The sequence below is a fragment of the Podarcis raffonei genome, chromosome 8 (genome assembly GCF_027172205.1).
Source record: "Podarcis raffonei isolate rPodRaf1 chromosome 8, rPodRaf1.pri, whole genome shotgun sequence".
Classification (NCBI taxonomy): Eukaryota; Metazoa; Chordata; class Lepidosauria; order Squamata; family Lacertidae; genus Podarcis; species Podarcis raffonei.
Genome location: NC_070609.1, coordinates 15,199,102 through 15,319,413, shown reverse-complemented (window position 1 = coordinate 15,319,413; position 120,312 = coordinate 15,199,102). Strand labels below are relative to the sequence as shown.

The 120,312-nt window shown below is 45.2% G+C and overlaps 6 protein-coding genes across 6 annotated transcripts; all 6 read right to left on the bottom strand.

The window, feature by feature from the left end:
* Window positions 1–15,645: 15,645 nt before the first annotated feature.
* LOC128418396 (phospholipase A2 inhibitor NAI-like) lies at window positions 15,646–34,439 on the bottom strand. Its single transcript, XM_053398030.1, has 5 exons — window positions 34,230–34,439; window positions 28,915–29,040; window positions 21,097–21,240; window positions 19,868–20,005; window positions 15,646–18,336 (listed from the first exon to the last, which is right to left on the bottom strand). Exons 1-5 carry the CDS (start codon window positions 34,279–34,281, stop codon window positions 18,128–18,130), a joined length of 669 nt encoding a protein of 222 aa, XP_053254005.1. The 5' UTR covers window positions 34,282–34,439; the 3' UTR covers window positions 15,646–18,127.
* A 10,711-nt stretch (window positions 34,440–45,150) lies between these two features.
* Window positions 45,151–55,687, bottom strand: LOC128419210 (phospholipase A2 inhibitor and Ly6/PLAUR domain-containing protein-like). The gene is made up of 5 exons (XM_053399636.1): window positions 55,633–55,687; window positions 54,452–54,568; window positions 54,042–54,194; window positions 52,292–52,429; window positions 45,151–45,371 (listed from the first exon to the last, which is right to left on the bottom strand). The coding sequence occupies exons 1-5, from the start codon at window positions 55,685–55,687 to the stop codon at window positions 45,151–45,153; spliced, it is 684 nt and encodes a 227-aa protein (XP_053255611.1).
* A 3,988-nt stretch (window positions 55,688–59,675) lies between these two features.
* On the bottom strand, window positions 59,676–66,556 carry LOC128419209 (phospholipase A2 inhibitor and Ly6/PLAUR domain-containing protein-like). Its single transcript, XM_053399635.1, has 5 exons — window positions 66,508–66,556; window positions 64,869–64,985; window positions 63,857–64,006; window positions 62,325–62,465; window positions 59,676–60,022 (listed from the first exon to the last, which is right to left on the bottom strand). The coding sequence occupies exons 1-5, from the start codon at window positions 66,554–66,556 to the stop codon at window positions 59,865–59,867; spliced, it is 615 nt and encodes a 204-aa protein (XP_053255610.1). The 3' UTR covers window positions 59,676–59,864.
* Window positions 66,557–67,747: 1,191 nt separating this feature from the next.
* Window positions 67,748–73,540, bottom strand: LOC128420382 (phospholipase A2 inhibitor and Ly6/PLAUR domain-containing protein-like). The gene is made up of 6 exons (XM_053401981.1): window positions 73,451–73,540; window positions 72,330–72,381; window positions 71,059–71,178; window positions 70,706–70,855; window positions 68,279–68,419; window positions 67,748–68,086 (listed from the first exon to the last, which is right to left on the bottom strand). Exons 2-6 carry the CDS (start codon window positions 72,376–72,378, stop codon window positions 67,941–67,943), a joined length of 606 nt encoding a protein of 201 aa, XP_053257956.1. The 5' UTR covers window positions 72,379–72,381; window positions 73,451–73,540; the 3' UTR covers window positions 67,748–67,940.
* A 3,744-nt stretch (window positions 73,541–77,284) lies between these two features.
* On the bottom strand, window positions 77,285–82,578 carry LOC128419208 (phospholipase A2 inhibitor and Ly6/PLAUR domain-containing protein-like). The gene is made up of 5 exons (XM_053399634.1): window positions 82,500–82,578; window positions 81,544–81,648; window positions 80,459–80,608; window positions 78,882–79,031; window positions 77,285–77,816 (listed from the first exon to the last, which is right to left on the bottom strand). The coding sequence occupies exons 1-5, from the start codon at window positions 82,576–82,578 to the stop codon at window positions 77,602–77,604; spliced, it is 699 nt and encodes a 232-aa protein (XP_053255609.1). The 3' UTR covers window positions 77,285–77,601.
* Window positions 82,579–100,609: 18,031 nt separating this feature from the next.
* LOC128420380 (phospholipase A2 inhibitor and Ly6/PLAUR domain-containing protein-like) lies at window positions 100,610–108,239 on the bottom strand. The gene is made up of 5 exons (XM_053401980.1): window positions 108,084–108,239; window positions 105,928–106,029; window positions 104,784–104,933; window positions 102,991–103,140; window positions 100,610–100,945 (listed from the first exon to the last, which is right to left on the bottom strand). Exons 1-5 carry the CDS (start codon window positions 108,217–108,219, stop codon window positions 100,734–100,736), a joined length of 750 nt encoding a protein of 249 aa, XP_053257955.1. The 5' UTR covers window positions 108,220–108,239; the 3' UTR covers window positions 100,610–100,733.
* Window positions 108,240–120,312: the final 12,073 nt, after the last annotated feature.

Genomic DNA, 120,312 nt, shown 5'->3' with positions numbered 1-120,312 from the left:
ATTTCCTCCAGCTGTGTGTTAGTGGCCAGAGACAAAAAGGATTTAGGACAGTGGTTTTCAACCAGTGTACCGTGGCACCCTGGGGTGCCTTGAATGATGGTCAAGGGTGCCGTGGGCAACACTGGCCTCTGTCCCTCTTTCTTCCCTCCATCCTCTGATGCCTTCTTGCGTCTCTGCCTCCCAAAGGCTTGCACAGCTGTTTGTTGCAGCAGCCCTGGCTACAAGCTCCCCAGGTGGATGGTGTCTGTGGGGCTGGCGAGGGGGTACTGGTTGCCAGGAGCTGAGGCGACCATGGAGTAAGCAAGCAAGTAGGCGAGGGAGCCCAGCCAGCCAGTCCATCAGCCCTTGCTGCTCAGAATGGATAATAAAACAATGAACAGGATGGTGCTACAATGGCTACTGCAATCAACACAAGATGAGATTGCACAGACAAGTCCCAGGTCCTTGTGGGGCAGTGTGAGGAGGCACCTCTCTTTGGGATGGGGGGGTGCTCAGAGACCAGAGACGAGAGCAGCAGCTGCCCGGAGGACTCCCAAGGAGAGGGGAGGCTGAGGGAAGACTCCACAAGGGAGGGTGTTCGAAAAGGGGCAAGAGGCTGCCAGCTCTGCAGGCAAGGGGTGACATAACTGGGCTTCTGAGTGCCGGGGAAAGGATGTAGTTGGTCAAGGGAGCCGTGGACTCGAAAAGGTTGAAAACCTCTAGTGTAGGATTTCCGTTTTTGAATAATGTACAGGCAACGACCATTTTAGGTGCATCCAATTGATGTGTGATCACCGACGCGTGGGTCCTTTGGGTGAGGCATAATGGGGTGGGCTGGGGCAGAGTGCTTATGCATGCTCTGCCGACAGGTATGGGGGCTAGGAATTGACCCCCTCCCCCTGTGAAATGGTCACTGCCTGTAGTCTGGGGAGAAATCCTTTTCAGGCTCTTAGCTGTGACAAGGATGAAGGAAGTTGTCAAAGAGCCCCATGTGGGCTGCAACAAGGAGACAAAGAGCATGGCTGACATGTTGTTAGATCCAAGCCTGCCATACCTATGGGAGGAGCAAGAGACCCTCTTGAAATGTGAATGTTCTGAGCTCTTTCCATCCAGACTCAGTTTGTGTATGTGTGTAAATAAACCATATATCATAAAGACACCACAGTCTCTGCTGTGCCAACACAGAGCTTGGACCCCTGATATCTTGCACTGCTCAGAAATTAGGGTGGGGTGCAACATTATGTAAGTGAATTGCAGGTTCATGTTTTAACTTAGCATTATATTCAAACCTAGCCTTTTACTCATACCGTCCTGTGTCTGGACGCTTGTGGTTACTTGGAGAAAAGGTGCTTTTCACACACCTATTGCAATTATCTTTACCTTTTATTTACCTTTATTACTGAAAGGATTCCTAGCCCACCTTTTCTTACCACCAACACCCAAGCAGGTTGCAATATATCAACGATGCACCATGCCAAAAATGACAAAGCAGCAGAGCAGTAAAGCAACGTCAATTTTCAAACAAATGCAAAGCACAAAGAGAAAATTGAAATAAGGCTCGAAGAGAACCAGACATCCAAACATGGAATAAACTCTGCTTGAGACTCAGGAGAGCTGTACAGACACAGCCCAATAATGGCATCTGCCAGTAAAGACACCAACCCAGACCTTCCTCAGTCAACACTGCACTTGTTGGAGGGCAGTAGGTGTAAAAATGTGCTTCTAGACCAGAGCTTTCCAAACTTTTCATGTTGGTGACACACATTTTAGACATGCATCATTTATCAAAGCAGTAATTCAATTTTACTTGCAAACTGGGGGTTAAACTAATTCCTTTCTAGCCCCAGGAGGAGTGTGGGGAGCGTTTGGGCAACACACTGCAGCCGACACACTAGCGTGTGTTGCAACACACTGTTTGAAAAGCTCTGTTTTAGACTATGGGCTATGGGAGCTCTATAGCAGGGATGGGAATCCCTTCGGCGCAGCCCACTGGGGGCCACATGCCTTTGGTAGGCAGAGCCAGAGGCAACTGAACTAGCAAATGTAAAGTTCTCCTTTGCATAGGAGACTAGTTTGTGCACACACACTCAGCCATCCATCTCTGTCTTCCAAACAGGCAAGTTGGAAGAATCATTGGAGCACAAAGACACATTCCAGGCAGCCAAAAGCGCTCAAGGTGGGTGAAAGGGGCAGGAAGGTGTCCCAGGAAGACTCTCAAGGACCAGACAGACAAGACCGGAGAGTGGCCTTTGGCCCTTGTTCTACAGCATCTGCAGGTGGCCCCAATAATAGCTGCAAGCAAGCAGCAAAGAGGAATAGCTCAAAGTGGACTCTCCAATCTCAGCATCAACTGGGGAATCAGGCAAGGAGCTTCACCAGTAGCAGCGCGTTAAGGACTGGGAGGAGGAGTCCAAGCGATCCAGGGTTGGCACTGGCCGCCCCATCTGTGCATTTAGTTGAGCTGTCTGGTTGGATCATGCCCAAAGGCAATGGGTCGCCCATTTCCATTGCTTTGCAGGCAAGCTCATTTGCACAGCCCTTGAGGATGGTGGTGGTGATGGTTTGTCCTTCTGCAGAGAGAATTGAAGGAGATGACAGTCAATGTCAGGAGAGTGGCAATGCCCAGTGAGTTCCTTCTCTTCCTCTTCCATTTGTGTAGTGGGCACTCAGTGGCTGGCTAACCTGGGCAGGAGCTAAATTCAACAAGTGGGATGCTGGGGAAGGGGAAGGGAAGTTAGGGCACTTGGGGAACTTCAGTTGGCCTGCCCTTGCATGAAGGAGAGAAGGGTAGTGCTCTCTTTCTTTCTTTCTTTCTTTCTTTCTTTCTTTCTTTCTTTCTTTCTACACAGTTAAATGAGGGAGTGGAGGAGAGAACACAAAGGAGAGGGAGGAATCACTAAAAATTGCAAAATGCATTTCAAAAAACTATATCAGCTTAATGTATCAAACATGGCTGGATCACTGCTTTAGGCAGAGCCTGAAGGAAGCAATGACTTTTAAGCCACCTGTCATGGATGCTTTAGTTGAGATTTCTGCATTGCAAGGGGTTAGACTAGATGAGCTTTGGGGTCCCTTCCAACTCTACAGTTCTATATTTCTGTGATTCTACGGGACCGCCTCTCCTGGTATGCCCCACAGAGGAACCTACGGTCTGCAAATAAAAACATCCTGAAGGTCCCAGGCCACAGAGAGGTTAGGCTGGCCTCAACTAGAGCCAGGGCTTTCTCGGCTGCGGCTCCAATCTGGTGGAACCCTAGTCACAAGAGACTAGGGCCCTGCGGGACCTGACATCTTTCCGCAGGGCCTGCAAGACAGAGTTGTTCCACCAGGCCTTTGGTTAGGGCGCAGCCTGACTCCCTCCTCTGGCAACCTGCACAGAATTTTGCTTAACGGTTGCCATCAATTTGATTTTAATTAATTTTTATAATTGAAATGTTTTTAGAATGTTGGATTATTTGATTGTTTGATTATTTGATTGTTGTTAGCCGCCCTGAGCCCGGCTTCGGCTGGGGAGGGCGGGATATAAATTAAATTTATTATTATTATTCTAAGCAGACGCCAGAATGTGCCTGCCTGATGTACACTGGGAGCACATTTCAAAGGGTGGGTGCCACCACACCAAAGGCTCTCGTCTGAAACCAGACTGTGATTGGTCTAGGGCTGTGGTTCCCAACCTTTTTTTTTTTTTTTGGCCATGCCCCACCTAAGCATCTCTAAAATCCTGATGCTCGCCCCCTGTGACATATAATTCTTATTATTCAAAAAGTGAAGGAAGCCTAAAAGGCTATTCACTGTTAATAAATCCTTTTCAAATTGCCCCCCTTAAAAATCAAATTGCCCCCCTGTGCCCCACGTTGGGAACCACAGGTCTAGATGATTTACTGTCTTCAAAGAATGTCTATGATTGTCATCCCACTACCTCCTTGATTACCTTCTCTAGAGAACACCCTAGGTGTGGGTCAGGCCATTCTGCCACAAGATTCACACAAACCACATCCCTCCAACACCCCCTCGTACGAATATGGGATTTATAGTTACTTTCATTTGTAGTTCCAGATATCTCTAAGCATTTGGTCTCATCTCCAGCACATTTGATGGGTTTGCACTCAGTTCCATCAGGTAGGCAAACTGAGCATTCCTTTCCATTCAATGTGGTGTTTCTCCTTGGCTCTGAAAGAAAGGTGAGACGATCAGGCTTGGGATGCAAGAAGAACAGCACGGCCAAAGGGATTGGGAAGAAGACTGCAAATATCAGCCCCTTCCTTCAACAGGCCACTTTTTAAGTGCCCCCCATTCTGCCAAGTGACTCATATGGCATGTTTGGTAGGACAGCAGAGTATTTGTTGCCATCTTTGGCTTCATACATGGGGAACCATCTTACCAGAAATGTCAACCCCTTTCTAGGTGGCTCCTATTCTCACAGATGTTGGCGAAATATATAGAGGGTTCACCAAATAAATCCTAACTGATACAGCCTTTAAGTGAAAAATTAGGACTGTAGTAATACAAACGTATATAGAGCTAGCCTCCTAAAAATCAGAAAGAGGTTGCGCTTTGATGCTGCCAGACATCGTCTTTTCCACACACCAGAGGCAAATTTAGGCAAGCGTAACCACTTCAGTTGCAGTGGATGCATAACATTAATTATGATGTACTTTAGAATGGAAGGAAAGAATTGGGAGGGCACCAATTTTGGTAGCACACAGGGCACCACTGAAATTTGGGACCGCAAGGTCTGCCATTGTACACACCCAACTTATCGTTCTTGGCATCTGTCTGTCTCGAGAGGCAATGGAGTACCCTTCCAGGATGAAGTCACATCACTGTATTAGCACCCCCAAAGTGACCTCTCCAGGGCATCAACCTAGGCAGTGTGCATAGAGGTCCTGGGCTTCCCAGATGACTGGATCCACCCCCCTTTTGAGCTCGCTGATGTGGTCCAAAGCAGAGCAGAGCAATACATTTGGCACCAGCTTGACTGCAGGATACTTTGACTCCAATACTTTGGCCACCTCATGAGAAGAGAAGATTCCCTGGAAAAGACCCTGATGTTGGGAAAGATTGAGGGCAAAAGGAGAAGGGGGCGACAGAGAATGAGATGGTTGGACAGTGTTCTCAAAGGTACCAGCATGAGTTTGACCAAACTGCGGGAGGCAGTGGAAGACAGGAGGGCCTGGCGTGCTCTGGTCCATGGGGTCACGAAGAGTTGGACACGACTAAACAACTAAACAACAACAACAATGACTGCAGGAGTTGCTGGAAGGAGGTGTGCAAGGTACCATCCAACCATCTTAGGGACTCCACTCTGGATTTGTGTAGGATTTACCCCTTAGCCTCTTCTTCCCTGAAGATATCCCACAAGGCAGCGGAGGTTTAGGTTCAGAGTTTTCCTTCTCCTAGAGGGGCTGCCTTCTCAGGTTGAGCAGCCGCATCTGCCCCCACTTCCTCTACGAACATGCAGAATCCACCTTCTTGACCATTGGACCCACAATTGCTCTCATCTACTCAATCCACTGGACCCTGTCTTGCAAGTTCCTAATTCAGCAATGGTTTGAGACCCATCAGCTACCCTCATCTGATTTAGCCAACCAGTCGAAGCTGATTCCTGGGGTGTGGCCAGTGTAAGAGCTGAGTGCAGGGTGGGAACCAAAGGTGGAGAAACTACTGCAGAAGGAGCATTTCACACTTCCCAGTGCATTTCCCAATCACTCTGCAAGAGTGCCAAATTACCGTATTTACTCAAGTCTAATGTACCATCAAATCTAATATGTACCTCAATCTTCAGAACCTTGAAGCCAAAAAAAGTCTTTGCTGGCAAATGTAAATGTGCCATCAAATCTAATGCGCACCTTAATTTTCGCAACATAATTTGGCCAAAAAAGGTGAGCATTATATTTGAGTAAATACAGTATATTTAAGAAACGGCTCCCAACTAAAGCAGGAAGTTGGCAACAAGTATATGGGAAATTCCAGACTACTGCTATTTTGGGGTGGGATTCAATCTGAGGTTGCACAGCTAAAGCTGATTTAAATGAAAAATGCACTGGGAAGTGCATTACCGGACAAATTTGCCCATCAGGCAAATCAGAATGAAAGCGCAATAAATAGCCAATGTATTCTAATTCTCCTGCAAATGGACAAGATCAGGATGACTGCTCAGTAAGTAGGTTGCAACAAGCGAGCGATGAAAAGGATGAGGAAAGGACGAGACAAGCAGTGACCTACTAAGGGGTCTTGTTGTATTGCATGCATCTCCCCCACAGCAACGAGACTCAGTTACTGATGTTCCCGATGAGCCCATGTTGATGATGAGGGGGCCTTTGTTGCACAGTTCAGATGAGAAGCAACTCTTTGTAAAAGCAGTTTGTCCTGGAGGGATTGAAAGAAAGTTATTTTAAACAGAAGATATAGCTTTAGCTTCAATGTGGGTAGCAGGGGTGTCATCTAGGCTGAGGCCCCTCCAAAATTTAGAAGGAGGAGGCCAGGCCCATCAATATTCTCTACCCTGGTGGGCTCCACCAGACCTTACCGAGGCCACAACAGGCCCCATTGGGCCTCCCTGCACTCATGGCAGGCCCTGGTGGGCTTTCCCATGGCTACAAAGGGCCTCTTCAGGCCTCCCCATGGCTGTGGTGGGCCCCATGGGGCCTCCTTCCAGTGTTTGACGTCACACATGCATGCACGGCCCAGCATGAGTGATGGACAGCTGCTGACCAGACACCTCAGCATCTTTTGTCATCATAGCATAGGATTTCAAGGCTGACCGCTGGCGTATCTTGCACCATTTTCATGATTCCATATTTATTAAATCCCTAGCCCACCTTTCTCCTGAAAGGAATCCAGGTTGGGAAACAAAGAAACAAAAACCCAAAACAAAACAAAACAGCAAAGCGGTACACTTAACAAATAAAATGACTGAAACCCATTCAAGAATCGTCTTTAATGATTTCTCAGCTAATGATTTCAATAGAATAACATATTTCAGCCATTAAACAAACGCCTATGTCAGGGGTCGGCAAGGTTTACCTTGCCTGGGCCGGTTCACTCCAGCAGAGATCACTCCATGGGCCAGATTGCACGTGCGCGTGTCAGTGCACATGGCCACAATTTCTGGTGCCTGCATCTGCACAGACACAATTTCCGGCACCATGGAAGTAAGTCCCTGCACCGTGCTCTGCCAGTTTAGTCCAGCTCGTGGGGACTCGCTGAGCAGGCAGCTCGGTTCGGGGGCGGCTCATGAGCTGGTTAAATGGCTCCCGTGGGCCGTTTGTGGCCCATGGGCCTTAGGTTGCCTCCCCCTGGCCTAGGTGGACATTAACTTCCTCCGGGATGTTAATAATGTGAGAATCAGATGCCACCTCCGCAGGGAGGGCAATCCACCACCACTAAGAGGGGCTGGTTGTGGGTCAGTGTCAACTGGGCTGTAGCTCCCAAAGCCACTAACAGGGTTGCTGTAGATGATAGTGAGATCTCAAGCCATTTAGAGCTGGGTACTGAATGTGTACTAGATACATAGCGGGCACTTTGCCCCACTCTCATCCTCATCCTTTTACCATTTTTCTCAATCCACTTCAAGTCAGTTTCCTTTCTTACTGGTCCACGCAAACTCATTTGAGGACAGAATGTAGGGTAACTTTTTAGATTTGGAAACTCCAGGGAATTTAACCCCAGCAGGCAGTGGCATAGTGTGGGGGCAGGGCTGTAGCCCCAGATGTAGTGCTTTTTTCTGGGAGTACGCAGGGGTACGCATACGCCTAAGCATTTTGTGATATTGTATTGATCTTTATTACGGCCATTGGCCCATCACACGACAGTTTCCCATACCAACATAATGTACTTAAACCTCCAAATTTAAAACCGCCAAGACTTACAAAAAACAGACAAGAACCAAAGCAAAACAAAAACAAAAGACCAACATCATACATTACAATAAATTTGTAACATAAACATCGCCCTCTACTCATAAATTAGTAGAAGACATCAATGGTGAAATCACCTAATTACATCCTAAAACATAAATCATAGTTTAAAGAGATTAGGGATTTTGTGAATCTTTGTACTTTTTTTCCATTTACTGTATTTATTTTCCCCGATTTTGGTAATTTCCTTGAGTCAAAATGAGAGTATCCCTAAAGAAAAAAAGCACTGCCCAGGTGCAAATTTCTGAGGGGGCACAACCAGATGTGCCCACAACAGGCTCCGTCATTGAGGCCAGAGCTGCAGGGAGGCAAGTTGCGCCCGGGCAAAGCCTTTGAGGCCGAGGCCAAGGTGATGCCTCCTTTTCCTCATGGCCAGCAAAGGGACACCTGCACGTGAACCACCCCTGGGCCAGCCTTCTACTGGCAAGAGGAAGGCAGGAATGCACTGAAGAACCACTTGCATTGCCGAAACATAGGAGGTCAAGGCAACACAGTAGAGCTCCTGGTTCCATGTTTCTCTGCCTTATCTCTGCTCCCAGGTTGGGGCTAGTTTGCAAGCAAAGATTCCCTTGATTAGATGCTGCCCAGCGAAGGGGCTGACCACCAGGGGAGGGTGCAACACTTGACCTGCCCCGAGCGCTAGCAACCCATGGTACACCCTTGATAGCAGGGGCCTCAGCTGAGCCAGACTCCTCCTCTGCACACCATCAATGAACCAACCACACTCAGACAAGAGGAAATTAGGCATTTCTTGAACTCTTCTGGTAGCCTTCGGTCATTTCCATTTACCCTCGAGAGTCAGGTTAACGCTTGTCACGGAAACACTGCATGTGTCTTGATTCTGGGAGCATGGCTTTTTACGTCCAGTGCAATTATTTCCAAAGATGGAACATTCCTCACATTCCAGAGCTACTCCTAAAAGCACATAAAACAAGAAATGTCAACATCGTTAATTCTCTTTTTCCCCCTCCTTTTTCCTTTCCCAAGGTTACAAACTCAGCTTGCCACTGAATTTCACTAAATGAGGTGTAAAACTCTGGGCAAGTCCCTTTGGGAAAAGCCATTAGTCACATTGGGCCTGTGGGAATGAGGTTTGTGAGCATCAAGCAGGGGGTGGGGAATCTGGTACCATCTCATACCCTTCAACATTTTTCTGATTAAATTAGGGGTATCTTATTTGATGGTGGTGGTGACGATGATGATGTCATTTATACCCCACTCATCTTACTGAGTTGCCCCAGACACTCTGGGCGGCTTCCAACAGATATGAAAACACAATAAAAAATTAAACATTAAAAACCTTCCCTATACAGGACAGACTTCAGAAGTCTTCTAAGAGTTGTATAGTCACTTATCTCCTTGCCTCGGGGGTCCTAGGGATGCGGGTGGTGCATCCCACAGAGCCTAGGACTTGCCGATCAGAAGGTCGGCGGTTCGAATCCCCGCGACGGGGTGAGCTCCTGTTGCTCGGTGCCTGCTCCTGCCAACCTAGCAGTTTGAAAGCAAGTCAAAGTGCAAGTAGATAAATAGGTACCACTCTGGCGGGAAGGTAAACGGCGTTTCCGTGCGCTGCTCTGGTTCGCCAGAAGCGGCTTTGTCATGCTGGCCATATGACCTGGAAGCTGTACGCCGGCTCCCTCGGCCAATAAAGCGAGATGAGCGCCTCAACCCCAGAGTCGGCCACGACTGGACCTAATGGTCAGGGGTCCCTTTACCTTTAAGGAAAAGTGGGACACTCCAGGATCAAATCAAAAACTGGGATGGATTCTGTAAACCTGGGACTGTCCCTGGAAAATAGGGACACTTGGGGGGTCTGGGTGCAGTGTCAGGGTTTTAGAGGAAAGAGAAGAGTTTTCTCAAAATGAGAAATGTCTGAGAATGGGAAGGGACAGATTCTTCCCTCCCTATTTGAAATCCAACACAAATCACCTGCCCCTGCCACCTCCTGGACGACTGTAGCGTCATCAGCCCTCGGGGAAACCAGCTTGCCTCAGGGCTTGCATGAGAGCCATTCCAGAGGCACCTCTTCACTATTGATTTGCGTTTCTACTGAAATGAGGCTGCATTTTAACGTTGTACTTAATCTTGTTTTTAAGTTGTATTTTAATCAATTGTTTTTACCTGGTGTTAGCCGCCCTGAACCCGATCTCGGCTGGGGACGGCGGGGTATAAATAAAATTATTTATTTAGTTAGTTAGTTTTTATTATTATTATTATTATTATTATTATTATTATTATTATTATTAGTGACTACCAGGAAGGTTGGAGTCATCCTGGATGAAACATGAAGGAGAAAGGAGAAAATGCAGGCTACCAAGTGGTCAAATGCTCAGATCTGACAACACATGGCAGGTAGCTGCTCTCACAATACCACTGTTGTCTTTGAAACATCTTATCTGGGAAGCAGGGCTCATGGAATCTGCAAAGTGGTGGGCAAGGTATGTTTCTCTGGTAGCCGCCTAGCGGTCATAAGGCATAAGAGGTTCCTGAGAAAAGTTGGACCTGAGCCTGTTCAAGGCCTACATTCTTAGGAGTGGTTCCAAGATGGCTGAGAGACTGAAAGCTGTAGAACGGAAGCTAAGAAATGGGACCAGTTACTGTTTCATCAAGGTTGCATAAATTATACTGAGACCAGTTCCAATTTTGTGGGGGATTTTTTTGCTTGTTTATTTTTGGGCTTACGTGCTTAGGATCTGGCTTGGCTCTTTTTACTCAAGGAAATGAACAGGCATGTGACTTCCCTGGAAACATGCATTTTTGTAACATTTGTTCATTTTCAGATATACTTGTTGAACAGGGAGCAGCAAACAGGCCCCCAGACCAGGACCAGCCCAATACATTTTGACACCCAAGGCAAGCCACAACGCTGTGTCCCCCCTCACCAGGGAGGAAATGGGGAATAAAGACCCATATTGGGAACAAGGGGGGAGGAGACCAGCAGTTCCTCCTATTCACCAAGAGGCCGCTGTAGAGGCAGAGGCAAGGAGGGGAAGGCAAATCCAGCCATCAAAGAGCATGTCACAATTGTTGCGGCCACTGCGGAAGCGCCAGCAACAGGAGCAATACATTCCTTGGAGGCTGAACCTGCTGCCCCTATAGATTTTGCCGCCCGAGGGAGTTGCCTCACCTTGCCTCATGAGTGGACTGGCCCTGCCCCAGACCCCACAAAGGCTGTAGCATCTGTCATACCCACACACCCCAAAATGGCGTATCCTTGGAGTTGGCCACCATTTCTTGTTTCAGCCAGATGAAAGACAACTCCCATCCCGCCCCCCCTTGGAGCTTCACTGAAAATGCCACACTGGTCCTCTCCAACCCCGCAAACATGCACAAAGGAATAAGCCCACAATCATCTGGAAAACGTCTAGTAGGTGGCAGCTACCAATTTTAAAAGTCAGCAGCCTACCTCCGACCTTCATCTCTTTACAGCAACACCACCAATAGGTTCCCTGTTTCAATATACAGTCATAACTTGGAAGTCGAACAAAATCCATTCCGGAAATCCGTCCAACTTCCAAAACATTCGGAAACCAAAGCACGGCTTCTGATTGGCTGCAGGAACCTCCTGCAGCCAATTGGAAACCATGGGGAGCCCTGCTGGACATTCGGCTTCCAAAAATAGTTTGTAAACCAGGACACTCAATTCTGGGTTTTGCGGCGTTCGGGAGCCAAAACGTTTGAGAACTAAGCTGTTCGAAAACCAAGGTACGACTGTACTCTTGCATGTACAGTGGTACCTCGGGTTAAGTACTTAATTCATTCCGGAGCTCCATTCTTAACCTGAAACTGTTCTTAACCTGAAGCACCACTTTAGCTAAAGGGGCCTCCTGCTGCTGCCGTGCCGCCGGAGCATGATTTCTGTTCTCATCCTGAAGCAAAGTTCTTAACCCGAGGTACTATTTCAGGGTTAGCGGAGTCTGTAACCTGAATTGTAAGTAACCCGAGGTACGGCTGTATTAATGAGTGGACTCAAGCAGAAGTCCTGTAGCCTCTTTGTTCCAATCCATGGACAGGTTGAAGTGAACTCAAGGATGCAGGAAAATTCCCAGGCTACAAAGGCCTTGAGTCAAAGATTCGCCCATGGCTTTGTAGACTCACCCATGACTACGAAGGTGGCCAGGAGGCTGGCGGAAAGAGGGGTCGGCATCCTTCTGGTTTTCATCTAGGACTCAGAATCAGAGCTGGATCACAAGTCTTGAATGCAGCAAAGTCTCTGCCTCTCTGATGCAATCTTATCTTACGTGGAGGTGGCCAGCTGTTTTCTAGAAGATAACTGTCAAACATACCGGAAAATGGGTGGAGACATGATTGAACTTTCTCTGTGGGCAAATGATGCCATCAAGGTGCTTGACTTGAGGGGTTTAGTTTCTTGATTTGTGGATTTAGTTTGTATACATCTTTCCCACAGAAAACTGCTCAAAGCAGCTCCCACCAAATGGCCACTCATCAAAAAAAAAAAAAAAAAAGGAGGTATGATAATTTACCCAAAAAAGGTGTTTGATTTTAAGCCAGTGGTTTTTTTAAAGTGCCTTGTGGTTTTTGGTGCGTGCTAAAGAAGGTCCTCTTTTACCAAACCCTCTTATTCATTGTGGTTGCAAGTTCCATAGATAACTATGTACTGCACGAACTAGTCTTTTTTTATTATCTGTGGCAGATAGCAGGGAAAGTTCTTCCTTCCTTTTTGCTACGTTGGCTCTAGGCTTGCCTAGCTCAAGGATCTGGCTGTTGGGCTTATCTCTGGGATTGATCAAGCTTTGCAGCCAGCAGATCGGAAGCCACCGGAGTCCTGCCCACCACAATTTGAGGGCTTTCCGTTTTCTACTGTGATGAAGCAAAGGTGAACTGTTCCAGAAGCTCTGCAAACGCCATCTTGGCAGTCAAAACAACCCCACAATTAATTGGTAGTTGCTGTAACCTTGAACTCATATATGTTTATGTTCACTTGCTATGATACGGGCTAATTGACTTGCTTTGAGGCTATCGTTATCTGGGGGCTTGGGAAAGGGAAAGAAAGGGAACCATGTGCAAGATCTGGGTAAAGTGGTACCTCGGGTTAAGTACTTAATTCGTTCCGGAGGTCCGTTCTTAACCTGAAACTGTTCTTAACCTGAAGCACCACTTTAGTTAATGGGGCCTCCTGCTGCTGCCGCGCCGCGGTCACGCGATTTCTGTTCTCATCCTGAAGCAAAGTTCTTAACCTGAGGTACTATTTCTGGGTTAGCAGAGTCTGTAACCTGAAGCGTATGTAACCTGAAGCATATGTAACCCGAGGTACCACTGTATTTGCCACCTATGTCCTCATTTGGTCAAGTGAAGTAATGGGGAAACCCGGTCAAATTGGCTTATGCCGCTTTGTGTATAAATTGTTGTTGTTGTTGTTGTTACCCCACCCATTTGGCTGGGTTTCCCCAGCCATTCTGGGTGGCTCCCAGCAGAATATTAAAAACACGGTAAAACATCAAACATGGAAAACTTCCCTAAACAGGACTGCCTTCAGGTGTCTTCTAAAAGTTGAATAGTTGTTTATTCCTTTGACATCTGATGGGAGGGCGTTCCACAGGGTGTGCGCCACTACTGAGAAGGCTCTCTGCCTGGTTCCCTGTAACCTCACTTCTTACGGTGAGGGAACCGCCAAAAGGCCCTGGGAGGTGGACCTCAGTGTCCGGTCTGAACGATGGGGGTGGTGATGCTCCTTCAGGTATATGAATATATGAAAGTTTGTTTGGGCATGGACAAGTCATGAAGACCTGTCACTGTTGTAGTGTCCGTCCCACAGCTCTGCACAATGTTCTTAGTCTGCACCTTTCTTTAATAAAGCACTAGAACCGATCACCCCAGCATTTTTTGACGTCCTTCTTTGGTATCCCTCTACCCAACCACTCAAACAGGCCCTACTTTGGGCTGGTGGACCTCAACTACCACCTCAACAGGACATCCCTATTTTCATCGGAGAAATGTTGGAGGGTATGCAGTAGGAGAACTGAGGAGGTAGCTTTTCTTCCCCTTAGCGGCAGCTGAGGCCTCCACTGTGGAAGACTCCCTGCTCTTCTTGACGGGGGTCTGGGTGAGTTTGGCTGGAAGTCAGAACACCTGAATAGACCCCTCACATCCTTCACATTTATGAGTCCTCAACACTGAAACTGGGCTGAAGTATCACAGCTGTGTGCATGGACCTTCTACAAACCCACCAACCTACCCTATATTTGTGTTTAGGAGAGGAGCTGGTAGAATAATCATTGAGACAGGAGGAGCAGAGTTAAGCCTTTGACTGCTGGAATATGTTTTGAAGCTGTGGGAAGATGGAGGAGGGGGTTCCTCAAAGTGCTCTCATGCAGTTGATGCTCTCTTCAGGAGATGATGCAATGGACTCCCCAGCCTGGGCTGATGGTTTGATTCTACTTTGTGGTTGAGGACAACGATGTGTCATAGGTTTGGCCTGGGTGATATCAGTGGGTCCCTTCCAGGCCTGTGATTCAGTATCTGCAAGGTTAGAATCTTCAAGTGGAAACTTGCATAGTCAGGCTAATCTCGTTGCAAGATAATGGCCTTAGCTGATCAGCAAACTCCCATTGCTAGCACCTTAAAGTGTGGACCAAGTTCCCATAGCGAAAACTAAATGATGGTGCTCGCTAGAAGGATGAGAGTGGGCCGTTCCCCCCCCCCCATTACTAGATGCCAAATAATCCCAGAAAGGCTGGCAGAGTCTGTCTGTGAATGAGTTGCTTTGCCTGTAAATGAATGATCAATTCTCTGTCTTCTGATAAAGCTAAAACCTATATTACAAAACCAAATAAAATAAGTGAAAAGTTCAGCGATCATTTCTATTTCATTAACTGCAGCCATCCAAAACATTCTGATTTCGGGACTTGCCCAACATGAAATTTATCTTCAAGATTCTGTTGGAATCTTCAATAGCCACCAACAGTTTTGCAAGTGGATTGTCAGGATCGAATGTGCGCAAAGCTACATGACTGGCATATAAATTAATGTTGAATTCTTCTTGTGTGACTTTCACAACTGTAAATAGCAGCTCATTCCTTAACAGCAGTTGTTGGGAACCTTTGCTCCTCCAGATGTTTCTAAACCTCAACTATCCCTGCTGATTGGCTTTCAGGAGTGCATGCAGGAGCCAGGCCCTGTGACTGGTAGGGCCTTGCAGGACTGGGGCCTTCCTGAGTTTGGCCTGGAAGGGCAAGGCACGGCCGCACAGGTGAGGCTTGACAGAAGACTCATAGCACCTGGTGGCAAGAGCTGGGAGGGGTATATAAGACCAGCTCTTTGCCACAGCAACATGCTACCCACCTAGCTGTGCTTCGGCTTCCTGACTCCTGGTATCCTGACTCTTGGACCCTTGGCTTCCTGACCCCTGGACTGCTGACCCTGGACTGCTGATTCCTGCTTCCTGACCTCTACCCCGGTCCCAACGTACCAAGCCGGGACTCCGACTGCCTGTAACCCAGACAGTGACATTGGCTATGTTTGCTGGCGGTGATGGCGAGTTTGAATTCAGCAACATTTGCAGAGCTGAATGCTCCCCACACTTGACAGGGACTCAATCAAGAGAACAAGCAAACAATAAAGGAGTGAAATCTTTGTCAGCTGCCTCTCACAAACTAAGGAAACCAGAATTTACCCCATTCACCTTTGGATTTTTATATATGTTTAGAAATCCTTTCGATGAGTTCACCTGAGGGCAAACCTATGGAAAATACATGTAGATAAAAACTGATAACAGCACAGCAATAGCTTGGTTTATTTGTGTCGTTTTATTTAATACCCCAACTTCCAAGTATATTATTTCTTTCAATTACACACACACACACACACACACACACATATTTAAAAGATCTCTGCATGTGCATTTGATGGAATCCGCAGGTTCAATACATATGTGGTGGTGGTGGGAATATGGATGAATGCCTCATATAGCACAGTAAAGATACATGGTAAAAAGCCACACAGTATTAGATTTGTTCCTTCATCAACTAAGATACTTCTTGATATTAAAAAAGACAACAACTCAAGGAGCGGTTTTACTACAGTACCAGCAAAAGCTGGAAGGTGGGATCAGAGGCAGAAACTGTTGGCATTGTCAGCACAGCAGTTCAATTATAGTTTATCACAGGGGAGAGAACTCTGCTTGTAGTAGTTCTCCAAGGCAATTTCCTGTGACGTATAAGCTAGTTCTGCCTCCCTTGCGCTCTCTCTCTCTCTCTTGTACACACTGACACACTGGCGACAACTCTTGGGGGCCTGGGTACTCACATTTTTTTTGTGGGGACTCGGCACCCACAATGTGGGGCTCCCAGTTTCTACCAGAAGTTATGTCACAAGCCTGATGTGACCTCCAAGGCAATGTCCAAGGCCTTGCAAAGCATTCGATGCCCCACAAGGCCTCGGTAGTGATGTCCAAGGCCCTGCCAGGCCTCTGAGGTGACTTCACGTCAGATGTCTCTCAAGGCATCGGACATGACCTCCGAGGCCCCATGAGCCCTTGGAAGCGCCGCTGCAGCGTGCCAATGTAACGTGACATCCTGACGTCACATTACGTCACGGGTGCCATTGGGCAAGCATGATCTGGGGCCCAAGTCGCCACCCCTGCATGGACACACACACGGACACACGTTGCAGCACAATTTGAAAACCCAGAGCTTCATCCCTGGGTTTGATGCATACGAAGGCGATGTTTCCCATACTACCGGGAGATTATTTGCTTATTTACCTGCTGTCATCTATATACCTCCCAATAACAATTTTCTCCTGGCGGTTTTACAGAAGCTTTAAAAAAAATACCCCCAAAAAAAGTTGGGTGAGATGTATGTGTGTGTGTATAAAATGCTGCACAAGAGTCCAACATCTACTACAAAAGTGGAACCAGGACTGAATTATGAGAGGAGACAACTTCATCACTAGAGGAAGAAAATAAAGCAAAGCGCTCTTATCAGTGTCAGCTGCGTAGGGTGCTGCAAGCTGTCTATCAAAGGATACCAATTTACTACTTGCTCTCCTTTTTTGCCTCTTTCCCATAACTTTTGTACAATTTTGGTGGTGGAGTTGAGCTTACCCTACTGTTGCAAAGCGGCCCAGGGCACTGAGGGCAGTTTTCTTCAGATTAAACATTTCTAAATGATGTTTTTTGGCGCTAGTGTATTTCTTTCCAGGATTGGGTTGGGCATGAACCAAAAAGCAGGTATCCTTCAGAATCTCTACTTCTGTAGCACTGTTCTGCAAGCAACCAATGTGCACATAATCACATATGTTAATGTGCATTAAAACTCATTAAATATAGTGTGCAAAAATGCATATTACAGGAAATCGCTTGCAAACGTTGCGAATGCTTAACATACAAAAAATGTATGCTAGGAGAAGTGGACACTAAAATGGTGATGATTTTTGTGACCTTTATTCCATATTTTTTTAAAAAAATATAATGCAGAAATGTGGAGAACTGAACTATTATGAACTATTATGCGGTGGGGGAATGGGAGACATTGGGAGAAATGGGCAGATTCACCAATTCCTGGAGAAAAGCCCTAGCTCAGTGAAAAGGTGCATGCTGACTATGTGACCCAGTGCTGAATCAGGATGGAAATACCACTGGCCAGGAGGGCATCGCTGGTGACTGCTGGCCACTATCCAGACCCAGTTGTGCATTGTACAGACACAGCCAGCCTCCTTTGCCTGCCACCCAACATTGGCATCTGCTGGTAAAGACACCAGCCAAGAACTCCCTTGGTCAACATCAGCCTTTGCTCCTGTTGGAGGCCAATAGATGTAAACATGAGCTTCTAGACTATGGGCAGGGATGAGAAAGCCTTTTAAGTCCAAGGGCCACATTCCATTCTGCGCAGACTACTGGGGGCCACATGCCTTTGGTAGGCGGAGCCAGAGGCAACCGTTGGGGACTAGCGAATGTAAAGCTCTCCTTTACATAGGAGACTATTTTGTGCACACACACTCAGCCATCCATCTCTGTCTTCCAACCAGGCAAGCTAGAAGCATCATCGGAGCACAAAGACACATTCCAAGCAGCCAAAAGCGCTCAAGGTGGGTGAAAGGGGCAGGAAGGTGTCAAAGGAAGACTCTCAAGGACCAGACAGACAAGACTGGAGAGTGGCCTTTGGCCCTTGCTCTTCAGCATCTGTAGGTGGCCTCAATAATAGCCACAAGCAAGCAGCAAAGAGGAGTAGCTCAAAGCGGATTCTCCAATCTTAGCATCAACTGGGGAATCAAGCAAGGAACTTGACCAGCAGCAGCCCGCTAAGGGCTGGGAAGAGGAGTCCGAGGGATCCTGGGATGGTACTGGCCGCCCCATCTGTGCATTTAGCTGACTTGACTTCTTGTATCACATTCCCAAATGTTTTGGTGCCTGTTTCCATTGCTTGACAGGCCAGTTCATTTGCACAGCCCTTGAGGACGGTGCTTGCGGTTTGTCCTGCTGCAAAGAGAATTGAAGGAAACGACAGTCATTTATCAGGAGAGATACTTCATCCACTGATTTCACTTTTCTATTTCGTGGGGGAGTCAGTGGCTGAGCAAGCTGGGCAGGAAACAAATTCCAAGAGTGGAACAGGGGGACATTTAGCGGCTTTCATTTGTTCTCTTCCTTGCATGAAGGAGGATATGTGCTTTTTCTCCCTCCCTCCCATCCTCCCACCCTCCCTCCCTCCCTCTCCCTCCCTCCCTCCTCTCTCTGTGTAAGCAGCTGCATGAGAGGGGGAGAGGAGAGGGGAAGGAGAAGGAAGAGAAGGGAATTATTGGGAGAGCTGGAGATTTAAACAATCACTAAAAATGGCAAAATGCATTTCAGATCAGTAGAGCAGCTTAATACATCAAACATGGCTGGCTCACGCCCTCAGGTCTGAGTGAAGTTATTATTTTAAGCAGGTCTCTAAATGCCAATACTGTAGTGCCTGCCAGATGTTTGGTGGGAGTGCATTCCAAAAGGCAGGGGCCACCACACTGAAGGCCCCTGTCTTAGTGGACAGAAGTGAAGCCTCCAGAGCATTGGGCACTATCACAAATTTCTTTGCCAAAGGCTGAAGTGACTGGGCAGGAGTATACAACGTGAGCCATTCATGAAGGCAAGACTTTCTTTCTCAACATTTCTATTTTGTGCAGCTCTTTTAAGACAGGTGCTTCATACTGTTGATATGGAACCCCCTTCAGTAAGTCTTGCTGGTTGATTCTGCCTTACTGGAAGCTTTTAGACCAACCTTAAGGGAGCCCTATGTAGTACGCACCACCCTAATCCAATCTGGGGATCACTAGGGCCAAGAAGGGCTATAGTTACCATAGAATCATAGGGTTGGAAGGAACCATGCAATCTCATACAGGCAACTGACAAATTCCCCAGACCAGCGAAGCACTCACCCACAAAACCCACATTATCCCAGGATTTAAGCTCAGTTTTTTGGCCCCAATCCAGCCCATCACTGTGCCAGGCACCAGCCCATTTCATGCCCACTTGCACCTGATTCAGATACTGTTTAGAAACAGAGTTGGGGGGGCATGCATCAATAACAGCATGCTCCACATCTCCTAATGACTTCTCCAAATGACTGCAGAACTCCACAGCATAACTGCATGAATGCTACTCTCTGATGCTGGAAATGGGAATGTAAAGCAGTACCTCCGATACCCATCCCACAGTGTGGTCCAGGACGATACTAAGGTATCAAAACCACAAAGAGGATGAGGAGTAGAAGTCAGGCTGCCCTCCCCTTGCCTCTCTCTCGATCATGGTCACCCCTTCAAGGCAACCCAGACTAATTCAGCTCCAAAATCAGACTGGAATTGGTCTAGAAGATTGGTGCCTTCAAAAAACGTTTACAGTTGCCATCCCACAGCCCTCTCAATTACCTTCCTCAGAAAACACCATGGGTGTGGATCAGGCCAATCTGCAACAAGAGTCGCAGAAATCAAGTTCCTCCAACAAACCCTTATATGAATAGGTGATTTATAGTTACCTATGGTTGTAGCTCCAGATATCTCAAAGCATTTGGTCTCCTCTCCAGCACATTTGATGGGTGGAAACTTACACTCGGTTCCATCAGGTGGGCAAGTGGAGCATTGCCTTCCATTCAATGTGGTGTTTCTCCTTGGAGCTGGAAGAAAGGTGAGAAAATCAGATTTGGGATGTAAGAAGAACAGCGCTGACAAGGGGATTAGGAAGAAGATCACAAAAATTAAGAGCCTCCCATTCTGCTAAGTGCCTCATATGTCTAGGACACACGTTTGACAAGCCAGTACCATGTTTCTTGCCATCTTTGGCTTCATACATGGGGGCACCATCTCACCTGAAATGACAGCCCCTTCCAAATTTTGGTCTCCTCCCCATCTTTGGGAGAGGTTCCTCCTGCCCTCTGTCCTTAAACCGTCAGGTATTTGAATTGGCCCTACCACTGAAGATCTGCACTCTCCCATTTCCTCACATGCTTCCAATTCTAGGCCAGATTTCCATGGAGCCAGGGACAGAGAACCTATAGCCTTTCCACTATTGTTGGACTTCAAATCCCATCAGTCTCAGCTAGCCAGTTGCCAGGGATGTTGGGAGTTGCAGTTTGCCATCATCGAGAGCAGGGTTTCCCAAACTTGGGTCTCTAGTTGTTTTTTGATTACAATTCCCATCATCCCTGACCACTGGTTCTGCTAGCTAGGGATGATGGGAGTTGTAGTTCAAAAACAGCTAGAGACCCAAGTTTGGGAAACCCTAATCTAGAGAGCTGCAGGTTCTCCTTCTTTGCAGTGAGAATCTTCTTTGCCCAAAATTTTCAGTCTTGTATTGAGAATCTGTTCCTGATGTTTTAGCATCATCCACATGACCTGTTCATTGAGCATTCCTCCTGATATGCTTGCACAAAACTTACATGGGGGGTTGATTCTATCCCATCTTAGTTGAACATTTGTTCTGATGCACCTAGGGCATTGTTTTTGGCGAAGCAGTCTGGAAGAAGCAGAGGCCACAGTAAAACATCAAATCAATGCCGAGGTTTCCCTAGGGGTGTGGGAAGCAACAGCATTTCTTTTTTAAGGAAAAAGAAAGGCCACTTCTAAGCTGTCACTATTCCGCAGGTGGATGTCTTCTCATTTTCCTGCAACCTTTAGTCTAAATCAGGATGAATCTCAGTGACCAGGTTGTCAGCAAGCGACTGATGAAAGGAGTGAGGAAAGGATAAAGAGACAAGCGGGGACTTACTAGGGGGCCATGTTGTTTTGCAGGCAGCTCCCACACAGCAATGAGTCTCGATTACTGTTGTTCCAAATGGGCCACTGTTGATGATTTGGGGCCCTTTGCCGCACAATTTTGATGAGCCGCAACCCTTCTCAAAAACATTTTGGTCTGGAGGGATCAAAAGAAGGCAAATCTCGTGAAACACAAGCGATAGCTTTAGTCTCAGTGTGGGCAGCCACCGGCCACACACCACAGCATCTTTAGCAATCATAGCATATGGTCTCAAGGCAGGCCACGGGCCCATCGTGCGCCAGTTTCTCGATTTCATGTTTCATTAAATCCCTAGCCCACCTCTACCCTGAAAAGAATCCAGGTTCGGAAGCAAGAAAACCACAAAGAAATACAATCAGCAAATAAAACAAATGGAAACCATTCAAGAACAGTCACATGCCCTGAGCTGATAATATCAACGGGGCATCTTTCAGCCATTAAATAAATGCCTAGTTTTAACTTCCTCCTGGGTGTTAATAATGTGGGAAACAGATGCCACCTCACCTGGGAGAACGCTCCAGAACCACTAAGAAGGCCTGGTTGTGGGTCAGTGCCAACTGGGCAGCAACTCCCACCAGCAAAGCCACCAGCAGTGGCATTGCAGTTGATAGCAGGAAGCCACTCCTTTAAGTATGGTACTTGGATCCCAAGCCATTTAGAGCTGGGTACTAGATATGTGACAGGACATGGGTGGGGCTGTGGTCTAAACCACTGAGCCTAGGGCTTGCCAATCGGAAGGTTGGCGGTTCGAATCCCCGTGACGGGGTGAGCTCCCATTGCCCGGTCCCAGCTCCTGCCAACCTAGCAGTTCGAAAGCATGTCAAAGTAGATAAATAGGTACCACTCCGGCGGGAAGATAAATGGTGTTTCCGTGCGCTGCTCTGGTTCGCTTAGTCATGCTGGCCACATGACCCGGAAAAACTGTCTGCGGACAAACGTCAGCTCCCTCGGCCAGTAAAGCGAGATGAGTGCCACAACCCCAGAGTCGTTCGCGAATGGACTTAACTGTCAGGGATCCTTTACCTTTACCTTTTACTAGATATGTGCTAGATACGTAGCAGGCATCATTCTCATCATTTTAGCACTTTTCTCAATCCAAGTCAAGGAAATGCCCTTTGTTTCCTTGCATAGTGCTCAACAAAAGCTTCTCTGCAGACAGAAGGTAGGGTAACTGGTTACATTTGGAATCTCCAGGGAATTAAACCACAGCAAGGAACCCAGCTGAACCAGCCTCCCCACCAAGAGGCAAGGGGAGGAGACTGCCTCACGCAACAGGGTCCCCCGGGGAAGCAGGTGTCAATCTTGCTTCAACCCCTTGTTCCTGACGTAGATCTTCCCTCTTCTCTTCTTTCTTTCTTTTTAATTATTTTTATTAAGTTTTGTTTTGCATAAATCCATAAACATTTTCCATCTATAATTCATTTTTTTTATAAAATATTTATTAAAGTTTTACAAAATGAAAAAAGAAAAGGAAAAATACAAATAAAAAAAACAGTTCCATCTTTCCATTACATTCTTTCATTTACTTAATTTTCTGGACCTCCTCTAACCTCCCTTTTTGTATTCCAGTTTAATTTATCAGTTCAGCAAATCCTTCCCCTCTTTACTTATCCTAATCTTTAATCTTAAAATAATGTAACATTAGATTTTTACTTATTAATAGTCCATTTTTTCATACTCCTTATAGTATTATAACTAAAAACCACATAACTTTCAATCCAACATCATTCTAACATTCATTAATTTTGCAATATTTCTGTAAATAGTCTTTAAATTTCTTCCAATCTTCTTCCACCGACTCTTCTCCCTGGTCTCGGATTCTGCTGGTCATCTCTGCCAATTCCATATAGTCCATCACCTTCATCTGCCATTCTTCCAGGGTGGGTAGGTCTTGTGTCTTCCAATACTTTGCGATAAGTATTCTTGCTGCTGTTGTGGCATACATAAAAAAAGTTCTGCCCTTCTTTAGCACCTGTTGGCCGACAATGCCCAGAAGAAAGGCCTCTGGTTTCTTCGAGAAGGTATATTTAAATACCTTTTTCGATTCATTATATATCATCTCCCAGAAAACCTTAATCCTTGGGCACGTCCACCAAAGGTGAAAGAATGTACCTTCTGTTTCTTTACATTTCCAACATTTGTTATCGGGCAAGTGATAAATTTTTGCCAGCTTGACTGGGGTCATGTACCACCTGTATATCATTTTCATAATATTCTCTCTTAAGGCATTGCATGCCGTAAACTTCATACCTGTGGTCCATAACTGTTCCCAGTCAGCGAACACAATATTATGTCCAACATCTTGTGCCCACTTAATCATAGCAGATTTCACCATTTCATCCTGAGTATTCCATTTCAACAGCAAGTTATACATCCTTGACAAAATCTTAGTTTTGGGCTCTAACAGTTCTGTTTCCAATTTTGATTTTTCCACCTGGAATCCAATTTTTTTGTCCTGATTATATGCCTCCATTATTTGATAATAATGAAGCCAATCTCACACTTTATTCTTTAGTTTTTCATAACTCTGCAATTTCAATTTGTCTCCTACTTGTTCCAAAATTTCCCAATATTTCGGCCATTTGGCCTCCATATTGAGTTTTTTCAAAGCCTTTGCTTCCATTGGTGATAACCACCTTGGGGTTTTGTTTTCAAATAAATCTTTATATCTTATCCAGACATTAAATAATGCTTTCCTGACAATATGATTTTTAAATGCTTTATGTGCTTTGACCTTATCATACCACAAATATGCATGCCAACCAAATACATTGTTAAAACCTTCCAAATCCAAAATGTCTGTATTCTCAAGGAGTAGCCATTCTTTCAACCAGCAGAAAGCTGCTGATTCATAATACAGTTTAAGGTCTGGCAGGGCAAATCCGCCTCTTTCCTTTGCGTCAGTTAGTATTTTAAATTTTATTCTGGGCTTCTTGCCCTGCCAGACAAATCTAGAAATATCTTTCTGCCACTTCTTGAAACAGTCCATCTTGTCCAAAATCTGTAATGATTGAAACAAAAATAACATTCTTGGCAATACATTCATCTTTATCGCAGCTATACGGCCTAGCAGTGAAAGCTTCAAGTTTGACCAAATTTCTAAATCTTTTTTCACTTCCGACCAACATTTTTCATAATTATCTTTAAATAAATTCACATTTTTGGCTGTCATATTAATCCCCAAGTATTTCACTTTTTTAACCACTGTTAAACCTGTCTCGTTCTGAAACCTCTCTCTTTCATTCTCTGTTAAATTTTCCCCCAAAACCTTTGTCTTTAGTTTGTTCAGTTTGAATCCAGCAACCTGACCAAAATCTTGAATCAGTTCCAAAACTCTTTTGGTACTAGATTCTGGCACCTGTAATGTCAATACTAAATCGTCTGCAAATGCTCTCAATTTATACTGTTTAGCTCCGACTTGTATACCTTTCACCTGGTCTCTTCTAATCATATTCAGCAAAACCTCCAGGACTGATATAAAAAGCAATGGGGAAATTGGGCAACCTTGTCGTGTCCCTTTCTCTATCTTAAATTCCTCCGTCACCTCATTATTAACAATTAACTTGGCCTTTTGTTCAGAGTAAATTGTACTTATACCGTTTCCAAAGCCTTCTCCCACCCCCATCCCTTGTAGATTTTTCTTCATAAAACTCCAAGAAATATTGTCAAAGGCTTTCTCCGCGTCCACAAATATTAGAACTGCTTTAGTATTAATATTCACTTCTAACTTTTCCAGAATGTTAATTATATTCCTCAAATTATCAGACAAATGTCTGCTCGGAAGAAAGCCTGCTTGGTCTTTATGAATCTCTTCCATCAACACTTTTTTAAATCTCTTAGCCAAAATATCTGCAAAAATTTTGTAATCCACATTAAGTAGTGATATGGGGCGGTAGTTCTTAAGCTGAGTTTTTTCAGTTTCTGTTTTCGGTATAAGTGTAATATATGTTTCTTTCCACGATTCTGGTACCTTTTTCCCTTCCAATATTTCATTACAGACTTCTTTTAAAGGTTGTACTAACCATTGTTTTAAAGTTCTGTAATATCTTGAAGTCAGTCCATCTGGTCCTGGAGATTTGCCCAATTGCATGTTCTGAATGGCATCTTCTATTTCCTGTTCAGATATTTTACAGTTCAACATTATTTTACTTTCTTGAGGAATTTTTTTGTAATCCATTTATCTTCAAAAATTGATCTATGTCAATTTCTTTCTGCGGCCCTGCGGTGTATAGTTGTTTAAAATACCTCTGGAAACATATTTTAATCTCGGCTGGGTTCTGTATGTTCCTTCCTTCCACTTCTAGATTTGTAATAGTATTTAATTTTTTGTCTTTTTTTTCATTTGCCACGCTAGCAATTTCCCACATTTGTTAGCTGATTCAAATGTCTTTTGTCTCATTTGTTTAATTTTCCATTCTATTTCCTGGTTCATCATTTTCATATATTGTACTTGGTATAGCTTTATTTCTTTCAAAATCTCTTGCGACTTTGGTTTTGCTCTCAATTTCTTCTCACTATCTTTTATTTTTTCCAATATTTTATCTTTCTTTTCATTTGGGCTTCTTTTCTTTATTGCATTCTGTTGTATCAAGAACCCTCTCATAACAGCTTTACTTGCGTCCCAGATAACACTTTTTTCAACATCAGTGTTCATATTTATTTCAAAATAGTCTCTCAAGGTTTTTTGGGCCTTCTTAATCACGTTTTCATCTCTGAATAAGGTGTCATTCATCCTCCATCTAAAAGAACCAGTGGAAATCAGTTTCATCTCCATCTTGACAGGATTATGGTCAGAGCAAGTTCTTGGACAGATTCCCGCCTTCTTTATCTTTGGAGCCATTCCACTAGTTACCCATATTTGATCGATTCTAGTCCATGTCATTTTGGCTTCAGAAAAGAAAGTTCCCTCTCTAGCCAGGGGATTCTTTATTCTCCAAATATCAACTAAGTCCAAATTGTCTGTCATCTCGAAAAAGGTTTTCGGTAGTCTACCATCCTTGGTGATCACCTGTCTTTGTGCCTTATCTATGTTTGTTGATACTACTCCATTCATGTCTCCCATCAAGATCAAATTATAGTCCATATAGTTCATTAAAGTCTCATGTAACTTTTTAAAGAATTCAGATTTCCCCTCGTTTGGTGCATAAATTCCTACTATCAGGAATTTTTCTCCTTGAATTTGAATTTCAATTGCCACATATCTTCCTTGGTCATCTTTAAAGATAAATTTTTTACCTCCAACAGCACCAAGTATCTGTTCTTGATCTGTCGGTGGCGTCACTTTCTCTGAACCAGGTAATCCAAAAGATAAGTTTGCTATGTCTAGTATTCCACTTTCCCGTGCTCTTGGCTCTTTCCCTATTTCCGCTTCTTTCTGTAAATCTTCTCCACGGTCTCTCAAAAATCTATCTTTGTCGTCCAATGATCTTATTTTTATCTTCCTTCCTTTGTATTTAAAGGACAAGCCTTGAGGGAACTCCCACCTAAAAAGAATTCTGATACTTCTCAACAAAGCGACCAGCTCTCCGTAGTTAGACCTGAGGTCCAAAAGATGTTTTGGAATGTCCTTGAAAATCTCCACACTTGACTGATAAATTTCCAATGTCTTTTGGTAGTGCAAATTCAAGATTTTATCTCTCTCCTCTTCAGTTCGAAAAGTGATAAGACAGTCTCTCACTTTATTTTTCTTTCCTCCTTTTCCAAGCCTGAATGCGCTTACTATCTTGAATTCTTCCTTTCCCGAATCTAGTTGCCAAAAGTCTATAAATTCCTTAGTAAGAAATTCAGCCAAATTGTCCTTCTCAAGTTCAGGTATGGCTCTGATCCTCAAATTAGTTTGTTTCTCATTCAGTTCCACCATAGAAAGCATCAAACCATGGTCGTCCAGTCGTCTGTGTATCGGTGGTATCCTCTCTTCAGTGGCAGTTGCTATCTCCTTTGCTTCCTCCGCAGTCTTTCGAATCTGAGTAGATTCTTGAAGCAATTTCTCAATAGCCTGTGTATTGGTGTTCACCTGCTGTCCCAAGTTATTTATGCTCGTGGTATTCTGGTCAATTTTTGCCGATGCTTCAGCTACTTGTTTATTTGTTTCAGCCACCTGTATATTTGTTTCAGCTACTTGCCTAGTTAAATTTTCCAATGATTCATTAATTTTCCCTAATGCCAAAGCTAAAACCTCCTCAGACGACATTCCCTTTGACTTCACTTGTACTGGTACGGCCCCTGGTGGTCCAGATACCCCAGAGGCCCCAGATGCTGATGCTCTTCTTTGTGACCCAATTTCCGTACGAATTCTGCCAGACCTCAATATTTTCTCTTGAGTCGAATTTAACTTTTCTTTCCCGTCTGCCATACCACTCCAGATAAGTCCAAGGTCGTTCCCACAGCTGGGCTTTGTTATGGAATGGAAAATTCCCTGACTCAGTTATTTTTGTAACAATGTCCAACTTCCTCTAGGGGGACACAGTTGCAGTCAAACTTGTAACTTTAAAAAATAACCTTTTTAAGTCCCCCAGTTTATCAAAAAAGACGACTGTATCAGTTCCAACTATTTTAAAGTTACTCTAAAACCAGGAGAAGTCAGCCAAAAACACTGTATCTTTTTTTTTGCAGAGTTAGCTGTCAAAAGCAATTTATTAGGTGCCTTCACAATACGGCATTCATTTTCAAGGCAGTCCGTTCCCAGGATCTAAGCAGTGGATTTTACCTTCCTTCCCCCACTTTCTTTACAGGAAAGTAAAGTTCAAATCTTTTCCCCTCCTTTCCTGCAATCCGGAGGGGAAATCTTCTGTCTGACGTTCGGATTTTGGCCCTTTTAAAAGTTACTTTCAAAGTTCTAGCTCACAGTCTTTTTGCTTTGTTATATATATAAAGAACGGGAAGCAGACTTCCTGTTTATGCTTCCCCGTTTTGGTGCCAAATTTGCTAATTTTCTTTCCTTTATAGTCCAATTTAATCCTACTCACGGGTAGTTGTTTCTTGCCAAATTGTCCAGGAGAAAGTCAGCGTTCTCCGATAACGGCTGTGCGGCTTCGCTCCGCGTAAGAAGCAGTCACTCACAGCACCACGCCGCTCTCCCCGCTTTGCTTCGGAACCCAAAAAAAGGGTTCCTTTGCAATTTGGGGGGGGCGCTAAAGGTGCCCGCTGAGTCCCATGCTCACAGGCTTCCCTGCCTGTGATTTTTCATTTTCCATCTATAATTCAAACTATACCCAAGTAACATAGTAAAAGAAAATAAAGAGAGAGGGAAAAAATACATAGCCACTAATTATCTTCCGCACCACCCATTCCCCATACTTGTATTTAATGATCAAACCTTAACAATTATAATCTTTTAAATTGACTTCAGTCCACCACCTCAATTCGGGTCATTTCCCCCCCATTCTTTAACTGCCTTCTTTAGATGTTTTCCATTCCTTGGTACTGTATTAGCTTGTTGGTTATTATAATTGTTTTGTCTTTTGCAAAAATTAATAAAGGTTTTATTTGAGAACAGTGTTTTTCTAGGGAATTTTTATAGCACTCCCATTCCTTAGTGAACTTTTGGCTTGTTCTATTCCTAATTGTTTCTGTCATTTTAGTGAACTCAATGTATTCAAATAGCTTTAGTTGCCATCCCTCCTTTGTTGGGACCTCTCCTCTTCTTCCCTAGTGGGAATGGGGGGCGGGTTGACATTTGGGGGTCTTCCTCAGATGCCCAAATGTCTTGGCCCTGCCCTGCTCCCCACCCAGGCAAGAGGATGTTACGCATTTGTTCAAATCTGCTGGTGGCTGTAGGTCATCTCCACTTACCTAACCCAGAAATGCTGAGACTCAACACCCGAGAAACACATGTGTCTTGCTCCTGGGTGCATTGCATCATAGGTCCTGAGCAGTGGCTTGTTGGCCCAGTACATTGCTCACATTCTAGAGCCATTCCTGAAAGCACAGAAAATAAGAAAAGTCAATGTTGTTAATTCTCCTTCCTCTCCTTCTCTGGCTTTTTTCTTCACCCAGAGTTAAGAACTCAAGATGCACCAAAACAAGGTGTACTCAAACCCTGGGCAGGTTCCCTCTGGCTAAAGTCATTACAGACCCTCCAAGTGTCCCAATCATCAGAGACGGTCCTGGATTTACAGAAGCCACCCCGGTTTCTTATTTGATGTCCCTCTTTTCCTTAGGGCATCCCTATTTTTATCAAATAAATGCTGGAGGGTGTGGAGTTATGCAATCACTAAGCAAAGGAGATAAATACCGTAACCATACAACCTTTAGAAGACATCGGAAGACAGCCCTTTATAAGGATGTTTGTTTTTTTTAAAAAAAGTTTAATGTTCTATTTATTTATTTTTAAAATTGTGAATGAATTAATTTTATTATTTCAGTCACAGACCAGTTCCAGCCCACATACAATATCAAGGAAGTCATAAAACACAATAAAGTCATGAAACATGATAAAGTCATAAAACATCTCCCATTCCAACAAAATTCCATACATTTTAGAAATTACCTTTCTTTTATTTAATAATTCTTTATCTAATGTTGAAATTTCACTTGCAAAACCTTTTTTTTTAAATCTGCTTTGAACACCTCATTTAGTTAGTGGTACTGAATCCACCCTGTTAGGTGGCGCTTTATTTCCTCATAATCTTTCAGTTTCAATTTGTTAACTTTTTCTTCTAATAAATCCTTATATATGTCCCAGTTTGATTCCATATTTTTTCCTTTTTACTGCTATCGCCTCTAAGGGTGAGAACCACTAAGGCATTTAGGTTCTAATAACTCTTTATACTTTCCCCATACTCTATTTTGGCGTGCTCTGGTCCATGGGGTCACGAAGAGTCGGACATGACTAAACGACTAAACAACAACAACAAAAAAATTAAAAAATGGGGGAAGATTGCCCAGAGCTGTTGTTGAGCTTTTTTTACAGGAGGGGGGGTTTGCCTGAAATCACTTGACCTAATGGCTGACTCGCCCATGTTGTAACAGCCTCCTAATGTCTGACCCCTCACCGGGAGAAGCAGCCTATTGCCCACCCAATTGCCACACCAACACCCAATCAACACCACCCCTTGCCCCAGACATCAATAACACACTGCAGACCATTTACGGCTCGCGGCATTGACCAATCCCACGTCCCCCTTAGGCAGGACTGGTCATGTTGTGCGGATGCCTGATTATCGTCTTCCAAAGCAACTATTCTATTCCGAACTTAAAAATGGAAAGTGTAATGCTGGTGGTCAACAAAAGAGGTTTATAGACTGTTTCAAGGCAAATCTAAAAAAAATGTAGTATAAACACCGACAACTGGGAAACACTGGCCTGCGAGCACTCCAGTTGGAGAACAGCCTTCACCAAAGGTGTCATGGGCTTTGAAGACACTCAAACTCAGGACGCAAGGGAGAAACATGCTAGGAGGAAGGAATGCCTGGCAAATCCACACCGTGATCAACTCCCGCCCAGAAACCAATGTCCCCACTGTGGAAGGACGTGTGGATCCAGAATTGGCCTCCACAGTCACTTATGGACTCATTGTTAAAACTGTGTTTATGGAAGACAAACTTACTTGGCTACGAGTGACCGCCAAAGAAAGAAGACCCATGTATAAGACAACCCCCTATTTTAAACACAATTTTTTCAGTAAAAAAACACCTAGTCTTATACATGGAAAAGTACGGTACTTTTCTGCCAGAGTATCAATGAAATCTCAACCCGCCATCCCCCTCTCTCTCCTCATCCCAATTATCCTCTTCAGCCAGTGGGGTCCCCAGGGTAGGAAGGCTATTAAGCTGGGAGACAGTGAAGTGCCGGGGTCAGTTAGCAAACAGAAACCCATCAATTTCCATTGGTTTGGGAGCTCTGGAGACACTGATTGCCTGCACAGTCTCTTTTTCATATTACTTGCATGCAGAGTCCTGATATAACGTAATTACAGCAGCTTCCACTCCAGCTCTCCAGCTCCTGTGCCACAGTCAAAATGAGAAATCATTTCCTTGGTGATGAGAGACATTCAGGGTGGCTTAGGGTGTGGTTAGTTGTCTTTGGTTGGCTGTAGTGAGAATAGTTTCTTCTCCTTCTCCTTCTCCCTAATTGTTTTAACCAATTCATAAACTAAGAACTTATACATTGACCACTAATAATGAAACATATGGTTGTAGCTATTTCTTTCCACATTTATTATGCTGTTTTTTGTGATATACAGTACATGAGAAAACTTGGTATACTTATTTGTATAACATTCTTGTATATAAAAACACAATAAATAAATAAATAAATAAATAAAATTCCAGATGTTTAGTTTAATCATATCACTTTGTTTCCCTCCTCTCCCAGTGACGGATTGAGGTTGAACCCTGACAAGACATAAGTACTGTTCTTGGGGGACAGGGGGCAGGCGGGTGTGGAGGACTCTCTGGTCTTAAATGGGGTAACTGTGCCCCTGAAGGACCACGCACGCAGCCTGGGAGTCATTTTGGACTCACAGCTGTCCATGGAGGCGCAGGTGAATTCTGTGTCCAGGGCAGCTGTCTCCCAGCTCCATCTGGTACGCAGGCTGAGACCCACCTGCCCGCGGACTGTCTCACCAGAGTGGTGCATGCTCTGGTTATCTCCCACTTGGACAATGCGCTCTACGTGGGGCTACCTTTGAAGGTGACCCAGAAACTGCAATTAACCCACAATGCGGGAGCTAGACTGGTAACTGTGAGTGGCCGCCGAGACCATATCACACCAGTCCTGAAAGACCTACATTGGCTCCCATTACATTTCCAAGTACAATACAAAGTGTTGGTCCTGACCTTTAAAGCCCTAAATGGCCTTGGCCCAGTATACCTGAAGGAGCGTCTCCACCTCCATCGTTCAGCCAGGAAACTGAGGTCCAGGTCTGAGGGCCTTCTGGTGGTTCCTTCACAGCGAGAAGTGAAGCTACAGGGAACCAGGCAGAGGGCCTTCTCAGTAGTTGCGCCCACCCTGTGGAACGCCCTCCTATCAGATGTCAAGGAAATAAACAACTATCTGACTTTTAAAAGACATCTGAAGGCAGCCCTGTTTAGTGAAGTTTTTAATGTTTAATGCTGTATTGTGTTTTTAATATTTGGTTGGGAGCTGCCCAGAGTGGCTGGGGAAACCCAGCCAGATGGGTGGTGTATAATTAATAAATTATTATTGTTGTTATTATTACTCCTTGCTGGTTGCAGCTAAGAGTAGGTATTTGAGAATAGTCAGCCAGGGCTCCAGCCAAAGAGCAGCAATACGGAACAGAAAAATTCAGTCAAGGTCCAGGACTTAAAGGCCCGGCAATGATTTTATTTATTCCATTTTTCTGCAAACTACTTAGAGGCTTTATTGGAAAACCAATTGTGTTTTTTAAAAATAAAACCAGCACCATGTCTGATGCCTATTCCTTATGCAACTGTCCCACTAAATTGGGGGGTGGCTACCTCACAAGCTGTGAATTGCATCCAGCCCCTCAAGTGCTTTTGGGGGGGGGGTCCCCCAACCCCAAATGTCATTTTTTAAAAAAAGAAATTTCATTTTCTTATTAAAAAAATGACAGCTGCTATCCCTCTCTTTCTATGAGTCCATGATCATGATTCCAAAGCTGTTTATTTGGGGGGGGGGCTTGAGGGTCTCAAAAAATTTCCATTCTTAATTTTTATATCAGACTGCTTCCATAAGTCTCACGTGCTGCCAAAAGATTATGTGGCCCTCCAAGAACCCCCCCCCCAAATTATGAGAAACAAATATGATTCTAATAGGTACCCCCGCTGAGATGCCAAATGTTTTGTGCCCCTGCAAGGCCCCCTCAAATTTGTTCATTTTTTTTTTAAAAAAAAAAAAAATCTCTCACAGATTCATTGTGATTCAAAGAGGTTTTTTCCTGACCCCACCCGAACCTCACGTTGTCATTTTAAAAATAAACCAAATAGGCCACACCCATTCCTTAACTTTGGACACACCCACTTTGACATGTAACTCTCAGAGCTATATGCTACTGCACATTGTCTTTTTTAAAAAAAATTAATGCTTTTGATTGGTTTTTCACTTCACACAAAGTACAGTATTATTCAACAATCTTCTGTACACATTCATTCCCAACACTCTGCCGTGCATTGACTTCCCTCCCTCCCTTCAACAGGCTTTCTTACTTCAGTCTCCTTTCCGCAGTTTCTTATTATATCCAGTCCCCGTCGTAAGATTTATTTCATTCCTGCTAGAGTTTTCAAATCTCTACAGTTATTATTTATATAATCCATAAATTTACTCCAATCTCTTTGGAATTTTGTTTCCTCCTGGTTGACTGTAGTGTCAACAGCCCTTGGAAAAACTACATTACCACAGGGTATGTTTGAGAGGCATTAAACTCTCACCTCTTCCATCTCTCTGACTGCCAGACGGGTGATAAAAAAGCACAGACTCCCAACCCTTGGAATGCTCAGATGTTACAACACATGGAAAGTATGTGCTCTCCTAATGCCTCCCTCTCTCTCTTTTTTATTTTTATGCCTTATCAGGAAATTGTATCTCACCGAATCAGCAAAGCTGTGGCAGGTTGTCACAACAGGATGCTTGTCTTCGCTTGTCTCTTTAGTTCCAGGCTTGGCTCTTTTCTCCCCCAGCCAAGCCTTTACTCTAGGAAATGAGCATGCATATTATATCACCGAAGACGGAGGCACTTGGGGAGCGCCCTCCCATCCAATGCCAAGGAAATAAACAACAATCTGACTTTTAGAAGACATCTGAAGGCAGCTCTGTTTAGGGAAGTTTTTAATGTTTGATTCTTTACTATATTTTTAATCTTTTGTTGGAAGCTGCCCAGAGGCAGCTGGGGAAACCCAGCCAGATGGGCAGGGTATAAATAAATTATTATTATTATTATTATTATTATTATTATTATTATTATTATTCCCTTAGCACCCATTGTTTCCCATTTCAATGTATTGTTGCAGATGCTAATGACTGGACTCCTGCAAAAGTTCTGCACCCTCTTTGTTCCAACCTAGGGAGTAATGATGATTGTTTTGCACAGAGGACTGACTATCTGTGAGATGAAACATGCAGCATTTTTTTCTGGTGCTGCAAAGCCTCCCCCCCTACCCCACCCCCAAAAAAGTTTCCATACTCACCCAGGGCTATGAAGGCAGCAAGGAGGCTGATGAAAAGAGGAGTCTGCTTCATTCTAGATTTCAACTGAGAGCTGTTCACAAGCCTTGAACACACACACACACAAAACCAATCCAACCCACACTTCTGCCTCCTTGATGCAACTGCGTAATCTGTGGATGTGTAGTTGGGAGGTGGGGAACTGTTCTGTAGAAGAGATCAGTCAAGCTTCCCGGAAAACAAGGAGGAGACACCAAAGCACCTCCCCAATGGGATACAGGCCAAGTGGGTAGTAGATCAACTTTGCAGATGGGAGGTCTCATGTATAACCATGCATCCCTCTCAGTTTGGTTTGATAGTCATCAACTATAGAAAACAATGTTAAAAGCATGAAGGGCTGAAAACAGCCAAGAAAGCTCTGCTCACCACTAGGAAATATGCAACAGCAACAGTTACTATTCTAGGCACAGCCAACTTTTATGGGACTGTGACTTGTGACTTCATTTTTGTCACTTGTTTTTGTGACTGTGTGGAACCCTGTTCAGCTACAGATTGATTGATTGATTGATTGATTGTGTGACTGCAGAAATGGATAAAAGTCCCTCATCCAAATAATGACTATCATCAGTGCAGGTAAGAAAAAATATTAATTTTAATTTTTATCATCTACAATACTGTCTTATTTATTTTATAGTACAGTACATTGATTATTGCTTTCATTTTATGGATCAATAGTCTTCTTAGATAGGAAAATTCATGTTAAATTGCTGTGTTAGGGGTTGTTTTTAAAAGTCTGGAACTGATTAATCCATTTTGCATTACTTTCTATGGGAAAGCATGCCTTGGTTTTAGAATGCTTTGGTTTTGGAACAGATTTCCGGAACAGATTAAGTTTGGGAAACAAGGTACCATTGTATTTGAGCTGAATCTTCCACCATTCCGTTTATTGCATGTCCTCAAATTCAAGTTATACTCAAATTACAAGAGAGGGAGAAAGTAAGTAAGTAAGTAAATAAATAAATAACCAACCAACCAACCAACCAACCAACCAACCAACCAGAAGGCCCTCAGAGCTGGACCTCAGTGTCTGGGCTGAATGATGGGGGTGGAGACATTCCTTCAGGTATACTGGGCCGAGGCCATTTAGGGCTTTAAAGGCCAGCACCAACACTTTGAATTGTACTTGGAAACGAACTGGGAGCCAATGTAGGTCTTTCAGGACTGGTGTTATATGGTCTCAGTGGCCACTCCCAGTCACCAGTCTAGCTCCCGCATTGTGGATTAATTGCAGTTTCCGGGTCACCTTCAAAGGTAGCCCCACATAGAGCGCATTGCAGTAGTCCAAGCGGGAGAGAACTACAGCATGCACCACTCTGGTGAGACAATGCGTGGGCAGGTAGGGTCTCAGCCTGTGTACCAGATGGAGCTGGGAGACAGCTGCCCTGGACACAGAATTCACCTGCACCTCCATGGACAACTGTGAGTCCAAAATGAGTCCCAGGCTGTAATGTTGGGTTCAAGGTGCCTGCTCACGTTGCTCTGACACCCCTTTCTCCAACTTGCAAACTACTTGCAGAACTCAACTTTTTTTTCTTTCTTCATCTTACATTTCTCCCACTGCAATCCAGAAACAAAACTCTCTTTTATTGGGCTCCTCTGCCAGGCAGTTTCCTGGAAAGGGGGAGAAAGAGAAAAAACTAGTTTGGCCTGTATTTTGACACTGCTAAATTCTGAATTGGTGCAGAAATGACTCCCAGGCTGTGCACCTAGTCCTTCAGGGGCACAGTTACCCCATTCAGGACCAGGGAGTCCCCCTCACCTACCTACCTCCTGTCTCCCCAAAACAGTACTTCTGTCTTGTCGGGATTCTGCCTCAATCTGTTAGCCACCATCCATCCCCCAACCACCTCCAGACACTCACACAGGACATTCTCCGCTATTCACCGCCCACTCTCTCCATGCCATGGATAAGAGAGGGAGAGGAAGGAGCAGGGTGGGGCACCAGCTTAGTCTGCTTGATGGGAGACAAGCTCAGCCACAGTGCCTCGGGGGAACAAAGGGTGTGGTAACCTGGGGAGCATAAAAAAGCTTGAGATGGAGAACATGAAGGATGCGGCCTTGTAACACTGTTCAACAACAAGGAGAACCAGCACACATTTCTCCCCATTTCTCCATGGAGAAACAGGGAACATGTTGGAATACCTAGGGCCCTAAATAAGGATCCACCACCCAGTGTTGGGACACTTGGCCCTCATTCCCTGCCAGAAAGACCATCTCCAGGCTCTCCCTCTAAGCCCCATGGGAGGGGGGCAGACAGCAGTGGCATAGCGTGGGTTGCCAGCAGCCAGGGCCACACAGAGAGGGAGTGGGAGGAAAGGAAATGGACAGAGTACACATGGACATTCAACTGCCTAATGGTCTCTGCATCACCCAGCAGCTGCAGAGAGGAGAGAAAAAGAGTTCTTCTGTTGTCTGAAGATGTCAATTCCTGGTTCACATGGAAAAGTCATTTTCAACAGAGCCCAGCAACGGAAGCACACACATCTGTATTGAGGCTGCAGTGGTTGGTGAAATTTTGCACCCCTACCCATTTTGCTCCTGGGGCAACCATCCCTGTGCCCCTCCCATATTCTATGCCACAGCCAGGGCCAGGAAAAAAAAGTTTAACAAAGGAATGGTTCCAAGCATTTCTCCGCAAAGTTAAGGCCAAACAAGTACAAGCCGAATGCAATCCTACTTGTCCTATCTGGAGATATAACATTGATGCCTTACAGCAGGCTTCCTCAACCTCGGCCCTCCAGATGTTTTTGGCCTACAACTCCCATGATCCCTAGCTAGCAGGACCAGTGGTCAGGGATGATGGGAATTGATTGTAGTCTCAAAACATCTGGAGGGCCGAGGTTGAGGAAGCCTGCCTTACAGCATGTCTGATTTGTCTAATCTTGGGGTAGTAGAACCAAACTCATGAGAATAACAGATTATGTTTTATACTTTGTGCATACCAGTTATCAAAGTCACCAGGCTACCTCAGAGCTTCATCTCTTCAAATGACACAGATCACCCATGCAAATGTTCTGCAGCCTCTTTAATCCAGCCCTGGCAAATGGGACTAATTTGGAGAGGGAAACATCTGTTGAAGTGGCTGGTAACCTGTACCTTCCTCATTTTAGTATGCTAGTATACCCAAAAATATGGGACACGGGTGGCGCTGTGGGTAAAAGCCTCAGCGCCTAGGGCTTGCTGATCGAAAGGTCGGCGGTTCGAATCCCCGTGGCGGGGTGCGCTCCCGTTGCTTGGTCCCAGCGCCTGCCAACCTAGCAGTTCGAAAGCACCCCCGGGTGCAAGTAGATAAATAGGGACCGCTTACTAGCAGGAAGGTAAACGGCGTTTCCGTGTGCGGCTCTGGCTCGCCAGAGCAGCGATGTCACGCTGGCCACGTGACCCGGAAGTGTCTCCGGACAGCGCTGGCCCCTGGCCTCTTGAGTGAGATGGGCGCACAACCCTAGAGTCTGTCAAGACTGGCCCGTATGGGCAGGGGTACCTTTACCTTTACCTTTTATACCCAAAAATATAGAAACTGTTATAAGACAGATCTGCTCCTTTTCCCTTATGGGGCACCCAAGAGCCCGTATAGAGTCCTTATGTAGGTTCTCTATCAGTAGGAGAAAATAGCAGAGGCCAACCAGAGAACACCAAGAAGCAAAACAACTAGTAAGCAGGATCTTTATTAAACTGTTGCAACAGGGTGCTCGCCCCCCCCCCAAGCAGGAGGGAGGAGGAACCCAGCACAATGGTGTGCAAGCCCTTACATAGACTTTTGAAATTGCCACCCTGTAGCTCAACCCCCCCCCCTCAATACATCATACATACATCACAGAAGGGGTGGTCTACAGCAGAATCCTTTCTGGAAGGAAACCTGTTAGTGGGTTTACCTGGACAGCCTAGCCATTCTTTTGTGATGATAAAAACTTAATTTCTGAGTCCAGGTCACAGGCTCACCCTATTCATACCCAAATATGCCCTTAAGGCAGGATTTGTGAGCACAGGGACAATGGGGAGGCTTTTCCCATTTCCATCCAAACTGAAGAAGAAGAAGAAGAAGAAGAAGAAGAAGAAGAAGAAGAAGAAGAAAGGGAGGAGGAGTTTGGATTTGATATCCCACTTTATCACTACGCTAAGGAGTCTCAAAGCGGCCAACTATCTCCATTCCCTTCCTCCCCCACAACAAACACTCTGTGAGGTGAGTGAGGCTGAGATACTTCAGCGAAATGTGACTAGCCCAAGGTCACCCAGCAGCTGCATGTGGAGGAGTGAGGAAGTGAACCCGGTTCACCAGATTACGAGTCTACTGCTCTTAACCACTACACCACACTGCAGAGGAACATCTGAGGTCACTGAAAGAGTCAAAATGGCTTTAGGACTGTTTTGCTGTACTGTTTCAGACATGTGGTTTATATTTGTGTATGTGTTTGCCTGGTGCATTTATGAACATTTGTTTTATGTCTTGGATCTTATAATCTCATAACAGAAACGAACAGAAAGTGCATCCAAGTTGCAATGGAGACAGAAAAATGCTGGTTGCCGATAGAAGCTAATCTTCTTGCCACACACAACTTTGGATCCTTGGCCCAATGTCAAGCTGCTGATTCATCCTGTTCCCCTGCTCCCATTTTGCTCTGCAGTTTGAGAACGAATTTGAAAGTCTCCCACTTTGCTGCTGGCTGGAGTTAAGGGTGAGAAGTCATGGAAGTAGATGCTGCAACCAGTACTGAAAGAGTTTTGCTTGGGGAGGTCGCTGCACTACATGCCAATTTATTTTGTTATAAAATCTTGTGTTTCTGGCCTATGTTCCAGAAGACCCATGGCACTAAGTGGGAAGGAAGCTATGCATTATTTGCCCAAGCAACAACTGCCTCTACCCCTCCCTTTCTCAGATATCTTTAAAGGGAGATGGAGTATTATTTTATCCAGAGTTCTGGAGGGGAGAAGTTGCGTTTAGGTGGTATCTGGGTGAGCCAGGAAGGAATGCAGGGCCTCAGATGGGAAATCAAGGAGAGACGCCTTCTAAATTTAAACAGCCTGTTCCCAAAAGTAACTCTGGTTGTACAGTTACATAAAGTCCAGTGGCTGACAGATGAAAAACAGGCACGCTGCTGTAACACTCCCATCTACGAAACATGAGCCCCACGTTACTGGGGATGAACTCCTCCAGTGTTTACATCTTCATTTACTGTAATACAGCTGCTTCTTCACTCTCATCCAACCCACACACCCTCCCAGCAATGGGGCGGGGGGAGAATGAGATTATGTACGTTGTTTGTTATCGTTAAAAATCTATTTGGCCCAGAGAAGGGGAAGTGGTGTGTGTGTGTGTGTGTGAGTGTGTGTGTGTGAAATCAACGTCAGATAAAATTTTTCCACAAACCAAAGTAGACCTCAGAAACTGAGAAACTAGCAAGCTGTGTGCATTCCATGGCGCCTTAGGGTAGTGATGTGTGAACATGTCTTTTTTAAAAAATAATTTTTATTAATTTTCCAACACAAATAAACAATCATATCAGAATTCCACAAATTTAACTGATGTGTGAACATGTCTTAATCCTTCTGCCATTCATTTTCATCCTGTGTTTTTTTCATTCTCCTGCAATTGGTCTGTTTTGCACAAGAGTTTCTTCCATTCACTGACACAGAAATATACCTTCTTCTCCACCTTTTTTTATTTTGCAAATATTGCAGGTACACAATAGACCTTCATATCTCAGTCATCAACAGGTACTGTTACAAATCTATTGCCTTCTTAGACTGTTCCCTTTCAAACATAATTAATTTCCAGAGTGGCAGCCCTTTTAAGTCTTTTGCAGAGAAAACAACACAGATTCTTCTGGCACCTAAAATACAAAGTGAAATGACTAATGGCCCATCACAAAGCCATTAGCGTCTGCCATCCTAATCACATCTACTCAGAATTAAATCCCATGGAATTGAATTGAGCTGACCCCCAGGAAAGTGGGGCTAGGACTGCAGCCTTGCTTACATGATTTCATTATTCAGTCTAAACTAGGCATGTCCAAAGTTCATTTTGGGGGCATAATCCGGCCCGCCGGTCGGTTTAATCCAGCCCCTGTGGCAGTTTATTTCCTGGGGTAAAATCCTAAAAAAACCCTCAACAACTTCAACCCTTAAAAAAGGTTAACAACTTTGGTTGGCCCATTGGTCGGCCCTCATGGCCCTTCACTTCATCAATTCTGGCCCTCTTTGAAAAAAGTTTGGGTACCACTGGCTAAAGGCTGTGCTATTTCTCTAGAAAAAGAGGTGCTGGAGCTCACCATGAACTTCTCCCTTGTTCTCTGAGAATAACAATAGACACTGAGAGGTGGGCTCTGGCTGAAAAAAAGCATTCGTAAAGAATAGTTGACATTTCGTTCATGCCCTGGATTGCAGGCATATTAAATATTTTACAAGCACTCTAATGTGACTTATTAAAGTCATTTTTGTAATACAATGGTACCTCAGGTTACGAACTTAATTCATTCCGGAGGTCCGTTCTTAACCCGAAACCATTCTTAACCTGAGGCATGCTTTCACTAATGTGGCCTCTTGCTGCTGCCGTGCCACCGGCATGCAATTTCCGTTCTCATCCTGGGGCAAATTTCGCAACCCAGAGCAACTACTTCCTGGCTAGCAGAGTTTGTAACCCGAAGCGTTTGTAACCCGAGATACTTCATAAATGTGTATTTTATGCAGGAAATAGCCGTGTTTGCCTCTGCTGAAACATAACGCTTGAATGAACTTATACTTTAAATATTTGTAGTAAATATGACTTTATGTTTGACACCTTGAAACCCTCAGGTTGTTACTGAAGAGGAGCATAGGCAAAGTCAACAGGTTACTCCATACTCTCCAACATTTATCCGATGAAAACAGTCCTAAGGAAAAGCGGGATATTGAAAAACAGGATAGCTTCTGTAAATGCAGAACTGTCCCTGGAAAACAGGGACACTTGGAGGGTCTGCATGTTTGTGTGCATGTTGTGTACAGCCCTATTATGTTATGTATGCTATGGCAGACTTGTCATTGCAGAGGAGAGAGATCAAGTGAAGCACTTTATCAGCCAGGATGAGAGACTGGGCGGAATGCAGACGGAGGACACTGGAAGCAGCAGTGTGCAGAGGAAAAGGGTCCCCAGCCAGGAGTGTTGGTGGTGAAGACAGGCAGCATTCTTCGCAGAAGGGGCTGCGTAGCATTCCCTGACTGTGGACAGTGTGTAAGTGTAAACACCAGCAAAAACAGCCATCCCCTTGCTATGCTCGCAGACGCTGGGCACAGCACAACCTCTGGCTGCAAACCTTTCATTCGCAGCAACTGCAAAGCAAAAAGAGAGAGGCAGGGTCATGTCTCATGGATCCTTCTTTTGCTTTTGTTTTTTTTAATCTCTGGACACGGCGTTCTGCTCTGAGCTCTGTTAAGCTCCGGTCAGTGTCATTGCCTTGGTGTAAGCCGAAACCTTCGGTAGAATTAAATCTGATCTACTCTGCTGTAAAGCCAATGAATTTTCTTTGGGCTCTTTCTGGTTCTCTTGAACTCCCTGGACTTCTAGGCCCCATCTGGGCTATCCATTTTAAGCAGTATCGAGTCGCTTTAAGCATCCACAGATTCCTCCCAAGAATCCTGGGAACTGTCATTTGTTAAGGGTGCTGAAAGGAGACTCGTGTCCCCCTACAATTCCCAGAATAGTTTAACAATCCATCCCTCTTTTCAGGAAACTCTGGGAACTGTATCTGGGAAGTAGAGGGAATAAGGAGTTTGCTAAGAACCCTCAGCACCCTTCACAAACTACAGTTTCCAAGATTCTTTGGAAGAAGCCAGGAATGTTTATAGTGCCAAAAGATAGACGTAATATATTACAAGGACAGGAAGAAACATTACGGACAGAATAACTGCCACACACAGGAAGAACAAGGAGAGACTTTGAATGCTTCACCTGTAGCTTTATAAATCATTGAATGTGTCAATACGAATGGAAGTCATTAAAACTGCAGTTGCAGTATAAGGGATTGTTATTTTGACTGGAGTGTAACTGAAATTTATAAGATTTTGGAACGCAGAAATAAAGTAAATCATCCAACCATCAATTCTAGCATGTGGGGTAGGGTGGAGCACCCAAATTGTACAATTTGTCATCTGAATGATTGGTATTACTAATTGTATTATAATTTGGCATTGTTATAATGAGGCTGTTATTGTAATTGAAAACTTATAAAAATTATTATCAAAAAAGAGTACTGTTTATAGTGGTATGATACTGCTTTAGCCCTGCTGCTGAACAGAGTTTTTGGGAAAAGGAGTAAGTTACGGCAGCGGGATTTACCCCCGTTTAAATTGCATTAGCTTCTTAGAGTTTATGTTGGTCTCTGTACCACAAACTCACTGATGGCACCTCTCTTGATTCATCCTCATGTGGAAAAGAAACCCATCACCATCCCAGCTGGGTCGCTCTGGCCAGTTTGGTGTACTGTAGTTCTTAAAGTGTGGGACTAGGAGCTAGGAGATTGTGGTACAAATACCCTCTCAGCCGTGAAGCTCACTGGGTGACCTTCGGCTAGTCATCTGCCTCTCAGTCTAACCTGCCTCACAAGGTTGTTGTGAGGAGGAAATGGGGAGGAGGGAAACTCTGAATGGAGCTCCTTGAAACAAAGGCGGGGGTATAAATGCTTTTTAGCATCCTAAAAAGCAGAGACATCACCTTGCCAACAAAGGTCTGTATAGTTAAAGCTATGGTTTTCCCAGTAGTGATGTATGGAAGTGAGAGATGGATCATAAAGAAGGCTGATCACCGAAGAATTGATGCTTTTGAATTACGGTGCTGGAGGAGACTCTTGAGAGTCCCATGGACTGCAAGAAGATCAAACCTTTCATTCTGAAGGAAATCAGCTCTGAGTGCTCACTGGAAGGACAGATCGTGAAGCTGAGGCTCCAGTACTTTGGCCACCTCATGAGAAGAGAAGACTCCTTGGAAAAGACCCTGATGTTGGGAAAGATGGAGGGCACAAGGAGAAGGGGACGACAGAGGACGAGATGGTTGGACGAAGTTCTCGAAGCTACCAACATGAGTTTGACAAAACTGTGGGAGGCAGTGGAGGACAGGAGTTCCTGGCGTGCTCTGGTCCATGGGGTCACGAAGAGTCGGACACAACTAAACGACTAAACAACAACAACAATAAATGCAATAAAAAATAAGCATTTAAAGCAGTATCACACCACCTTAAAGAGTTGCAGCTTCCCAAAAGCACAGAACTACAATTTGCAAAATTCCCACAAAAGAGAAGTCGACTATTAAACCACTATGAGAACTGTAGCTCTATGAGGAAAATAGGGGTCTCCTAGCAACGCTTGGCAACCTTAACAAACTACAGCTCCCAGGATTCTTTGGGGGGAGCCATGACTGTTTAAAGCGGCATGATACAGCCTTAAACATATAGTGCAAATGGAGCTGTGTACTAGATTCTTAATTTCAGGGTTGTGGGTTCAAGCCCCACATTGGGCAAAAGATTCCTGCCTTCCCGGGGGGGCGGGGCGGATTAGACTCAATGATCCTGTGGTGTCTGCTAACTGATTCATGTCAGCTGAATTCAGCTCTCTTCCTCAGTTTTGTTCCCTGCTGACTTACCTTCTGCTGATTCCAGAATGCCTGTAATGTGAACGCAATGGTCCTCTGTTCCAGTACAATCCATGGACCCTTCAGCTTCACACGAATGCGAATCCTTCGCATAGCAAGCTGGGCAGGTGAAGCCGTTCCTTGTAGTATTGACTGGGGGTACTGGGAGGAAGGAGAGGGAATACAATCACAGGAGTCAGAATGCAACAGAACGAACCCAAGAAAGGATGGATCAATGAACCACCCAAAGCCCACACTATTCAATGCCTTTCCTCCCAGGCTTCAGCAGGTAGAAACACATCTGTAGCAAGATCCACTGGGATGAGCAGGGCTAGGATCCAGCAGATCTCTGCCTGAGCTGGCAGTTTCCTGGCACAGCCAGGCGGCGCTAGCTTAGCTCCCTCATCTTCACCTCAGCCAGAGATATGACAGCATTTCTCTCCCATCCTGGCTCAACCAGAGCCAGTTGGGTGAGCTGAGCTGGGTGAAGGCTGGACCAAAGAGGGGAGAGTTAAGCTGGATCCTAAGCCCAATCAGCTTGGTCATGTGACCTGGCAACATGGCATAAATTAAGCAGAAAAAAGGGTGCAGTAACTCAAACCCTATTTTACAGGTTTGTTTTCCCCACTGCCAGGCTTAGGTCATCTCAGCCAACCATAGCATCTGAATCAAATTTGTATTTTGTGTGCTTTCTGCTGGCTTAATTTACACTGGACCCGTTTAACACCCACTTCTTTGGTGTACAATTAGTCCTCTGCAGGAGGGGGAATTTGGTCTGTTTTTGTTTTATTTTGTATTCTTAGTTTCTAGTTTTCTGTTGTGAACCACCCTGGGGTCTTCAATTGAAGGGCAATACAGTCGTCCCTTGGAAGTTGAACAGAATCCATTCTAGAAGTCCGTTCGACTTCCAAAACTTTTGGAAACCAAACCGCAGCTTCTGATTGGCTGCAGGAAGCTCCTGCAGCCAATTGGAAGCCGCAGAAGCCTGTCAGACGTTTGGCTTCCAAAAATCATTCGAAAACCAGAACGCTCACTTCCACACTTCCAGGTTTCGCTCGTTCGGGAGCCGATTTGTTCAGGAGCCAAGGTGTTTGGCATCCAAGGTATGACTGTATACAAATTTAATAAATAATAATAAAATGATGGTGGTGGTGGTGAAGGAAGAGTTGCAGCATGACTATGGTACCCACGGTCGTTTATCCATTTTGCAAATATGCCTGGGGGCTTCAAAAAGGTTGTCAGCCCCCTGCTTTAAAATAAGCAAAAGAATTCTATGGAGTCCTTGTCATTTAGTACAGCGCCCCCTTCAGGCCTGGAGGTGCATCTTCAAAGCCAGGCAAGTACAGGAGATACGTACATTTAGCCAGTTGCTTCTGGCAGCTCTCTCTCTTACAGCACACGGCGCTTCTTCGCAGCATGATCCCAGGCCCAACGGTCATGGTCCGGATGCCAGCTTTGCAAGCTCTGTGCCCAGTGCAGGACTTCAAGGAACCTGTAAATGCCACAACGCCTAGGCGAAGAAAGAAAGAGTTTGAAAAGAGAAGGATACGCTGATAGGTCAGTGCAGGGCTGGGCAGAAGGTGAATCAGAATTAACTATGAGGTCTCCAGAGGTCCGTTCACACATTACACCGAACTGTCTCTGCGCATGTGTAAGTGTACATGTTGATTTTTAATGTTTGACATTTTATTAAGTTTTCATATATGCTGGAAGCTGCCCAGGGTAGCTGGGGAAACCCAGGAAGATGGGTGGAGTATAATTATTATTATTATTATTATTATTATTATTATTATTATTATTATTTATTGCTTATACCCCGCCCATCTGTCTGGGTTTCCCCAGCCGCTCTGGGTGGCTCCCAACATAATATTAAAAAGACGATAAAACATCAAATGTTAAAAACTTCCCTAAAATGGGCTGCCTTCAGATGCTTTCTAAAAGTCAGGTAGTTTTTTATTTCCTTGTCATCTGATGGGAAAAAGAGGGGGCAAATTGCATTAGAAACATTATTTCCATATATGCCTAGAAATCTGTTGAATCCTAATGGTTTTATTATCAAAATAAAAATCAGACGGTATTACAGGCATACCTCATGTTACGTTTGCTTCATGTTACTTTTTTCAGGTTACGTCCCAGAAGTACCGGAAAGGGTTACTTCTGGGTTTCGCCGCTCACGCATGCGCAGAAGCGCTAAATCACGCAGTGCACCTGTGCAGATACAGCACTTCAGGTTGTGGGCTTTTCACGTTGCAAACGGGCCTCCGGAACGGATCCCATTCGCAACCAGAGGTACCTCTGTAATGCTAAGTGCAGTGACACCTGCTGGACAAATATCAGAAGATAGATTTGTATGGTTGAGTGCAGTAACAGTCTGGATTCTTCTTGGCAGTATGAGCTGCGGTTAATTAATTCAGGATTACTTGTTTTAGGGTCAAAAAGACTGAATGTAAATTAAGGAGTTAATTTATGTTAATTTATGTTGAGGTATGTTAATTTATTTAGCAAATTTTTACGCTGCTTTTCAGCAACAGAAAGTTCACATAGCCAAAGGTGGCTTACAAACCTGTTCTAATAATGCTGTTTAAAATCTGAGGACAGGTGGGCTTTCCTGGCCTTTCTACCCTTAAAGCAAAAGAAGAGACTCTCCCACCTTATGCCTGACAGCTTACACAGTTTTGGACTGTCTTGGAGAGCAACCCCTCCCTGTCCTCTCCTCCTAAAAACCAAAATTAGGAATGGGTCAGAGAGTGTCCAGGCCAGGAGGACAGGGCTATAATAAATATATATCCTGTCCACTCTCACCAACCCTGCTAGTTTGGAGCACAGGGTTATGAGTTTTGGAGGCAGTCAGAACAATAACATAAACAACCAGTTATACATTGATACTAAACTCCCAGTGCTGGTCTTTTTTTATGCAATTGAAGAAAGCATCCCTATCTATCTGAAATCTTTAATGATGATGACGACTGCTGCAAAAACAGTACGGTGTGAAAAACGGGGGTAAATCCATAAGCCCCACCTTTAAGGGAGCAGTTGCAGAAATATTTAGAAATGGCAGACCAACTGATTTAGCTGATAGGAGAAAGGCGACTTTTCAGCTCGATGAGTTGGTAGAAAGACAGGCTTGCTTCATCAATTGCTGGAATGAAAATTATGGAAAGGTAAGTCTTGAAAGGCGTCTTTCTTTCTTTCTTTCTTTCTTTCTTTCTTTCTTTCTTGTAAATAACGGTTTATATACAGGTTGACATAGTGTTTATTGACTAACAATAAAAACAGATAGGCTATATAAGAGAAATCGATCAGCAACTGTGAGCCTCGTCTCCTTTGCCTACCCAGGGTGGTCTCCCCTAAAATGCTCGCACAAGTGTCTTCCCCCAGAAAGCAAGGTTGCATCTTCCCATGGCAGATCTCCCCACCTGCAATGCAGACTTCACAAGACATCAGACCTGCTGGAGACACAAATAAGGAGCAAATGCAGTTGGAGCTAACTTCATAGAACCACATTCACAGTCACATATTGCTTTTCAGCTGCTGAACACACCCTGCCGTCCTACCTGAAGTGCCTCAAGTTGCTACCTTATCCAAGAGGAAGCCTGTTTCTCTTATGGGAGCCTTGATGTCTCGCAGGGCTTTGACGAACCATTAAGTAAAATAAGCACGTGCTTTGGGCATCAAGGGAAGGGAGCACCACAGAAATTTTCCACTGCTGGATTTTTAGCATTAACGGTCACAAATTTCTCAGCTAAGAGTTCATTTTCTCGGTTGAATTATATTAAAAATCCCAACAGAACAACTATGCAACAAGGTAGGCTGGATGCCTTTTCTCTGCTAAGTACAGAAGCGGACATGTCAACGTAAGATTAGTTTTGAGGATCTGGTCAAAGGCTTTGAAATTAGAAAAAGCAGGAGAATTATTTTTTCAAATATAAATAAAATAGAAGTATGCAAAAATAAACATTATTTTCCACCTTACTGAAGGTTTTGTTTCATTTCAAATATTATTTTTTTTTGCTTATTATTGATCATATTTTGAATTAGATATATTTGGGGGCACCAAAATCTTTCAGGGCCTCTCAAGGTTTTAATCTGGCCCCGATGTCTTGAGAATTAAGCGTTTAACTGCAAAGTATAGTTTCATCTGGACTCTTTCACCTCCAATCCTTATTCTCTCTTGGTTGCCCATTTTATTAGGTGCTTCCTGCGCTTCCCCCTTTTCTTATCTCAATATACATTATTGTTTACTCATTGCTCTTGCCATGTCCATGATCCTTGCCTTTGCCTGCCTTTCAGAAGCTTGCAATTATTCATATCCTCTTTGTGTACTTACTGTGATGCCCGTGCCGTTCGTTATCTCCTTTATGTGTCCTTGTTTCTTCTAGATGCTGTACACCTGTTAGAATAAGCACCTAATTTTAAAAGAGGAAATTAAAGCCTTTTTCTTTTCCTGACAGGGAGACAAAATCCCTGAGGAAAGCTTCAGAGGTGGCTACTGAAGTAGAGACGTAGACCCCACATTTTCCAAAGCAATTTGGGAACCGAAGCCATCCTTTGAAATTTGCACTGCTGCACAGATTTCTAGCCACATGATGTGTACAGAAATGCATATACTGGGATAAAGTGCACATAAGAATACACACAACAGTGGAAAAAAATATACAAAAACGCTTCGTAAAGGGGGGAAATGACTTTGCAAAAATGTGTGTGTTAGGGGAAAGTGCATATAAACATACTGGTACATACAATGGGAGGGGTTCTCAGCAAAATGCCGGCAAATTTCCGTGGGGATTCAGGAAAAGAATTTGCAAACTGTTGTAGGAATGTGGAGAACCGAGCTTAAAACAGGAAAAATGAGAAGCTGAAATTGACAGGTCTGCCCATCCCTATCCTCAAGTCAAAGAAGCAGGGCCTTTTTAAAAATTGGTGACAAATGGACAATACCCAAAGCTCCTTCAACCCAAAATTGTGCCCAAAATGGCCGCAGTGCTCTTACAGGGAGAAATGGGATGCCTTGGTTTTTTCCAGGACAATTGCAAGGAATGCCACCTGGGCCTTTGGTAGCAGAGCAGGTGAAAATTTTGAGAAGGGCATCATTCAAGCGGCAGGCATGAAAACTGCCAAATTCCCCTCTTTCTCTGCCATTGTTAAAAGCACCAGAGCCTTCCACCCCTTCCCCTATATCTGAGGCCTAGTTTTCACTAAGGCGGTCACAATGTCTGGGCTGGGGATATGTGCGAGATTTGTTTGGGTTTGTATATTTGACCTACCTCATTTGCTCTACCCAGACGAATGCACAAAGCAAAACCTAGCACTCTCAAGGTTGCACGTCTCAAAATTTTGTGACGCAGATAAACCAAAGGTCTGAATTGCTACAAACCAGCTTTCTCCAATAAAATATTTGAGGGGTCCACACACACACACCCCAAAAAAGTTGATGGGCATTGCCATTAAAATGGTGTGTGCATGCCATATTTTGTGATGTGGGACAGGGCTCATCCAAGCCTCTCCCAATATTTTATTCAAGTTGCACCTCTGTACAGAAACACTTTCTTGCTCCTTTCGCCACCTCCCCACCTCACTTCCAAAGCTCTTATCTTCCCACGCCACCTCGCAAATCTGCTTCTGTTTCAAATCTTTCACAGCTGCAAAACAGATTTTGCATAGTGTTTACCTGCTGTCACCAGAGCAGAGAAGATGGAAAAGGCAAAGCAGGTGTGCATGGTGCTCATCCGTGCTCAGGCTGGGACTGAGAGCTTCATACAGCAGAAAAGAATAAGTTTCCCTTCAGTGACAATTTATGGGTAGGGTGCAGATTACATTTCTGACGGGACCGTGTGTATAGCTTAAGGTGATCCTCACTGGCCATCTCTGGTCCTAGCCAGAGCCAGCCATAAAATGAAGTGCAAACAATGAATCATGCAGGTTCCCTGGATGCCAGGGTGATGCTGTGAGAGCAGAAACAGTATAATAATGTTGTTATGGACCTTTATTACCACATGCAAGGCAAAAAAGCAAGAACTAGGCAAACAGAGGAGCCCATGGAAGTGAGTGTTGTTTTTTTCCATAGTTCTTTCCTGGTACTTTAGCGATTTCCCCTCGATGTCCATTTATTACAAAAAAGCTGTTCACTTGACCCTGTTGTACAGAAGAGCAGAGTCATTCAAATTCAAAAACAGGTTTGGAGGCTTGGAGTTTGGAGGTTACCTTTAAAGACAGCTCAATTCACCCTCCATGCCCACCTTCCATGGGCCCAAGCATATCTGCCTCAGGCCCCGGCAAACCATGCTACGTGACTACATGGCTGCTCTCAGTCTCTGGGAGGAAAAAAGAGAAGAGGGGATTTGGCCTGGAGAGTGTTCCAGGAATGCCAAGTGGGAGGTGGAGCCTGGGGAAATGGGGTGTGGCATGGAAAGAGTTTCAGATACAGAGATCTGGAGGGCCACATTCAGTATCCATGCCTGAAGTTCCCTACCCTTTGTATAATGGATGTCTGACTAGTCTAGCTGAGGACTGCTCAGTTCAGAAAAAGATACAAGAAACCATTCATCAACTTTATTTTTATTTTGTATTGGTGGAAAATCCAGAATATTCGCCATCGCTCTGTCTGCATTGAAAGAAGCTTCCTGCCCCACACGTTGCCTGGCTATGACCCATTCAATGTAATAATTTAGTCAGGCTAAAGAGCCAAAAGGGAGGCTTGTGTGTGTGTGTTTCAGTTCCATGAAAGCTCTCTGAAGTCCGAGTTGTCAATTGCATTAGCCTGGTTGCAATCTGCCTTCGTCAGCGTTTCAAGGAACAACCCCGGTATTCCAAAAATGCCCAGCTTATCAGTGCAGATATGTTGTGTCCCACAGCCTCGTCTGACAAAGGTCTCATTCTTGCTACCTGAGAGGATGGGAGAAAACAATCAAACCAAGACATGCCCGGGATCTGTGAGCCATTCCTTTGGTCCTCTCCACTCCCTCCAGGCAACCACCTTGACTGATGATTTCTTGGGGGAAGTGCTGTAGCTCAGAGGTAGAGCACCTGCTTTGTGTGCAGGTAGTCCCAGGTTCAATTCTCAGTGGCATCTCAGATAGGTCAGGGAAATAATATGGCCATAATCCCTGGGAAGCTGCTTCCAGTCAGGGTAGATTGGTGTTCTTCAACCTTGGAATCCCAGCTGTTGTTGGGTTACAACTCCCATCAGCCAGTTTAGCCAATGATCATGGATAAGGACATTGAAAGCTGCCTTATACCAAGTCACAGAATCATAGAATTGGAAGGGACCCTGAGGATCATCTAGTCCAACCCCCTGCAATGCAGGAATATGCAGCTGTCCCATACGGGGATCAAACCTGCAACCTTGGTGTTATCAGCACCTAACCAAATGAGCTATCCAGATAGCTGGTCAATCCCAGTATTCTTTACACCAACTAGCAGCCATTCTTTGGAGTTTCAGGAAGGGAGTCTCTCGCAGTCCTACCTGGAGATCGGGGATTGAACCTGAAACTGTCTGCATGCAAGACAGATGCTCTACTATTGAGCTCTTGTGAAGTAATACAGTGACTATGCCAGGCATCTCCAGAGTGGAGATGGGGAACAAGTGCTGTCTGAAAACCTGGAGATCTGCTGCCAGTCAAGTGTAGACGGTATTGGACCAATAATATATGGAAGCTTCCTATGTTCAGCCTTGATTCCATGCAGCCCTGGCTCAGCCTTCAAAACCACACCCAGGATGGTCAGGGCCAGCCCACCCATGAGGCAGGCTGAGGCAACTGCCTCTGGTGTTAGAACCCCAAGAGACGGTGCCCCGGGGGTGACCAGAAAAGCAGCAGTGGCTTCTAGCAAGATCTTGTGAGCTCTGTGAGCTCTTGCTGGAACCAGCCCAGTATACCTGAAGGAGCGTCTCCCCCCCCCACCCCCACATTGCTCAGCCCGGACACTGAAGTCCAGCTCCGAGGGCCTTCTGGTGGTTCCCTCCCTGCAAGAAGTGAGGTTCCAGGGAACCAGGCACAGGGTCTTCTCGGTAGTGGTGCTCGCCCTGTGGAACACCCTCCTACCAGATGTCAAGGAAATAAACTACTATCTAACTTTTAGGAGACATCTTCAAGGAAGTTTTTAATGTTTGATGTTTTATTGTGTTTTTAATATTCTATTGGGAGCCGCCCAGAGTAGCTGGGGAAACCCAGCCAGATGGGCGGGGTATAAATAAATAAATTGTTGTTGTTGTTATCACTGCTTCTCAGCTAATAAATTGTTAATAAATAAATTGTTGTTGCTGTTATCGCTTCTTCTCAGCTGCTGCTGTGCAGCCCATGTAGGGGGGCTCCAGTGGAGTGGGGCATTGGGACAGGGAGAGGAAAGCACCTTCGTGTTTCACCTGAATTGGTGAAATGGGATGCATCACCCCTGAGGATCGTATTTTTAAAAATCTAAAGTTGGCAACTCTACCAGCTGCAGCGTAGCCAGAGAGGTAGATGCAGTAGACTTCCTGACCGTGGCAGAAAACCTTGTCACCGATCGTGCAGGTAGAACCTCTCAAGTTGCGTGGAGGGCACCATCTTTGGTTGGGTTCACTTAGCAAAGGCACTGGGAAGAAATCAAAGAGGCTGGCAGCTACATTCAAAATCTTATTCTACTAACACTTCTGGAATGCTTGTCCACTCCCTTTTTTGATAAAGGGAGCTGCTCGTACTACATTGCTTCATCAGGCCTAGCAAGAATAGCTAGCAGTGCAGATTTGGGGATGGGCGAGCAAGAGGCTGCTCACCCTAGAATGAATCAGAGTCTCTGAAGCATTCCAGGTGAGCATCAAAGAAAGCCAAGTGAGAGTGAGGGCAGGGGGAAATGGGAAGTGAGTCTTCCTGCCTTCAGTGTGGATTGGCTTCAGGTTGACACCATCAGAGCAAGAACTCTGGAAATCTGGAAGACATTGCATTCAGCAGCAGCAGCTGAACGCTGCAAAAGTGGTGCTGAAACACCACGGAATCAGAGACCTGAAAGGGAATTTTCAAGGTATATAGTCCAATCTCAGGAAATCCAGTCTCTCCAACGGATGACTGTCTACAAATATGGCAGTGAACTTGGGGAGGACTTGTTGGCATTGCTCAAGGTCTAGTACATAGGTGGTTAGCCCGTGGCTCTCTAGAGGTTGCCCCTACTAAAACGCCTATCAGCGGCAGTCAGCACAACCAATGGAATGACAGAGGTTGTAGTGCTGCCACACTGGGGTTCCTATGCCTATTGCTCATCCTACTCAGAGCAGACCCATCGAGATGAATGGGCACGATCAGCTTAAGTCCTTTCATTTCAAAGGATCTCCTGAGCAGAGGTTGGCTGTATACAACCTAAGGTTGCAGAAGCCTTTGGCAGGGGTGGAGAGCAAGATTCAAACGTGGGTCACTGCCAGTTTTTGGTCTTTGCATGTGGATGCCACACGTCCTTTCCGTTGGATTGCCACTTCGCAAGGAAGTGGTAACAACAGGGAGGGGAGCATCCATGCAACCAGCACCGCTATGTAGTATTCCTTCATGTATCACCAGAGCCATGTGGGTTGTAGCTTAGTAGTAGAGCAGCAGCCTTGCAGGAAGAAGATCCTAGGTTCAGTTCCCAATGGCATTTCCACGGGAATGTCCTTTGCTTGAAATGCTGCTGCCAGGCAATGTGGGTGATACCGAGCTAGGTGGACCAATTGGTTTGACTCAGTATAAGGCAGCTTCTTCTGCTCTGATGATGGGGTAGTGGTTAGTGTGCTGGACTAGGACCTGGGAGGCCTGGGTTTGAATCCCCACTCAGCTATGCAGCTCACTAGGTAATCTTGGGCCGGACACAGTCTCTCAGTGTGACCTACCTCACAGGGTTGTTGTAGGGTTGTTGAGATCCTTGGAGGAAAGGTGGAAGTGGTGAATGAGAGCAGAAACTGATATATAATTGTACATCAGAAGCTGTCCTACACTGAGTCGAGCCATTGACACCATTTGGCAGCTGCTCCCTGGGATTTCAGACATGGAGAGGCCGGGGACTGAACCTGTGACCTTCTGCATGCATAGCAGGTGCTGAATGCCCAGATGACACCCATTCCCCAATGAAGACATGTTGTTGGAGCCAAGGCTCCAGGATTCTGCCACACAGGAATCTGGTTGATAAACCTGGTTGGCGGGGAAGTAAATGAGCTAGCAAGACAATGAAATGAAATTCATACACCTCAAAGCTCCTTTGTTGCAGCGATCCTGGCAGCAGCACTCTGAGTTGCCCCGAATGCGTTCCTCTGGCGTGGTGGTGACGGTGAAGGGCCCCGGAGGGCAATACTCAAGCTTGGTGCATCCTTTGTAAGTGGCCACTTTCCTCGTTTTGCCTGGTTGCATGAGAAGAAGGCGAGAACCAGCTATTCCAGGGGTCCAAACTGCAGGAGCTCTTGTTGATTTGTGCCTTTGGGGACCCTGCAAACCCTAGAGCTGGCAATGACTGGGTAATTTCATGATTACCTCGCAATGTGCCCTGTGAGGTAAGCTAAACTAAGAAAAAGAAAAGAGGAACAGCTAAAGGCGGAGTCCCCTGGGGCAAAAAATATGGTAACATTCCACCTGAGCCCACAAAACATGAGCCACTTACCCACTCGGGTCTCTACTGTGAGGGTGAGGCAGGCACTCTGAGGCTCTTTGCAGGTCTGCAGAGGCCCAGAGCAGGACCGGGTGGCACTTTCACAACGTTCACATTGAAGGCAGATTCCTGGGGGAGAGGGAGAGAGAAAGAAAGGAGATCAGTGTCTCACATAGATAGGGGCCCCTTAATAGTTTTCCCAGATCAGGGGTCACCAACAGGCATAGATCACACAAGCCCTTCAGATATAGGTCACCTTCAATGAGAGGACTGCCCTCTGGAAGCATTTCAAATAGAGGACTCCCCACTGCAATGTAGAAAATATGACCATCTTGTTTCAGCCCCTATCTGGACAAGGTGGTGGGTGTCCCGATGTCTCTTAAAATGTTGGGGCGGCCATCGGGAGAATCCGCGACCAGAAAGAAGAGGAACACCAAGAAGACTGGAAGAAATTTAAAGACTATTTGAATAAATATTGTAATATTAAATATATGTACCGTATTTTTCGCCCTATAGGACGCACTTTTTCCCCTCCAAAAATGAAGGGGAAATCTGGGTGTGTCCTATGGGGCGAATGCAGGCTTTTGCTGAAGCTTGGAGAGTGAGAGGGGTTGGTGCGCACCGACCCCTCTCGTTCTCCAGGCTTCAGGAAGACATCCACAGCCTAGGCAGCCCTGTGGGAGTTCTCGCAGGGCTGTCTAGGCTGCGGATAGCAGCCTGCTTCCCGGAGCACCAGGCGCGCTGAAAGCAGAGTGCCCGGCGCTTCGGGAACACATCCACAACCTAGGCAGCCCTGCGGGAGTTCCCGCAGGGGTCCCCACGCTGCGGATAGTAGCCTGCCACCCTGCGCGAGGAGCGCCCTGAAGCAGAGCGCCCCTCGCGCCGGGCAGACATCGGCCAGCCCCACAAGCTCGGGGGACAGCGGGGAGGCGCAGCACCACCATCCCACTGTTCCTCGACCTGGTTTGGTTTCCCCGACCTGGTTGGGGGGGGGGAAATAAAGGGAAACAATTTTTCCTTTATTTCCCCCCAAAAAAACTAGGTGCATCCTATGGGACGGAGCGTCCTATGGGACGAAAAATACGGTAACCACTTGAAAGAATTAATTAGGCCTAGGACTAAATTAGGATTAAATAAATAAATAAAATGTATGATAAGAAGGTCGCCCGTGGCTTTCAAAACGGCCAACTCACCTGTAGCTAGCAAGGTTGTCAGCAGCCAGACAGAAATCTCCAAGGAAATCTTCATTGTGCTGAGAAACTCAAAGGACCAAGTCTGAAGTGTGTGTGCGTGTGTGTGTGTGTGTGTGTGTGTGTTGAAGACACCTCTCAATCCAGAATGATTTACAGCTCTGTGGGTTGAAAATGCCACAGAAAGAGCACAGTGCATGTATGTGTTTGTGTGTGATCACAATAATAGTTCCTGGATGGAACAAGTTCCTGAAACATCAATCACTTGTGCGTCTGTCTTGGATTAGCAGCCATGACGACATCTCCTTTTGAGAAACTTAAAGAGGCAGGTTTTAAGGTGGTGGAGGGAGGCTGTCACATATGCCCTGCGTCCAGAAAACCCCAGGTTTATTCCTGGGCTTCTACGAGGAGGGTTGGGAAAGGCCCACATCTAAAACCAAAGAGAGCCATGACCACCCCTTGTAGACAATACTTCAGCTAAGATTGCTCAAGGAATTTGATTTCTGTGGGTTCCAAAATGAACAGACCTGATCCACACCTGCTGATTTAATGCGCAGATGGGAATGTAACTGTTGTTCAGCTATTGCACTTCTACTGATTTTGTGATATTGTGCTTGGCTCAAAAGAAAAAGAAAAGTGCCATATTTTAGGGTCAAGTGTTTAGAAATGAAGACATTGATACAACGTGTGTGTGTGTGTGTGTGTGTGTGTGTGTGAGAGAGAGAGAGAGAGAGAGAGAGAGAGAGAGAGAGAGAGAGAGAGAGATGTAGAAACTACTTGGACTACTGCAATGCACTCTACATGGGGCTACCTTTGAAGGTGACCCAGAAACTACAAGTAATCCAGAACGCGGCAGCTAGACTGGTGACTGAGAGCGGCCGCCGAGACCATATAACACCGGTCTTGAAAGACCTACATTGGCTCCCAGTACGTTTCTGAGCACAATTCAAAGTGTTGGTGCTGACCTTCAAAGCCCTAAATGGCCTCAGTCCAGTATATCTGAAGGAGCGTCTCCACCCCCATCGTTCTACCCGGACACTGAGGTCCAGCACTGGCGGTTCCCTCACTGCGAGAAGCCAAGTTACAGGGAACCAGGCAGAGGGCCTTCTCGGTAGTGGTGCCCTCCCTGTGGAACGCCCTCCTACCAGATGTCAAAGAGAACAACTACCAGACTTTTAGAAGACATCTGAAGGCAGCCCTGTTTAGGGAAGCTTTTAATGTTTTTAATATTTTTTTGGAAGCCGCCCAGAGTGGCTGGGGAAGCCCAGCCAGATGGGCAGGGTATATATAATAAATTGTTATTATTATTATAGAAATGGAACCAAACAGACTTATGAATGTGCACACCTGAAACTGACACAGAGTAGAAAAAGATTAACCCATCCATCTCTAAATGAGCTGGATGTACCAATGGTCTGACTCTGTTAAAGCAGATGAGTGGAGTGTGTGTGTGTGTGTGTGTGTGTGTGTGTAGGAGGGATACATTATTAGATGGGTGTGTCTCTCGATTTCAGTTTCTCATATTTCCAATCTTCAATTCAGTTCTCTGCATTTCGACATCAGTTTGTGGGGGAGAGATTTTAAAGGTCCTCATAAAAATTCACCAGTATGTTAGTGGGCACCTATCCTTCTACACAGACTTTGCAAAGCAGTTTCCCCCTAATGCCATGCATTTATGTATGTTATTCTCACTAATATAATGCATTTGCATGCACACACTAGATGCATCTTTGAACATGCAAATTGGCTGGAGAACCGCATTGCAAAATTCAAAGAGGTGCAGATTGTGAAGGAAAGCTGTGATTCAGTTCACGTTGCGGTTTCAGAAAGTGCAAAGTCAGTAGGTTCGCCTTTAAATGTGGACCGGATCCAGTTTCTCCTCCCGCTCACACCCCTCAATCCCTGCCACATGTTGGAAAGAGTTCTCAGTCCAGATCAATTCAGCTCATTAGGGAGCATTTGAGGAACTTCTAGTTCCTGTGTTCATCCGGCTCCAGGGACATCAATTACTACCAGGTGAAGCATTTCCCTTGTTGCAAGCTTAGCAGCCATGACGACACCTCCTGGGAAGTTAATGTTTGCCTCAAGGTTCTAAAACTGAAGCCAAAGGTAAGAGATGCAAGTCAGAAGGTTATTTCCAACACACACACACCTGGGATTGTTGGAGATAGCAGGTGGAACATATTTATTCTTGCAACTTCAGTGGCTGTGAGATTGGGAGTAAATTTCCGTAGATGCAGCTTCAACTGCCATAGTCCTACCAACCTGGACATTGGATGCATCAGATGTCAGGAATATTTAATTAATTTTTTCCTGGTTACAAGGCTAGCTCTTCTATCCGGTTTCTTACAGTTCCTTTCACACTGTGGTACCTGTCATGCTCTGGAATGGCAGCTTTTTCACCAATCTACCAGCACATCACACCAAATTTCCTTCACACTGGTGGGTTTAGCGGGACAAAACAACAAATACTGATACGCCTATACCTTTCCACACACACACACGCTTCTGTTTCCCCAGGAAAACAGCTATTTGCCACCCTGAATTTCATCGCTTGACTCCTGCGAATTTCTGAGTCATGGTAATGAGTGCTAAAAAAATTTGCTATATTCCATTAGTTTCCTGGAAGTGGTTTCACACCATGTGAAAGCTCAAATATAATGTGGATATTAGCAGGGAAGCATCAGGGACATGAAGCAAACTGCTGTGTGAAAGCAATCACTGTCACCTACTCTGCTCTTGGATCTGGTCCAGGATGTGGAAGAGAGAGTGCTCCCCAGAAGCAGCTGATGTTTATCAAGGGCAAGACAGCCAGATCCTATATAACTGCCTTATGGGAACTGGAACTTGAAGAACTTGTGCTTGAGCTTGCTTTTCCCTCCCTCCTCCCTCCCATTCCCTTTTTCCTCACGTGTTGTGTCTTTTTAGATTGTCATCTTGAGGGCAGGGAGCATTTTAATACCAATTTTTGGCAAGCTGCCCTGAGAGTCTTTTTGGTTTAAGGACTGGGTGTGAATGCCATAAAGAACCAATAGTGACAGAGAACATTCCACCCACTCTGATCAACCTATGAAACTTATGGCCGCTGGATATTGTGAGGGCCAAGAGCAATAAATGACCTTGAGAATTTGAAAGGGAAAAAAGTTGGTGCATTATTCTAATTTCACAACTTCTTCTAACTTGACTTATGTTCCAGTGTACCTAGACTGAAGCTGTGTCTATGTATACTTTCTCAAGGCATTTCAGAAAAATGCCTGGGAGAAGAAAATCCTGCCACCAGTTAAAACCTAAGGAAACAAAGGCCTTTTTGCTGCTATGGGTAAGCATAAAGGTAAAGGCAAAGTTTACCTTCCCACCGCAGTGGTACCTATTTATTTACTTGCACTGGTACACTTTCAAATTGCTAGGTTGGCAGGAGCTAGGACAGAGCAACGAGAGCTTGCCCCGTTGCAGGGATTCGAACCCCCAACCTTCTGGTCAGCAAGCACAAGAAGCTCAGTGGTTTAGACCACAGCACCACCTACGTGGGTAAGTATGTGTGTGCAATGGAACCTACTAACCCATGAAACTCGATGCCACTGAATGGTGGTAGCCATTTGCAATCACTTTCTTTCAAAAGAGCCATAAAATACAGGCAATGTTAAAGATTAAAGTTCACTATGCACATGGTCCAGATCAGGGATTCTGCTTAGAGCATCTCTAACAGATAATGCTGCTTTGGATGGTACCTGTAATGACATCCAAACACACCATCAACTGAGCAGACAAATAACCTGTTTCAGATGTAATAATCCCCAACCCAGAAACTGGTTTATTGGAGCAAAATGTAGCCATGATTCTGAGTCCTCCTTTCTCCCATCCTCCTCTTGCTTAACCATCTTAAGAAAAGACATCCTGGTTTGTTAAACCACAGTTTCCTCATGATGACTCAACTGGGAAACTGTGATTGAACAGCTCACTAAACAGGATGAAAATGGGACATTTAATGAAAATGAGACATTCAAGGATCCAGTAGCATGCAGGAAAACTTAAAGAAGCAAATCTCCTTCACCCTTAACATGATTTTATTCCGTTTGATTTCCGACAAACAAAATAATAGAATAGCAAATTATTCCACCTTACAAATCAATGAAAATTTCCTGGTAAGAATGGTATTTGGCTGCTTGAGAAATGCCTCGGCAGATCTTTAGTTTAGCCAGAGTCTCTTCATGAGGTGTGTTTTCCTGAGGGACTTGCTACTTGCCAATTTTGGTGAGTATTTTGGGAGCTGCAGTGCACTGGGGATTTTTCAGAATTTCCATGTACATTCCAGGGATCCCAAAGTAACGTGGCTCATTCAAACAAGCACGTCTGGTTGCACAACCACGTTTTGCGTAAGTGTAGATCTGACCATCTGCAGGAAAGGAGGCGGGTGGAATTATACTGTGAACCACTCTGAGACCTCTGGGAATATTATAATAATATAATATAATATAATATAATATAATATAATATAATATAATATAATATAATATAATATAATATAATTAATATAATATAATATAATATAATATAATATAATATAATATAATATAATATAATATAATATAATAGCTCAGTAAGGAATCCACCCATCCTCTCCTATGAGTCTTAAAAAAATTATTTATGCTTTTCAGGTTTATACATTTCACTAATTTTACAATCATTTTAACATTTCAAAACTTGACTTCCTTCCCCCTCCTTCTGAGGTACCTTAAATTTATTTTTAATATCTTCTGCATATCCTAATTACGGTAACTTAATTTGCTCGTTTATTTATACTCTTATAAAACTCTCCTATGAGTCTTAGCCATCATACATTTGCAGCAAAAGTTGGTGCTTTTAAAAAATGACACAACTTTCTGTTGCTCTATTTCTTAAGACCAGGAGAATATAAGAGCCCAGCTGGATCAGACCCATGGCCTGTCTAGTCCAGCATCCTGTTCACACAGTGATTGTCCTGGCTCCCACCCTTTGATGAAAGACTTGGATTCTTGGTTTGAGAGATCCCAAAACTTGTATAAAAGAAGCCCGTACAGCACAGGTTCCAAGGTTCTCAATTCAAAGGTACAATGGCAGAGACTAGGACACCTGCCTAGGCAAAGCATAGCTGTTGACCCGACACTGGACATGCCCCTTCCATTCCATTCTTTAAGGGATGGAGCGAGTCCATCAGTCTTATCCCAAGTGAGAAGCTTGGGCCTGCCAACAGGCACTCCTACTGGTGGGCAGGGAACTGCTGAGTCTGTTCACATCTATGCTGGTGGCAGTGTGTCCTGAATGATGAGACTTGCATCCCACCATCTGCCTTCATCTCTGACTGTGCTGGCTCTCTGATTGGCCAGATAGCACCTCCGTTACTAAGGAAACCTCAGCCCTGGAGTGGGGCTGGAGCATCTTCACTAGGTTCCTCTTCCCCCTCCATGATGCCTAGTGGATGAGTGGAAAAGTCGGGTGGCTTTGGGGTGGGACCGTCCTTGGGGTCACTGCTTAGACTAGCTCCACCTCTGGCCTTAACACCTGAGCTGGGTGGCTGTAGAGTGGGGCCCTCTTCTGAAACACTGCTTGATCTCCCTCCATCCTCCCAATCCAAGGTCCTCCTCTTCTTCCCCTTCTGACATCTCTTGCCGGTCATGCTCCTCCCTAGCCAATGACACAAGGCTCATAAACATCACCAACCAGATGATTGTGGAACGCCAGCAAGCAGGGCCTGAGTGCAACAGCACTCTCTCCACTCTTGATTTCCAAAAACTGATGGTGGAGAGAGCAGCCATCTAATCACCTGATGCCTCACCTGTCTGCCAAAGTGACCCACAAAAGGTTTGCCACTTTGGGATCTGGCCCTCTGGCCACATCCAGCTCTCAACCCCTGCCACAGAAATGCATCAAGAATTAAGGTATTTGTGCAACCGCGGCTGCCAGGATGTTACTTGCCCAGAGGTGGAAAGAGGATACTGTCCCAACAAAGGAAGAATGGCAAGTAAAGTTAATGGACTATGCAGAAATGGCCAAACTTATGGGAAGATTAAGGAATCAAGAAGAAAGAATTTTCAACAAAGAATGGGGGAGATATGTGGGTTATTTTTTTAAAAAAATGTAAAAAAATTAAATACATTAGCAGGGCTCATTTAAAATCTAGCAGTTAAAAGGTGACTTTGGAGGAAATACGAGTAATCAACAAAAGGAGTTAAGGAGGAGGTGCAATTTTGTAAATGTTTGTATAGGGAACCAAGGAAGGGGAGGCGGGAAGTCTAAATAATGATGTATGTGATAGTATTTGATGATTATTGTTAATTTGAAAAATGGGGGGCGGGTAAAAAAAGGAAGATTTAAATTTCTGTTTTCTTAAGCACCTTCAGAAGGTTACTGTCACAACTTCCAAACATTGAAATTTAGAGTCAGATCTTATTTGTATCCTCCAAAGACCTCCACTTTATTCTCACAACAACCCTATGATGTAAGCTAGATTGAAAGAATTGTGACCTGCTCAAGGCTTTCTGGTCAAGCAAGGACCTGAACACATGTCTCCAGAGTCTACATCCAGCGCTCTAACCATGACATCATACCGATGCTCACCTTGTCCCCCAAAGTTTGCTTCACACCATCCACACCCCTTGAATGAGCCCTAGCTTTCTTCTACATAAGATGATGTTGCACTACAAACTCTTAGGCCTTACCCTGCTCCACAGCAAAATCATAGTAGACACAGTTGTCTTCCCAGCCATTGCAGCTTATTATCTCGGTGGGTATGCAGCTTGGGTCCTTTGAGAAGCACCCAGGACATTTCAGTCCATTTGGTCTGGTCTGCAGCCGGCGCACTGGGAGCAAGCAGAGAGAATGTGTGGAGAACAGGTTTTCCTATCTCCCAACAAACTAGTTTCAGGTTTCAAGGAATCACACACTAGGTTGGTGCACCAGAACTGGCCAAATTCCAAATCCCCAATAACTTTGGGTAAGGGGTCATAGCTCAATGGCAGAACACCTGCACCTCCATATAGGGCTGGGGAAGAACCTTGCCTGAAGCCTGCTATTGGCCAAGCTTGGAGTCCAGCAATATCCAGAGGGCCACCAGTCGCCCATCCCTGGTGCAGATGATACTAAATGGACCACTTATCTGACTCAGAATAAGAAGAACAAGCCAGGTTCTACACAGACTCCCATATCACTCTGTACCTTCTTCCAGGCAAACAGAAAACGTGATTAGAGGTACAGGACAGTGCCTTCCCTGGAGGTTTTAAAGCAGAGGTTGGATGGCCATCTGTCATGGATGCTTTTGCTGAGATTCATACATTGCAGGGGGTTGGACAAGATGACCCTCATTATCCCTTCCAACTCTATGATTCTATGACACATTCTATGATTCTATGACACATTCCATCCAGGCAAAAACACTTGGGGCAGGGTGAAGCAGGGCCAATGAGGAGTGTGGCTTGGGGAGAGTGGATGTGGCCTGGGGTGAGTTCTAGGGGCCAGACAGAGAGGAGTTGAAGTTCATATTTGACCCTGAGGTTCTCCACCCCTATCCTGCTGCTGTACCTGTGGAAAGATTGGTTCACTGCTCTTAACAACAACAACAACAACAACAACAACAACAACAACAACAACAACAACTTATTTATACCCTGCCCACCTGGGTGGGTTTCCCCAGCCACTCTGGGTGGCTCCCAACAGAATATTAAAAACACAATAAAACATCAAACATTCAAAACTACTCTAAACAGGGCTACTTTCAGATGTCTCCTAAAAGTCAGATAGTTGTTTATTTCCTTGACATCTGATGGGAGGGCATTCCACAGGGTGGGTGCCACTACCAAGAAAGCCCTCTGGTGGTTCTCACAGGGAGGGAACCACCAGAAGGCCCTCGGAGCTGGACCTCAGTGTCCGGGCTGAACGATGGGGGTGGAGACGCACCTTCAGACGTTCTCCATGCCAACATATCCCCAGGTATCATCATTGTCCATCACTCAGAGCCATCTTAGGAACACAGGAAGCTGTCTGATGCTGAGTCAAACCATTGGTCCATCCACCTCAGTACTGGCTACACCGAGCAGCTCTCCCTAGTTTCAGAGAGGGGTCTTGCCCAGCCCTATCTAGAGATGCTGGGGGTTGAACCTGAGACCTTCTGCAGGCCAGGCAGATGCTCTTGAGCTGTGTCTACACATCAGTGCAGAGGATTAGGAGAGTCAAAAAGCTGGGAAGAGATGCTTACTTGTCACTGCTCCACTGTTGCAGAGATCCTTGCGGCAGCACTTGGCAGCTCTCCGTTCGCGCTGGTTAGGAAAAGTGAAGCTCATGGGGGATGAAGGGCAGTACATGAGCTTGGTGCAGCCTTTGTAGGTGGCCAAGGACACGTCATGCCCTGCAGTTTTCACAGAGGAAAGCCAGCAACATGCATCGGTTTTGTAATTTATCGTTGCACTATATATTCCACTTTTAAAAATTACAAACTCCAAAGCAGGTAACAAAAGAATGGAAATGATTGAGACATTGGGGGTAGGGGAATCTGTGAATTTTGTATTCTCTTAGTGTCTCATTTGTTCAGCCTAAGATCAGTTCTCCACATTTACACATTTGAGAGAGAGAGAGAGAGAGAGCAAACATTCCCACAAATATTCAACCTTTTTGTGTGAATTTCTCCGAATGCACCTATCTTTGTGTGCAATTGTGACCAATGTATGCACATTTTTGCAAAACTGCTCCCCCTAATATAATGCATTTTGTATGACCCTTTCACAAACGCATGCATTTAAAGCACACTTTGCCACACCATATGCATTTCTGTACAATTACTTGGCTAGAGAACTGCACTGCAAAATTCAGAGTTTGAAGGATGGCTACGCTCCAGTTCATGTATTGGTTCAGAAAGGAGGGATTTGCCTGTAAATGCAAAATGAATCAAATTTCTACCCCCCACCCTTACATCACTGCTTAGCCCTCACCCTACCGAAAGTTCACACACACACACACACACACACACACACACACACACAACACAGCATTTCCCTGCTTGGGGAAAACACGGCTCCCTAGGAAGCAAATCCCGGGAAATGATCTGAAAGCATACAAAGCCACTTCCCTGCTGAAGCTAAGCAAGTCTGGAGCTGGGTGGCTCCAAGTTGGGGGACTGCATTGAAAGCACACATGTACCCCACCTTGGGCAGTATAACAGAAGAAAAAACCCAATATCAATGCAAAAGAAATGAATGAATGCATTCACCCACCAGTTGTGGTCTCTATGGTAAGGGTGAGGCAGGCAGTATGGGATTGTTCACACAGAACTGGCATCCCAGTGCAGGAGTCGGTGTTGCTGCTGCAGTGCTCACAATGCAAGCAAAGACCTGGAAGGAATCACAGAATCATATCAATCAATCAAATCTTCATTACGGTCATAGATCAGCATAAGTAGGGTGGGGGACCAGCATTTAAAATCTGTAAAACATTTTGGAAAGCTAAAATTATTGAAGCAGCTAAAATTATTAAATAAGAATCTAAAAGAAGGGTTAGGAGCATTAGACGGATGTGGAAGAGCATAAGAGGTTAGTATATAAAAGGCTATGGGTAAACAGAACCATAGAATTGTAGAGTTGGAAGGGACCCCAGGGTCCAGGGATCATCTAGTCCAAACTCCTGCAATGCAGGAACTTTTTGCCCAACGAAGAGGCACTGGAATGAGTCATGGGTGTGGTGGGGAAGCAATTCAGGCATATCAATTGCTAGGGGAAGACAAACGAGCCCAGGCTTCAAATGCTTCTCTGCTGCAGACCACCCTTCCTCAAATTCTTTTGCTTCTTCTTCTTTTTTATTTCTTCTCCTGTTGCTTCCAGCATCACCCACTCTTTACGAAAAAGCAGCAAAAAAGTGGGGTGGGGGACTCATTAATGCAGTGGACAAGCAAAAGGGAAATGTGGCTGACAGTCGCACGTTTCCATCACTTTTACAGTTGATTTCAATTATTTTAAAATGTTTAAATTGTTCTTAACTGCTTCATTGATCATTTTAAAATTTAATATTACTACAGTCAAGCACTGCATCCATTTTGGTAAACAAATATTGGAGGAGATAGGTGGAATTGGGCAAATCTGGTGTTAATTTTCGCAATAGCAAGTGACAATAATCCATTGGCAACCTGGCATGCATGTTATCGTCCCATCAGGCATCAACCGAATGCATCTTAAAATGAAAATAAAAACGCATGTTTTGTTTTGGATGCGTTTGCTGTCCTGGGCTCCTTCTGGAGGAAGGGAGGGATATAAATTACAACAACACCAACAACCCACTGGAAGGACCCTGAGTGAGAGGCAGGGAAGGGAAGATCTCCTGAGAGGCTGGGAGAAGAAAGGAAAGCTCCCAGGTGAGAGCTGGGAATGTTCACCACTTTCTGTGTGAGCCAAGAGTGTAGAGCAGGAGTCAGCTACCTTTTTCAGCCGTGGGCCAGTCCACTGTCCCTCAGACCATGTGGTGGGCCAGACTATGGGGGGGGGGACGAATTCCTATGTGCCACAAATAACCCAGAGACATATTTTAAATAAAAGCACACATTCTACTCATGTAAAAATGCACTGGTTCCTGGACCATCCTTGGGCGGATTTAGAAGGTGATTGGGCCGGATCCAGCCCCTGAGCCTTAGTTTGCCTACCCATGGTGTAGAGCTACCTTTCAGAGAGGACTCTGTGTTTTGTTTTGTTTTGTTTTGTTCTCTCTCTCTTTCTAATTTAGATAGTTTTTTTCTTACTCTCACTTGATTCTGATTCTGAAATGAGTGGGCATGTCTAGCTCAGCTCCCTTCATTTCAACGGGTCTACTTTAAGTAGAACTTAATTGGACGCAACCCACAGCCATCACAATTCTATGTGCCCTTACCTGCGGCAAACAGGATGGAGAAGAAGTAGGAGATCAGAGGTGTCTGCATGGTCTCGGGACCCCGCAAAGGAGGGAGAGGAATTGTGGAGCTGAGATGGCAGTTGCATGAGCTTAGCCTGGCTGATGGGGATTTATAGCTCCAGGGTTGGACAGGGTTGGAAGGTGGGGTATGCAAGGAGAATGGGCTGTGTGGAACAGTTCCTGCTCCATCAGACTCCATAGGAGATAAATCACCAGGTGAAACCAGCACCTGTTCTGGGCTTGGTGGCCATAACGACATGCAAAGGCAAATGAATGGTCACTTCTCAGGCTTCTGGGGCTGGGGCCAATGGGCTGGTTTCCAAATGATGTTTGTTCCTGTCATTCACTGCACCCATTGGGTGAAAGCGTTGGGCACTCTGATGCTATCTACATGCCAAGTAGGTGATCTACCACTGAGCTAGCTTTATTAATTCCCCCAGAACTTTAAAGACCCATCATTTTAATTACATTTAAATCTGTGTCTTCATTGCTTTATGGCTGAATCATGTGCTTTCATGCTTTGCTGATTCTCTGAGCTGCCCAGGGAACTTATTAACATGTTCATGGCAAATGACATAACTAAACGAATGTCCTTTTTTCTGGCTGGCTGTACCAGTTACTAGCCCAACACTGACTATATACCAAGACTGTGACTTATCTCCCTGCTGTCTCTTGCTCGCATAAGACTGGATGATTGAAAGGGGATACATACCATTTTGCAAAGCACAATAATTTTTGAAAGCCAGGAAGAGTATCGATAAGCATGAATAAACTTAGGACAGGAGTAGGGAACCCTTTGGGGTCTTGTGGTCCCCTGTGAGCATCCCCTCCGGATGGGTAATGACTTCAACCTTACTTTCTACAGGGACTGGCTGCACTATATAGCTTCCCTTGGGGTACTTGGTCACACAGCCAATCCAACCACATCTGCACCTGCCACACACCTGACATCACATATAACATCAGGTGTGGAGCAGATGGGTGTGGTTTGAAGAACATGGCGTTGCGAGCGAAACTGCTGCTCATGGCACTTCAGATCTGGGCCAAAGATTCCCCATGCCTGACTTACAGAATGGCAATGTGGAAATGATGGGCATTTCTGGCTTGCACAGAAGTGCCTGTTGCAGTGAGTTCCGAAACACAGGCTACTGTTAACCATGAAAAGGGAGCATTCAGTGATTTAGAGCCATCCCAGGAGACTCAAAGAACCAGAAACATCTTCACTCTTGACATGATTTTATTCACTGGCAAGGAAAAATATTCAAAGTATAAAATTGCATAGGATTAGTGGAAATGGAAATTGCCTGTTAATAATGATGACTGGATTTGTTTCTTTTTAATCTCTCCTTATCTTCCAGGAAGCTGAAGAGATGTTTCAACACATATTTATGTTCTGAGGGCCTAGCAACTTGCTAGTGCATGTATTTGACAGCTGGAGTGCACATGGCGTTCTTCCAAATTTCTACGTACAATCCAGGTATCCCGAGAGTACGTGGCCCGCTCACACAGGCGTGTTTGGTCCCACAGCCACGTTTGGCATAAGTGTATATCTCATCACCTGCAGGAATTGAGAAGAATGTTGGTTTGATTTAAGCTGAGCAATTGACATGGAAATGGGCACTAAAATTCCACTTGGTTCTGCTAGATTTCCCAAAGTGAAATCATGTGAAAGATTGCATAAAACGTGAAAGTTATCAGGTAATCAAACGTCAGGAAAATGGAATAAAGAGCTGTCTGAATGCGGCCTTACCCTGTTGTACGGAAACATCATAGTAGACACATTTGCGCTCCCAGCCGTGGCAGTTTAATGTCTCCGTGGGGCGGCACCTTGGATTCTGAGAGAAGCATCCAGGACACTGTAAGCCATTTGGCCTGGCCCCTAGCCGTGGCACTGAGAGCAAGCACAGAAACAGGGAAGAAACACCTCATCTCAGATCCATTTTCAGATTTTAGATAAAGATAGTTACCCATCCTCCAGTCATTCCCCTTTGGGCTTCTGTCACAATCCTCAAACATTTCACCAAAGGAGCAACCACCCAACTTTGTTTCCCCTTCATAGGGAATTCTGTGAGCCCTCGGGCACCCAGGGCCCCAGGGCCCTGGCACCTATGATGCCACACCAATCTCCCAGTGGTGCAAGATTCCAGTGCTCTCACCCAGGGTTCATGTTTCCTTTGGAATAATGGGCAGCAGAGACAGTGACGCCTTTATGGTATATGGGTTGTTGGTTTTTTTGCAACCTGAGCCTATGATGGAGGGATTCATAGCACTAACATGCCAAGAGGGTCTTGCTTCTCCCATTGCCACAGCCTTGGATTGAAGCAGAAACCAGGCATGGCTCTGTCTCTCTGGCTTCCCAGCCTGCAACTTTGCTTCCAGCTTCTAGCTCTCACACAACTCTGCCCTCTGCCATTTGTCTTTCTAACTACCAACAAGTCAAGGGAGGGGGACCCAACTATTTATTGTCCAGCACAGAACCACCTTCCCTAAGCAGCCCATACTTAGAAGGCCATGACCTCAAGTCGGAAGCTAGGCAGGTTGTTCCAGGAATTGAATCTGTGCTGGATCCAGGAATTAGAAGGGGGCTCAGGCATACAACTGCCCTCCCCCACTCCACTCAACACTAGAGTATGGAGGAAGAGTGTAGCCATTGTGGCTAGTAGCCACAGGTAGCCTTATCCTCCATGAACTTGTCTAAATCCTCTTTTAAAGCTGTTCTAACTGGAGGCCATCACTGCCTACCGTAGGATTGAGTTCCATGGTTTAACTCTGTGCTTACATGAAGAAGTGCTTCCTTGCATCTGTCCTCAACCTGCCAATGTTCAGCTTCAATGTGTCATAGCTGTGAGCATATTCACACATTCACACACACCGAGAGAAGGCAAGTGGGATCACTCCTGCTAGCTGTACGCTTGCGAAACATGGACCACTTATAAATGCCATCTTCCAAAGCAACTACTCTATTCCCAACTTAAGAATGGTCACCGTAAAAAAAAAAATGAATTATAGGGAGAGAACTACCCAAACTGTACAGAAACTTATTCATGTATGCTACTACAGCAGCAAGAATGTTGCTTGCCCCAAAATGGAAAGAATAAGAGTTCCCAGCAAAAGAAGAATGGATACAAAAACTTATGGAATATGCAGAAATTATTAAACTTATCTGGGAAAAAAGAAATCAAGATAACAAACTTTTTATAAAAGAATGGAAGTGGTTTGTTGAATATTTACAAACAAATTTGTATGCATCCAGCTTAACACCCAAAACACCTGGGGAGGAGGTAGAGTTGCAATCCTGTTCCTGCCGTACACAAACAGCCCCACACCCCGGGTTTTGAAGGTGAGAACATGATGGCTGTTAGTGTTGCCATGCGTCCAGAATTTCCCAGACATAGCTGGCAAGTGGCTGTCAGAAACTGTCCAGGCAGAAATTGGCTAAACGTCCAGGCAAATCTGGCTGTATGCTAACCCAGCGATTTCCCCTTATTCAGAGCTTAACAACTTTGGGGGGAAAACAGAGGGGAGAAAGCTCACCAACTTTTCTGTCCAGATATTCACTTTTTGAAATATGGCAAACCTAATGGCTGTACTCTAGGGACATATTCAAACTACAGTGGTACCTCGGGTTAAGTATTTAATTTGTTCCAGAGGTCCATTCTTAACCTGAAACTGTTCTTAACCTGAAGCACCACTTTAGCTAATGGGGTCTTCTGCTGCTGCCGCATTGTCAGAGCCCAATTTCTGTTCTCATCCTGAAGCAAAGTTCTTAACCTGAAGCACTATTTCTGGTTTAGTGGAGTGTGTAACCTGAAGCGTACGTAACCTGAAGCGTATGTAACCTGAGGTACTACTGTATACACAAGCACATGGCTTCCCCCAAAGAATCCTGGGAACCATCCTTAACCAATCAAGGAGTTACCATCCCTGGCACTCTTCGCAAACTACAGTTCCCTAGATTCTTTGAGGTGGGGAGACATGTGCTTTAAATGTGACCTAGTTCATACTAGATGTTCTCAGCGGTCACTACTGCCATTGCATTGCCATTACTGCAATTCTCCATGGCAATGTTTCCCAGGAGCAACCAGTGCCCCTTGGAGCAATGCTGGGGTGCAGTTTGGTGACACGAATCACCCCATCGAAGAGGAAGAGCTTGGAAAAGTCCTGCCAAGGTGCTTACGTGTCACTGATCCAGCATTGCAGAGATCTTTGTGGCAACACTTGGCAGCTCTCCGTTTGCGCTGGTTTGGGAAAGTGAAGCCCATGGGCGTCGGAGGGCAGAACTTTTTCTTGGTGCAGCCTTTGAACGTGGAGAACCATCGGTCATTTCCTGGGGTTTTTCATGGAGGAAAGGCAAAAAGGAAATCAACAGCAATGTCAATCTGAGTACATTAATTTTTGTTTACCTACTCATTTATTTTTGACATGCATATCCTGATTTGCTTTTTAAATGCACACACACAGAGAGAAGCACTACCCATTTTTGCCTGTGGCCATGCCCAAACCTTGGCAAAGGGCCAAAGAATCACCCACCAACAATGTTCTCTGAGGTGAAGATAAGGCAGGCATCTTCAGATAGCGGGCAGGTATAGGGCGTCCCAATGCACGAGTCACTGTTGCTGCTGCTGCAGCGTTCACAGTTCAAGCAAACTCCTGGAAGGGAAAGGAAATGGCAGAATTAAATAAAGGGCTGAGTTCCAGTCAGGTGGTACAAGTGAGCTTTATTCAGGGCTGGCCCAAGACATTTTGTATACCCCCCCCCCCAATATTTCTCCAATGAAAATAGGGATGTCCTAAGGAAAGCGAGACATTCTGGGATCAAATCAGAAACTTTGGCTGGCTTCTGTAAATCTGAGTCTGTCCCTAAAAAACAGGGACAGTTGGAGGATCTGGTTTTGGCACCCTGGGTAAACCACAAAATAGCATAACAAACCACAAAATGGAGGAGGAGAATTCCCTGGATGCCAAGATCCAGCCAAGTGCTGTTTGGTGAGCGAACCCCAGTAGAGCTATAAAATCACAAAATTTGTAGCAAAGTAAAGCATGGAAATAAAGGTTTTTAGATCCTTAAAATGTGTCCTTCAAAGGTCCTTCCAAAATTCACCTCTTCCCCTAGCATAGAAAAAGACCTTACATTTGGTAAGTTAAAATGGTTTACTTACAAACCCTCCAAAGGTCATATTCATGTGCTTTTCCATACAGCATTCAGAAAAGATTGCACAGGCAGAAAAACCTGACTTGGTTACAGTGGTGAAAGTTCCTAAATTATTGGTATACGAACACAACAATGGCTTGTAAGAGCCATGTGGCCTGAGTTGTAGCAACCAGCTCAAAACCTCTTCACTCATTGAACTTCTCTGGTAGATTGAAGTAAACAAAGGCCTTTGATTGCCTTCTTCCCAAGGTGAGAGGGTGTGGCCTAACTGAGCCTTGCACACCAGTTTACTCTATGACATTAAGCCCTTCATGCATTAATTAGACATAAGCATGCTGCTTATATGAGGCTGGTTACTCCACAGTTTGTACTACAACTCCCATCTGTTGGGAGCTATTGTCCAAATGATTTGCAGGATGCCAAACTGGCAAAGGCAGGAGTAAACAATATCAGATTAGATAGGCAAATAATCTAACATGATGTAAGGCAGCAAGAGTAGCCAACACTATGGCCTCCAGATACTGTTGAACTTCAACTCCCATCATCCTTCATCAATGGGCTGGGGCTCATGGGAGCTGAAATCCAACAGTGCCTGGAATGCATTACACTGGCTACCCCTGGCCTAAGGAGTTAAGTCCTACTGACCTACCTGTAACAGGCAGGAGAAGGAAGAGGCAGACGATCAGAGACGTCTGCATGGCCTTGGGAACACATGCAAAAGAAAAAGGGAAACTCGAGCTCAGGTGGCAGCTACATCAGCGATCTCTATTCTAGTCTAGCTGTGGAGGGATTTGGCTTGTGGTCCAGCTGGCCTCCAAGGATAAATGGGGGAGAGTGACCAGCAACAAATATGTGCTTGCTGGCCATGGACATGTCAAACTTACCTTGTGCTTGGTTGGAAAACTGTAGCGAGCATAGAACGTGACAGCACAACTGCTGATAGGAGCGAGACCCTATCATCATATTACACATCTACCTAAAAGTCCTCTCTGATTCTCAATGTGTTATAGGGCCAAATTGAAGATGTTATTCTTAAGCTGTGTTTGTTTTCCTGAATATAATACTAGTGCTTCTGTTCTGTTTCCTAACGTTCCTTTCATACTGCAATACCTGTTGTATTACGGAACTTTGGCTTGTTGACCAATATTCTGGACCAGGGGTGCCAACTTGAATAAAATATTGTGTGGGCCCCGCCTCACATAATCAATCACATGACTCAGTGCACACACATCATTTGAATGGGAATGCCCTTCAACTGGGGGGGGGCAGACTCTCAAATGTTTTATTGCGGGGGGTCCTAGGAGTTGGCTCCTATGTCCTGGACATCATGCTAAATTTATTTCACAGCAATGGGCATGACACAGCAACAAACATCATTGGACGTTCTTGTTCCTCCCCCCCCCCCTTTCCACACATGTATGCTTCTGCTCCCCCATGAGTTCCACATGGAAATAGCAGGAAAGGACTGTATGCTGATCTAACCACCCCAAATTTCATGACTTTACTCCCATGAATTTCCAGGTTAAGTGAGCTGCAAACTGATAATTTTTCCGGAATCAAATCACATGGAAATGAGTTCCAAATATGTACTATATTTCATTAGTTTTCTGCAAATGGCTTTTATGTCATGTGACTTGCCAGATATAATGGGGAAATCAACAGTTAGGGAAACGTTGGGGAAATGGAATAAACAGCTGTATGACCACAGCCTTCATATGTATATAAAGCCCTCAACAGCTTGGGACCGAGTTACTTGCAGGATCGCATTACCCCATAGGTGCCCACTCAGCCTCTTCGACTCGTAGAAGCTTCAGTGACATTAGGCAGAAGAGCAAGAATCATTGCTGCAGCTTCTTAGAGTTTTCAGGTGCATAAACCCAGCAACTGTGGAGGCTTAGAACACCTATTGTCTGACATGATTATGAGATCAGCAGTTTGCTCTTCCAGCTTCTGCTTATCATTCCACAGCAGAGCTGGCCATCCAAGTCTTGCTGAAATCCAATCACTATCAGCCCCAGCCAGCTTGAAACAGTAAGGAATTGTGGGAGGTGTAATTCAGCAAAATCAAGCGGGGGCAGCATAGGGTCTCCATCCCTGTCCATAGTTACTGAGCTGATGTTTCTCTCTCTCCACTTGAATTTATTGCAGGGTTGGGAAACTTGATCAGGAGAATGGGCCAGCTTTGATGGCAGGGTGTGTGTGCTGCCCAACAAAAAATCAGCTGATGTCCCCATGAGGTCAGGTGATCCATTTTTGCCCACATGGTATGAATTCAAGCATGGAAGGCAAAGGCACAGCATTTTGCAAAAGCTGATTGGTGCTTTGCAGGTTTCTGAGTTTATGGATTGCTCAGTTATCACCTTGCAGGCCTCAAAATCTTGGCAGGTTTTAAAAGTGAGAAAGTTGGAGTCCTGCTTATTTTCTCTCCCCCAGCTGCTCTGTCTCTTTTGACTCCAGACTTGGAGTCCTTAACTCCTCCCATAAACACACACACACACACACACACACAAAACTTCTTCTACTACTACTACTGCTGTCTTGTCCGGGTTCAACCTCAATCCCTTGACCACCATCCATCCTCCAACCACCTCCATGCACTCAGCTAGGACATTCACTGCTCTCACTGGTGCCTACTATGAAGGGACCCAGTACTTCTCAATCTGCTACTGTTCACCAGCTGGGCTGCACACTCTGGTTTATGTCCTTGAGCTGTGCTCAGGCTTCTCGCTTGACAAAATGGAGATACGGCTAGGAGCATAGGCATGGCTGGAATGGTAGTGGGACTTGCATCTGATTTTGTTTTTTTTATAAGATATTTATTGAAATTTTCCACTTTAATACATTAAAAAATCAAAAAACAAAAAACAAAAAAGTTAAAAACACATAAAGTTTACAATCCTTATTTTTCTATAACATATTTCCCTGACCTCCCCACACCTCCCCTTCTTATATTCCAGTTCAAATTGTTAGTTCAACAAGTTCTTATCCCCAATTTTTGACCTTTTTCTATTTAGTTCATTTTAAAAAAGCCAATTTTACCTTATAAACATCAATATTTATATATCAATACTCATTCTTAAAACCTCTTTCTAAAGTCGACCCAAATTCCCTTCCACGACTTCCCCAATTTTCATACGAATAGCAAAACAGAGTAAAAGCAAAAATAGATTGTAATTATGCACCCTTTGGATCCCCAAACTCCACCTCCCCCTTTCCCGGTTTCAATCCCCAACAAATGTCCATCAGTCTTAATCTACTATCAGCCTGGAGATCTCACGTCCGAGGCTCTTAATTCTCTCTCAATTCCTCTCTGCCGGTTTTTTTGATAGTCCTTAATATTAAACACCAGATCTCGGAGAAGCTCTAGCCGATTGGGATCCATGTTTCTTCCAGCCAGACCTCCATACTTAAAAGTGGAGCCCGAATCTTGTTTCTTACTCCTTTCAAGTCCAAATGTCCCCAAAGCTCCAACTTCCACCTTAATCAAATTTGTAATCCTTGTTTTTTCAGATCTCCACATAAGGAGATCTCTCCATTCTTCAATCTCCAATTCAAACCAGATTTTCAACATCAAGTTCTTATTTTCCTTTGTAGCCATCATGTCAGGCCTCTGGCTCTCCTTTGTCATCTGCAGCATTACAGCTCCTCCTTCCTTTTCCTCAGGAACAACATATATCTCTTTCTCCACACTCTCAGGAAAGTTAAATGGTGTTGGATTGAAACTGAGTGGTTTCTAGCTGTAATGATATAAAGGAACATAGATGGGGGGAAAGGGTTTGAAAAATAAGGTAATGTTATAAGCTGTAATGCTTTAAATGAAGGATTTGCTGAACAAATAACTTTAATTGGGATACAAGGAGGAGAAGTATGAGGAGGTCTGAGAAATTTGTTATTTAAAAGTATGATTTATGAACTTTATGTCTTCTTTAATGTTTTTGTTTGTTCTGTTTTTGTTTGTTTGTTTAAAAAATTGGAAAATTTAATAAATATTCTTAAATAAAAAAAAAAGTTCTCAAGTTTCTCTTCTTGTCCAGCTGCATGGACTTCCTGAGTCAAGTCCTTATCAAATTCAATGAGTTTATTTACTGTTAAATCCAGAGTTGCAACATTTGTAGCCAAAACATCAATTTGGCCTTGTAACTTTCCCAAGAGAACAAAAACTCTGTCCAATTAGCATGTATTTTCCCTCCTTCAGCCATTCTTGTAATGTCCCAAAACCCTCTCTAGAGGGATTTTGGTTACTTAAAATTCCTTCCAGTTCAAATCCAAAAGTCAAGTTAGTTTGTATCAATTCTTCCTTGTTTTCAACAAATTATAACCAAATTGTAACAAATATAACCAGCAGAGACAACAGAAACAAAGTTCTCTTTTTTAGTCTTGACAGCTAATTTGACAGCTGTCAAACTCTTCAATACCTCTTCAACAGGCTCTCTCACGGATCCCTCCCGGGTCCGGGGGGGTGGCACTTCAGCTCCCAAAATTAGCTCTTATCCTCCAGTAAAATTACTTATACTGCCAAATTGTGAAATTAATGCCTTTTGCCCAATAAACAAGAAAAAATTCTCTCGACCTTAGTTAGCTGATCCTTACTTTAGATTATTTACAAGACGGGGAGACGGACTTCCTGTATGCGCCTTCCCCGATCGTGCCTAATTCAAAAAAAAAATTCTTTGTAAATCCAATTTCCGTACTACTCACGGGTTGTTGCTTTTAATGTCCAATTGTTCACAAGAAGAAGTCAGCGCTCTCCGACCATGGCATGCGGCTTCACTCCGCAGGAGAAGCAGTCAACTCTCAGCACCGCACCGCTCACCCCGTCCCCTGTTCCAAAGCCTTTAAAAAGGCTCCTTCGCGGGTCGGGGGGCGCAAATGGTGCCCGCCGAGTCACCAAGTTCACAGGCTTCACCGCCTATGATTTCTGAGGGTCCCTGCGTCGCCGCCGCGGCAAGACCCAACTCCTGCGGAGCTCGGAGGGAATCCGCCATTAGCCGATGGCGCTGACCCGGAAGTCTCGGGACTTGCTTCTGATTTTGGGCTTTAGTTTCTTCATTTGTTTTAATTGAGGTTCATCTCTTTTTTTATATACAATAATCTTGGACAAACCTAAGCAGTGTTGCTTTGCCCCAGACTGACCAAATCACTTTTTGAATCAATACAAAGTTACATTAGGAAGAAACACAACTATCTCCTCTGTAGCCTCACCTGCGCCACCCCACCCAGCCATGCACGAAGCCTCTGACTGGGACCTCCCCTTAGTGCTAAAGCCTTCCTTAAACTCTTATTGACAGTCATCTGGGAGAAGTAAATATAACCGTTTTTGGACTGAATATTCTTTATCGGGCCTGCAATCTTTCATTCAGAAAACAGTTGGGAACCCTGAAAAGAAACCTGGAGGAGGATGGGGAGGCATTGTGGTTTTGTCCCCAAGTTGGGTTGAGGAAGAAATTCAATTTTGTCTGCATATTAATGAGAAACTAACTCGTTTGCACTTCCCAGATCAATATGTAAACTAAAACTCAGCTTTCAAATATCCCGTTTCTCAGAATTTTGCAATGTAGTTCATAAACCAAACAGTCTATACAAAAATGCATTTATGTAGGGGAAGTGCCAAAAGTGCATATTTCGGTGATAATAACATATGTACAAATGCATTTTTGGGGGGAAATGCTAGCAAAACTCTACACTAGTCAAACTGCAATTACAAATTGTGTTTATTAGGAGAAATTCATGCTAAAATGTGGATGGATTTTCACCTTTTTTATTTAAAAAAATGCAGATTGCTCTAGTATTGTGGAGAATTGAATTTAAGATTTTTTAAAAAATGAGAAACTTAAGAGCACTGATCTTGACAGATTTGTCCATTCCGGTGCCCAAAAGCTCACAACATGGATCCTACAAATTGCCTGGCATGGGAACAAAACTCAGGAGAGAAACTTCAGGAAGAGAATGCTGGAGATACTGGGTAGCAGGAGGAGAAAGGATCTCTTGCCCAGAATATGGTTGGTGCTGGAGGATTTAGCAGGCTTCCATACTGCGTTTCGCATTTTGTAGCAGGTTCCGTTAATGAACCCGATTAGGCTATAGAGTTCACCCACGTTGCTTGTTCCACAACCCTTCACGACAAAAGACTTGGAATCTGCAAGTAGACATGGTTAATAGTCATTGACAGTTTTATCCTCTGTGAATCTGTTCAATACTTTTTGAAAGTCATCCAACATGATGGCCATCATCACTACGTCTTATAAGACCGAATCCCATCATTTAACTATGCACTAGGCGAAGAATGCTTATTTGTTTGTTTGTTTATAAATTTTATTTATAAATTTCAAAAAATAAAATACAACTAGTCAAAAAATTTCCAATATGCATTCCCTTGGTAATCAACTTCCCTTCCACCCTTCCTTGGTTTTCTCAAATTATCTTTTGCTGCTGCATATGATAATTATTCTATACCTTTTTTCCTCCACCTTATTCTCAAAAAAACTTTTGCTGTGAGCTTACTCCAAACCTGCTAGCATTTTAACACGTTTACAATATTTTTAAAATAATCTATAAACATTTTCAGATCCTCCTTGAAAGCTGTCTTGTCTTTGATTCTTTGATTCTTTGGTACACCTGGTCCAATTATTGCTAGAAGAAAAGCTTCTGGTCTTTTTGGGAGAGTCCTCTTAATATATTTTTTTTCAATCTCATTGCGTATCATCTCCCAAAATCCTTTAGCTGCTCTACAAGTCCATCACATATGATGAAATGTGCCTTCTATTCCTTTACATGTACCTAATTCTGACTCATACAAGACTTCCTTATTTGGCCAATCTGAACGTCCAACATTTAGCTTGATAATCTCATCTCAAGGTTCTACTCATTTGAAAATGACTTATGTGAAGGAGCCCAGATTCAATCCCTCACCCAAAACATTTTAGTGCACCAAAGGACAATTCACACAATCCATTAGCACCTTATCATGGATACATTCCCTGCATGCTCCGGCACAGCACTCGTTCATTTCAATGATGCTTGCATCAGAGAACACCCTGGAAGACTGTTACTTGAGGTTCAGGGCAGCAGGTCTCTCGCTCTGCCACCTGAGGTGTCCATCTTGGCTCATGGTTGGTCCATCTCTGGAAGCTCCAGAGGCAGCATTCTCCTCCCACCTGTTCCCTCTACCCCATGCAATCCCTCTTCCTCCCCTGCTAAGTACCTTCCTTAGGGCCGTAGGTCCCTGTTACGTTGATGCAAGTATTTTCTGCATCTGTGCATGAGACTTTTCCGCCATTGCAGGTTTCCTCTGTGTCAGCAAAACATCCAATTGGGCAAATGAGCCCATTCTTTCTTGAAGAAGTTGGAGGAACTAGGGAGCAAAGAAGAAAGAAGCAAGGGGTTTGCGGATTTCTAAATAGGAATCTAAGAAGAGGCCTGATGGTTCCTTGACAGGCCTGATTCACACACGCACTGGTAGCAGCCAGTGTGTTGGGGTGAAGCAACCCTCCTAAAGCTGGCATTTCTGCTGTTTACCTGTATGGAGGTCCACCAAGCACCCATGCAACTGCCCTGCCTGATCCATCACATCATAGTGGCTGCTACTGGTGTGTGCTAGAAGTGAGATGGGAAACAGCAGTACATGGAGTACTTGCACATGATGGAGCAGGAAAAGGATGCAGGAGGTTGTAGTTGTGTGAATGCAACAGTGGAAGCTCTGGACTGGCTCACCAGTAGACCCACATCTTTCTAAACCCACCTTCATCTCTTCCAAGCAGGGCCCAGCAATGCCAGTGTTAGGAGGTCGGCTTCGCGTGCAACCCCCATCCTGTCCCACACTCAGAATTTCTTTTTCTCATGCCAGGTGTGTGAAAACTTTGGCCCTCCAGATGTTGGTAAACTACCAACTCGCAACATCCTTCCCTGCTGGCCATGCTTGTTGGGGCTGAAGGATGGTACAGTTAAGCAACACCTGGAGTGCCACTGGTTCCCCACACCTGTCTAATAACACCTGCTTGTTATGGACGGCATTCCCAAACTGAGGGGGCGGTGGTGTTTGGCGACATGCAGGCACCCACTGAGCCTGTTCCCCCAGAAGCACTTTATTTTGATGTTGTTTTCTTTTAACATTTTCTTTGTAAGAAAGAATGAGGTCCAGAGACAACTTCCGTCCCTGCCTTACGTTAGGAAGAGAACAGGTAGAGGGACTAAAACTTCATACACTCCATGCTATTCCTACCAATTTCAAATGCAAATTGTGTATGGAATCAGCTACATTAGTAAAGAAAGAACATTTTACATTTGTTATAATGTTGTAACACCAGATGGCACCATAGAGCAGAGAACTTTTCTACACAATTTTACATAGAGTTTTTTTCTTTTGTTATAACAATTTCTAATTTCTTTTTTGCAATGTGTTCCTGAAACAATAACACTGCATTCCTGGCGGATTTATCCTGCTTTCATTTGTTCAGTGATGCTTCCCAAGTTCTCATACATCATTATCACTGGCTGGAGGGGCTGGCTATAGAGCAACAAAAGTGGGGAAAACATAAACCAATACATTTTTAGAATGAAAAGTTAAGGGGGTTCCACGGGTAGTAATGGGATGCTCACTGATTGGAAATGAATCCATGTGACTAGCCCAAAACCTTTGCACACGCAAACAAGATTGAAATGATTGAGACCACCCCAATAGCATCATGAGTAGAAATCAACCTGGGTGCACCAGGAAAATTACATTTGGAGGGACCCTGATATGCAATTCTGTTGTCAGAAAGGGGGCAGATGATGACTTACCTCCCCATTTTAAGTTTGCATTGCAGCCATCTGTGGTACAGCAAGCTGAGGTGTGGCGCAAATGTTTCCCATCTCCTATGGTGATGGTAAAAGCATGGGCACAAGACAAAATTCTCCCACATGTATAGAATGTTGCATTAAACTTTGGGTCTGTTTACCGGAAGATAAAAAAAGACAAACAGCAGGTCAAGAGACCCCATCCCCCAGAATTCTTCATTCTCTGCCTAACTCTATTGTCTCTGCTCTGCCTCGCCCTTCCACCTTGGTTCCAAGTACTCCCAAGGGAATATGGCCTCCCAGAGTATAAGAGCCTCTAGATCAGACCAGAACACAGTATAATCATAGAAACATAGGAGCATCTTCTTTTGGTGACCAAGGTCCCAGGTTCAATCCCACCTTCTCAAGGTAGAGCTGGGGAAAAGGCTTCCTGTTTGCAACTTTGCTAGGTGTGTTGTAGTGTATTTTTAAGTAAAGGGATTTGTGCCATTGGCATGCACAGCCATGTGCCATCATTACCATCCAGCAGGTTGAACCAAAAACCACCTTAGACATAACTGCCCAGAGGTCAGAAACACTGGAGGGGGTGCTACAGGCTCCCTAAATAGCACCCGTAGCAGAGGCAAGACCAGTGGCATAGCGTGGGGGGACCAGGGAGGCAGTGGCCCCGGGTGCAAAATTCTGCAGACAGGCTCCGGCTTCTGTGGGGATCCCCACCTTGCCTAGGCGAAGACAGCAAAGCAGCCCAGTCCCTCATGGACTGAGTGTGGGTGGAGGGAGGCCACCACAGTACAGCATGGCACTCTTCTTCACAAGCATCAGGGGGGTACACCCACGAAGTTGTGTGGGCAGGTAGGTGGTGTAACACAGCCCCACTTGGTCCCGATGAGGGGGGGTGTGCTATGGAGGCATTGGCTGCTTGCCTGCCCCGGGTGCCAGCAACCCACGGCACACCACTGGGCAAGCCATCGACCCTGTCAATTGTCATGCTGATTCTTGATCATTCTCAAAGCCTCCAAGAGGAACCACATGATGCCAGATACTTGTCAGGTTTCCATGACCCTCTCCTTCTTCCAACGCTTCCTTACCTGTCAGTGTGTACTCATCCTTGATGGTCACACAGGTGTCGAAAGCACTGGAACATTCTTTCGGAGCTTGGGTAGCATCATAGCCTTGTATACATTTCAAGGCTGCTGGAAGACGAGAGAAGGACATCATACAACTATGGGACTTGAAGCACCCTCAGGCATTGAACAAAATGGGGAAAAGCCATAGAAACAGGATGTCCCATTCAGTGCGTAATGCAGGCTGTGGGCAGCATATTCCCAAGAGTACACAGCACAATGTGAAATGTGTCCTCCTGGTTCTGACCTTGGCTGCGTACACACCATGCATTTAAAGTGTACTTAAAGCACTTAGCTTCCACCCAAAATCCTGAGAACTGTAGCTCACCCCTCATAGTACAACTGTACTCAGCACCCTTGACAAACTATGGCTCCTGTTATTCTTTGACGGAAGCAAGGTGCTTTACATGTGTGCTGTTGTTATAATTAACAAATTTTAATAGAAGTGTTTCTAAAAAGTAAGGTGCTTTTCAAGCCAAAATGGCATCTTGCCCAGTTTTCACCTTCCAGTTATCTACTACATGCCTTCAGAAACATGGGTGCCCAAAATAATAATTCATGGGTAGGTAAGGGGGACACACACGGAAAGCTGGGGAGCACAACATTTCTCAAAGAGAGAGAGAGAGAGAGAGAGAGAGAGAGAGAGAGAGAGAGAGAGAGACTGTACTTCTTTCCTAATATTCTTGGTTGTTGAAATACTACCCTAACTTTGCCATATGTCCAGAATTTCACAGACATAGCCAGAATACTGCAGTCGGAAGCAGTGTCTGGGTGGAAATCGCTAAAATGTCCAGGAAAATCTGGACATATGACACCAATGTCAGAAGTCTTGATTTTATGAATTTCCAATAAAAGCTCAACAACTTTTTTGTCCAGATTTTCACTTTTTGAAATATGGCAACCCTATGCTAGACACATACCCTTTTCCTTTTCCTTTTCAAGCAAAGCTGGGAATACGGGGCTCACTGTCCAGTGGACGCCCTGGTCCAGGAAGGTCATACACAGGGCAGGAAGACATCACCCTTCTCCTAGATGTTTGCCTTGCCCACTTGGCCTTCAGGGGTATGGTGCCTCTGAAACTAGGAGGTTACATTTAGCATCTAAATTTTAGCTCACATGGCTCAAAGCCACTGAGGAGCCTCTCCTCCAGGGATCAATCTAATTCTACTTTCATTCCTTCTAAGGCAGTATTACCACCAAGCCTTGTAGCAGTGAATTTCAGAATGTGCTTTATGGGTTGTTGTGCAAGAGGAAGCACTTCTTTCATCAGGCCTAAACAAATTGCTAATTGTGTTAACTGGGTGCTGAACTGGTGGCTTTTCAACTCCAACCCCACCAGCGCACCTGCATGGAACTGGCTCTGCCATTAAGCAAACTGAGATGGCTGCTTCAGGCAGCAGAAGTTCCAAAGGCGGCAGCTTCACAGGTGACTCACCTGCCCTGCCTCCTCCACCACGAATGATCTTGCAAGCATGCAATAACTTTAGCCATTTCAGCAATATCATACCTGAATTAGGCGTCAGTGCTAGCAATGCTTCTCCACCCGCAGCCAAGGCAGCTGAGCAGGGGAGAAGCGGAGACAGTGGCATTTTCCATTACCCTTTTTACCTACTAAGAGTAGACCTTTGGAAGTTAGCGGATATGACTTAGGCTCATCCATTTGCAATATATACTCTTGAGTAGCACTTAGCTGAATACTGTATATTTTAGCCAACACCTTTAGAACTTACAGCAGATTACTACCAGTCTATGAGTCTATGATTCCCCATCACCAAAGGCATCCACTCAAAAGCTAGCATGGAAATCTAAATGGAGAAAAAACACTAGCTCTTGTGTGCACCTCAGCTCTTCCTTTTGCTAAAAGATGGCAAGAACATTCTGTGCAAAGTTTTTAACCCCCCTGGATTAGCATCAGATGATGGCACAGTTGATATTGTTTGGATTTTATCTACCCGTGCTGCTCAGCAAGTAGCGCTAGGCTGTTTATATCATGTGAATGTCTGAGAGTGTGAGACAGGGGGTTGGACTCGATGGCCCTTGTGGTCTATTCCAACTCTATGATTCTATGATTCTAGGAAGTCTCAGTACTGTTGGAGTTCTGTTGGAAGTTAGTTTCACTTCTGTGTGAGATGCTGTTCTGTACTGGTGCTGAGAGAGCACAGACATGCTGATGGATTCTTTGTATATAGACTGTAAATAAAGTAGTTTTAGAGCTACTAATTGACTCTTTATTCTGCTATGAGATGCCAGAGCACAAGCGTGCTCCTCTCAGGAGGGAGGGGTCACTTATCACCAGTCTCTCTGGACTGAGGAACATTTACAGCCAGAGAGTGACCACCGGAGAGATGCCCCGGTGTCTTGGGAAGGTGGTGGCCTTCCCGAGTGTTTTTCCAACAGATATGTCATTCCAAAGTACTGGTCTTTCATTCTGTCCCTAACAGCATAGTAGGAAAATGGATGTGATCAATGATAAATAACTTACGTGGATCCACAGAGGCAACTAAGAGTGGCGAAAGAAGGCAGAGCACAAGGAGAGGCACCATGCTGTCGTAAGGTAGGGCCAGGAACAATGCTGAGCTTGAGTGCTTCTTGCGCCCAGATTTATGTGCACAGGGCATTTTATGGATGGGGCTCCTATGTCAACATTGAATGACTTGCTCCAATAACTGCAGTAAAAGGATTGCTGTGCTGCGTAAATACCTGTAAAGCAACTGGGTGCAGGTGTCCCTCTTATAGTGTTGGGCAGTGTCTACCTGGGGTTCAAGGACTCCCTGGAACAATCGGTAGATTCTGTAAGGCAAATGGGTGGAGATGCCCCTCTTATTGTATTGTGCAATATCTACCTGGGGTTCAAGGACTTTCTGGAACAATCGTTGGATACAGACAACAAATCTGATGGCAAACGTGATGCATTTCTACCGGTTTGTAATACATCTTACATATTATGACTCATTCCATTTATTCTCCCGCTCCTCTGTGGAAACACTGACTTTAAACAGTTGACTTATCCTTGAAACACAGTTCTGCTCCTGTATTGTTTGCTGTTTATTGCTGCATTCCAAAGCGATTTGCATATATTTTCCCTATGTTGGAGCACCTACCACTACAATATTGCTATTGAAAGGAATCCTGCCTTCGTCCCGGTGTTCCCTGACAGCAATTTATTACGTTTATTATTTCTTGTTTAAGAACCTTTGTATAACTATGCATAAATTATATGTGGATGCTTATGATTTGTATATTTTGTAGTATGATAGATCTAATAATAATACATTATTATGTTGGAGCTGTATCTCCTGGCAGCAGATGACAGAGACATGAGGTGTAAAAATACTCAGAGTTTTTTTCACAAGCTTACAAGCATAAACACAAAGTGTGTGAGTGTCCTCTTTGCAGGCAAAAACAAATCACAATCTATCTCCCTTTATACTCATAACCAGCTGTACCCTATCAGATCAGAAAACCACACCCTGAACTAAAGAAACAGTTCTTAAAGTTACAAGCATCTTTTTCTGTTTCTTTGCAAAATGACTCCTAACATATTAGCCATGTGTTGCGTTTGGATTTGAGCAGATACCTCTATGGAGGCAGGCATGGCAAGACTGCTTTTTTATTCTAACAAGCCTGCAAGGTAGGTTAGGCTGAGAGATAGTGTGTAGCCCGATGTACATCACCCTGGGAGTTGTTACGAAAAAGGAGCAATGCAGAAGCAAGCACCAGGTGGCTGGAATGGTAAACAGGAAACTAATGTTATTGGATTGTCCCGTGGGAAACTGGGACTGCTTGTAAAGTGCTCTGAGAGCCGGATGTTACCTCAGAGCAGCACATGACCCTGTACCGGAAGTACATGGGAGGAGTTTTTTCTCTCTCTGCACTGGGAAGCAAAGTGTACAGACATGTTTCTCTGTACTGCTGAAAGACAGAAATAAAGACATGTAGATATATTTCTGTCTGTCTCATTCCCCCTCCCTGGGGGAGGAGTGGTGTGTTCTTTTCACGTTAGAAAAGGATCGCCGAAGAGACCTCCTTTGATCTTGCCGGGAGTCGCTGGCAGGGGAGGTCATAAGGAATCAAGCCGGGCACCTGGAGGGTGGCCAAATTCCTCTGGACTAAGAGCTAAGCTGGAGGCTCTGACTTTTGGCTTGATCCCGACAACTGGTAGCAGACCGATGGATATCTGGTCTATGAGAATCTGCATGAGAGGTGAGAGGTCGATGAATCGTTGCCATCCTCTGCACCTAAGGAGATAAAGAAAAGCGTCTGCCTGCAGCCAGAAGCTGAAACAGACAGCTGGACACCGAGAGGAGTGTGTTTCAAGGCAACGGAGAAGGTATGCTGCTTTTTGGGGGAGAGAAGAGTGAACGCAGAAAGGTTTAATTTCTGGTTCACAAGAGCTGCGTTTGAAAAACAACAGCTCTGAAAGAGCAAACTTGCATACCAGGAATTCCTGTGGTCAGAGATAAGGAGTTCCGTCCTGAGCAGGTTGCTAGGCAACGTCTGCCAGTTACTGAGTGGGCTAAAAAGAGCCTGGGAAATCGAAAGTGTATCTGCGCAGCTGTGCAAGGGTTTTGAAAAAAACAGCCCAAAGGCAAGCCTGCCAGTGAAGCAGTAAACAAAGACTTTTGGAGGTTTACTGGCTTGAAAAGTGAAAGCTGGCTTGAGATTGAGTGAGAAAACTGACCCTTGGATTCAGCATGGATTCCAAGAAGGCGGGAGGTTTGCCCTATCCCCCTCCCCTCACTAATGACAATTATTCATCTTGGTCTATAAAGATGAAGGCCCTGCTGCAGAATCAGAGGGTCTTTGACGTGATTGAGAACCCCATCCCAGCAGCACCAACCCGAGGTTGGGAGTCACAGAATCTGAAAGCCAGGACGGCTATAATTCTGTGTGTGTCAGATGACCAATTGGTGCATATTCAGGGTTTGGAATATGCACGGGAAATTTGGGATATGCTGAGAAGAACACATCAGAGGGATGCTGGTTCTTCAGCGTTGCTGTATTTTGAGAAGCTGACCAATCTGAGGCTTGCGCCTGATGGAGATGTTCAAGCGCACCTGACGGAGATGAAATATCTGCGCCAGCAGATGGTGGAACGCAATTTCCGTCTGCAGGAGGAAGTGTTTTGCTTCATGATGATCAACAGCTTAAATCGGACTTACAAAACCGTTGCCAGTCAGCTTGGTTCCCTCCCGGCTCAGGATTTGACCGCGGAGAGGGTGTGTGCCGTAGTTCTGAATGAACAGGACAGACTTGCTGCACTGGAAGTAAAGGACAGGGGGAGGGAGGAACGGAGTTCTAATTCCCCCACCGATGAGGCTACTGGAAAGGATGCTGTAGCTTTGAATGTTGTCCAGTGTTACAGTTGTGGACAGGCTGGGCATCTTCAGCGGAGCTGCAAGAAGCCACGTCAGCCAAAAGGAGCGAAGGGCCGCTCAGCAAAGCCTGAGGCGTCAGGCAAAGGTCATACCAAGCCTATGGTGGAACCTGCAAAGGCTTTGATGGCGAAGGGAACCACGCCAGATGTTGGGAACGCGTTTATTATCGACACCGCAGCGACCGTCCATATGTCCCCACACAAAGGACTCTTTTCAACGTTTAAGAAGCAAAGCTTCACTGTGACACAGGCCAATGGTCAGGAGCTGGAAGCGGCCGGCGTGGGGACTGTCTATCTTAAGAGTCTGGACTTGGCAATAAACAATGTTTACTTGGTTCCTGAATTGAAGTTCAATCTGCTGAGTGTTTCGCAGATTGCAAAAAGAGGACTGAAACTGTCCTACGATGCTGAGAGCTGCGAGATCTACAAAGATGGAGAGTTATATCTTTCTGCCAAACAGAAGGATGGACTTTATTTGTTGACTTTTGACCAAAGTGATTACATGGAATGTAATTCATCTGTGTCTAACCTAGTTTCTCTTGCAGGTGTGAGCAAGAAGAAGACCGGAGTCAACAGGGCATTTCAGCGGGTGTATGCTGATGTGATTGGTCCTCTAGAACCATCTAGAGGCAATGCAAGATATTATCTTGTGTGTGTGGATCATTTCTCTAACTATGTCTGGGTTTATGTGTTGAGAAAGCCAAAGGAAGCCTTGGAGAGGTTTCAGGAGTTTTGTGACAAAGTTAAGAGTATGCATGATGCTAACATTGATTATCTATTCACAGATGAGAAGCAGATTTTTCTTTTACAGGATTTCCAGAGGTTCCTGCAGAAGAAGGGGATCAGACACAAGATTTCTGTTTCAGCGGAAGCGTGGAACAGGGGTGTCTGTGTACGGGTGAACAAAGAATTGCAAAAGGGGATGGAAGCGCAATTGCTTAGTTCACATCTGCCACATGAGTACTGGGCCGAGTCTCTAATGTCGTTCTGCTATACGAAAGTGAGAAAGGTTTCAAAAGAGTTGGGAAGTTCTCCTTTTGAGAAACTGTTCCACAGGAAACCTTCTGTTGCCCATTTCAAGGTTTTTGGGTCTCATGTAAGAACTGAAGCTCCAGGTGGAGTAAAGAATGCCAGAGGCATTTTTGTGGGGTATGAAAAGGGTCTCTACAGAGTAATTTTGTCTGAATCTGGTCAGGTGATTCTCACAAAATTTCTAGAGAGTGCTCCTGAACAGGAGAGAGTGATAGTACACACATTTCCCACTGAGGACGATTCAGATGATGATGATTTCACTGATTTCAGCTGTACTGAAAGTGATGACACAGATAGCTCGGAGAGCTCAGTTGTCACAGTCATTGAGAGGAAGTCTCACACAATAGATAGGCCTTCACAACTGAAGGATGAACCACTGTTTACCATTGGAACTAGTTCTCCAAAGAGTCCTGAGACTGGACCAGTGAGCAGAGAGGATCAGCACCTCATACGTAGGTCTGAGAGAGTTACAAAGGGTCAACCACCCAAGAGGTACTCAAAAGAGTTTGCTAACTTAGCTGTTGCATGTGTTGCTGTTGTAAACAACCGAGGACAGGTTGGAGCTGTGTCTAAGTCAGAGACAAAGACACAACAGAGGGTTGCTAGCCAAGGTAATGCAGATGCACTCATTCCTTGGAAACCAGACAACCAGAGAGGTACACTGGGGAAACCAGTGGCGGGGAGTTCCAAGGGTGGAACTGAAACAACAGGGGAGTGTTATGTGTATAACAACTGTTTGTTTTCTTCTCTGGATAATGCTTTGCTTGCTGCAACACGCATTGATTCTTTTGGGGGAGGATGTTACGAAAAAGGAGCAATGCAGAAGCAAGCACCAGGTGGCTGGAATGGTAAACAGGAAACTAATGTTATTGGATTGTCCCGTGGGAAACTGGGACTGCTTGTAAAGTGCTCTGAGAGCCGGATGTTACCTCAGAGCAGCACATGACCCTGTACCGGAAGTACATGGGAGGAGTTTTTTCTCTCTCTGCACTGGGAAGCAAAGTGTACAGACATGTTTCTCTGTACTGCTGAAAGACAGAAATAAAGACATGTAGATATATTTCTGTCTGTCTCATTCCCCCTCCCTGGGGGAGGAGTGGTGTGTTCTTTTCACGTTAGAAAAGGATCGCCGAAGAGACCTCCTTTGATCTTGCCGGGAGTCGCTGGCAGGGGAGGTCATAAGGAATCAAGCCGGGCACCTGGAGGGTGGCCAAATTCCTCTGGACTAAGAGCTAAGCTGGAGGCTCTGACTTTTGGCTTGATCCCGACAGGAGTTTCATGGTTGAGTGGCGATCTGAACCCAAGCCTTCCTAGTCCCACCATATTGATAGTTCTTGCTTGCTATGCAAAAATCAAAGTATCCACATTTGAAACATTGACTTGTTCCAAACATTTGCTAATTTGTATATCTATCTTCTTTACTATGGGCAGGCTAGGAAAACTCAGCGGTCGCCAATGTGTTGCTCTCCAGATCTGGTTGGACTCCAATTCCCTTCAGTTCCAGCCAGAGTGGCCACTGGTCAGAGATGATGGGAGTTATAGTCCCATATCAGGAGAGCCACAGATTAGCCAGCAATTGACATGGAAATGGGTGCTAAAGAGACTTCCGGGTTAGCGCCATCGACTAATGGCGGATTCCCTCCGAGCTCCGGAGGGAATCGGCTCCGCAGGATTTGGGTCTCGACGCTGCGGCGACGCGGGGACCCTCAGAAATCACAGGCGCTGAAGCCTGTGAACCTGGTGACTCGGCGGGCACCATTTGCGCCCCCCGACCCGCGAAGGAGCCTTTTTAAAGGCTTCGGAACGGGGGACGGGGTGAGCGGCGCGGTGCTGAGAGTCGACTGCTTCTCCTGCGCAGTGAAGCCGCATGCCATGGTCGGAGAGCGCTGACTTCTTTTTGTGAACAATTGGACTTTAAAAGCAACAACCCGTGAGTAGTACGGAAATTGGATTTGCAAAGAAAAAAAAATTTTTGAATTAGGCACGATTGGGGAAGGTGCAAACAGGAAGTCCGTCTCCCCGTCTTGTAAATAATTTAAAGCAAGGACTAGTTAACTAAGGTCGAGAGAACTTCTTCTTCTTTATTGGGTAAAAGACATTAATTTCACGATTTGGCAGTATAAGTAATTTTACTGGAGGATAAGAGCTATTTTTGGGAGCTGAAGTGCCACCCCCCGGACCCGGGAGTGATCCACGAGAGAGCCTGTTGAGGAGATATAGAAGAGTTTGACAGCTGTCAAATTAGCTGTCAAGAAGGAAAAAGAGAACTTTGTTTCTGCTGTCTCTGCTGGATATATTTGTTACAATTTGGCTATATTTTGTTGAAAACAAGGAAGAACTGATACAAACTAACTTGATTTTTGGATTTGAACTGGAAGGAAGATAAAGTAACCAAAATCCCTCTAGAGGGGATTTTGGGACATTACAAGAATGGCTGAAGGAGGAAAAATTCAAGCTAAATTGGACAGAGTTTTTCTTCTCTTGGGAAAGTTACAAGGCCAAATTGATGTTTTGGCTACCAATGTTGCAACTCTGGACTTAACAGTAAACAAATTCATTGAATTTGATAAGGATTTGACTCAGGAAGTTCATGCAGCTGGACAAGAAGAGAAACTTGAGAGATTTGAGAGTGTGGAGAAAGAGATATATGTTGTTTCTGAGGAAAAGGAAGGAGGAGATGTAATGTTGCAGATGACAAAGGAGAGCCAGAGGCCTGACATGATGGTTACAAAGGAAAATAAGTACTGGATGATGAAAATCTGGTCTGAATTGGAGATTGAAGAATGGAGAGATCTCCTTATGTGGAGATCTGAAGACCTATGGATTACAAATTTGATTAAGGTGGAAGTTGGAGCTTTCGGGACATTTGGACTTAAAAGGAGTAAGAAACAAGATTCAGGCTCCACTTTTAAGTATGGAGGTTGGGCTGGAAGAAACATGGACCCTATTGGGACAGAGCTTCTCCGAGATCTGGTGTTTAATACTAAGGACTACCAAAAAAACCGGCAGAGAGGAATTGAGAGAGAATTAAGAGCCTCGGACGTGAGGTCTCCAGGCTGATAGTAGACTAAGACTGATGGACATTTGTTGGGGATCGAAACCGGGAAAGGGGGGGTGGGGTTTGGGAATCCAAAGGGTGCACAACTATAATCTGTTTTTTTATTTTGTTATTAGTATGAAAATTGGGGAATTCGTGGAAGGGAATTTGGGTCGACTTTAGAAAAAGGTTTTAAGAATGAGCACTGATGTACAAATATTGATGTTTATAAGTTAAAATTGGTTTTTCTAAAATGAATTAAATATAAAAAGGTCAAAAATTGGGGATAAGAACTTGTTGAACTAACAATTTGAATTGGAATATAAGAAGGGGAGATGTGGGGAAGTCAGGGAAATATGTTATTGAAAATACGGATTGTAAACTTTACGTGTTTTTAACTTTTTTGTTTTTTGTTTTTTGTTTTTTTAATGTATTAAGGTGGAAAATCTCAATAAATATATTTTTTTTAAAAAAAGGAAAGGGGTGCTAAAATTCCACTCGGTTCTGCTAGATTTACTGAAATGAAATTGTGTGAAATATTGCATAAAACGTGAAAGTTATCAGGTAATCAAACATCAGGAAAATGGAATAAAGAGCTGTCTGAATGCGGCCTTACCCTGTTGTACAGAGGCATTATAGTAGACACATTTGCGCTCCCAGCCGTGGCAGTTTAATGTCTCTGTGGGCCGGCACCTTGCATCCTGCGAGAAGCATCCAGGACACTGCAAGCCATTTGGCCTGGCCCCTAGCCGTGGCACTGAGAGCAAGCACAGAAACAGGGAAGAAACACCTCATCTCAGATCCATTTTCAGATTTTAGATAAAGATAGTTACCTATCCTCCAGTCATTCCCCTTTGGGCTTCTGTCACAGTCCTCAAACATTTCGCCAAAGGAGCAACCACCCAACCTTGCTTTGAATTTGCTTTAGGCAAAAATGCTTTGTACCTTTTGTGTTGTGCATTAAGAACATAACAACAATGTGGGACTAGACCGACAGCCCACCTAGTCCAGCATCCTGTTCTCACAGGGGTCACACCAACACCTGGGGGAAACCTGCAAGCAGAAACTAAGCACAAGAGAATTCTCCCCTACTCTGGTTCCCAGTGTTGCATGCCACCCAGGAGTGTTGGCTTAGCCCCACAAGCGTGGGTGCCTAGGGCTGTGGGTGCCATACAACACCAAAATTTGTGGGTGCCCGGCCCCTTCATGGGGAATTTTTTGGGGGGTTGGGCAACCAGGTCCCCAGGGAGTGGACACCTATGATGCCACCCCAATCTCCTAGCAGTTCAAGATTCCTGTGGTTCCAGGCGCTTACCCAGGGTTCATGTTTCCTGTGGAATAATGGGCAGCAGAGACGGTGGTGTCTTTATGATATTTGGGTTCTTTTTTGCACATATATACAACCTGAGCCTACGATGGAGGGATTCATAGCACTAACATGCCAAGTGGGTCTTGCTTCTCCCATTGCCACAGCCTTGGCATCAAAGAGAATCCAGGCATGGCTCTGTCTCTCTGGCTTCCCAGCCTGCTACTTTGCTTCCAGCTTCTAGCTCTCACATAACTCTCTCTGCTCTTTGTCTTTCTAACTACCAGCAAATCGAGGGAGGGAGACCCAACCATTTGTCATCTGGCACAGAGCCACTTCCTTTGTTACTTTAGCAGCCCATACTTATAAGGCCATGACTTCAAGCTCAGCAGGTTGCTCCAGGAATTGAATCTGTGCTGGATCCAGGAATTAGAAGGGAGCTCAGGCATCCAACCTGCTAATGTTCAGCTTCAATGTGTCATAGCTATGAGCATATTCACACATTCACACACACTGAGAGAAGGGAAGTGGGATCACTCCTGCTAGCTGTACACTTGTGAAACATGGACCACTTATAAATGCGGCCTCCAACACCTTGATAGAGTCCATCAACGATGTCCCAAAAAGATTTAACAGATAACTTGGGAAGACGGGTGAATTAATGCCACTGTACAGGAAGAAGCAAAGATCACAAGTGTTGAAGCAAAATACCTGGGGATTAATTTAACACCTAAGAATGTGAATTTATTTAAAGATAATTATGAGAAATGTTGGACAGAAATTAAGAAAGATTTAGAAATATGGTCAAATTTGAGACTTTCCTTGTTAGGCCGAATTGCTGTTATTAAGATGAATGTTTTGCCAAGAATGTTGTTTTTGTTTCAAACATTGCAGATTGTGGACAAAGTGGACTGTTTCAAGAGGTGGCAGAAAGATATATCTAGATTTGTCTGGCAGGGCAAAAAGCCCAGAATAAAATTTAAGATATTAACTGATGCAAAAGAAAGAGGGGGGTTTGCCCTGCCGGACTTAAAACTGTATTATGAATCAGTGGCTTTTTGCTGGCTGAAAGACTGGCTACTTCTTGAGAACACAGACATTTTGGACTTGGAAGGGTTTAATAACAGGTTTGGTTGGCATGCGTATATATGGTATGACAAGGTAAAGACTCATAAAGGTTTTAAGAATCATATTGTTAGGAAAGCACTATATAATGTCTGGATTCGGTATAAAGATTTGTTGGAAAATAAAACCCCCAGGTGGTTGTCACCAATGGAAGCAAAGGAAGTGAAAAAACTTAATATGGAATCCAAATGGCCAAAATATTGGGAAATTATAGAACAAGAGGGGGGAAAGGTGAAACTACAGAGTTATGAGAAATTGAAGTCCAAAGTAAGAGACTGGCTTCACTATTACCAGATAAATGAAGTATTCAAACAGGACAGGAAAATTGGCTTTCAGGTGGAAAGATCAAAATTAGAAACAGAATTGTTAGAACCCAATACAAAGAACTTGTCAAGAATGTACAACTTGCTGTTGAAATGGAATACACAGGATGAAACGGTTAAATCAGCTATGATTAAATGGGCACAAGATATTGGTCATGACATTATGTTTGCTGACTGGGAACAGTTATGGACCACCGGTATAAAGTTTACGGCATGTAATGCCTTAAGAGAGAATATTATGAAAATGATTTATAGGTGGTACATGACCCCAGTCAAGCTTGCAAAAATCTATCATTTGCCCAATAATAAATGCTGGAAATGTAATGAAACTGAAGGTACTTTCTACCACCTTTGGTGGACGTGCCCAAGGATTAAGGTCTTCTGGGAAATGATCTATAATGAAATTAAGAAGGTGCTTAAGTGTACCTTTCATAAGAAACCAGAGGCTTTTCTCCTGGGCATGGTAGGCCAATTGGTGTCAAAGAAAGATAGGACGTTTTTTATGTATGCTACAACAGCAGCAAGAGTTCTTCTAGCAAAGTATTGGAAGACACAAGAACTACCCACGCTGGAAGAGTGGCAGACGAAGGTGATTGACTATATGGGACTGGCTGAGATGACGGGCAGAATCCGTGACCAAGGGAAAGAGACGGTGGAAGAAGATTGGAAGAAATTCAAACTTTATCTTAAGAACTGTTGTAAAATTATTGAGTGTTAAAATGTCATGGGTAAGGTAAAGCAGATTTGCAGCGATAAATGATTGGATAAGAGAAAAGGGTGAAAGAAAGGGAATTATAAGTAATTTAGATCAGGGGTTGCTGGAAAAGTTTAAAATAGGGATGCAGAAAAGGGAGGCATGGGGAAGTCGTCGAAATTGGGTATAAGGAAAAAAGGTTATGAAATTATACATGTTTATATGTTTGTTTGTTTTTGTATTGTTATTTGTAATGTCTTATAATATATGTTGGAAAATCAATAAAAAATTTATTAAAAAAAATGAAGCAAAGATTCTTCAACACCAACTGGACTGGTTGTGTTGTTTGGATGCCTGATTATCGTCTTCCAAAGCAACTACTCTATTCCCAACTTAAGAATGGTCACCGTAAAAAAAAGGAATTATAGGGACAGAACTACTCAAACTCTACAGAAATTGATTCATGTATGCTACTACAATACAATACAATACAATATTCTTTATTGTCATTGTCTCATACAGAACAACGAAATTGAAAAAATGTACATCAGACATTCAAAAACCAACAAGCCTGCTATCCCAGCTATCCCAACCTGGTTAGCCCCCTAAAAACTCTGATAAAAGGTAAAGGTACCCCTGCCCGTAGGGGCCAGTCTTGCCAGACTCTAGGGTTGTGCGCTCATCTCACTCTATAGGCCGGGAGCCAGCGCTGTCCGCAGACATTTCCGGGTCACATGGCCAGCGTGACGAGCTGCATCTGGCGAGCCAGCACAGCACACACGGAACGCCGTTTACCTTCCCGCTGGTAAGCGGTCCCTATTTATCTACTTGCACCCGAGGGTGCTTTCGAACTGCTAGGTTGGCAGCAAGAATGTTGCTTGCCCCAAATGGAAAGAATAAGAATTCCCAGCAAAAGAAGAATGGATACAAAAACTTATGGAATATGCAGAAATGGCGAAACTTACTGGAAAAAATAAGAAAACAAGATAACAAACTTTTTATAAAAGAATGGAAACGGTTTATTGAATATTTACAAACAAATTGTAAACAGATCAGGACACTGGCAGGATTAATGTAATAACCTGCAGTTTCATAAAAGTGTATAGTTAAAGTAGATGAATAAATGAACAAATTAAGGTAGGTAGCTGTTGTTGGTCGAAATATATAAAAAATATATAAAAAATTGTCCAGTTAGTTTTTGTGTGAAGATGTGTGCATGCACACGAAAGCTTATACCAAGAACAAACTTAGTTGGTCTCTAAGGTGCTACTGGACAATTTTTTTTATTTTTATTTTTTTGTATATTTGAACAAATTAAGTTAATTTGGATATGCAGAAAATATTAAAAATAAATTTAAGGAATCACAAAAGGGGGGGGGGGAGGAAGCCAAGTTTTGAAATGTTAAAATGACTGTAAAATTATTGAAATATATAAACCTGGAAATTATAATTTTAAAAATGGGAAGAATGGCTAGCATAATGCCGGTAGACAACAAAAGAGGTTTAAATATGTTCTCAAGGCAAATCATCAACCCTGCCTGCTGCATCAATATGTTCAGCCAATGATCAGAAGAGGCTCTATGTACAAATGACTGCATATTAGAAAGGTCTGCTTCTGATCACTCATGAGAACTAGAGAAACCTCTATTTGTATGCACCCAGCTTAACACCCAAAAGTCTGGGGAAGAGGTAGAGTTGCAATCCTGTTCCCACTGTACACAATCAGCCCCACCCGCCCCCCAGGTTTTGAAGGTGAGAACATGTCGGCTGTTAGGGTTGCCATATGTCCAGAATTTCCCTGACACAGCTGGCAGGCTGCTGTCGGAAACTGTCCAGGCAGAAACCTGCTAAACGTCCAGGGAAATCTGGCCAGGGAAAACACCTATTGTCTGACATGATTATGAGATCAGCAGTTTGCTCTTCCAGCTTCTGCTTATCAGTCCACAGCAGAGCTGGCCATCCAAGTCTTGCTGAAATCCAGTCGCTATCAGCCCCAGCCAGCTTGAAACAGTAAGGAATTGTGGGAGGTGTAGTTCAGCAAAATCAAGCGGGGGCAGCATAGGGTCTCCATCCCTGTCCATAGTTACTGAGCTGGTATTTCTCTCCCTCTCTCCACTTGAATTTATTGCAGGGTTGGAAAACTTGATCAGGAGAATGGGCCAACTTTGATGCTAGGTGGGTGGGTGTGCTGCCCAACGATAAATCAGCTGGTGTCCCCATGAGGTCAGGTGATCCATTTTTGCCCACATGGTATATTTCAAACATGGAAGGCAAAGGCGCAGCATTTTGCAAAAGCTGATTGGTGCTTTGTAGGTTTCTGAGTTTATGGATCACCCAGTTATCACCTTGCAGGCCTCAAAATCTTGGCAGGTTTTAAAAGTGAGAAAGTTGGAGTCCTGCTTATTTTCTCTCCCCCAGCTGCTCTGTCTCTTTGGATTCCAGACCTGGAGCCCTTAACTCCTCCCATAAACACACACACGCATACAAAACTACTACTACTACTACTACTACTACTACTACTGTCTTGTCCTGGTTCAACCTCAATCCCTTGACCACCATCCATCCTCCAGCCACTTCCATGCACTCACACAGGACATTCACTGCCCTCGCTGGTGCCTACTATGAAGGGACCTGACACTTCTGAATGTGCTACTGTTCACCAGCTGGGCTGCACACTCTGGTTTATGTCCTTGAGCTCTGCTCATGCCTCTTGCTTGACAAAATGGAGATGAGGATAGGAGCCTAGGCATGGTTGAAATGGTAGTGATTCTTGCTTCTGATTTTGGGTTTTAGTTTCTTCATTTGTTTTAATTGAGGTTCATCTCTTTTATATAGAGAATAATCTTGGACACACATAAGGAGTGTTGCTTTGCCCCAGACTGGCCAAATCACTTTTTGAATCAATACAAAGAAAGGCACATTAGGAAGAAACACAACAATCTTCTCTGTAGGCTCACCAGCGCCACCCCACCCAGCCATGCCAGAACCCTCTGACTGGGACCTCCCCTTAGTGCTAAAGCCTTCTTAAAACTCTTATTGACTGCCATCTGGAAGAAACAAATAGAACCGTTTTTGGACTGAATATTCTTTAATTTTATTTTCTTTTAATAATATTTATTAAATTTTCTGTTTTAACATTCCAATCAAATCACATCATATATTCCAAATTATACAAATTATTCAATAATTAAACATTCCAAATATTATGCCAAATTATAATTTTTTGGGGGAGACTTCGCCATGCTTTGAGGTCAGAGGGGATCTGATCGTCTCATACTTCTACTGCTTCTCATATTCATTTCCAATGGTTCCCATAAATCATTCTGATGTTAATCCATCATTATTTTCCACAGCCTCTGAGTTCTTCCAACAAGCAAGATAAATCAAACAACATGTTTCTGTGTGGTTTTATATCCAGGATTCCCCTATATAGGTTCACAGCACCTCTTCACAGGCTGGTATTTCTGCCAAATCAGTCCAAGAATCCTCCCATTACATGCAAATGCAGATGTCCAGTCTATTCTGTCTAGATAAAATCCAATCAAGGCATCTGCCCTATACTTTTCCCAAACCAGTTGTCATTCAAACGTTAGCCTTTCCAGGGAAGGGTTTTAGTTAAAAATACAAGCACAGAATATTGAAGACACACCTCTCCCATGACTATACACTTTAACAACAAACTGGTCTGCACTTCCATCCATAATGGCAGCCTATTAAGACCGCGTCATAAATCCCAGGCAGTCATCCCAAGTTCTTCGGCGTCTCTCCAGCTGTTAATGAGATCTTGCTTCTATGCCAATATCATGAATCAAACCAGGAAATCTTTTTCCAACAAGCCAAAAGTCAAAATCCTTAGCTTTTTGTTTAAAATAATTGTTGTCTCCACACAGTTGATGATTGTTAAACCCACATTATATCAATAAATACCAAACTTTTCAATCTCACTTGCTTCATAGTTAATCAAGTAGCCAAACCAGAAGGGATTTTGCAGAGTAACATAGTAAAACAAAGCATAATGAAAACAATAAGGCTCACCCTCCCCTTTCCATTCTATCATACCTCCACGCAAATAATAGTCCTTCTTCCAATCAAATCCTTTTTAGCCCCTCAGTGGCTGGCAATTAGCAGAATATTTCCCCCCTCCTCACTCAGAGCATGTCCATTATTTAAATCCAATTTTTCATCTTAAGAAATGGAGGTTTGTCGCTCACGGAGACAGCTTTGGAGAGTTGCCAAGAAACGCACTGTGCTATGCATCCAGCGCCCCCCGGCCCTTCATTCCTTCCGAATTTGTGGCCAGGTGTTGGGCGAAATTTGGATGAGACTGCCCCCCCCAAACCTGGGGGGGGGGGAGGCTGATTACTCCCATCTCAGCCTCTAATTACCAGTGCAAGTGGCTGCAATGGAATTTCAACCATCTTGGTGGCGACAAGCCAGAAGTCATTGATTATTCTATATTGGGCCTGCAATCTTCCATTCAGAAAACAGACGGGAACCCTGGGGAAAAAAACCTGGAGGAGGATAGGGAGGCATCGTGGTCCCCAAATTGGGATGAGGAAGGAATTCAATTTTGTCTACATATTAATGAGAAACTAACTCATTTGCACTTCCCAGGTCAATACGCAAGCTAAAACTCAGCCTTCAAATTTCACATTTCTCAGAATTTTGCAATGTAGTTCATAAACCAAACGGTGTATACAAAAATGCATTTATGTGGAGAAAGTGCCAAAAGTGCATATTTTGGTGATAATATCATATACAGTGGTACCTCGGGTTACAGACGCTTCAGGTTACAGACTCCGCTAACCCAGAAATAGTACCTCGGGTTAAGAACTTTGCTTCAGGATGAGAACAGAAATCGTGCCGTGGCAGCGGGAGGCCCCATTAGGTAAAGTGGTACCTCAGGTTAAGAACAGTTTCAGGTTACAAGATGAAACGGTGAAATCTGCTATGATTAAATGGGCACAGGATGTTGGTTATAATATTATGATGGCTGACTGGGAACAGTTATGGACCACTGGTATGAAGTTTACGGCATGTAATGCCTTAAAAGAGAATTTAATGAAAATGATCTATAGGTGGTACATAACACCAGTCAAGCTTGCAAAAATCTACCATTTGCCTGATAATAAATGTTGGAAATGTAAGGAGACTGAAGGTGCTTTATTTCACCTTTGGTGGACGTGCCCAAAGATTAAGGCATTCTGGAAAATGATCTATAATGAAATGAAAAAGGTATTTAAATATACCTTCTTGAAGAAACCAGAGGCCTTTCTCCTGGGCATCGTCGGCCAATTGGTGCCAAAGAAGGATAGAACTTTTTTTATGCACACCACAACAGCAGCAAGAATACTCATTGCAAAGCACTGGAAGACACAAGATGTACCTACCCGGGAAGAATGGCAGATGAAGCTGATGGACTACATGGAGTTGGCGGAAATGACTGGCAGAATCCGAGACCAGGGAGAAGAGTTGGTGGAAGAAGATTTAAAGTATACTTACAGAAACATTGTAAAATTAATGAATGCTAGAAAGATGCTGGAAAGAAGTTACATGGCTTTAGTAGAAATGTTACTAAGAATTAGCTAAGAGAGATGGATTATGGGTAAAGATGTAAAATTCAAGGTTAAATAGCGTTATGATCAATTTTGGAATTAAATTTTAGAAAGAGGGAAAGGATTTGCTGAAACAGTTAATTGAACAAGAATACAAAAAGGGAGGTGTGAGGAAGTCAAGGAAATAAGCAAATGAAAGATAAGGGCATGAAAATACTGGTTTTTTGTAATGTTTTGATGTGTTGTTGTTGTTGTTGTTTGTTTGTTTGTTTTCTCTTTCTTTTTTCATTTTATTGTTTGTTTTTCTCTTTTTTGTATTTGCTAAACCACAATAAATATCTTTTTAAAAAAAAAAAAGAAAGAAAGAACAGTTTCAGGTTAAGAACGGACCTCCGGAACGAATTAAGTTCTTAACCCGAGGTACCACTGTATACAAATGCATTATATTAGGGAGAAATGCTAGCAAAACTCTATACTGGTTAAACTGCAATTACAAATTGTGTTTATTAGGAGAAATTCATGCTAAAATGTGGATGGATTTTCAATAGCTTTTTTAAAAAAAAAATGCAGATTGCTGTGGAGAAAAGAATTTAAGATTTTTTTAAATGAGAAACTTAAGAGCACTGAACTTGACAGATTCGTCTACTCGGGTGCCCAAAAGCACATGGCATGGATCCTACAAGTTGCCTGGCATGTAAAGAGAGCTCAGGAGAGAAACTTCATAAAGAGAATGCTGGAGATGCTGGGTAGCAGGAGGAGGAAGGAACTCTTCCCCAGGATATGGTTGGTGCTGGAGGATTTCGCATTCTCACAGGTTGCCTCGTTCACTGAGTAGCTGGTTCCATTAATGAGCACATTTTTGCCCTTGAATTCACATACGTTTCTTGTTCCACAACCCTTCAGGATGAACTTGGCACCTGCAAGTAGACATGGTTAATAGTCATTGACAGTCTTATCCTCCGTGAATCTGTCCAATACTTTTTGAAAGCCATCCAAGATGGTGGCCATCATCACTACGTCTTATAAGACCGAATCCCATCATTTAACTATGCACTAGGCGAAGAATGCTTATTTGTTTGTTTGTTTATAAATTTTATTTATAAATTTCAAAAAATAAAATACAACTAGTCAAACATTTTCCAATATGTATTCCCTTGGTAATCAACTTCCCTTCCACCCTTCCTTGGTTTCTTCAAATTATCTTTTGCTGCTGCATATTGTAATTATTCTATACCTTCTTTCCTCCACCTTATTATCTGAATAACTTTTAATGCTAAGCTTACTCCAAACCTGCTAGCATTTTAACATGTTTACAATATTTTTAAAAAAATAATCTACAAACATTTCCCAATCTTCCTTGAAGGCTGTCTCATCTTGTTCTCTAATCTTACTAGTTAAAATTGCTAATTCAGCATATTCCATCAATTTCAACTGCCACTCCTCTTTCATATGTACAGCATCCTCCCCCATTTTGGAGCATCTAGTACTCTCACTGCAGTGGTCACATACAGAAACAAATTCCTTTGATTCTTCGGTACATCTGGTCCAAATATTGCTAGAAGAAAAGCTTCTGGTCTTTTTGGGAGAGTCCTCTTAATTTTTTTTTCATCTCATTGCGTATCATCTCCCAAAATCCTTTAGCTGCTCTACAATAGAAATGTGCCTTCTATTCCTTTACATGTACAGTGGTGCCTCGCAAGACGAACGCCTCGCAAAACGAAAAACTCGCAAGACGAAGGAGTTTTCCGTTTTGGAGGTGCTTCGCAAAACGAATTTCCCTATGGGCTTGCTTCGCAAGAAGAAAGCCCATAGGGAAATCTCTGCCGGCCTTCAGAAGAGGCAGCGCGTTTCTCCGCTATCCCTACGGCTTTTGAAGGCAGGCGGGGGGGAGCAAAGTCTTTGGCCCACCGCCGGCCTTCAGAAGAGGTCCTGGACCTCTTCTGAAGGCCGGCGGGGGGCAAAAGTCTTTGCTCCCCCCGCCTGCCTTCCCGGGACAGCGGAGACTTCTCCGTTGTCCCGGGCGATCTTAAAATGCTGGCGGGCGGCAGCGAACGCTTCGCTGCCGCCCGCCAGCATTTTAAAAGCCCCCAGGACAGCGGAGACTTCTTCGCTGTCCCAGGGCGATCTGAAAATCAGATCGCCCCGGGACAGCGGAGAAGTCCTTGTCCCCCCCCCCCAGCCTTCAGAAGAGGTCGGGGGACAGACTGTCCCCGGACCTGGTCTGAAGGCGGTTTCCATAGGAATGCATTGATTGATTTTCAATGCATTCCTATGGGAAACCGTGCTTCGCAAGACGAAAAACTCGCAAGAAGAAAAAACTTGCGGAACGAATTAATTTCGTCTTGCGAGGCACCACTGTACCTAATTCTGACTCATACAAGACTTCCTTATTTGGCCAATCTGAACGTTCCAACATTTAGCTTGATAATCTCATCTCAAGGTTCTACTCATTTGAAAATGACTTATGTGAAGGAGCCCAGATTCAACCTCTCACCCAAGACATTTTAGTGCACCAAAGGACAATGCACACAAGTCATTAGCACCTTATCATGGATACAATCCCTGCATGCTCATAGAATCATAGAATCATAGAGTTGGAATAGATCACAAGGGCCATCGAGTCCAACCCCCTGCCAAGCAGGAAACACCATCAGAGCACTCCTGACATATGGTTGTCAAGCCTCTGCTTAAAGACCTCCAAAGAAGGAGACTCCACCACACTCCTTGGCAGCAAATTCCACTGTCGAACAGCACTTGTTCATTTCAATGATGTTTGCATCAGAGAACACCCTGGAAGATTGTTACTTGGGGTTCAGGGCTGCAGGTCTCTCGCTCTGCCACCTGAGGTGTCCATCTCATCTTGGCTCATGGTTGGTCCATCTCTGGAAGCTCCAGAGGCAGCATTCTCCTCCCACCTGCTCCCTCTACCCCATGCAATCCCTCTTCCTCCCCTGCTAAGTACCTTCCTTAGGGCTGTAGGTCCCTGTTGCGCTGATGCAAGTATTTTCCGCATCTGTGCATGAGACTTTTCCGCCTTTGCAGGGTTCCTGTGTCTCAGTGAAACATCCAGTTGAGCAAAACAGCCCATTCTTTGTCGAAGAAGCTGGAGGAACTAGGAAGCAAAGAAGAGAGAAGCAAGTGGTGTGGGGAATTTCTAAATAGGATTTTAAGAAGAGGCCTGATGGTTCCTTGAAAGGCCTGATTCACACACAGCCAGTGTGTTGGGGTGAAGCAAGTCTCCTAATGCTGGCATTTCTGTTGTTTACCTGTATGGAGCTTTGCCAAGCATCCATGCAACTGCCCTTCCTGATCCATCACATCACAATGGCTGCTACTGGTGTGTGCTAGAAGTGAGATGGAAAACAGCAGTCTTCTCTTGCACATGATGGAGCAGGAAAAGGATGCAGGAGGTTGGAGTTGTGTGAATGCAACAGCTGGAGCCCTGGACTAGCTCACCGTAGACCCACATCTTTCTGAACCCACCCTAGTCCCTTCCAGGCAGGCCGCAGAAACACCATTATTAGGAGGTCATCTTCTCCCCACACAATCCTGTCCCACACTCAGAGTTCCTTCTTCTTACGCCAGGCGTGGGCAAACTTTGGCCCTCCAGATGTTGGTAAACTACCAACTTGCAACATCCTTTCCCATTGGCCATGCTTGTTGGGGCTGAGGGAAGGTGCAGTTAAGCAACATCTGGAGTGCCAGTGGTTCCCCACACATGGCTATCAACACCTGCTTGTTATGGACGCCATTCCCAAATTGAGGGGGTAGTGGTGGTTGGCAACATGCAGGCACCCACAGCAGTGGCGGAGCTTCATGCTACGGAACCGGGGGCGGAGAGCAGGTGGGGGCGTGACTGGTGTGCATCCCGGGGGTGTGGCACACATCCTGGGGGCATGGTGCACTACCCGTAGGGGCGTAGCGCCGAGTGCAGGGGGGCAGCCGTGATTGCACACCACTGGGATCTTGGTGCCAGGAGCGGTGCGCTCCCCTGGCTCCCCCTCTTCCTCCATCAGTGACCCACAGAGACCTTTCCCCCACAAAAACTTTATTTTGATGTTGTTTTCTTCTCACATTTTCTTTGTCAGAAAGAATGAGGTCCAGAGATAACTTTCATCCCTCCCTTACATTAGGATGAGAACAGGTAGAGGGACTAAAACTTCATACACTTCATGCTATTCCTACCAATTTCAAATGCAAATTGTGTATGGATTCAGCTATATTAGAGAGTTTTATATTCATTATAACACTGTGACACCAGATGGCACCATAGAGCAGAAAACCTTTCTACATGATTTTACGTAGAGTTTTTTTCTTTCGTTATAACAATTTCTAATTTCTTTTTGCAACGTGTTCCTGAAACAATAACTTCATTTGTGAAACAATAACACTGCATTCCTGGCGGATTTATCCTGCTTTCATTTGTTCAGTGATGCTTCCCCGGTTCTGCTGCATCATTATCACTGGCTGGAGGGGCTGGCTATAGAGCAACAAAAGTGGGGAAAACATAAACCAATACATTTGTAGAATGAAAAGTTAAGGGGGTTCCACAGGAAATAATGGGATGCGCACTGATTGGAAATGAAGCCATGTGACTAGCCCACAACCTTTGCACACGCAAACATTATTGAAATGATTGAGACCACCCCAATAGTATCATGAGCAGAAATCAACCTGGGTGCACCAGGAAAATGACATTTGGAGGGACCCTGATTTGCAATTCTGTTGTCAGAGAGGGGGCAGATGACGACTTACCTCCCCATTTTAAGTTTGCATTGCAGCCATCTGTGGTACAACAAGCTGAGGTGTATCGCAGATATGCATTATCTCCTATGGTGACGGTGAAAGCATTGGCACAAGAATCATTTCTCGCACATGTATAGAATGTTGTACTAAACGTGACCCCTGTTTACCGGAAGAGGGAAAAGACAAACAACACGTCAAGAGACCCCATTCCCCAAAATTCTTCTATATTGTCTCTGCTCTGCCTTGCCCTTCCACCTTGGTTCCAAGTTCTCCCAAGGGAATATGGCTTCCCAGAGTATAAGAGCCTCTAGATCAGACCAGAACTCAGCATAATCATAGAAACATAGGAGCATCTGCTTTCAGTGACCAAGGTCCCAGGTTCAATCCCACCTTCTCAAGGTAGAGCTGGGGAAAAGGCTTCCTGTTTGGAACTTTAGAGAGCCTCTGTCAGTCAATGCGAACACTACTGAACTGGATAGTCCAGTGGTCTGCCTCAGCGTAAAACAGCTTCTTATATTTCTGTCAACGCAACCAGTCATTACTTGTTACTAGGTGCATTGTAGTGTATTTTTAAGTAAAGGGATTTGTGCCAGTGGCATGCATGTATAATACACAGGCCTGAGCCATCATTACCATCCAGCAGGTGGAACCAAAAACCACCTTAGGCATAACTGCCTCCCTAAATAGCATCCCTACTAGAGGCAAGACCAGTGGCATAGCGTGGGGGGGACCAGAGAGGCAGTGGCCCCAGGTGCAAAATTCTGCAGAGGCTCCGGCTTCCTCAGGGATCCCCACCTTGCCTAAGTGAAGACAGCAAAGCAGCCCGGTCCTCAGGGACTGGGTGTGGGTGGAGGGAGGCTAGCACAGTACGGCATGGCACTCTTCTTCACAAGCATCGGGGGAGCCGCCCACCAAGAGCTGAGTTGTGTGGGCAGGCAAGTGGTGTCGCACGGCCCCATTTGGCTCCAATGAGGCATTGGCTGCTTGCCTGCCCCGGGTGCCAGCAACCCAAGGCACACCACTGGGCAAGCCATCGACCCTGTTAATTGTCATGCTGATTCCTGATCATTCTCAAAGCCTCCAAGAGGAACCACATGATGCCAAATAGTTGTCAGGCTTCCCTGCCCCTCTCCTTCTCCCAACACTTCCTTACCAGTCAGTGCATTCTCGTTCTTGATGGTCACACAGACGTCTGAAGCATTTTTACAATCTGTCGGAGCTTGGGTAGCATTATAGCCTTGTATACACTTCAAGGCTGCTGGAAGACGAGAGAAGTACATCATACAACTATGGGACTGAAGCACCCTCAGGCATTGAACAAAATGGGGAAAAGCCTATGTCCCATTCAGTGCATAATGCTGGCTGTGGGCAGCATATTCCCAAGAGTACACAGCACAATGTGAAATGTGTCCTCCTGGTTCTGACCTTGGCTGCGTACACACCATGCATTTAAAGTGTACTTAAAGCACTTGACCTCCACCCAAAAACCTGGGAACTGTACTTCACCCCTCACAGAACAACAGTACCCAGAACCCTAGACGAATTGCAGTTCCCGTGATTCTTTGGTGGAAACAATGTGATTTACATGTGTGGCATTATAATGTACAAATTTTAATAGAAACTTTTATAAAGTAAGGTGCTTATCCAGCCAAAATGCCATCTTTTCAGTGATCTACTACAAGCCTTCCGAAACATGGCTGCCCACAAGAATTATTCATGGGTATGTAGAGGAAAGAAAACACTGAAAGCAGGGTAGCACAACAGTTTCTCACACCCTCCCAGAGAGAGAGAGAGAGAGAGAGAGAGAGAGAGAGAGAGAGAGAGAGAGAATGAGAATGACTGTTCTTCTTGCCTAATATTCTTGGTTCTTGAAATGCTAGACTAGGGTTGCCACACGTCCGGAATTTCCTTAAAAGCCAGAAATGGCTCAACAACTTTTGTATCCAGATTTTCACTTTTTGAAATATGGCAACCCTACGCTAGACATATACTCTTTTTCCTCTTCTTTTTCAAGCATGGGAGGGACAGCCATGCCCCTCACTGCTCTGTGGATGCCCTGGTCCAGGAAGGTTACACACAGGGCAGGAAGACATCACCCTTCTCCTAGATGTTTGTCTTGCGCACTTGGCTTTCAGAGGTATGGTGCCTCCGAAATCAGAAGGTTACATCTAGCATTTAAATTTTAGCTCACATGACTCAGAGCCGCTGAGGAGTCTCTCCTTCAGGGATTGATCTAATTCTGTTTTCATTCCATCTAAGGCGGTACCACTATCAAACCTTGTGGCAGTAAATTTTAAGAGGTGCTTATGAGTTCTTGTGCAAGAAGAAGCACTTCTTTTCTCAGACCTAAACTAGTTGTTAATTGTCTTAATTGGGTGCTGTAGCTGTGCAGCTCCAACCCAGCAGCACACCAGAATGGAACTGGCTCTGCCATTAGGCAAACTGAGGCAATTGCCTCAGGCGGCAGAAGTCCCCAAGGCAGCAGCTTCACAGGTGCCCCACCTGCCCTGCCTCCTCCACCACTGGTGCAGAAGAAATGCTGACACCGGTGGCAATAGATAGGTAGGTAGATGATAGATAGATGATAGATAGATGATAGATAGATAGAGTGCTTTTTTCTTTTTAAAAAAGGTTTAGGTACTCTCATTTTGACTCAAGAAAATCACCATTTTATAGTTCAAATCGGGGGAAATAAATACAGTAAATGGACAAAACTACAAAGATTCACAAAATGTTTAGGGGTATATGTATCCCTGCATCCCCCCAGAAAAAAAGCACTGGATAGATAGACAGACAGATAGAATAGATAGATCCATGCAAAATATGCCTCCCAATGCTAGTCCTACTGGACTTAACTGTCCAGGGGTCCTTTTCCATTACCCCTTTTACCTACTAAGAGTAGACCTTTTGAAGTTAGTGGACATGACTTAGGCTCATCCATTCCACTACACACACACACACACACACACACACACACACACACACACACACTAGAACTTAGCTAAATACTGTATATTTCAGCCAACCTACCTTTAGAACTTACAGCAGGCTTAACAGATTACTACCGGTCTTTGATTCTGTGCTTCCCCATCACCAAATGCATCCACTCAAAAGCTAGCATGGGAGTCCAAATGTGGGGACTGATAAAAGATCACTCTGTGGCAAGAACATTTTGAGCAAAGTTTTTAACCCCCCTAGATTAGCATCAAACGATGGCCCAGTTGATATGTCATTCCATAGTACTGGTCTTTCATTGTGTCCCTAACAGCATAGTAGGAAAATGGATGTGATCAATGATAAATAACTTACGTGGATCCACAGAGGCAACTAAGAGTGGCGAAAGAAGGCAGAGCACAAGGAGAGGCACCATGGTGTCGTAAGGTAGGGCTAGGGACAATGCTGAGCTTGAGTGCTTCTTGCACCCAGATTTATGTGCACAGGGCATTTTATGGATGGGGCTCCTATGTCAACATTGAATGACTTGCTCCAATAACTGCAGTAAAAGGATTGCTGTGCTGTGTAAATACCTGTAAAGCAACTGGGTGCAGGTGTCCCTCTTATAGTGTTGGGCAGTGTCTACCTGGGGTTCAAGGACTTCCTGGAACAATCGGTAGATTCAGACAACAAATCTGATGGCAAACGTGATGCATTCCTACCTGTTTCGCACAAATCTTACATATTATGACTCATTCCATTTATTCCCCTGCTCCTCTATGGATTCTCAAGCAGGCAGGCAGGACCGCTCTTTTATTCTAACAACCACCCTGAAAGGTAGGTTAGGCTGAGAGGTAGTGTGTAGCCCAAAGTACATCACCCTGGCAGTTTCATGGTTGAGTGGTGATCTGAACCCAGGTCTTCCTAATCCCACCATACTGTTGGTTCTTGCTTGCTATGCAAAATCAAAGTATCTGCATTTGAAACATTGACTTGTCCCAAACATTTGCTAATTTGTATATCTTCTCTGCTATGGATAGGCTAGGAAAACTCAGCGGTAGCCAGTGTTGCTCTCCAGATCTGGTTAGACCCCAATTCCCTTCAGCTCCAGCCAACGTGGCCACTGGTCAGAGATGATGGGAGTTGTAGTCCCACATCAAGAGAGCCACAGATTAGCCACCACTGCCACAAAAGTAGCAGTTTTAGTTCATTGTCAGGCTTGAGGAATTCTCTCCCTCCCCTGGTGACTTCAAGAAGCAGGGAGGAAACGTGAAAGGTTTTTCTTATGATTTTATTCAGTCCTTACGGCAAGAGACAAAGAATCCAGACATCCCTCAATGATGGAATTGCTCACTCTGGCTCCTCCCCCAACCTCCTCTGACTTCTCTCCCAACAGCATCTGACCCTACAGTGGCCCCCCGTGGTCAAATGTCTCTTCGTCCATTGCTCTTGCACTCTTAACAAATGTCAAGTTCTAGAGGATGGTGGCTCATCTATGCTGTCTAAAGACGCGTCAGCTGGCTGCACACCTCCCCCCTTCTTCTCCTAACACCTCGTAACTCAGCTGCGTGCCTGTCTCTGATCTGTTATCTCCCTCAGAGTTCTGCTGTAATTCAATACTGTCTCTCTTCTCTGGAAGTTACAAGAGAAGGGGTGTGTACATGATCTCCACCATTCCTCTTCCTCTTCAGTCCAGTCCCTGTAGGTCATAAACATCCAAGACCTGGCAATGATGGTTCCTGGTGTGTTTCACTGGAAAAGTATTCTACAGTCAGGAAGCCACCACTGGAAAAAGCCTGTTCTCATGCTGCCATCCTGCACACCTCCTTCAGAGGTGGCCTAGAGAGAAGGGGCTTGTGCGCTGGGCCCAGGGGTAACCCAAGTAACCACAGTCCAGGTACGGTCCCGAATCCAAGGGTTCCGCAAGGAGTCAGTCCAACAGGGCCAAGGCAGGACACGAGGCAGGAATCCAGGCAAGGTCAGGCACAGGATCACAGGCAGGTTCTGGCAAACAGCAACGTTGCTCCCACAACCTGGGGCGGGGTCCACCAGCCTTTTATCTCTGTTGGGGTAACGGCCGGTCCTGATCCCCTGGTGACTCACCTCCCTGTCTCGCCCGAAGGCGAGCACTCCTCCTGCAAGTACTCAGATCTCTCCTTCTCTCAGACCTCAGTCTCTGCAGCTCGCGAGATGTCAGTGGGTTACTAGACCCAGAGGCCGCCTCAGCCTCTCCTGACCCAACTGGTAGTGGAGCAGCTGTAAGTGATTGCCCAGCTGAAGGAAACGAGGTAATCCCCGCATCTGGAGCCAGGGCAGGCTCAGGCCCCTGACTGGGCCCAGCTGGTGCTTGTTGCAGGGGAACCTGTGAGGACTGGGGCTCTTCAGAACCAGGCTCCAGACTAGGTTCAGATGCTGCCTGGGGCAAAGGATCTGGTGCAGACTGAGACTCCTCTGGCTCCGAGTCCAAGCACAAGTCCCAGGCCATCACAGCTTGGATGATCATAGAAGCATAGAATCTTAAGAGTTGGAAGGGACTCAATGGTCATCTAGTCCAACCCCCTGCAATGCAGGAATCTCAGCTAAAGCATCAATGACAGATGGCCACCTCTTGTGGGAAAGGTGGTGATGACTGCAGGATCTTCATAGGTTTACATGGTGAAAGCTGGTACCTGGCATCATGGGCTACAGAACCTTCTAAGTCTCTATAGGTCAAAGATAGCAAAAATTAAGAGTCCCCAGAGTGAAGTAGGCAATCCTCTGCAGATGGTACCACAGAATTGGAAGGGACCACGAGGACCATCTCGTCCAAGCCCTTGCAATGCAGGAATCCTTTTGCCCAACGGGGGATTAGAACCCACAAGCCTGAGACTAAGAGTCTCACGCTCTACCAACTGAGCTAGGGTTTCCTTCTAACTCATTGGAGGGTGATGAGGAAGGCAGAGCTGGCCCTCAGGAGTTGAGAGGGAAGGAAGGAAATTGATCCATCATATGATCATGCACTGAGCCAGAGAAGGAAACAGAGGTCAAGGCACCACTTCCCTGACTTCTTGGAAATGCTGACATGTTCGCTTCCTGAAACGGTGTACAGTAGCCATAATCTCAAAGAACCCTGGGCAGAGAGAGCAATGGAAAGTTTCACGTGTGGCTGGTAGGAGCGTGACATAGCAAGAGGCAAATTTACTGCATGCGAGTTAAGATATAACCAGGTCTGCTAACTGATACAGCAGCCAACAAGCCTTCAATTAATTCTTAACTACAGTAAGGAAAACACTTTTCATGTTTTATTATATCTATGCATCCAGACACAGGCCTTTCTATCTGACCCTTGGGTCTCTCCCCAGGTGAAAACCCCTTCTGGCTCACACCCTTTGTCCCTCTGGCCACACCCTGCCCTCTCGCTGTTTCACATCCTCCCGGGGTGTTTTTTGCTTGCCTGGAAAAGTGTCCTTGACCTCTGGCTTCCAGGTGGAAAAATCTAAATTAGAAACAGAAGTGTTAGAACCCAAAACCAAGATTTTGTCAAAAATGTATAACTTGCTGTTGCAGTGGAATACGCAGGATGAAACGGTTAAATCTGCAATGATTAAATGGGCACAAGATATTGGTCATAACATTATGTTTGCTGACTGGGAACAGTTGTGGACCACCGGTATGAAATTTACGGCCTTAAGAGAGAATATTATGAAAATGATATAGAGGTGGTACATGACACCAGTCAAGCTTGCGAAAATCTATCATTTGCCCGATAATAAATGTTGGAAATGTAAGGAGACTGAAGGTACATTCTTTCACCTTTGGTGGACGTGCCCAAAGATTAAGGCTTTCTGGGAGATGATTTATAATGAAATGAAAAAGGTATTTAAATATACCTTCCTGAAGAAACCAGAGGCCTTTCTCTTGGGCATAGTCGGCCAATTGGTGCCAAAGAAGGATAGAACTTTCTTTATGTATGCTACAACAGCAGCAAGAATACTTATAGCAAAGCACTGGAAGACACAAGATTTACCCACTCTGGAAGAATGGCAGATGAAGTTGATTGACTGTATGGGATTGGCAGAAATGACTGGCAGAATCCGCGACCAGGGAGAAGAGTCGGCAGAAGAAGATTGGAAGAAATTTAAGGACTATTTACAGAAACATTGTAATATTAATGAATGTTGAAGGGGGTTGGATTGAAATTAAGTGGTCTCTAGCTGTTATGGTAAAAATGGTTTTGTACAAGTAATGTTTAAGTCACAATAATTTAAGAAGTTGAATAGAAAACAAGGTGTTAGTTAACTGTAATGCTAAGAGATCAGGATTTGCTGGATAAATAATTTGAACTAGAAAACAAGAAGGGGAGGTATGAGGAAGTCAAGGAAGTATGTTATTGAAAAAAGGTTTTGAAATTGCTGTGTTTTTAATATTTTTTCTTTCTTTTATGTTTCCTTTTTTTGTATAAAATGGAAAACTCTAATAAATATCTTATAAAAAAAGGGGAAAAAAGAAAAGTGTCCTTGACCTCTAAGAATGACTCTTGCTTCCTGGATGCAGGATAGGGAGGGGTGAGTGAGTGCATATAGAAACTAGCTCCCTGTAAGAATCACAGAGGCTAAACTAGTCCAACTGTCTGCAAGGCATGAATCTCAACTAAAGTGTTATTAAGAGCTCCAATTCATCTTGCTTGTTTCTGATACTCTATGCATTCATTGCTCCATTTGTTTTTGCTTCTGGCTTTGCCCACCAGTGGCAAGTGGCCTTTAGAATGTCAACCAGAAGGGAATGTGGCCGCCCTCAACGCTGAATCCCCAGTGCTGGTCTTGATCTATTCTTCATTATCTTGTTAAACATTAGCAGAAAATGTTTCTGTTCTGCCAGGCCTATGTTGGCAGTTCCCAGAGCTCAATGTGAAGAGGGCTGTCCTCTGTGAAGTAGGGCAAACACCTTCATGAATGCATAAAAGGTAGGAACTAGTGTATGAATCATGCAGCAAGATTTTTAAAGCCGGCCCAAGCGCAGGGTGGGGATGCTTTTTTAACCAAGGGCTGAATACCCTTCTTTGCAACCTGCCAAGGGTCACAAGACAGTGGTGGGTGGGGCCAAAGCAGAAGTGGACAGTAATGCAACCAATAGCATTTTTACCTTTGCACAATAGGCTGGCTTCTACACATGCTGGCAAAGCCTTCTCTGCTCTCCAGTCAGATGAGAAACAGTTATTAGCAGCACTGAATGAAAATCTCCTCCCCACCCCCAGCAAAAACTCTTGGAGTGTGAAGAGATGGGTGTGGCTTGGGAAGAGTTCAAGGGCCAGAGAGGGAGACTTTAAGGGCCACATTCTTCCTCAGTGCCTGAAGCTCCACAACCCTACCCCAAAATGTGGACCCCCATCTATTTTGGCTTTGCTTTGGGGATGTCTTGGACTGGCACAGTTGAGAGAGGGCTGAGGCCAATGGCTTTTGCCTGAAAGAGTCTCAAATTTATGGGTCACTCAACTCATGGTTGATCTTTCTCAAAGGTCCTTCTCTGACTCTGATGCAGACTCTTTCTCCAGTTGCAGAGACCTGAGCTGTAGTGTGTCCCTGTATCTCGCTGCTGAGCTGCCATGAATTCAGATCTTTCCCCTAGGTCCAGAGTTCAACTCATAAAACAGAAGTGCTGGGTTTACTGCCTAGCAGTAAAACTGCCATGATTGCCCATATGGCATCTCCCTGGCTTTGTTGCAAATGCAAACAGTGTTGGAGCCCTTGGCATGATCAGCATCTGAGGTTGGCATTACCAGGCACCTACTGAAGCCCACACCCCTGTTGCGGACCCATGACTAGCTCTATGCATGGTGGTCAGGTTATTGTCATTCTGGGTGGGGTTGCACTCCCTCTGAAGGAGCAGCCAAAGCACTTGAGGACAGGGACAGGGAAACATCCCATTCAACTTGTATCCCAATCTCTGTCAAGTGGTAACAATATTCTAGATCAGGGGTCAGTAAACTTTTTCAGCAGGGGGCAGTCCACTGTCCCTCAGACCTTGTGGGGGGCTGGACTATATTTTTTGGGGGGAAAGGAACGAATTCCTATGCCCCACAAATAACCCAGAGATGAATTTTAAATAAAAGCACACATTCTACTCATGTAAAAACACGCTGATTCCCAGACCATCCGCGGGCCGGATTTAGAAGGCGATTGGGCTGGATCTGGCCCCCGGGCCTTAGTTTGCCTGCCCATGTTCTCGATGGTTCCAAGTGCTCATCTAGGGTCTGTATTTCCGCTGGAAAATCAAGACACAGTGTAGTCTGCATAGAACTTAGAACTTAGAGTCTTTATTCACACATATTTACACCTAAAGCCTTCAGTGGAGGGGGTACCTCTCATTGCTCCTCTCATAGCTATAGCAAGCTTGGCTCCAAAGGAGCAGCCAGTCATGGCCCTCCATTTCGTTGTGCAACCTCTCCCAGCCAACGTGCATGGAGTTCTGCGTACTTCCTCCTTCTTGTTCAAGAATGCCTTACCAATAAACGTCTGTGTAGACTCAAGGGACACCCTCCTTTCCCACAGTGACATCATGCCCCCCTGCTCCCCAGGGCCTTCTACATAGTTGATGAGAGCTAATGGCTGTCCATCAGCACCATTGTTGCCTTCAATGACCCACCATCACCAGGCTGGCCTCATGAGGAAGTTTTCTGGTTCTATTCCCAGCCATTGCTAAGTCCAGGAATCCATGAGTTTGCTCAAACTCTGACCCTCCACTGGATGTAAAGATTATGGGGAGTCTGCCCACCTCCCCCTTGGTAACAGTAGATTCTGGGGGGGGGGGATACAAACCGAAAGTTATTTTACTTAGTATATGTGTGAGGTTTTAGTCTCAGCATTATTTGGGTAGGTTATTCAACTGTTCATTTGTTATTTTCCCTTAGGAGTGTGAAAGGTTAGGGCATGATTCCCCTCTGTCCCCCCTCTCTTCTCCTCCAACCTTATACTGTAAACAACATCAAAGTCTCACATTGAATGTAATTGATCCGTAGAAAAGACTCTATGCCCTGAAAATAGAGACAATGCACACACTTTTAAGAAAACAATATTTAATGAAGGAATCCATGAGTTTGCTCAAAGTTGGACCCTTCAGTGGATGTAGAGATTCTGGGAAGTTCATAACAGTATATTCCAAAACAACACGCAAATAAAAAAAAAAGGGCAGCCTTCAAAATTGGTCCTTCTCTGACTATTGCAATGGGTTTGTTGTTAAACCGTTCTTGGAATTGTGGCACTCTGAGATGCTCTGTCACTGGGAAGCAGTCCTTCCCACTGTCAATGCCTCCTTTTGTTGTTCCTCAGACCACCAGCTCCTTCAAGCTAGGGTTACCATGTCTCCTCTTTTTCCAGGACACGTCCTCCTTTTCAGTGGTAAAATCTGAGACGAATTGCAGTTATTTGCTCTGAACGGCCATCATAACTGTCATAGTGTCAGGGAACTGACATCGGAGCCAGAGGCGGAGGCAAGGCTCCCAAGCGATGCTGGAGAAGGGCCCAGCAGGGAGAGAGGCAGATCATCAGCTGGGGAAGGAAATCAGCGTAACACCAGGGATAAAGGGGGGCAGATGGGGGAATCGGCGAGGGGGCTCCAGGACTCCTCGCCGGAGACCAGCGGGGAGAGCACGGGTCCTCCGCTACCCACACCCACCCTGCGCAGAAGACTTCCGCGCAGGGAAAGTAGGCGTAGACTTGGCGTCAAAGAATTTCTTTGCTGGAAGAAGTTCAAGAAACGCCCACTGGCAGATTCTGCTAGCGACTGAACAGCCACGAAGTGAATGGCTGTCCAGACAGAAAAGGTTTAACCAGGCAACCTAGCCTAGAGTGGCGGTAACTTACACACGAGCAACCCCTAAAATCATTACAGCAATCTGTCAGTCACTGACGTTGCTTGTGCGCAGCGACAGGCAGGGCAGCATAATGAGTCAAACCGGAGAAGCCGGTGCCACGGAGCGAGCAGCTGGAGTGCAAAATCTGGTGGAGAGGAACCGAGATTTGGAACAGCATGTGGCTCTCCTGACGGCGTGGCTGGACGAACGGCGGACTCAGGATGCCAAGGTCAGACCCACCCCCATCGCAAGGAAGGTACCGGGACTGGTACACAAGTTTGGGGGGAAGCCCCAGGACTACAACGCGTTCCGAACGGAAATAGAGTACGCTTTGGAACTGCAGCATGATGACTTTGCTGATGATGGGGAGAGGGGGGCCTATATTGTCGGGCATCTACAGGATGGGGCCCGGGAATGGATCAGGCCCCTAATGGCAACGCAAAATGCCGCCTTGAAGGACCTTAGGAAATTTTTTCAGGCGATGAATGCAATGTATTCCAGTGAAGCGGAGCAAAATGTGACTCGACAGGAATTGATGGGGTGCAAGCAGGGGAGCCAACCAGTTAGAGGCTACTGGTCGCGCTTTGCGATGTTAATCCACCAGCTCGAGTGGGATCTGGACTCTGAACCCATTCAGATGTTGTTTGAGGAGGGGTTGTCCCCAACGGTGAAGGACGAGCTTTCCCGCGCGCCCCGCCCGCAGTCGATGGATCAGCTGACCAAGGCTGTGCTTGCGATTGGCGTAAGACAGGAAGCGCGGGCTCAGGAGAAGCGCGAAGGGAGAGGGGAACGTTGCCATGACTACCGCATTCCTGAAATACCGAGGCAGCGTTCCCAGCCGGCTGAGCCAATGGAAATAGATGGCGCGCGCGCACGAGAGGTTTCAAACTCCAGTGAAGGTCGCAAGAGGGAGGGAAAGGATTGGAAAACCACCAAGAAGTGTTTCCTCTGCCAACGGCCAGGACATTTTGCCAGGGTCTGCCCTCAAAGAAAGGCCTGGCAAGGGATGGTGGGAGCTGCTGGCTGTGAGGAGGAGGGGGGAAAGGGGCAGGCGCAGGGAAACGCCAACACTTGGCTGCCAATCAGCGGGCACAGCAGCCAGGCCAGCAACCAATAGAAGTGCCCCAGCCAGACCCCCCCAGGGCAGCTATAGCCATAGAAGTGGTGCTAGAACTCCCGAATGAGCACCCAGTCAAGGTGAAGGGGCTGCTGGATTCAGGCAGCTCCTGCAATTTCTTCAGCAAGGACTTCGCTCTAGAGCACCAACTCCACTTGTTGCCCCTGGATTTTCCCTTGCAAGTGACCACCATCGATGGCAGGGAACTTCTGGGAGGGGAAGTGACGCACCAGACCCCGCCAATGAGAATGAGGGTTTCCAGGCACACAGAGACCATTGCCTTTCATGTAGCCACACTGGCAGGACCCCCAATAATATTAGGGATGAGCTGGCTGGCACTACATGATCCAGTAGTGGCATGGCATCAGCGGACGGTCACCTTTGGGTCAGCTTACTGCTTGGAACACTGTCTAGGGGGGGAACCCAAGGATGACCGTGGCCAGGGTGGCTGGGATGGCTGTGGAGCCAAAAGGGGAGGTGCCACCACAATATGCTGACCTGCAGGAGGTCTTCAGTGAGAAGGAGGCAGATAGACTACCCCCCATAGGCCCTTTGACTGCCAAATCAACTTACTCCCAGGGGCTCAGCTGCCGGTGGGTAAACTGTATGCCATGTCGGAAAGGGAGATGCAGGAGTTGCGGGAAGTTATTGACAAGAACCTGAAAAGAGGTTTCATAAGAGAATCAAAGGCGGTGGGGGGCAGTCCGGTGTTCTTTGTGGACAAAAAGGATACTAATCAGCCCAGGCTCGTTGTGGACTACCGGGGCGTCAACCTGGTGTCAGAACCCGTGACCTTCCCAATGCCCAGGATTGACGACATTTTAACACGGGTGAGGCAGGGGAAAATTTTTACCAAGCTGGACCTCAGGGGAGCATACAATTTGATTAGGATGAGGGAGGGGGACGAATGGAAAACCACAATGTTCACCCCCCTGGGGGCCTTTGAGTACTTAGTTATGCCATTTGGATTACAGTCGGGCTCCGCGGGCTTTCAAGCTTTCATGCACCACGTGTTGGGGTCCCTGCTGTACAAGAACTGCGTAGCCTTCTTGGATGACGTCTTAATCTATTCGGACAATGAGAAGCAATATGTCAGAGACGTCAGGGAAGTGCTAAAGAGACTGCAGAAGCACCAGTTGTGGGTCAAGCTGGAAAAATGTCAATTTCACGCCAGAGAAGTCGAGTTTCTGGGGTACAAGTTGTCAGACAAGGGCCTAGCTATGGACCCAAGCAAGGTGCAGGCGGTGCTGGAATGGAAGGCCCCCAAAACCCGGAAGGACGTGCAGAGGTTCCTAGGGTTCAGCAACTTCTACAGGAAGTTCATCAAGAACTTCGCCCACTTGACAGCGCCCATCACAGATTGTCTCAGTAGCAAAAAGAAGTTCGTCTGGACAGAAAGTGCCCAGCAATCCTTTGAAAGACTGAAGAAGGTGTTCGCTTCAGAAGAGCAACTCCTGCACGTGGATCTGCAGAAGCCAATGAGGCTGGAGACCGACGTGTCAGACCGAGCCATCGGAGTGGTACTGTTGCAGCCAGGGGCCCAGCAGAGCTGGAGGCTGTGCGCCTTTTTCTCGAGGAAGCTGAGCAAGTCGGAGCAAAACTACACGGTGTATGACCGCGAACTGCTAGCAATTTATGCAGCATTTCGACGATGGAGACATCTGCTAATAGGGGCGCAGCACAAGATCCAGGTGTGTACGGATCACAAGAACTTGGAATACTGGAGGACTGTGCGAGTACTCAACCAGAGACATATTCGATGGGCACAGGAGTTCTCCAAGTTTTCCTTCGAGATCCGGTACGTGCCGGGAGAGGAAAACGTAAGAGCAGATGCTCTCTCCCGGAAGCCGGAGTACATGGAAGGAGAGGGACCGCCGGAAGTCAGACATGTGTTCCCCGAGAACCGATGGGTGTGTGGGGGAGTGTTGGTTGGGAAACGAGAACTGGCCGGACTTACTAGAAACGACGAATTCGCTCAAACTAAAATCAGGGAACTCCGGGACGGAAGGGGAAACCATGGAGGGTTTGAGGAAAAGGAAGGGCTACTGTACTACAAGGGGGCGCTGTACGTACCGGGAGAGACCTTGAGGGGAAGGGTACTCAAACAACTCCACGACAACCCAACAGCGGGGCACTTTGGTCAACACAAAACCATGTTGCTTGTCACCAGGCAGTTCTGGTGGCCAAGGGTAAGGAAAGATGTATGGGAATATGTACGGGGGTGCGACCGCTGCCAGAGGGCAAAGGGGGAGAGGGCTGCCCCCGCAGGGTTACTGGAACCCTTACCCACGCCGGGAAGACCCTGGGAGGTGGTATCCATCGATTTTATGACAGATTTGCCCAAGTCAAGGGGGAAGACAGCAGTCATGGTAGTAGTCGATCTACTGACAAAAATGTGCCATTTCATAGCTTGCTCGCATGCGGTGACGGCAGAGGAAACAGCCAGGTTGTTTGTGGATCACATCTTCAGGCTGCATGGGGATCCCTCGAGGGTCATCTCAAATTGCGGGAAACAATTTACTTCCCGGTTCTGGAGGAAGCTCATAAGCTTGCTGCAGGTCGAGGTGGGCTTCTCGACGGCGAGACACCCGGAAACCAACGGGCAAGCAGAAAGAGCGAACAGTATACTCCAGCAATACCTACGCTGCTACATCAGCGAGAGACAGAACGATTGGGTAGAGAAACTAGCGCTGGCTGAATTTGCGTACAATAACGCTGAACATGTGTCCACGGGAATGAGCCCGTTCATGGCCAATTATGGGTGTCACCCCAGGGCCTTCCCAGGGAGTGGGGAGGAAGGGTGGAGCGTACCTGCGGCAGAGCAGTTTGTGGAAGAAATGGAGGCCTTGCACCAGCAACTTAAGATGAACTTAGAACGGGCCAAGGAAATTTACAAGAGGCAGGCAGACAAGCACCGTCAGGAAGGGGAGACCATACGGGTGGGAGACTGGGTGTGGTTGTCAACCCAAGGGTTACCCTTTAAGGGAGGGTGCAAGAAGTTGCAGCCAAGGCGGCTGGGACCTTTTGAGGTAACACAGCAGGTGAACCCCGTGGCATTCAAGCTCAAGTTGCCTGACAGCATGAAGATACACCCGGTGTTCCATAGGTCCCTACTCTCACCGTACAGGGAGGGGCGGGAATTCCCGGGGCGAGAGGGAGAAGTCATCACACACCCGCAGGTAGAGGAGAGGGAACACCACAACCAAGCCACGGAAATACTCGATTCAAGGTGGCGAGGGCGCCAGGTGGAGTACTTGGTAACTTGGGAGGGAGAACCCGGGTCGGAAAACACGTGGGTTCCTGCGGAGGCAATCAATGACGGGTATCTTGTGGAGGAGTTCCACAGCCTGTTCCCAGATAAACCGAAACCACTAGCAAGATTCTGGGAGGAGCAATTTGGAACCACAGACGATGAAGAGGATTTTGTGGGTTTTTCTGCCTCCGAAGAGGAGGGAGGAGAGGCGTCAGAGGAAGAAGAATCAGACTGGGAGGCCCACCCCGCGGGAAGAGATCAGAGCGGGTGGGAAGCGGGTTTTGAATCCTCAGAGGATGGCGACAGCTCCTTCCGGGGATTCCCCGCATCGGCCGAGGAAAGGGACGAAGTTGGATCAAAAGGTCGGGCCGGGGGTGGAGGGGGTCCTGGGGGGGAGGTGGATGTC

Excerpts from the sequence above, each read along its gene's own strand:
- LOC128420380 (XM_053401980.1), bottom strand. The coding sequence starts at position 108,219 with ATGCCCTGTGCACATAAATCTGGGTGCAAGAAGCACTCAAGCTCAGCA. Across the intron at positions 106,030-108,083 it reads AGTTGCCTCTGTGGATCCAC|CCTTGAAGTGTATACAAGGC; the intron begins GTAAGTTATTTA and ends GTCTTCCAGCAG. Across the intron at positions 104,934-105,927 it reads GAACGAGAATGCACTGACTG|GGGTCACGTTTAGTACAACA; the intron begins GTAAGGAAGTGT and ends TCCGGTAAACAG.
- LOC128419209 (XM_053399635.1), bottom strand. The coding sequence starts at position 66,556 with ATGCAGACACCTCTGATCTCCTACTTCTTCTCCATCCTGTTTGCCGCA. Across the intron at positions 64,007-64,868 it reads TACCATAGAGACCACAACTG|GGCATGACGTGTCCTTGGCC; the intron begins GTGGGTGAATGC and ends TGAAAACTGCAG. Across the intron at positions 60,023-62,324 it reads TGATTTTGCTGTGGAGCAGG|ATGGTCAGATCTACACTTAC; the intron begins GTAAGGCCTAAG and ends CCTTTCCTGCAG.
- LOC128419210 (XM_053399636.1), bottom strand. The coding sequence starts at position 55,687 with ATGAAGATTTCCTTGGAGATTTCTGTCTGGCTGCTGACAACCTTGCTA. Across the intron at positions 54,195-54,451 it reads CACAGTAGAGACCCGAGTGG|GCAAAACGAGGAAAGTGGCC; the intron begins GTAAGTGGCTCA and ends TCATGCAACCAG. Across the intron at positions 52,430-54,041 it reads CAACAAAGGAGCTTTGAGGT|TGCCTTTGCTAAGTGAACCC; the intron begins GTATGAATTTCA and ends ATTTCTTCCCAG.
- LOC128418396 (XM_053398030.1), bottom strand. The coding sequence starts at position 34,281 with ATGAAGCAGACTCCTCTTTTCATCAGCCTCCTTGCTGCCTTCATAGCC. Across the intron at positions 21,241-28,914 it reads TCTCAGCATTTCTGGGTTAG|ACCAAAATGTTTTTGAGAAG; the intron begins GTAAGTGGAGAT and ends TGATCCCTCCAG. Across the intron at positions 18,337-19,867 it reads ATCTGGAGCTACAACCATAG|CAGGACAAACCGCAAGCACC; the intron begins GTAACTATAAAT and ends TTCTCTTTGCAG.
- LOC128420382 (XM_053401981.1), bottom strand. The coding sequence starts at position 72,378 with ATGCAGACGTCTCTGATCGTCTGCCTCTTCCTTCTCCTGCCTGTTACA. Across the intron at positions 71,179-72,329 it reads CCTTCTCCTGCCTGTTACAG|GAGTTTGCTTGAACTGTGAA; the intron begins GTAGGTCAGTAG and ends TTTCCCTTCCAG. Across the intron at positions 68,420-70,705 it reads CAATGCTGGATCAGTGACAC|TGCCACGGCTAGGGGCCAGG; the intron begins GTAAGCACCTTG and ends GCTTGCTCTCAG.
- LOC128419208 (XM_053399634.1), bottom strand. The coding sequence starts at position 82,578 with ATGACCTTCCTGGACCAGGGCGTCCACTGGACAGTGAGCCCCGTATTC. Across the intron at positions 80,609-81,543 it reads GGATGAGTACACACTGACAG|ACCCAAAGTTTAATGCAACA; the intron begins GTAAGGAAGCGT and ends TCCGGTAAACAG. Across the intron at positions 79,032-80,458 it reads TGCAAACTTAAAATGGGGAG|TTCCTCCAACTTCTTCAAGA; the intron begins GTAAGTCATCAT and ends TTTGCTCCCTAG.